Source organism: Numenius arquata, chromosome 5 (genome assembly GCF_964106895.1).
Source record: "Numenius arquata chromosome 5, bNumArq3.hap1.1, whole genome shotgun sequence".
Taxonomy (NCBI): domain Eukaryota; kingdom Metazoa; phylum Chordata; class Aves; order Charadriiformes; family Scolopacidae; genus Numenius; species Numenius arquata.
The window spans coordinates 32222015-32362594 of record NC_133580.1 but is presented as its reverse complement, the minus strand read 5'-3'; the positions used below and the strand labels follow the sequence as shown (position 1 = coordinate 32362594).

General features: G+C 41.7%; 5 protein-coding genes across 5 annotated transcripts; 1 reads left to right on the top strand and 4 right to left on the bottom strand.

The window, feature by feature from the left end:
* Positions 1–25494: 25494 nt before the first annotated feature.
* On the bottom strand, positions 25495–50636 carry EIF4E (eukaryotic translation initiation factor 4E). The gene is made up of 7 exons (XM_074147194.1): positions 50598–50636; positions 41084–41190; positions 39446–39541; positions 37312–37375; positions 34923–35036; positions 32213–32352; positions 25495–30730 (listed from the first exon to the last, which is right to left on the bottom strand). The coding sequence occupies exons 1-7, from the start codon at positions 50613–50615 to the stop codon at positions 30616–30618; spliced, it is 654 nt and encodes a 217-aa protein (XP_074003295.1). The 5' UTR covers positions 50616–50636; the 3' UTR covers positions 25495–30615.
* An 11713-nt stretch (positions 50637–62349) lies between these two features.
* METAP1 (methionyl aminopeptidase 1) lies at positions 62350–91660 on the top strand. Its single transcript, XM_074148025.1, has 11 exons — positions 62350–62527; positions 72638–72689; positions 75457–75569; positions 76910–76970; positions 77929–78020; positions 78708–78791; positions 80308–80446; positions 83755–83886; positions 85077–85220; positions 87587–87652; positions 87815–91660. Exons 1-11 carry the CDS (start codon positions 62414–62416, stop codon positions 87973–87975), a joined length of 1158 nt encoding a protein of 385 aa, XP_074004126.1. The 5' UTR covers positions 62350–62413; the 3' UTR covers positions 87976–91660.
* LOC141464876 (alcohol dehydrogenase class-3) lies at positions 89963–103952 on the bottom strand. Its single transcript, XM_074148026.1, has 9 exons — positions 103885–103952; positions 99972–100073; positions 98889–99030; positions 98154–98241; positions 97129–97348; positions 96274–96534; positions 95385–95520; positions 94828–94966; positions 89963–92966 (listed from the first exon to the last, which is right to left on the bottom strand). Exons 1-9 carry the CDS (start codon positions 103894–103896, stop codon positions 92942–92944), a joined length of 1125 nt encoding a protein of 374 aa, XP_074004127.1. The 5' UTR covers positions 103897–103952; the 3' UTR covers positions 89963–92941.
* Positions 103953–118872: 14920 nt separating this feature from the next.
* LOC141465120 (alcohol dehydrogenase 1) lies at positions 118873–123841 on the bottom strand. Its single transcript, XM_074148350.1, has 9 exons — positions 123461–123841; positions 122469–122570; positions 121772–121913; positions 121570–121657; positions 121228–121447; positions 120848–121108; positions 120401–120536; positions 119758–119896; positions 118873–119112 (listed from the first exon to the last, which is right to left on the bottom strand). The coding sequence occupies exons 1-9, from the start codon at positions 123476–123478 to the stop codon at positions 119088–119090; spliced, it is 1131 nt and encodes a 376-aa protein (XP_074004451.1). The 5' UTR covers positions 123479–123841; the 3' UTR covers positions 118873–119087.
* Positions 123842–127050: 3209 nt separating this feature from the next.
* On the bottom strand, positions 127051–139402 carry LOC141464258 (alcohol dehydrogenase 1). The gene is made up of 9 exons (XM_074147035.1): positions 139385–139402; positions 136191–136292; positions 134635–134773; positions 132474–132561; positions 132146–132365; positions 131187–131447; positions 130555–130690; positions 129134–129272; positions 127051–127640 (listed from the first exon to the last, which is right to left on the bottom strand). The coding sequence occupies exons 1-9, from the start codon at positions 139400–139402 to the stop codon at positions 127616–127618; spliced, it is 1128 nt and encodes a 375-aa protein (XP_074003136.1). The 3' UTR covers positions 127051–127615.
* Between the last annotated feature and the right edge of the window lie 1178 nt (positions 139403–140580).

The following is a 140580-nucleotide window of genomic DNA, read 5'->3' as shown; positions in this document are numbered from 1 at the left end:
TGCCCTACCGGAGCCGCCGGCCGCCCCCCCCAGCCCTCTCACCCGACGTTGGCTCCCTCTCCCGCCCCCACAACGGCAACGGCCGCCGCGCGCGCCCCGCCCCGTGGGAGGGGAAAGGCCCTCCAGTCGTCGCCCCGGCGGCGTGATTGGCGTGGCGCCCTGCCAATCCCACTGCGCGAACCCCGGCCCCGGGCGCCCCTGGGGGCGGGGCGGGGGCGGCTCTGCGGCGCCCCCTCCTCTACCTCCCCTAGGTCCTACGCGGCGTGCCCCGGCGGCGGGGAGCGCGGCCCGGCGTGGGGGGGTGCGGCCGTGAGGTGGGTCCCGGGGGGAGGCTGATGGCAGCGGGGCTGTGTCCGCCGGCCTTTGTCTGCGGCGGCGAGGGCGGGGGGCAGCCGTGCTGCCGCCTCGGTTACGTAAGGGGGCTGCTGGGCTTCAGGGTGGCCGTTGGAGCGGCCGTTGCGGGCAGCCCCCGGCGGGGTGGGCGTTAGGGGCCGCGCCTGTCAGCGCTGAGGTGAAGGCGGTTGGGGTTCGTGTTAAGGTGCCCGTGGGGAGTAACGGTATTCGACGAGCCCTTCTCTTTTGTTAAGCGGGTTTGTAAGTCAAAATCGAGGTTTCTTCCATTCTTTCCTTCCTTCGACACCTCCCTCGGCAAAGTCCCCAGCGGGTTGCCCCAGCCGTGGCCTTGCATAAAACCCAGAGGTGCCACGGCCCGGGGGCTCCCCCCCCACCGCCTCCCTCCGACAGCTGGGGATGAGCCAGGCCGGCCGATGGCGAGGACTAAGACCGGCTGGCTGGCGTGAGGGAAGGGAGGACAGCCCTCCGTAGCATCCACGGGGAGAAGAGCCAGGAGGGCAGCACGGTTGGTTATGATAATGAGAAGGAGCAAGACCATAATTGTACTGTGGAGGTTGTGCTGAATGGAGTGCCTTCAGATCACCTCCCACGTGAACTCGTATGCACTACACACACAGAGACACAAGAAGAACTATTTTACAATGTTTTCTAGGGTTTATATTTTAACATACTCTGAATTTATATGGAGTCTGCCAAGTGTAAAGTTACATGGCTTAGTTGTATTCACACACTGTTTGGGATTCAGAGGCCACATGGTCTGGCATTAACAGCATAATTAATAGCATTTCTTTGCTGAAGAATATCATTTCAGTGCTTCAAGTTTTCAGAGTTTCCTGGTCCAGCTATAGCGCCATACTTTTAATTCAAAAGATGGAAGACTTCTTTGTAACAAGTTACATTTCCCATCTCTATTGCAAGATAACACACTTCAAAAGTATGATGTTGAACTACAAAAGATGGTCTTTGGTTCAAGATCAGTTCATGTTGGTTATGGGGCCTTGGTCATGTGTCTTTTTTGAGAGAAAAGGGAAATATTTGTCTGTTGGGTCTGGTAGATGTTGAGAAGAAAAATCATCTGCTGAAATGGATCCATGAAAATAAGCAATGTTACTGGTAAACGAGAAAATAATACAACACATCTATACAATTTAACTGACTGTATAGTTTACCACATGAAGTTTATCCCTGTGTCTATTGTTAGAGTATTGTTAACACTGTGTCTTTGCAAGACCGTGCATGGGAAGAGGGTAGAAAAGGGTGAATAATTAGTAATGCATAGGTTCTGTACCAATGAGTAAAAGCACATCACCACTTACAGTAGGGTATGGTAATATGTATTATATTAAGGTGCTGTTTTTACAAGTGGCTTCAAATATTGGTGACAACCTGTACAAACATTTATAATATTGCTGTCATAACACCCTACTAACACCACGTGTTGGCACCCTTTAGCATTTTAATGCTTCACGGGCAACAGGAAAATATTGCAGAGCAATATTTATTAAGATAAATTCAGTAACAATCTCAGATGGTTTACCTATTAGTTTATTCATTCCCAATCAGCAGCTTCAAAAGAAATGCAACCAACATCAATTATAGCGTCATGTTACATGACTTCACTTGCTTTCTCAATCAAGAATAGTCTTATCATTGCCAAGTGTCATTTTAAAGTCAAAAGCGTTTCACATGGTCCCATCATCTGATCAGCTTAAGGAGAACTTAGGACGTCTGGTGTTAACAGTTAGACTGCTCACCTGAAGAGGGTATTGAGCGCAGAACTTTTTAATTCACTTTGTGTGTACAGTTCCTGTGCAGCCTCAGAAATGAGCACCCAGACAGCAAAGGCAGCAGAACAGCTTTGATGTAGGTAATTGATCTTTCAGAATGCCAGCTGGAACAGAGTCCTCTGCACCTGCAACAGCCTCTCTGGTTTACAAACACATTTTGTCTCCTGTCCTAAACAAACAGGGATAAAAAAACCCCATCTTTGGCCTTTTGCCATCTCTTGTGGATTGCTTCTTACATGCTTTGGCCACCGAGGTCTGGAAGCTGAGCAAGATGACTGTGACAGCACTTTAAATTCACTGTTAGTTACCAGTCAGCACTGAGTTCCAGTGTGATGTTTTGGCACAAAAGCCTTAGGCAATACTAAGCAGGAGCAAAATTACCATTCCTTGCAGTATGGCAAGACAGTTACTCAAATTCTGTTAGTTTATAATTCATGTGACTAGTCATAGGAGTAGTAATGGACAGTATTTCAATGACAAAGCAATGTTTCTAGTAGCACGGTGCTTCGTAACACTAGGCAATGCTTTGATTTACTACTGACATCAGAGAAAAAGTCCCATCCAAATGATTAAATCTACTTCCTATCTCTAATGTGTAGATACCAACATATGACTTCTGACCAAAGACTGGCCAAGTCTAATACTATTAAGTGCAGGAAGTTTGAGAAGTTCCTATCTTAAAAGGCTCATAGTTGCAGACTCCGAAATTCTTACTTCCCACCAAGTGAAGAGCTCTTATCCAAATTCCTCAATTCAATCATTTCTTAGATCCAGCACCTCTGTCTTTGTGTCAGCTCCTGTTCTTTGATCTATGAATTCTTTGACATTTTCCAGGGAAAAAGAAATGCAAGTCTGAGTGATTCAAGATGAGAAATGGCTAAGCAGCACATTGAAGACTCTAGTTCGGTGAGTTATCGCATTGCTAATCTTACCACGTGCCACGTTTAGTGAGATAAAGAGTTGTGGTCTAAGAAAAGTTCGATGTCTGTGTCCATAAGTCTGGTTATTTCCTAGACACTTCATTTTAATTGAAATTCATGGGATAGCAATATTTTTCCACAAGGAAGCTATAGAGCTTTCTGACATACAACAAGATTTATAGAGTCAGAGGTACTATCTACCTCAGAATATTTTTCAATCTAAATGTCATACTAGCTTGTAATGCCATTTGTGTTCATTTGATAGTTTTGCAACCATGAAAACGCTTTGTTTTCTGCTTAGGAAATGAGTGACCACTGGTGAGGGGGCTTTTTTTTAGGTTTAAAAGGAGTTCTGAGATAAGAATTTCATAGGACCAAACTCAAGTGGTGATACAGGTTTTACTGGCCTTGGTGGAATTACTTGCCATGTCTCGGCTGTGAACATGACTTCAACTTCCCACAAGAATAACACAAATATTTTCTATTAATTCACAAGTGCAAGTACTGTCTAATTACTGTTATGGCTAACATGGGTTAGTGGCTTTCTGGTGAGTATTGAGCTGCTTTTTCAGTATGAAACTTAGCTCTCAATACTCAGTAATAATATCCTCTTGCAGGACCAACCCAACATCATTATAATTTGATAACAACATTGTTGTTAGGATGATTCACAAAGCATTACACATATGTATACATCTACAGAGTTAGAGGCCAGAATCTGAAGCTAAGGCATACTAAATAAAATAAGCAATAACCAATTGCATTATGTTCCGATTTTACTTTCTCAAGACAATGTGTATCTGAGCCTTAATTTTTTTTTTCCAAATGCTGTACTTTTGGTGTAAGGATCCATCATTTCATATGTTCTTAAAATAAGAATAACTATATAAAGAAACTGCAGGTTGTATTCACTCCAGTTCCCACCAGCATTTGGCAAGTTTTGGAACAAAGATGATGAGAGCTACAAACCGGGATGCAAATTACTTAAAGAGAACTACCAAGTATCAGCAATAATGGTCACAAAGTCTACTCAGCCAAGTTCTGCTGCTTGCAATCTGCAAGCTGGTTTGTACAAGATGAGCCCAGACAAGTCTTGCAGCAGTCTAAGCAGATAGACATGGAGGCGCAGCCTCAGAAGTGCCTTTGGAGCAAACATATGCAAAATGAGATATGCAGATCATTAGTGCCAGAAATGCTGCTTCGAAACCATAGGGAAGAATAATGCACCCTGCTCTTTCGTTCCTGTGAGAGAAGGAAGAGGTATTTTTTGTGCCAGGCACCTCAGGCCAGGAGCTGCTACCTCTGCTGCTTGTGAGAGGAAGGGGTGGGAGTGGTGTCACGCTTCCTCCCTCACACTGTGCGGTCAAAGGCAAGGGAGCAACTGGGGCTGCAGCTGCACCACGGGGGTGCTCGGGGCAAACATTTAGAAACACAGCTTTGTTTCTGAAGTGCAATGCCTCAGCAAGCCCCTGTTCTGGAAATTTTTACAGAGCTCTTTCTTATTAATTCCCCTGACAAGTCTATACAATGGTGAAGCAGGAACAGTATGGAGTACCTGGTCTGTAGCTCACTGTGACTGCAGGTGTGGTTCCAAATGCTCTTGCATGCGAACTGGCTCCAAAGTGCATTAACTATAAGGTACTTCTTACTACCGTTTTACACACAGGACAGTGATGGGGCTTAATGAAATAAAGACATGCATTATTCTACAAAAGAGACACAGATTTGCAGTCCCGGATTAGGGGTGGCTACAATGAGAATATGGGCAGTTGCCTCCCCTCTTATTACCAGCGCTACAGGACCATAGTAGTTAATATGGATATAAGCTCAGATTCCATTAAGTGCTAAATTTATCCTTCTAATTTTGTCTTGCTAAAGGCACTGGACAAACTCTGCAAATTTGTGAACTGTTCCCTTCCCAAATACAGACTTGTGTATACCTGAAGATTCTGGTGTAATTCTTGATGATGCTCTGTCCAAAAGGGCAGCCAATGTTTATCCTATGATGGAGCACCATACGATTTTCATAAGTTAAGGTCCATTAGATTTTTCAAGGCCCTCTGAGTTGCCCTCGGCCATTCTTCATCAAATAACATAGGACACCCTCACTTCACAGCTCAGGGGTTTAACATATGGTGTTTACTGTGTAATAGCACTCAGGAGAGTGAGGATTTCCTCTGAGTGTGTTTTTAATGGTGATAAGATTTTCTACAAATCCACCATTTTAAGTAATCTTTGAGTATGTTTCTCTTCAAGGGTTTCCTTTCCCCATCCCTGCTCCTGCGCAGATTTTTGTTTTTCCTGGGAGCCTGGATCAGAGTTGTCCACATGAACAATCCCTCAGGAATCAGTGTGGCGTCACTTTCCAGGCAGATCTGTAAACCTGTCAGAAGGTCAGGGAGTGGGAGCAGGAGGTAGGGTGAGAGAGCACAAGGCTGCAAATCTGGTTGCTGTAGGTTTTAAATGCAAGTTGCAGTCAGAATGGTGGGAGGGGATGCTAGCAGACCAATTAGTCTCAGAGCCCAGGTTTTAGACAAGCTTTCAGCTATGGCTTGGCCAAGAGTTGAGCTAAACAGTGTTTGAGTAGATGTTTGGCCAGCCTGGTCAGGAGTTCAGCTTCCAGACCTCTCTGCATGTAGGGCCTTAAATAATCTTGCTGAGAACAGAGTGGGAAAAGCCAACTGTGCAACAAGCTCTCATTTTAAATCTAAGCAACACTTTTTCCATTGTGTTTTGATTGAAACAGCTGTGGAGAGCCGAAGGGACTCTATGTCATTGCCTTCACAGCAAAGAGTTGATCCAAAACCGTCTGGGGATAGTGACAAGGTCTTCAAGGGAGTCAGCACCTGCTGGAGGAGGCCCCAGATCTGCAGTGCAGTCCAGCCACCTCCTAACCTCTGGCAGGAACATGCTTGCTCATCTGAGCTATGGCAATAGCTGTGGCCAAAGGGCTGCTATCTTTGCTGTGACATTGGTGGCTCCTGTCTGTCAGACTACATGACAGAGCGTATCCAGGGCCTCTAACAGTTTATCAGGACTGTACAAGAGTTCTGCAAGTGAGCTGATAATCCCAAAGGAAGGTCGTTGATATGTTTAACCTGATTTCCTCACAATTTTGTGTCCAGTTCTTCATACACACCTCTCTATTCACCTCTGACAACAGTTACCACACAGCAGGATCAAAGATAACAGAGTTTAATTTACCTTTGGTATTGACACTTTTGATTTCTCAGATGTTACGCAAAGACAGCTGCCACAGCAAATATAGCACTTTAAATAGCACCAGTGAACAGGTATTTTACAGCAATATTCTGTATAGTTTATATCAGTGGACCTGCTTACGAACAAGGTAAATAGAAAACATTTTTTTAAACATTCCCAAAAGGCATAAAATAGAAATACTAGAGTCATCACAAAACTATACTGTGGTGTTAGGGCTTTCTACTTCCCATAGTATCACAGGAGGAATACACGATGCCTGTGGTAATGCTACATCTTTGGCAGCATTAGCAGGGAGTTTGTGCCAGGATCAAGTAGCAGAAGATAAGATTCAAGCTAGGCACACGATTCTTCTACTTACTTGGGAACTCCAGCATTTTGAAGAGTCCAAAGTGCAAGTAGACTGGGTCCAGACTTTGTTTCTGGACTATTTCCAAGTGCAAGGTTACACTTCATAAATAAACTGGACATATTACCCTTCAGGCACCTTTAAAATGAAGGCACTTGAGAAAAAATACACAATTTACTTGTTTGCAAGTCCAGCAAGTGGAAATTTCCAAGCCTTTCTCACTCTTTCCTGTTATATTAACAAAATCAGAAGCCTTCCTGCAGATGCGAATATTCTTGCTGGGTTTAACAATTGCTTTTGAAGCCTGTTTTTTCAGAGGCTTGTCATTTGCTGTATGCTTCACTGCCTATGTTTCACTGTGAGTTTGGATGGGTGGAGTTCATTTTAATTTCCTGCTCTTCTTCTACCACACTAATTATGCCATCAGCTTTTTTTGCTGTCATAGTGCTTTAAGAAAATTGAGCTGTGACTGATACATTCCTGAGACAATATTTGGAAAAGAAAAGAAATCCCACCCCAGACCTATTTCCAGATTCATGTCCATCTTACCATTTCATGTATCACCATCTTTAGGCACATCTTCAGCGTCTCACAAAGCCGTCAAAGGGCCTTGAGATTTCCAGGTTTGATACCACCTTGGAGGCAGGGACTATGTCCCCTCTTCCTTGCTGCAAGTGGTAAGCACAAAATGCTACTGTTGCGACAGCAGAACAACTAAAGTAATTTTAATTTAAAAGTGTACCTGTTGTTTTGAACTCAGGGATACAAGTATATCTATAAACACACAACGTGGATTCAGTAAATACAAATAATGGATCTGAAAATGTGAAGAAGAGATAAGGGGGAAAAAACAGTGATATCTTCAAGAAACAGATGCCTACTTTGTCTATTCCTCTTGTCTGCTTTCAAGCAGGAGAACATCTGCCTTTTGAAGTAGACGTCCTTGCTCTGTGTAATTTATCAGTCTGCAGTCATCAGGAAAGTTGATGTTTTTCACCCAGAAGTATTAATCTTTTTGAAGAGACTGACCGTGAGCAAGATATTTTTTCTGTGGACATGGAAAGCTAATTTTGTTCAGGATAAACATTTCTGTCCCAAACACAGTGACATAAATGTCAGTTTCTAGTTTTACAAATTTTATGTCACCAAATTCACCAGACCAAAATACGTGGCTGCTGTATCACAACTTATCAGGACTTTATTATGCTATATCCCAGCCTGAGTGATGAACTGCAAAATGTATCACACTTACACATACACCTATGAAATAAAAGTCTCAATGGAAGTTGTATTACACATGCAATGGAATGGAAAAAAGAACAGGAGTAGGGACCTTTTCCTTTTTGTCTTGCAAAACATCTATCAATTTCCTTAGATACTAGCACGGCTCTTTCAGTATCTTTGAAAAGTTTGAACTGTTCATCATAAAGGTGAATTTACTAAACGCGTCAGCTGTCTAAAAATGTTAAGCTATATAGGGGGCGGGCAGAGAGCTTACAACGAGTCCATTGTTCTGCTTTAAGTGCTCTCGCTCTGAGCCAGGAACAAAACTGAGAGCTGGGCAAAGAGGAGGTCCAGCCATCTAGTAGTAAATTACACAAACATACAGCCTGCTGAAGTCAGCCTTCCATGGGGATGTTCACAGGGCCTCTGTGTAGTCCATAGAGGGAGAAAGGGACATTTCACCTAACTGTTCCCAAATTTTGGTAAGTGCAGGACTCAGCAGTAAGATATTTAGGGAATAAGCTAAAGTGCACAGGACCCTGCAGCCAAACTGGGAGAAAGATCAGCAGGAGAAGTAACCATATCAAACACAAGGTCAGCTTTTGCTTGGTTGACAAGGAAGAGCCTGCAGTCAGTGTTCTACACTATAGAAATAATACCTGTATACAGTTCCCTGCTTACAGTGCTTATTCAGACAGTCATTTTTTTCAGAATATATCTGTGTCCTTGCGACCTTGCACTTGACACCCCACCTGCATCTGTGTAGTAGTTTTCAGGGATAATTTTTGGGCAGCTTTCCACAGTTCCATAGCAGAGAACAGCATGTCCAGAAGATACACACAACAGAATGGCGCAATACACTCAGGTACCACTTCACACAAGGAAATGAGAGGTGTAAGCCAAATTGTCAGAACAGAAACAAAGAATGATGCAATCAAACAGCTACACAAAGAAAGCCATATGTTTAGTCCAAGATAGGATAAAACACCTACCAAATTTACTGAGTGAACTGTTTTATATTTTTTATATGGTTACAAACTAATAAAAAAAACCTTAATCTTGGCAAGGCCTGAAGAGGCATCAAAATAGTAAACCATGAAATACTTCAAGAAGAGAGTAAAAAGTATACAATGTGTATGCCTGAATACCTCTTGGTATTCAGCCCAGTATGCCAGAGCTCTCAGTCAAAAAGTGATCTCAGTGCTTAGAAGCCCAAGTCTCCTTCAAAGCAGCCAGATGCAAGTTCTTCAGGGCCTACTATGCAACTTGCTTAGGCACAGAAAAGGTATCCAGTGGGAAAGCCTAGGCAGTCTGGACATTAAATGACCATTATTTTCAACGTGAATTGAACCTCAGTAAAAGCATAAAGCCAATTATTTGTTTACCCAACTATAGATGTAAGTGCTTTACTTACAACAACAAAGATGAAAGATACTGCCTCGCTTACACAGTGACAAGCAATTGATTTCCATCTATGGTTGTTAATCTATGGAGTAACAGCATCACATTAAATTCCCTATTGCTACATTTTAATCCAAGCTATTTGACTGCTGCAGAACTATTTTGAAATATCAAATTTTGTCCAAAGCACATCCCATTCTTGGCTTACATAGACATGAAACTGCACTGCAGGTTGTACTCAGCTACAAAACACTGGCCAAAGTACAGTCATGGTTATACCAGACATAGCCAGGTAAATGTGAAATAATTCTGTGAACCTCCAAATAGTTACTTGGTGCTGTAAGTCACAACTTTTGTAACTGAAAACAAAGTTTAATTCCTAGTAGTTACTGCAGCATGAACTAATTTTAGCAGACACATTTGTTCTTTATCAGAAAACACAGTACTGGAGAGAGCACAGAGGATAACGCTTCCCTTGAGGTAGAGGATATCCGAAGTCAGCTCAATCAGTGTTACTTGCTGACAGCCACTAGCATAGAAAAGAAATACAGCTGTTTCCTACTAGAGTGATATCAGCTACTATATCTCAAACTATCACTCCTATTTGCGTGATGTTTCTATTACCTGTAGTGGACAGCTAAAAAAGCAGGGGAAATACATCTGGTTGCTACTTGGAAGTGGTGTTTGCCATTGATTCTCCTACCAAAGACTGGAAAGTAGATAGGGATGCAGTCATAAATATTTTGTCAGAGTTCTGTTCTAAGGAGTGGTTGGCCATGGAGAGGTGGAATCTCCAAATGAGCAATTATGCTCATATTTCATCTGGTCTTTACCTAACATGCTGTCTCACCTGGCTAACACCAGAAATTAACTGCCAGGTGCCTGCAATGTTGTGTTCCTCAGTGGGATGGCTGCCTCATGCCATCTGGCTTTGCCCCTTTCATTTCACTGATGGATCACACCTGATATTTGTGTTGAATCCTACACCACAACACTTTCAGAGCTGTCTGAAACCACAGACCTTAGAAGGAAAATGAGCAGAAAAGGTGTGCTTTTCACTTCTCTGTATTACCCACCAGGAAGCTGAAGCAACGGGTAGGCTTTAATGGACTTTCTTACAGCATCTCAGTAAATCAGTGGCCAGGTTTGCTCTCTGTTCCTGTACTCGGCAGTCAGTAAGAGGCTAGGGCAGAATGTTAGACATAAGCATCCCACTTCAAAACCTCTCAGTCTGCTTTTCCTTTTTTCCAGGTGAACAGGGCCTCATCTTTGGGATAGAGTAGTATCTAAATCTTCATTCCTCCACCGTACGTTTTGGATATTCATTGAAACAGGGTTATTTTTCAAAGACTTGAAACTGGAATTTAAAAGCTGCTGACTTAAGAAAAAGGAGCCAGGAAGGAGTGCAACAGAGAAGGGATCAATGTTCTTGGGCAGAAAATATGGAAACAGCACCTCCTTCAATTTGTAAATCACCCACTAGGGTCAGGGTGGGGTGGTCTGGCAACAAGTACAAATGTACACAATCCTGCAGCCATTTGGGGCTGTCTGCACTCAGAGCACCACTGCTGTCTTACTTTCTCCTACTCTGCACATTGCCTGCTGCCCTCTGCAAACACACTACTCTCCTGTGGTTATTTTTGAAGCAGCTCCTTAAAACAGATGTCCTCTTATGTGTCTCTTCCATGCTACATAAATAACAGTTTGCCTCATGCTCCTGCCATTCTTTTGAACTAAATTAAAAAAAAAAAAAAAAAAGGAGTGGGAAAGAAGAGTGTCCCTTCTCACTGGCGATTTCTCTTGTAGCTTTCATGGCACTGTCCCTCTGGGGCATGTGTTGCCTTTGTGCTCTTCTTAAGGTGAGCTGCAAAGGTTTTTTCTTCTTTCTGGCCTTCTTCCTTGCCCTTACCAGAATTCTTCCCTCTTTAGTCCCTTTTCAGCTTTCTCCCACTTCTTCTCCAACTTCTGGAAGCACTACAAACACCACAAGTCTCATAGAAACTTCCTCTTGATTAACATTACCAAGGAAGGATCCACACATACCAGTTAAAATTTGTCCTCTTTGTCTTCCTGCAGCTAGCAGTACCCTTGTTTGCTACCCAGGCATGCCTGTTTTGGGCATCCCAGACTCTTTCCTCGGAAAGAAGGAATCATTCTTCTTAAACACTTTGTCCTTCACTTCTCTTGGCGATACTAACATCAGTATATTCCTAAAGAAGCAAACTGAATGTGCTAGCTAGCAAATGGGCTAGCTTGAGATGCATGGATGCTAATGTGCTCCTGTGAACCTGATAGAACCAAACCAATAACACCAATGAGAACCAGCCGATCACATAACTGGAAAGAGTTGAACCAAACTAACATGCTGCTTCTTGGTCTCTCTTTAGAAGCCAGATCTGGAACATCGTTGCCAGCTCTCAGGGGATCTACTCTGCTCTCCCGCAAAGCAGCAAGCCCCAACTTGGACTTCTGGCTTCCAAAGAACATGCAGAGAGCAGCCTTAGCTCCAAGATTATGTAACTTTTAAACATTTATTTTTAGGCGTTGAATCTAGGAGAATCAGCCAAGCAATCAATCAGCCTGTCCATTCCAATGATTAAAGTATGCGCAGTCATAGAAAAACACATGAAGTAAAATATCCTTTATAGAATATTGAGCCTAAATGTCATTATCTGATATCTTTTATGCATACAGGGACTGATTCTGCTAGCCTTGCTCACAGAGTAGCCAGGAAGTATCCTTATGGGTTTAAAGAGAACTGATCAATAAGGTACTTTTCAGAGTCATGAGTGGAGGAAGCAAGCACAAACCAGAGCAGAGGTAAAGGCAGAGGAATTACGTAGGCCTAAGAACTTTGAGCCCACACATGAAATCCCAGCTCCAAGCAGATCAATAGGAATTTTGTGATTTTGGCTGGGGGTGGAGAGGTTTTACCACACATTCCCACCAAAGTACAAAACCAATCTGCAGAGCCAAGGGCTTAAAAAACGAGAACATTCTCCTCTGCATCCAAGAGCCTATGTACAATCACCAGTTACACCACTGGAAGCTAAAACAAGAGTGAATAGTCTATAAAATGCAACATATCTCAGAGACACTCCTGGTGGTGCAATACTATTTCTGAATGGCTGTTGTAGTGCTATTGTCAATAAGGCATCTGGAATGCCAAACAAGATTTCAACAATTGTTAGTGCCATTCAGTTACATTTGCCTCTTTCTAGGTGACTGAAAAATTACCTTCTACTCCTCTTTGCCTGATGTCTTGGAGAACAAGGTCCTACTATCTTGGTTATCTGCAGTAACTTTGTTACAGGTGGCACGGGGATTATAAACAGACCATGATGTGGGACAGGGTTTGAATTGGACTTGGAAGGTTCAGAAATTCTTTTTCCATTTGTATCTTTTTTTTTTTTTTTTTGCCATTTTGTCTCTTTCTCTTAACAGCTGTGCTCCCCCTAACGCTAGAAAAGGAAAATAGCCTTCTACTACTCCATGCTAGGAGGAGATTCAAAGATGCTTCACACACAGACAGGCCTTCCTGTGGAGATTTTTAGCCTTATGTTGCATCTCCCAACATGTCTTGGCCAACAGAAGAAACTGAGAATGTGAGCATTGCCCGCTAGGCACAGCTTTGTGCTATGCTGTAAACTATTGCACAGTTGCTGTTTTAACATGAAAGATGGATCTCAGTTGTGATTTCAGGAGGAGGTCATTGGCCCAACTGCTCAATAGTGGGAAAGGGAAAACTTTAGCTGCTGCTCTGCCAAAGAAACCCACTGAAAAACCCAAAACCACAAACCACAAAAAAAAGCCCCAAATCCACTAGTGTGACTTGAGCCTGGAGATACATACTAAAGTTACAGTACTGGGTTCCAGATAGTACATTGTTAGAAGACACCCCTACCCCTCATCCAAACACAAAACCAAAATAAACCAATTTAATTAAAGGAGTAAGATCAAACATCCTCAGCCCTACATGAGCAGCTGCATTGGGGCACACACAGGCTCCAGCCTCCTTTTGCTGGCACCCAGAGCCCACGGGCAATGATATGAACATGGTTACACAGAGCTAAAAGGATGTGCTGACAAAGGGTCAGGTCACGTAACAAGAACATGTTTCCTCTTCACGGGCTTGCAGGGTAAGGGTGAGCTTATAGTCCAAACCTTCAGAAGGACCAAGAAACAGTCAGTATAGCTGCAGTACACCATCCTCTGTCAGAAACACTGAAGCCCTTAGCACTTGAGCGGAAGAGCAAAGGAAATGAAGGCAGTGAAGGCCTCTCGGTGTCCTCGCCCACTGCAATGGGCAGAGGTTTAAAATCCCCAACATACCTGTTTCAATTACAACTCCAAATAAATAGCTTACTGTCAGCACAGTATAGGAGAGGCAAGGAGAGTGCCAACAGGACATTGTCTTTAAGGGATTATGTTGAGGATGGCAGAGAGTACACAGACGCAGGACACCTGCTGTTGCTGGCCCTTCACCAGCTCTAGTACATGCTTTCCCACTCTCATCAGGATGACACCTCTCTCTCTCTCTCCCACCACAGCCCAGACTTCACCTCTCCCAAACAGCCATCCTGGCAGCCACCAGGATGAGGCAGTCCACCTCATCCAGGGTGGACATGACACCATGCCTCTGGTGATGGAAAGAGCTTGCTGTAGGTCATTTCTCTCTTCACCCTACTGAAAAAGCCTGAGCCACCTCTTCCAGACACCTTCCAAGTGCTACTGCCACCAGCTGAGAGAAAAAACCTAGTGCTGTTTTAGTTAATTTAAAACCAATAAAAGCTGATAATTGCTTAGCAAGTGAAATTGCTAAGCAATTTATTTAGTCTGCTCTCTAAATACCAAGGGAAAAGTATATATGTTTATATAGCAAAGAAGAGTGGCCTGGATGAGAATCTCTATAGGTATTATGAATCAGAGGACTTGATAGAGCTGTCCAGTTTCATTCTTTTTCTTTCAAACTATCATTGCAGCCAAGAGCTGAAATTCTGCTGTCCTAAAGCTCTCAGCACAGCATGGTCAGCTGTGTGCTATCAACATTCCCTCTCTGCAGGCTTACATACACATTGAAAAAAAAAATATTCCTGCACATCAGCAGCAGTAAGTTCCAAAAGCAGCAACAGCCAACAAAAAAAAAATAATGGAAACTTAGGTGCCCATGACAGGTAGAACAAAGGTTTAGCAACACATCATGCTGACTGCATCAAATGATGGGCAACAGATGTACTTTGACATCAAATCCTCTTTCTTCACATTTAGGTGTATTATCTGATTGAGCAAGGGCTTCATCCCACACACCTATTTTCTATCTCCCTTAATGCATTGCATTCTGCCACCCAAAGAACAAAATACATTCACCAACTTCTTCAGGTCACAGAACAACTCCAGCCATGCTTGAAGCTAAGCAGTCTCCCAGCTGTCACCACTTGAATCTTGCATCAATTGAAGCTGATTTAAAGACAGCAGACAACAAATTCACATCTAGCAAAACTGATCCATTCCTCCCACACAGGGAAAGGCAAGGACAGGCAAGAACAGTCCTCACATCTCATCAAAGGATTTGGTGTGAGGAGCGGAACTGTACCAAAATGAAAACAATGCAAATATGCTGCTACGTTTCCCACATCCCCTGGAAACAAGGGAAGGTAGCAGCTTCATCTGCAACCATTACCTGTCTTGGCCCTTTGGCAATAGAGTCAGAAAGAAAAGAGCAATACCTGCACTTTGATTCCCCTTCTCTCTTTCTGCAGATGGCAAATACCCAGTTTTTCAGACTGCTTTTATGCCTTCCCATGCTTCATCACAGCAAGTATTTGCAGGACATGCAGTGCTTCTCTGTTTGACTTGTCTCCTCCTTAAACCCAGATCCTCCCTTCAGCCTCATCTGCTTTGGGGCTTTTAATTTTGCATGGTTTGCTGGGAGGATGAAGGTGTTGCTCTCCTTTCATCTCTGTAGTGGTGAAACCTGGCAGGATTAACCTAAAGCCATAGCTTCTCTATTGCTGTCATTGTAATGAGAAAACAGATCTCTGTTCTTCTTCCCAGGGCTTTTATTACAGATGCATACCAGGCAAACTTGGCCCACCTGTACAAGGTTGAATGACAGTCTTAAAATACTTGAGTCCCTTAGAATTTGATCTACAGCACAATTTTTAAATAGCATAAGTACTAGCAAAATGGCACCAGCATGACCTTATAGGTCTATATAATCCCTAAATGAAAAAGCTTATATTAATCCTGCAAGGCTTAAAGTCAGTTTCTGAAAATGGATTGAACAGAGTTAATGGAAGCAGGAACTCTATGGACGAGCTGCAATCAGTCCTGATGCCTCATACTAGGGGTGGACACTTTTCTAGTACAGGCAAGATCTATATGAGTAACCCTCTGATAAGCAACACCCAGACTGGTCTGGAAGGAGCTTGGTATTGTTTGTTTTGGTGCAGAGCCATGGTGTGTTTCTTGCAGGCTTGCAAACCCAAGCAGTGATTCTGATGACAATGAAATAATGAGCATCTGGAGCTTGATAACGTACAGTGACAGTAAAAAAACCTGCAGATAGGTGCCATCATCAGTAGCAAGATGTTGTAAATGTTTGTAAGTTAAGTACTTTTCTTTAGGGGTAGTCATATGCCAGAACAGTCCTAGTCTGCCACTGAGAGCCTTGCTCCCCTACAGACATCAGCATCTTCTAATCATCTTCAGTGCAGTTGCTTTATCGTTATCAGAAGGGCCCACAAAATGGTTTGCAGAGCAGCAGGCTGGTCGGATTATCTGGCAGCTTTAAAGCTGTTTCTTTCTGACAAATACCACATGTTCTGCTCTAGCAATGGGCTACCCCTTTCTTGGAACAGTAAAACAAGCCTAGTAGTAAAGAAAGCTAAAGTCAGATCTAATTAATATAATCCAAAGTGAAGCCTGGTAGTGTCAGGCAGCCAGGTAAGTTTGAAACCTGGACTTCCACAAAATAATACTGACAGCAGCTGCAAATCAGATCTGTTATCTGCTCTATGGCTCCAGACTGGCAGGAACCACGCGCACTGTAAAAGTGGACCTTGTCTTTGATTGTGAGAAAAGATGGGATCTTAGTTTATATCATCTCAGACAAGGTAACTGATGCAAGGTAGGTGAGAGAGCAAGCCAGTTGTAGTTTTAACAAGAGCTAACAGGATGAAACAGTTGATTGGCACCATGCAGTGCTTAATCCTACGTGACTCATACCAGAAGTGCAAAGAGCCCTATCCTTGATAGGATATGAACTATCACACACTAATAACATCTTTTTTTCCCCCCAACCAAATGCGTATCCACGAAGTCAGAGAACAGGAAGCACATCCTTCCCCTCTTGGGTAAATCCACCTAAAGACATGGAACATCTGTTCACTATGTAACTTTTCCATGGAGCCGTTTCCTATGGCAGATGTGCATTTGCAGAAGGCCATGCTGTGACAGATTCCACAAACAATTCCTTGGCGGGGAGGGAAGGGGGAAAACACTTTTGTCTTGTGATTTCATGTCCCTTTTCCATTGGCATGATGGAGTTTTAACCTGACTGGTTGCAAGAAGACAATAAGCTCATCCATTCACAGTACACTCACATTTAAGTAGTATAACACATGTTCCCAGAGTCCCTTAGCAGCAACAGCAGCTTCCTGTGCAAGAATGCCTAATCATATTTAGGGAAAATTATAGAGCAACAACAAGCCATGCACTTTGTGCACAATCCCTGAAGTCAATGAAAATTTGTTTACACCCTCAGTGATATCTGACAGCAAAGGAACTGTTCAGATTATTTTAATAAGATGTTACGCACTGAGTGAAAAAGCCAAAGCCCTAATTGCAGTACCAGAAAACTAAGGATCAGAAGCCAAATCCTATTGTCAGCTCAGAGGCGAGCACAGCAGGTCCAGCAACAAGCATGAGTGAGCACAAGCAGTGCCTGCAGGACTTCCTCAGTCTTTCCTCCTTGCTCAAAGAGATGCCCCATTCCACTTTGAACCTTCGTTAAAGCTAACCAGGCTGAGCTGTCAGCATGACTCAGCAGCAGTCACATCCAGTTTTCACATTTAGCTTTTGAATCTCATGCTCAGTGTGCCACTACATTACAGGTCTCTCTTAAGAAGCTTTATCTAAAATAAAGACACTGAACACACCCTATGCATTACATCTCCGTCCATAACACAAATACAGTTACTTCAATTAAATTTAAGAACTGAAATAAAAACACAAACTTGGTGTATCTATAAATCTTACAATCTGTCCATCGTCATCCCCCCCGCCCCATTTTTCAAAGGAAAGTAGATTGTAGCTGGAATTTTCTGTTATTTGAGCTTGTCTTCTATCACTTCTTGAAAGATTTGTATCCCCTTACCCTTGGAACATAAAAAATTTATATTAGAAAAGCTACTGTATGGAATGGCTGGTATTTTTGTAAGCTTATGTTTTATTAATAGATTACAGTAAAGACATATGAAAGTTAATTTTATGGAAGCAAGATGAGATATTAAACTTCCCTTATTGATAAAACTTGCACACAAATAAAGCACAATTGGAAGTATTTCTATCTTCAACTAAATTTGTCTAGAAAGGAGTTAAGTTTTATTTCAGGGGGCAACACGATACATCAAAGTCTGATAAGACATTTCCTTGACAGAGAAAAATTAACAGTTCTACATGAGAGTTGTAGCAATTACACCAGGGTGAGGCTTTTACTCCTTTGCACACACAGACTCTCTCAAACACGGAAGCTTTATGCGCTTGAAATTAAGGCTCCAGTAACAGATTCCCTAAAAAGTAAAGTTAATATCTATGAGAAAGTGGGTGGGTTGTACATGTTAGTATTTATATTAACAGTACTTCCTTCCTTTTTGCAAGCTTCACCATGAATAAATTTATGCTAGAACAATCAAAGAAAAAAAGACCCTTCCCCTTAAGCAGATCCAGTTTTTACTCTTGTGAATTCACACATCTCCAGGTCTGCCCATTCTGTCAGCCGGGATAAACAAGATCTTAATTGGTGATGTAAAGTGCAATCAGAAAAGAAAAAAATTAATCAGGACATCCTCAAACAACTCTCTCGCTTCACAGTATCTTCATATAGCACAAAGCAGACAAAACAGGACCCAACTGACAGCATTTATTCCTTTGAAGGTCACTTTAAAACAAAGAGCTACTGTAGCTACCTCAAAGGCTTGTGAAGTATTTTTTATGGAAGAGGCAGCCTGAGCTCTGGAAGAAGGCAGAATGAAGACACAGGCAAGTGCTCACCTGGGGAGCCGCCCCCATGGAAATCCACCTTATGCTTCCAAGTGAACCTGCCTCTACACCCAGGCCCTGCCGGTCAGGTCCGTGCAGTTCCTGGGCTGCAGAGCACGGAGAGAGAGGTGAACATCTAAAGCTCCCTTGCCCTGACAGAAAAAAGTTGCATTTACATGATGAGTCACCTCTCTCCCAGTACCTCTTCTGTTTGACAACAGAGTTGAGCCAGCTAATGCTGACTTTCCATGGCAAAATGCCTGACGTGAAGAAATTAAGCTGGCTTTGTTTATGGCGGTTTTATTTATTAGGTCACAAGGTTCCCGAAGTAATCAAAAAACCCACGGGGCTGTTTGAAAGTAGCTAACACAACAGGCACAACACAGGAGAGAAGGTTCCTTTGCAAGTACACACCATTTGAATTTGCTTATTTCTAACTGAAAGAGGACTTACAGTGGCGGAAAAGTGAAAAGCACATAGTAACTGTGGACGGCTCTGCCAAGTGAAATTCAGACTTAATGATCCAACTGTTACCGGGGTCAAAAAACAAGGCCTGCATTTGAAACAAACCTGGTCCTCTTTATGAGGTGAGGTGGACTCAGAGGGGGGCAGCTGGTACTATTTTGGAAAAGTGCTGCTAATTATCAGAGTTGCTTCTTCTAGTTCAAAATTTGATTTTCTGCTTCTGTAATTCCATTCTTTTTAAGACACAGTCTGCTAAATTGCAAGACTGCTACTTACATACTGTAACTGTAGGGTTTGCATCGCCCTAGATGGAAGAAATTAAGTTGTTAACCAGATTTCCAGTACTCAGCGACTTAAAAACCCAGCAGAAGGGGAGATGCAAACTAAGCTGTAAACAGGATTGGTAGAAAGCATAGTTAAAAAAAGAATCTAAAGCAAAGATTAGTATCTCCACCTTCTTTTATGAAGTGGTAGTACCGGCATGTCTGCCACCAGACTGAATTGGAACGGGAGGCTCCATCTGAGACAGGTTTGTTTGCGGGAAGCTACTACGGAGGATGATACAGGTGGAACTGCCTTCTCGCAATGCATCTCTACACTGGAAATTCAATTGCCATGAGACCATCTAAAACCAATACTATAAATTCATTCAGAAATGGACTCACCAAATTAATGGAGACAGATCAATCAGTAGCTATTAAACACAATGGTCTAGGTGCAGGGCTTTTTTGCCAAAAGTTGACACAATATACCAGAGGAAAGATCACACTACAGATCTTTTCATTTCTTAAGCTGTTTCTATTAATCTGTTATTAACCACTCTTGGAAACAGGACACAAAGTTAGGTCAATATTTTAACCAACTCAGTAGATAGGAGGACATCTTTACTGTCAGCCCCAAGTTTAAAATAAGCATGGTCAGGTACACAGTATGTGCCAAAGGTAGGCCAACAGCAGAGCTCCCAGCTCACAAGAGAGGCAGAAAAGCAATTTTCTGCATGGAATGCTGTAAGTAATAAAGTATCTTTTTTGTAGCTCTACTAGCAGTAATGAAACCCCTGTGTTCGGGGAAATTTTTTTTTTAAGCTGTCTCCAAAAGAATAAACAGGCCCTGGATTTCACCACATGAAGTAAAGCATATCCCCCTTTTAATGACATTTTAGTCTACAGAACGAGTTTAATAAGAGAAAATTCCTTTCAGCCCAGTGTTATAGTTACACATAGTTCATTTTTTCTACTTATACCACAGCCCATAGCAATAGACAACAATTAACCATATGAACAAAAATATCACACTTCTGTCCTCTTGAACTGAAGAAAGAGCAAGAGTCACATCTAACTGAATGCTGAAAACTGCTATCAACTCTTTCAGAAACATCTACCATGGTTTAAGAGTTACCTTTCTAATCAGGACAGCTACATAGAACTCCTGTAACCGCGGCATTTCCTGCTTTGGACTGTGGCAGGGCATAAGAACGTTTTCAGGTATTTTCCTCCTGCACATCTCATGCCACTAGATAAAAGAAACAAGATCTCTAAAGAGCTCAAGTGCAAAAGCCACCTCATGCCATATCCCCCTGCGGCTGAAGTCTATTGATTTCTCCAAATGTGTCCTTCTTGCTGGGGCGTATATGAAAAGCAGTACAGGAAAACACAGCAAAGGTTTTATGCGATCCTAAGCACGCGAGAGATGAACACAATACTGACTGTTGGGAAAAAGCAAGGCACTGTCGGTTTCTACCTTGCCTTCGCCTGTGCTTTTTAGCAGAGTTCCATTTGGGACATACTACCTACTGCCATAGAGCAGAATGTCTACTTCCATGTGTGTTTACCACTTGAAATTTTCTACCTTGCTATTTTATTACTGCTTGAGGGCAGACGATAGCTGAAGGCCAGCACCTGGAAAATGCGCTCCTGCAAGTATTTGAATTAGCATCCAACCATTTCAGCCAGGAAAGAGGTGGGAACAGGCCCAGCTGTTAAGCCTTTCTAGAGCATATCTGGAAGTGATACACACACCTGGTGAAGCTCCCAAACACTCCTTGGAGTGTGATCCGCAGCCTGCTGCAGGGAAGTAACACGGCCACACTCCCTCAGCAGCTCAGCTCTGCTGTGTGCAGGGAAGGGAGGACGCCCTAAAGCCAGGGATGGCACTGGAGTCAGAGAGGGAGTCTGGAGCTGTTCTAGCCTGTGCTGCTGGCATAGCATCACCCTGAGGGAGCACATCGTCCTGCTAGATCTTCCTAATATCTGCCACTTTTGTGCCACTGCAGAGTTCCTTTAACCGGGGCAAAATTCTTCACCACGCATTCCTATTCCTGCCCCTTTTTATAGCCTCTGCAGCAAAATCTAGACCACAACAGATTGTCCCCATGTTGCTTAATGACAAAGCACAAAAAACTTCGCTGAAAGGCAAAAACAACAAAACCAACAGGCTAAGTTTTTTAAGCTGTTCACAACTGTCTGTTGCATGGGTAACATGGCAAGAACGGAACAGACTAAATGAACTTGAAGCCACAGGGCTGAAATTACTGGAAAACAAGAGCTCAGTTGTTGGTGTTCACCGATATTTGTCTCACTAAATGACCGTAACAAAAGGTTTAAGTAGGAGGTTTTCTGAATTGTTTCCCCTTCTACAGGATCTCAACTCAATTACCCCTCTGTAAAATACCACAAGGGCACAGGCAGAAGACAGGTAGGGAAGCCCATGGATTGCATTTTCTACCCCAGCCCTCCCCATGCAGGCATAAAGACCTGAACAGACTTAGGCAGACTATCAGGAAGTCACAGAAACTTGTTTTTCTCTGCCTTCCCTATTTTCATGTCACCCCAGAGCCATCTGCTAACACCCGAGGAGCACATTGGACTAGTTGCTGGGGCAAGCTCTGTCCAGAGAGCAAGAGCCTTTTCTTTTCTGGTTTAGTGCTGATGTTTACACAGGGACTTTACAGCACAGAACCGCAAGCTCGTTCTCCCCCACTCCCCATTTAGTCTCCTGCAGTTAAAAGGCCTTTACAGTCAATTGTCTCAAGCTCAAGGGAGAGCTCAGGCTCCAACCTGGAAAATATGAACTGCCCTGTTGAACCAAACCATTTCACAAACTCTAATGCCTGTCAGCTTTATTTAGGGAGCAGCATGGGGCAAATCAGAAAAACCTGAAACATTGCTTTAAGGTAAGGTAAGCAACTGATAAAAATGTTTCATTCACAATAATGACCTCATAGAGCAGCTGCTTTATCGAAAGGATTTGATGTTGATTGACGATGAGTTGTAAAACTTGTTCAATTTCTATCGTGTCTGATTTCAGGTTCAGCATCTGCCTAAGGCCCAGGGAAATACTTTGGCTCAGCTGCCTTTGATTTGTCTTCATCACCATCATTAATACTTATTTCCTCACTGGAATGAATGTAGGGATGGTACTTGCTTGGTGAATACTCCGGCACAAAAGCTACAGTGAGTCATCCATCCCCTAATGCCATTACAAGGCACGGAACAGCTCACACATGCCGTGCCTCTGAGCTGTTTTGAAACTTCACGTCCAGTGAAGGATTTTTTTATTGCTTACAGCCCAGCAGCTGTATTTTCACTAAGCAAAAGACTACCTGAAGAGAAAGTGCACAGCCAAGGCAGCTGGAAAGAGGCCAGCGCTTGAGGCGCTCTGGCTGGCTTACACACAGCTCCCCTCCCGCAAGGCAGCGCCGTGCTGCTGCCCAGCTCACGCTAACAGCTCCTCTGCTGCTTTAGCAAAACTGCCCCAATTGTAAAAGCACAGCTTATACCAGCCTCTGAAACACGCAGAGCAAGGTAGGAAATGCTTCCTTGTGGAGGTTAACCTTCTGAGATACTTAGGCTGAGATCTATAGAAAGGAAGAATTATAACGTTTGGGACAAAACCTACCGATTTTACTAGTATGTTGGGTTGATCTCTTAGATCCAGCAGGAGCTGTTCCACTGCCCCAGCAGCTCAGTCACCTCTGAGTAATAGTTTCATTGCCCTTTGGCACACTCCTGTGAACCTCCTCTACCTGCTGCCGGCCACCTCCCTAAGATGACATTCACGGACACAACCGAAAGGCTACCATAACTACGTGCATTATCCATTTTAATGTCACAGCTTAATTTTGGAAAAAAAAAAAAAAAAACAAATAGATGCACCAGGCAGCTAGGAATCTCCTCTCTTCCTTGCCAAGCAAGCCAAGCCCAGCTACAGCCAGCCCAGCCTGCCTGCACGTGCATTAACCAACATGCTATTCAAGAACCATTCAAACGTTTTAGTGTTCTGGGTGTTGCCAATACAATTATCAACTCAACAACGCTGGGAAAATCCTCAGAAACTGTTAGAAAGTAGACAAAAATGAAGCCTCTCGGAACCAACGCAACCCGGGGAAGAAACCATGCTCTTTAAGCCCTAAGAACATTCAAGCATAGCTAAGCGTCTGGACGAATCTCCTTACAAACTAAGCCCAGCGCCGCAAGGCACAGCAGCCAGGAGCAGGACAGCCAGCAAAACGATCTCACTGCAAACAGCTCACGCTGCCCAAGTGTTTTATTTCCTTCCCAACACATGCCAATTCCAGTCACTGCTTCCTTGAGAGGGCAGGAAGACAGATCGAGGCTACAGTTGAAACTTATCTATATTATAATGAAGGTATATACGCTGCAGCATTTTGGAAAAGCTTTGTTGTTCAAACCTAGAAAAATTATAAAAAAGACGAGTAAGATTGAGTTGCCCAAAGGTGATTTTACTAGAGATGACCCTAAACCATACACTTCAGTGCAATTAAGATGCAGCCTCAAGAGCATAAATGAAGAAAGGTCGTTGGGGCTGCGTTTGGTTCGGAATTAATCATGTCCTGGCAGAACACCCGGAATTTCACATGAATACTCATCCTGGATTGTATCACAATATGAAAACCCATGCAAGTGACAGGGTTAGCGCAATAACATCAGGTGCACGTCTTCACACTGCAGCGCAAGTCTAGTTGGAGATGACCTCGGAGCGTAGAAGTGAAAACCGCATCTCTCAGTCCCAGAGCTCACTGAAGGTAATCAGTAGCACCCATAGCAAAAGCTTACAAAATACAAGCAGCTTCCAGCTGCTGAGCTGTGTCGTAGCCAGGGCCACCCCCTCAGCAAGGGCCACCCCCCCCGGCTGCAGGGAGAGACCCACCGCACAGGCTGCTGCACAACCGCCGAGGGGTGTCTGAGCAGCACCGCATCCACAAGGAAAACAGCGGCCAAGGAAAAGGATCAAAAACGTTAGAAAAATCCAACTCTTCCTTTCTCATCGTTTTCACGCAACTGTGAAAGACCCATCTGCTGCTTGAGGAATCGTCTATATCCATACAGGACTTTTTTTGCAGTACATCCCTACAACAGTTCACTGCTGTTGCAGCTTATGACTAGTCCGCACCACTGACTGCTACAAACCCCCGAAACATTGCTACGCGCCCAGTTTAATGAAGGTAAAATGAAACAAATCCATATGATCTGAAGTCACATCCACAAACTTTAGAAAATGTTAATTTGAGGCTACTTTTGCAATATTTAAAGGAATACCAGTTCCTTGCAACAAAGGGCAACTTACCTTAAGATTACGTTGATTTCAGCTGCACCTGGTGGTGCTTGAATTTCACCTTCAATTTTTATTTCTCTCCAAAATACCCTTGAACAACCCTCAGGGCCTGAGAAAAAAGTTCTGCCCTTTATCCCTACCTCACCCCCACCCCCAGTTTGCACGTGCAGGGAAGATACACCTCTATTGACGAATTCAGAAAGACTTAAGAGGCCTTTTAAGCTTTTTTTTACCCAACTTACATGGAATCGATCTGTCCCCAGATGGCAGCCTGCAGGTATTTCTCCCGTGCCTCTGGGAATTAACTCAAGGATTAATTTTGCAGGTCCAGGGAAACTCTGAAGGTGCAATCTCCACCTCTGGAAGTCAGTGGTCACCATCTCCTCACTATGCAGGAGCACTCCCATTTCAAACGCATGAGTTGAACTTAGGTCACGTAGTGGAATCTGTTTACAGCGGAGTCAAACATCTACTCTTGTACCCAAAGTATCTCCAGCGTGAAGTGTGCTCCTGTGGAATTATATACTTACAGGGGCAGTTTCTTTCTGCCCTTAAAGCCCGTAATGGATAGCACACAGACTAAAACCCCTCCTGCTGTTTAACATCAATGGGGTGGCACTAACTGGAACACAGGAGCTCCTCTTCAGGAGATCACCTGCAATTTTCTGCTAGCTGGTACCACTAAAGAAACCTATTTAGACTACTCTTTTCTACTGGAGAAACCATGGTAAACAAGGGAAGCGCGGTCAGCAGTGTCCTTGCAATCACGTTTCGCAGGCTTTGTTTAGAACAAAGCTGATCTGTGGGCGAGGGGCACAAGCCCTGGCTACACACTAACTCCAAAGGGACAAGCGAACACGCACTCAAAGTGGTGCCCTACTCAATTATCTTTGATTTGCATTTCTCTCCATCCCATACAGAGTCAAGAAGCTGAGACATTCAGTTCCTCAGAAGCTTTATTTTCATTCAAGCTACAGAAATATAGTACCTTCCAATTTCCCATTATACTTTCTGTGTATTTGTACGGCTCAGGGTGAGATGCACTAGGATTAACTACCCTGTACATACGGAGGAAGATAAGGCTCAAAAACTAGCTTTACTTCAAAGAACGCCAAACCTTACCTACGAGGCTGGCTCCAATTCCACGATAACATTAATAGGCACAACATAAGGAAAAAAGATTGATCTAGACTACCTATTATAAGCAAAATCCAGTAATTAATTACAGAAAGTCATCCAAAGAAACCTTTTAGAAATAACAAAACAGTTGTTTTCTACTTTGGAAAAAAAATAGAAAAAATAGATGAGTCATTTTTGCTATATATATGATATATTCACATACATACTTTCAAGTATTGTTTTCACTATTATGATACTTACATGGCTAGAGATAAAAAAGTGAAAATCCCATAAACAGATTATTATGCCAAAGAAGTCACAGAGTCTTATCTGGGTTTAGCAACACCTGGAGTTCTCCATGGTTATCCTAGCGACCAAAAAAAGCAGTGACTAGTCTCAGGGTAATTTTTCCCTTTACTAAACACATTTTAGTAAGGCCTGAAAAGTATCAGGGTTTAGAAAAGTGGAAGTGGGAAAAGCACAGGCAGTCATAAACCCCCACAAATTCACAGCTAAGCTTGTCACACGCTCAGTACTAGAGAGGAATAAAAAAAAAAAAATCTGTGTTATGTTTGGTTAGCAGGCAAACTGACACCAACAGACTGACTTCAGCTAGGATGTTTTCACATTTAAGGCATCACACAAAATAACAAGTTAATGCTCAGAAGCAAAACAATCATCATGCGCCCTGCCACAATTCACATTTAGCTCTGGAGACATCAGAACCTGCTTTATTTCAAAATAGAAAGGCCAGTAGGGCACCCCATGCTCTTTTGGGAAAGCGCCAAGCAGCCACCAGGGAAGAGCAGAAGTGCCCATGTTATTTATCACAGGGGAAGGAATTTAAGTGCTTATTAAAGGCTTTGCTGCAGTGCCAGAGCTGGATACCCAAAAAGAAGTTCTGGTGGAATACAAAGCTTTAAGAGCTAAAAGGCAAAAAGTCTGTTCAAGCAGATACAGTGACAAGTGTCCTGCAAAGAAATCAAAACGGAAAGTCTTTAGGATTTAACAGCTTCTGGAGCTTTGAAATGATGATGGAGAGGTCCAGCATGTGCATTCGATAGCCAGGACTGGGACCGCGCTGCCTACTGATACACTCTGCATTCCCACTCTCCAAGCCTGGTTTGGATTGACAGGTATTAAGTGTCTCAAAGTGAAGTAGGTATAAGCTATTTCCTTAGTGGTGATGTCATTTTCATTTGCCTGTTTCTTGCCCAATATGAAAAGGCACAAATTCTGCATTAAAAAAAAAAAAAATATTGTAAGACCTAACTAAAACCTACTCACAAAAAAAAAAATTACAGAAACCCATGACTGTTCTTAAGAGGGCAGAGTCACCTAAAAGTTAAGTGCTAGGCTGTCTGACAGCTCTATGGGTTTAACTATTAAAGCTCCACTATTTGGTTTAGTACTTCAGTGCAGGATGTTCTTGAAGTATAGTTTTAAAACCACCAAGCCCAGACTCTGAAGTAAAGCTTCTCGCTAACAAGGGAGGTCACATGTATCAAAGGGAAGATCCATGTCACTCTGCTAGGCTGAAATGCAGGTTTGGGATTTTTTTTTTTTTTTAATAAGGGTTCCATGAAGTCCAGACTATTTTTTTCCAAGCATTTCTGTAGGAAAAGATTCCATTAGGTAGGATGGAAGCTTTGAACTCAGTCCAAGCTTTGCTAAAAGCTACTATTCCAAGTTCCCAGAATTTGGGTAACATTAAAAGTTAAAGTTTCCTGAGCTAGAGACAACCTGAAACACAGGACAGCAAGAGTGCAGCAGAACAAACAGAAAGTGGCAATGAAAAGCATTGCACAGCCCGAGACTTACAGTATACCCAGAAACCGTTCATTCACAAGTATTCCTCATTTTTTACCCCTTCTTCCCAGGCTGTATTTTGGCACATTCTTCCATTTCTTTGAACACAGCAAGTTCCTGCTTTCTTTCCTTGCTCTGCTGGTTTTGTCCCATATAAACCCACTCCCGAATAGATGCTTCAGACATTTATTCATTCGTCTTCTCAGGCTTACTAAAACCACACACTGGCAACGGCTACCCATCTCGCTGGAAGTTTAATGACACTGAATATTTTGTACCAAAACTAGATACTTTCAATTTAAACTTTTAGTGCTTTTTCCTCTTACGAGCCTGTGGCTGTTTTAGTAATACACAGAACGGAGAGCTCTGCTTCCTCCCATAGTGTAAGAACACAAACTACACCATTATCAACAGAAGAACATTAGTACACGACACAAAGTGATTTGCAAGTTGGAGAAAACTAGGTTCATGGTCACTTGCTTCTTCTAGCAATGAATTAAAGGCAGAGGTTATATATTTGATAAAGCAAGTATGCAATTTAATTTTCATTCAAGTCTTCTAGAAACATAGCAATTGTTATTTGAGCGGTGAAGAGCCTCAAATCAAATTTGAAGTGAACCCCATCACCTTTCTAGATAAGCAAAATGCTGCTACTCTGAACAATATTCCCATCAGCCTTGTAGTGAAATGAAACCAAACCAGTACTATATACTTCTCACAACAGCACTCAGTCTAATCTCATGCTCTTTACGAAGGGACAGCACTACCTAAATTTCTGAGTTACACTCATTTTAATGAGCCTTGCCCCAGTGCTCCCAAATTACATACACGTAGACAATCTCATGTTACCGCTCAGGAAACAGATTCATCTTTACCTTCCCATGCATACAGGCATTACTGGTTTATTCAGAAATATCAAAGCCTTTATAAACACTACTCAACTTAAAGCTGATGATACAGGACAGAAATAGTTGGGAGAAATTTAGTTCAAAAAGCTTACTTTAATTGCAAAGATGATTAGCTGAAACAGGAAGCTGGAAAACAGGCAGGGACTGCTATATTCTGCTATGAATGGTTCTATTAAACCTGACTTGCTTTGCACACCTGCAGAATCAGGGCAGGCAACCAGTTGCACCAGAATCTACAGAAACCAGCATACAAACAGCCTAATAGCTCTCTCCACATCCAACATCTATCCTGGTTAATGACCAATACTGAAGGCTTAGTATCATTAGATGCCTACTGTAAGCATTTCTATTAAACAGACATAATAATGATCTAGAAATTAATGTAATATCTTTTCAGTATAGTCTGATACTGTTTACAACATACGTTTCTTACAGAATGTGCAAGTGTTCAAGTCTATCTTACCACATAGAAACACTTCAGTGCCTTAGGCAGATTTAAAAGCCTGATTCAACTGAAGCTTCACTGTCACAGTGACTAAACTCATATTTTAAGGAGTTATCACGAAGATCAAAACCCCAATAAGCATCTGCCTTTACCTGAAGAAAGGCTATATAGCCCAGGTAAAATCTTAAAATACATCCCACAGTAAAAAGTAAGAAACCGGCAATAAAGTATTGATTTTGCTGCATGCTCTACTTTTTTAAAGAGTAGAAAAAGCCTCTCACACTGTGCTCAAAACAAGTAGTTAACTCCACAGCCTTCGAAATTTTCTCCCAGTCCTGCCTGTCAAGCAAACTCACAGCTCCCACAACAATTTTCAAGCCAATTAAAGTTCCATTTCATTGTAGACATCCATAATAGCAGACTATCTAGATCCTCATATACTTTTGTTTTGTAGACATGTCTCTAGAGCGCTTTACTTGTACTTCATATAGCAATTAGATACTTTAAGTAGAATCACTCAAGTGCTTTTAGTGTAGTTCCTACCCGAAACTAGACATCTAAGTACTTTTGGATTTCTTGGCTGGCAGAAACCAAAGTCAAAAGAGAAACAACACAAGCCATGATCAATTAGACCAACCACTAAGAAAAAACAGTAGCCACATCAATATAATTTCACTTTGATTTAGGGTGCTATCTAACAGATTTATTAAAAGTTTCAACAGGCTATAGCTCCAGACTTTATCTTTCTTGGAAGACACTACAACAGAAGCCACAGTAGAGACTGCCTCGTCACAAGAGGTACAAATACTTGCTGTATAGATGGAGAAATAAAAGGACAAATCTAGTTGTCTAAAAGACAATTCACTGTACACATTTTATTTACAGTTTTGTACACTGTCTTAATATGAATGGGACCGCTTTTCTACTTGAGCCATTTTAACCAAAGCAAAATAACCTAAGTAATACAAAGTGTTAAAATACAGCATAAGATACAAAAACAGACATACTATTTCTAGTAAGGAATGTAAATTATGGTGTTACATTAAAAAAAAATCCACAATTATGTTTAGGAAATCACACAAACAGATCACTGACTTGACTGAAATGCATAAATTTGTAGCAAAGCTTTGATGTTACAAAAAACCAAAAAATTACCAAAGAATGCACAAAATTAATGTTTATTCCACCTTTGTCATATTCCCAGATTCTTCACCAAATGTTACATGAGCAAAAACAACTGAAATCAAAATATCACTAATGTTATCAAATAGGGAAAACAAATAAATTAATCTAGCAGCCATCAGCATAGGTTACAGCAAAGATGATGCTGTATAAAAAAATTGCTAGAAAACTGTATGCACCATACTCTTTTCCAAACCAGCAAAATGTTACTGCATACAATGCAAATGTAAAACAGAGTAATTTCCTGCAGGTACAGAAATGCAGCTTTTCTGAATACTGTGGATAAACAATTTTTTTTTTGTAATAGTAATGTTTCTACCAAGCTATTACAGAGTGGGCCAGGAAAACATTTATGGATTCGGGGGGTGAAGTGTACTAAAATTCTGATTGGTAATGGTTACTTCAGCCAAAATAGAAAAAATTGAACACAGAGGTACAAGACAAAGGCGAATGAGACTTCTCACAAATCTTAGCAACACTTAGATGGAAATAAAATTTAAATGTAGTCCACTCTGCTTTTGAAGAGGCTTTGGTTCAGCTCCCAAATCTCGATTGCTTGACGCAGTCTCCTATGAAAGAATACTCAGAAGGTGTCTTCTTAAACAACAAATCTATTTTTAGTGGTGGAGCCGCTCTTAGTAGCTGTGTCTGCATGGGACTGATAACCAATCACTATCTTTGGAGGAAGTCCTAATCTTTCCTTGTATACTCTCCTGGAGAAAAGAAATAGAACAACAGTTTAAGCAAAGCCCTTAGGAAGGAATTAGCGACAGGACCACCTGCTTTTAAGATCTGTTGACACCTGCATGAAAAATAGTTGCCTATTAAGAGAAATTTCTCAGGTATGAATAAAGAACTTGAAACAGGATTTTTGCATCTAAAACCAGCTTATAGTTCTGTATGAACAATGACTTACCATATAAAATAGGAAAAGCTCTTGCCAAAAAATAATTAACAGGCCTACATAAATGCAGAACACAGGGACTGCACTGCATTCATGTGAATATCATTAATATCAGCAAGTTACATTCCCACATACAGAAACAAAATAACTATGAAGAAGTCATGGTCCATGATTCCCGAACTACTGAGATGACAAAGTCACCTGAACCAAATAAAACAGCAATTACCTGGAACAGTCAGTTTTTACTGACCATTCACCACACACACATCCCCGCTACACAGACTTGCTGTCTTTAACTACTAATAGAAAGCAGACCCACACCCTCCCAATTCATTACGGCACTGGTCATGGGCAGCTAGCCAACAGGAGCTTTCAGAATAATTGGCTTGGATCTTACGCCTTGAGAAAGAAGCAGCAGTACCCACCTTGCACACACACACGCTGCGTTCCTTGGCTTAGAGTGAGATGCAAGCCACTAACGGCTCTAGGCTCCAAGCTTCTACTAAATCACAGGACAAACCCCATCAACTCCAGATGCTAACAAAGCTACATAAATTTGTGGTTTTTAGACTTACCCTAATCATAAAGGAGCAGTTTACAGGACCATAGCTTACCCCAATTTTAACTGTTGAATAGAAACTTGATGTATTTTCTTTGGAGTTATGGCAACATGAGAGCAGGTAATCAGCATAACTTACCTTAGTCATTGTGTCAGTCAGTTCACAAAACTAACTTTTTTTTTTTACAGTTCTCTAGTGGACTCATCTTAGCTTGTTAATTAATGGTTAATACCATTAAAAAAATGCTCTCTGATGCATCCTCAACAGATGATTCTGCCCTTCTGCTCCACTCTCATGACACTCCACCTGGAGTGTGGAGTACTGCATCCAGCTCTAGGGCACCCAACATAAGGACATGGACCTGTTGGAGCAAGTCCAGAGGAGGGCCACAAAGATTGGCCTACTATCTACTATTACTGGCTACCCACCATCACAGACTGGCACAATGCAACACTATCTACAGGTATTAATTACAATGCCTCATTGTGAAATGAGACTTCTGCTGAGATTTGTGTCTAACTCTTCATTATTTCTAAACTACAGTGAAGGTAGTGCAGCAGTACAAAGAATTTACTAACATAAGCCTGTAAAAAAAAACCACACAATAACACAAATAATTTGGCATTGAGTTACTTAAACTTGGGATACAACTCTCCACAGGCTACATTTGCCTGAAGTGCATTCTCTATCCAGTTTGCATTTCATATACTCAAGACAATCACATTACTTACCCTATATGCGTAACAGCATCCCTGTTTTCACATTCAGTTGTCCATATTGCTATTTTATCACCCTTAGTTCTAACATTAACAACAGCACCACATACATCATCACTGTAGTCATCAAACGACTCCCCAATAAGGCACAGCAGCTACAAAACAAAGATTAACCATTAGAAATGGCAGTTCAAAGTCAGAATCTTGCTCCATAGGCACACAGTGTACACAAAGAACTGAGGAATACTACATTTTACATTTACACATGTCAAGCTTATGGCCACTTGCCGTACAGCAATCATTTTCTCTTTACTGCAGTATCTTCTTGAAGTTCCAAATGTTACAAGTGAATGCAAACCCAGTTGCAATAGGGTATCTTTCTCCTGTTTTCAGTTTTCCATCTCTCTTCCTGTCCCAGCAGCTGCAAGTACTGACACAGTTGATCATTTCTGTAGTGTTGCCACCCACCCCACCCTCCCAATCCAAAACCAGGTAAGAACTAAAGGAATTCATTCTTTTCTAAAGTGTGTTTAACACAGGTAGACAAATCTGAAATTTTAAGTGTTTAAATTCACTGTCTAGGAAGAACCTGTGAAAAACTATTTGGGCAATATGTCAGCTATGTAAGGTCCAGCTTCAATCCTGAAGTATATCAGTTGCACATCAGACTGCAACTTAAATGAAAAGTGCTATCTAATGAAGTGTTACTTCCTATCAGTACACACAGGAAGCTTCAGAGCTCCCACAGGCTCTAAAGTGGGAACCAGTCATCCTGAACAGTGTGTAATGCGAGTGCAACACCACAACTGTACAAGTTACACAAAATTCTTTGCCCGCAGATTTCTAATAGTGAAGCTTGGAATTGGCAAAGGTGGTAATACTTCAGGAACATCAGTCTGCATTAGGTCACATCCCTGTACAACATGCTAACTGTGAAAGTGATATTTAAAATCTTTGACTTGCAACTTGTAACACAAGCAATTTTCAGATATTCAAAACTTAATTTTTTGTGATTAAGACACATTAATCTAGTCCAAGCTGAATTAAAAATCCTTCTGCACACTGAAGTGTTAATCTCCAAATGGACACTTGTTTACTTCACTTGCACAGTGTGTCAAATACACTGCCATTATATTCATTTTCCAGAATCACTTATAACATTTGGAAATCCACACTTGCAACTTTTTGAGCAAAGCAGGTCTTTCAGTACCCCTGAGAGCTGCAAGGGCTGACCTCATCAAGGAAATACAAAAAGGACAAAGTGTGCTAGTGAATAAATCAGGCATAACTACACATACTTTAAATGTTACACCTAATTGCGGGCTGCACACATGCACTGAGTAATGAAAGCCATAAATGTTTATGTTTAAACCACACACAAACATTCAAAATATTGATATGCCTCAGTACATATACATGCAAAATAATGCATAATAAACACTGAAGTTAAGTACATTCTTCATGAGTACTGCACAATAGGGGGGAAAAAAGTCTTCTCAAATGAAGTATACTTTACAGTTACTAATTGTAAAGATCATTAGATTATAAAAATTTGTTCCAAAGGGGAGTGATAAAGGGAGAGGGTTTGACTTTTGTTGGAGAAAGTTGGTTACAAATAATTACTGGAATTAGAAGTGACAGGGTTGTTTTAGAGCACATATTCCAGTCACCTGGGTATTTGGGCTCTGTGCCATTGCCTGCTGCTAAACAAAAGCAGAGCCCTCCAGCATTAACTCTACATAGACTGTCTGCACATTTCCAATCCATATGTAACAGTTATTAAGAGTCAGAGGGACTCATACAGGCATCTAGGGACAGAGGCCAAATGCACGCACCAAGATGTTTATTTACTCATATAATGGTCATCATCCTTTCTTCAAATCACTACTACAGTGACTAGAAAGATCCTAATAGCTCTGGCATTTTGGACATCTCTGCTTTGATCCTGAAGGCCATCTCTCCCTTTCAAAGGGGTATGATTCTTCTTGCCTTTCACACAAGCAGGGAAAAAGAGATCAGAGATTTGATAAGATTGCTTTGCATTGTACTGCCTGCAATCCATGCCCCTAAAGCCCAGATCACATTAGGCTCTTCACAGCTACTCTGAGTCAGTTCATAGACAGTACGGTTGTATCCTTTACTACAACACATTTACTGCAACCCACATAATCTCTAGAAGTATATTTACCATTCAAAAAAATCTATTCCAAAAAGATAACAGCAATGGAAAAAGGTATTTTTATAGCGCACAAGCGCACTGTGCTATTAGTTTCCTTAGTGTTAAGTACAAAAAGAACAGAAATAAATCTGAAACTCCCTTGCTTCAGCAAGACCAAAACATGAAAACCATTCACTTTTAAAAGTATTTGTGAAACAAATTGTTATATTTAAGCAGTTAAATTTGGGAGTCACATTCAAGACAAAATATTATTTTCCCAGTAGCTCAACAGCTATTCTGTACATTCCACAGGAAAAGGTTAATCTGTCCTGTAGAATTATCTCTACTTCTGCCCATTTTAAGAAAGTATTCAACAGAATACAACTACATTGGGCACCACTACTGAAAAATCATGTTTCAAATACAGTCTGTCAAGAAAAACTTAAAGGACACTGTGCTGCCAGAAGCTAGAAATCTAGCATTGCACACAGAAAGAACAAACCAGTTAAAATATTAAATACAAATGAAAGATTCTTCAGTCGCAATTTGTAAGGCCACAGTGCTTACTGTCTCTAGCCAGAAGCGATCAAGGTCACTTCGTCTCTGCTGTTTGTTTAGTGTAATTAGCCATCGGCCTCCTCGCTTGTTTTTTTCATCTTCCCACATGGGTTCAATCCCATCCTGCAAAGAACAGCCAGAAGTTAAATCAGACTTGATCTGTATTTTTCCTAAAGAATAACCAAAAGGCCAGTGATAACTGAGAAATAGCAACTTAACAAAAAAGTGTATAGTTTAATATACATACCTGTCCAGAAATACTCTCATACCAATACCAAAGTTCCAAAACAGCTTAAAAAGGGCACTTCCTCTAATGAATTTTTATTTCTACACAAGAATCACAGCCCTGGTGAAAGTCCTGGCTACACATTACATAAAAAACCTGTGGGAACAGGCAAAGCCAAACATCCACTTTGCCCCTGGTACAAAACCAGATAAAATTAGGAGCTACATCCTGGAGTCCTTATTTTAAGTCTTGGACTCACTGCAACATTGGCCAAGTGCTTTGCTTATGCATAAAGATTACTTCACTGAAACAGACACCCTTGGCAGTCTATCTCAATGACTTCCTGCACACACAAGGTGACAATAAGAGGGTCTTAACTGCCAGGGCCACAAAAAAAAAAAAAAAAATCAGCACACCATTTAGAAGCAAGTTGCATTCTGATTCATGCTTTACCAGTGGCCATGAACTGAATTTCTTGGGGGCGCACTGACACAGCAAAGCAACCAGCTGCCACTCCCATACCCACCAGCTACACTGCACTTCAGGGAAGTCAGTCATTAAAAAAAGCAGGTAACTGTCTAGACAGAGAAATTTGGTTAAGAAACATCTATTGAGAGCCACACTACAGAACTTTGGCTGAAAACTAATTAAGTGTTCAACATGCGGGATGGAGTGGTGTCAGCTCACTTTAAATTTAACACCCACACTGACAGCTGCACAGCTCACACTACTTCATCACCTTTAAGAGGAACTCTTACGAGGTCACGACTGAAGGACAGCAAGAGATTGCTCAAAAGCCTGGAACAGTTGACAATTCTGTACCTGTTCCATGCATTTAAATAATTAAATTATTGCTGGTTAATGTGCAAAAAGACAGAATAGATACACAATACTTAAAACACAAATTTAGGATTAAAGCAAAAAATACAAGCATGATCCATAGACACCCTAACCTCTGAGGGGCCTATGCCGCCTTAAAATTTACCAGCAAGGTTCCTCAGTCACCTAAAACATAGTTACCTTCCCAAACCCGAGGTTTACAAACTATGTACACAGTCTACAGAGGAGTCCCAGCCAGTACCTATGTTTATTATACACAAAGCACCAGTACTTAGGAGATTATTTAGGTATTTGAATGCAGAAAGGAAGCTGTACATTAGAAGCAGTTTGGAGAGGTTAGGATTTGATTTAGAGCTGCAGTTCAGATCTCCACTCCATCTGAGGCAGGGTTTCACAGAATGATGGAATGGTTTGGATTCAAAGGGACCTTAAAGATCATCCAGTTCCAAACCCCTGCCATGGGCAGGGACACCTCCCACTAGAGCAGATTGCTCAAAGCCCCATCCAGCCTGGCCTTGAACACCTCCAGGGATAGGGCATCCACTGCTTCTCCAGGCAACCTGTTCTAGTCTCACCACCCTCACAGTAAAGAATTTCTTCCTGATGTCTAGTCTAAATCTCCCCTCTTTCAGTTTGAAACCATAACCCTCGTCCTATCACTACACTCCCTGATAAAGAGTCCCTCCCCATCTTTCCCATTAAGTACTGAAAGGCCACAATACGGTCTCCCCAGAGCCTTCTCTTCTCCAGGCTGAACAACTCCTGCTTCATCTACACTTTCTCATCAGCATTTCCCATTCACTAATCTGAACACTACTCAGCATGCTTTTAACTGTCAGTGTTGGGTACAATTTTTATTTTATGGTTAAGCAACAGGACACACTACCAGTGGTATGAAAATTAATTATAGGAGCATTGTGCATCCAGCTAGTAGTACTCATAAATAATACTGAAGAACACTGCAGCCTCCCACAGACCTCAGACATTTTAACTTATTTCATGTCACACCAAATGACAGAGCTGGAAAATCTTTCAGATTTTATAAAATTATTGATATTTAATTATTTGCACAAGCATTTCAAACACAGAATGAAGACAAACACAGCAACAAATGAAAATGTACTGTCTGTGAAATGTATTAAAGGACTTGCATTTTCAGAACTAGTGACAGCCTGATTTTCAGAGGGCATGTGTTTCAGACTTCTTAAAAATTAACACCTTTATGACATTCCCAACCATGTTGCTGAACTGAAATATTTGGACAGTGTCTTGCTTAGTCAGGAAACCATCCATCAACATCCATAACTAAAGAAAAAAGGTTAGCAAGCATACCTTAAAGAGCGAGTAGTCACAACCAGGCATTAAATTACTAGAGAGCTGGATATGGTTGTATAAACTATTGGAGGGAAAAAAGCAGGATTAAAAACTAAGCATTATTTTAAGGTACAAAAACTCTTAAAGAATTCAAGACATATGACTGTATAAAACACAAAAATTAAAAAGCATTGAAGTTATTTCAGAAGCAACCCTATTTCCTAAGTATCTTTCAGCAGTATAAAAGCATTACCTTTAAGATGTTCTGGGCTTAAAGCAGCAGAATGGAAACTGGTTTATGAACACTTGCTGTGTTCCTATACAACAGTATTTTCCAGATATACCAATGCTTCTTTTAAACTTAGTTCTAACAACATTATTAGAAACATAACTTACTGAACTTTCATGGCAACAAGTTCTGTGTGCATGTGTATTCTGTACATATACATACATGGAATAAGGATAATTGTTTATACTTCTAAGGCTACTCTACTTTTTAGGAGAAATATTCAACCTTATTTAATACAATATTCTAGGCATAAAGGCTGTAGGCCCAGTAACTCAAAATCAAATAATGACTCAAAAGGCAAGAAAAGATGATCGAAACAACAATACATAAAATATATACTCTGAACTGAATTTAGCACTACGCAATTCAGAGAAAAAAAAAAATCAAAGGAGTATATTCTGTCTCCTCCTCTAGCAGGAAGACAGATGCTTTTTTCTCCCTGCACTGCTAAGGTCAGACTTCAGAAAAATGCCTGCACATACCACAGTAACCTGTAGTCCAAGACTGACATTTAGGCATGGTCCAGCACCAAAAAATAAATTGATTTCCATGATGTTCTAACAATTAGAAATAGGGCAAAGGAATTTACAAAGCCAGTTACACATTTACCAGCTTCCCTCCTTTAAGCTTACCTTAACCTTAGTATTTTCTCCCCAAAACACCACACCTATTTCCCACTCTGACCACAGTGGAGGCATGACTTCTCAACTCCTTGTGACTAATTTTATTCCTTGGCTGCAGACATCGAGATTAAGCACTTCTTTTAATTACGCAGACTATCTTGGTTATAGGAGCTCAAAAAACTTACCCTTAACTAACTTGAATAGCGTGCTTCAGACAATTTAGCCTACCACATACCCCCAGAGACTGCAAACTGCTGTTCACTCAACCTTCAGTCACCCCCACAGCAGGAATGGGAAAGTTGTTTACAAGCATAGAATCCTGTTTTCCTCCCTCTGATGACTGCACCAATAAATACTTTTTCAACATTTCATTTTTAGTATCTTTTTCTTTCCTGTTGGTGGTAATGGGTCACTGCTGGGTCTCACTATTCCACTAAGAGACACCATCTCTCCCTTTGGATGTGTTTTGGTCGTATCCAAAAGAACCCTGCCACTCAACGTAGCATGAAACACTAAGGAAGATCAAACATATAATGCTTTTTTGGTTTTTTCACCCTCAATTTCATTCCACTTGCATTTTCTCCATATTTCATCATTATGGCAGGCAAAATCTTCCACATAAGCCACCTGAATCTGACTGAAGCGAGTGTCTGGGAGGCACAGGCCTACCTTCAAAGCCTTTGTTCCTGCTGTTTGGGCCTAACTGCTTTTGCAGTCCTTCAGTTTAGAATGAAGGTAGTTTCTTCCATAACCTCTAACAAACTTTCAAGGATGCTTTTAATTTGCATCTATCTCCCAAGTACTACGCTTCAGATTCAGGCCCTCTTGAACACTTCAAGTGAGCCAGATGTCTGAAAATTTAATCAACTAGCAAAATTTGGTGCTAAAGTAGTGACAATCAGTTACAAGAATTTACAAATTCATGTTACTATGAGACAGCTACTGCAGAGATAAACTTTTCTACATGTATGTCACATACATATGAATATAAGCAGTGTTGCAGTGTTAACAGCAAGACAATGTGCATTTCAAGTACGAAAAACCTCTCCAATCACATTTCCACAAGGTTACATTCTACCACATTCTAAAGAATGAGGTAAACCTCACCTCCAGTTTTGTAAACATTTCAGATTATACTCAAAAAATTGCACTTAATGGAGTACTTTGTTTTTCCGACTTTAGCATAAGCTTTGCCAACGTATGCCAGGATAATTATGCAGATTGAAAAATCTTTACTTACGCCCAAAAATCTTCAACAGTATCAAACTTTGAGATAAGACGAAGATTTGCTTGCCAAGTTTTGCTCTTGTCATTTTTAAAAAACCAGAGTGCCCATCTAAATGGAAACAAAATAAAATAATAGCATCTAGCAATTAAAGTATATTGAAAATATAATTCATTATTTGTACTGTTATATCCAAACTAATTGAAAACTTTAAGATATTATCAGCATGGAAGTCAGTTTTCATCAATAAGCTACACAAGAAACTCAGTTCTCAAATGCAACTCTTCACAGATCAACATTATTTGCATTCCTACTACAAGAATCATGGCAGACTTGATCGATCTGTTTAGGTAAATATTTTAGACAGTTTTGGAACATTTCTAAGACTGCAAGTCTCACATGTTTCTCCTTGCTGCCACTGCTACCCTGTAATCCCCTACCACAAATAACTGATTATGGTCTAAAACAACACCAGCTATTCAAACTAGGAGCACAGCTCCCTTTCCAGTAATTTCCTTGCAAAGGTTACAAAAGCTAATTATATCACTCCAAAAGCTATATATGACATGAAAGTTTCCCAAGCACTCACATGCTCGGAGAGCATAAATGTTAAAATGGAAGCTGCATTGAGCTTAAAGGCAACAGTCTTAAAAACTCCCACCAACTTCTGCTGTTTCAAGTTTTTAAATCTGCGTATTCAGAGACAAGACTAAATGAAAAGTTTTCCATCCCATTTTCTTCATCTTTACCCCTGCTGAGTACAAATCTCAACACATATTATAAATTAAACCTTTCACACAAAGATGCTCTTTCTGGATCTAAAAAGCATCATTTAAAATGCTGGAACAGGATACCTGATGAGGCACGTAACAAAACAGGCTTATTTTTCATTCTGATAGTTTCAGTAGTGTCAAAATCACTCAGGTTAGCACTAGAGTAGATTTCTCACAGAGGAGTACTTTTAAGTCTATTTGCTTTGAGACCTTTCCTACCATTTCAAACCTTGTTTTAAAAGTTTAGTGACACATTGGTACAAATGTATGCATTTTCACTTTACAGGGTTTCTTCTGCTGTGCTTCCTATAGATAATGAAAACAATATGCTGTAGACATGAACCATTCATGATCAAGTCTAATAAGCTCTTTGGCTGATGAACACAGCTTTTACTGCTATCACTTCCAAGTAGCAGAAAAAAGTGGTACGATAGGAAGCAGAAGACTGATAAGAAACAAGAACGAGAGTTTTTTTACCACTGGCACCTTGATTGCCTGAAGTACAAGGCAGAATGGAAGGTTTTCCAGTTCTGCTTGGCAGCAACTCCATCTCAGTGTCACTCTCATAACACACCAGACAAAAGCAACAAGAGCTCTGCTTGCCTCCAACTAAAAGCAAAGCCATGCTCTTTCCAATTACATGGGTGCATTATGAAAATTTGCAAAGATTTTCCGCTTCTGTAACACCACCATATGGAAAGGCTCTAAATTACAACAGGTTCAGACCCTATTTCCTCTGCAACCTCACTACAAAAATCTTAAAAAAACCCAAGAATTCTCAAAATGCTGCTAGAAAACATAAGGTAAACAAGAGAGCTGTAAAGCCACAGGCATTCCTCTATCTTTGGCAAAATTACAATCGTACTTCTGTACTATTTACCTGTTTTGTAGTGGATGCTTAATATACTGTTCAGGGCTGGCAACCTCCTGACTAGGTGCTGGCTCGGTTTTCTCCTCTTCTGAAGGCTGAGGGTTGGGAGTGGTTTCCTGTTTGAAGAAAGGAGTTATTAATCCATTCCTTCTCAATCTTTATTGAAGTAACTTAGTTCTTTGAAGTAACTTTAAGAAGGTAGAAGCTAAGAGTTCCTTTAGTTCATCCTGGATTAGAGGCCCAAATCACATCATGGAAGTACAGTCTGCATCCCTTTATTCTTCAACATCTGAACAGGTCCTACAATAAATACTAACTGCAGGAATTCACATTCTGCTGTTCAGTGATTTGCTTCCTCTATCATTTGTTTCCAGACCTGTTTACCTAACATTTGTCTTATTTTGAAACAGTTCTGAGAGTTATTTCAGAAATACACAACAAGCTATGTTATCTAGAATATGCAAATCTAAAAATTAATTCCCAGGATTAATAATTTCAGAAGGAGTTTTTTTTAAAAATCAGTTTCTGATGAAGTATCATTGGAAAAGATGTACAGGCCCTGTTTATTTAGAAGAATCTGTTATTACAATTATGAGACAATTCTCAGGTCTGAAATCAGCTATTACAAGCAGCTAGAGACCAAATAGTTATCTTTGTATTTGCAACATCACTACTAACAAAGCTTCAGGCACCTCACAGCAGATTTTAAACACATACCAGGTCTCAATTTTCAAACTAAAGTAAATGTAATTACACATGTTTGCCACAGATTAGACTGATTCCAACTATTATTTTTTCAAATCTCTTGACACAGTGCTAGAGATGTCAAATATATAACACAAAGAAGTGAAATAATATATTCCCTTCGCATGCAAACCCCCTCCAGCTTGTCATTCAGTTTGAGAAGCCACTGTGTCAGGTTTGAATTTCTAATGCCATTCCTTCAAACCAGGGAACACAAAGCTTTATTGTGAGGCCAAGTGTCCCTGCCAGTTACCACCATCTCTCCCTAATCTGCAATCCTTACTAGAATATTACAGAGACAAGGAATGAGGACTAGAGCTCATTCCCTACAGCTAACACAAAAACACTGGCAGAGCTGACCCCGAGAAAGAAAAAGCACTTCAGTTATATAAACACATACTAACTACAGCAGACCCAAAGACTCTAGATATTCCTAAATGCAGCAATGTAAAAGTAGTACTTAAAAACTAATTTAAACTTTCTGATCTTAAAGAGAACAAAGAAATGTACGGGAGGCTTAAGTAATGATAAGTCATTTAATTAATGGAACAGTTGACTCCAAACTTTCATGTTACTCAGTTTATCATCACCAAAGCTGCTGAGAAGTGGAGTGGATTTGAAGTGATAACAAACTAACACTGTTTAACCTTCACAGTCCCAGCTGGAAAACTTCTGATAACACCTAAAGATCTATCTTAATAGAGGTTTTTCTTTTCATTATCAATATATTTAGCATTATTAAGCACGGTATTACATTTTTTTTTCAGAGAAGTTACACCCTGACACCTGAAAATCATTGTTTGCTTTAGTTTAACAGCTCACCTAGGAAAAAAAAACTCTCAGTTCAAAAGCTGATTTACATCATGCTTAAGAATGCTTTCGTACACTCCCACATTCACAGGGAAAGGACTGAAATGCAAAGGCCTGACAAGAGTAGTGACAACTAAGAGATTGCTTTGATTTACACAGCACAAGGAGCAGGTAGTACAATTTCCTGCCTCTTGGTAAAACTAAATGCTTTCTGAAGATTCCCTAGTGGTGTACATCACTGACAAACCCACGGAAGCTGAGTGTTGGACAATCTGTCAAATCTCCTTCAGTGTAACACTATAAAAAGCTAAACAGATCTTCAAAAAGCCTAGTAAATGCTTCAAATTCTCTCTAGAATAAAACTTCTGGTGTTAGCTCCATTTATTTTTAAGTTGACGGGATCAAATATACATCTTTCCTTTTAATCACAAGTAAGAACCCCACAGAACAAATTAAGATGGTCAATGCACAAAGGCTATAAAATACACCAAAGCAGCGTTTCAATATTTCTTCCTCCAAGATATTGTTTGTATTATACTACAAGGAGTCAAGTACAGACAAGTACAATTTAAATGCTGCCCCTTCAAGGGCTTCTAACTAGAAGAGCTAGAGATACTCCATGTGCAAATACAATAAGTATGTAAGAAAAACCTTGTTGATATTTTGGAATTTAACTAAGCACTAGGTTTGGTGATAAAGCTTGTTCTCATTCACAATACTCTGCAGTTGTGACATCTAATATTCACAATTGATTTACAAATGCTAATATGCTGAAGATTTTTACATCAAGTAGACTCACTCTTGATGAATGCGGCGCATCTTAACAAAAATAATTTGAGACTCTCATTCATGTTTGCTTTGCAAATAGCTTTCAATATATAAAGAGCTAATCCTAAAGTCTCCCTGGCCAGTCTTCCACAAATATGACTATATAAAATGGAATAATCCATACAAAACTACTAAGCACTTGCAGGGCTATGCCATTTCATAACTTCTAATACAAGACAACATCAGAAAGTACTTAGGTAGCACCTCCAGACAACTGAAAAGAGTGCCATGAGCCTCAATACCAATGGTCACCCTTCACATAACTACATGAAACTCCATTTCTGGAGAAACAGAAGACATCTGACTCAGCACAAACACTTTAGTTAAGTCACCACAATAAGAAATCCCTCAAGATATTTTGACAGCTAACCCAGCTTTAATGAAATTCAGATGAACCATTATTTCAAGCTCCTGTCCAAAACAGTACAACCCACCTCCAAGTTCCGGCTAACTACGATCTTGACCCTGGATTTTGCCATCGCCCTCAAAAACTAACTCAGCCAGAAGAGATTTTTTTTTTTCCCTTTGGCACCAGGCTGCGCATTGAGGACAGGTACAGCTGTACACCTTTTTCCAGGTTTGCTCACATAAAGTTGGAAGCAGAGCTTTCTACCACAAAAAAGTTTTCTGGCTGGTCTCGGACAGAAGCCTAAGGCAGCTTCTTTTCACTACCTTTTATTTCCCACTTACATCAAGGAAAGCAGAATAAGGACCATTTACATTTTTGGCTTATTAATTATATTAGCTCCCATTTCTTTTCACCTTACCTTTGTCTTACTGTTCTGACCACCAAGCTAAAGTATTTGTATAGCAAAACACTTTTCATTATTATGTATGTACTTCCGCTAATTGGCATTCAAAATCCATTTCTTGTATCCAGCCTCTTTCCAACTACTGAAATTCTACCCCAAACCACAAGCATGCAGGTTTTAAACAATTCTATAAACTCAGTATGAATTGATGTTGTACACATTTTACCAATTCACACCTTGAAATCTTGCAATTGCTACACTATTAACTTTAGTTAAAGTCAGGCTATCTCCATGAGCAGTTTCTGGACTACTAAATTTAAAGTCCTTCATAATACTTTACTATTGCTCATATCTAATGCATTCTTTAACCTAAAATTGACTTCGCACCTACTATTAAGCTAAGCCACCGCTGGGTTTGTTGCTTTTAAAATAGATGTAATAAAATAGGTAGCATTACCAGATAAACTGGAAAGCTTCATATGGCCAATCCTACTCCTCATACACAAGACAGCACATAATTAAAAGTGACATTTATTCACTGCCCACATGTTTTTCTGATGTAGGAATCAGCTTGCAGAAGTCCATGAAACATTTGCCTACTCAACATTTAATGACTGTGCGTATCTGCACGTTTCTTGGATCCTGACACTTGCAGATTTAATTGGTGTTATTTATTCTTTCTCCACAGCACATAATGACCAACATATCAAAGGAAGGTGTGCGTGACACTGGGACAGGAAACAAACAGCACTTACAGTAAAAACTGCTTAATCAGGTTTGTCTATTGAAGAGAACAACTAGCTTGACCAGGTTTCATCAAGTATTTTTAGGTGCAGCCGAGACCACATTCGTGTCATCTAATTGTCTACAGAAGACACTTAGGAAGTCCAATTGAGAGCACAACTTTTATGTCCCAAAAGAACATAACCTAGCACTACCACGCATTCTTGGTCAAAGTTAAGAGAATCAATCAGCAGAAGAGGATTCAAAAGTCTTCTTGCATTGAGCCAAAGTAAGTTCCATTTGAGAGCTTCCACCTTCTTGTTTAGGGTTTCCAACAGAATGAGAAAACTGCACATCCCAGTTATCAGATGTCTAGGGGAAAAAACACATCACCTGTCTGCTGGTCCTTATGTTTCTTGCAGGTAACTGCTACTATGTTACAATTCACAAAATCAAGAGCTTTATTTCAAAATATTCTGGGCAAAAAAAAAAAGGGGGATTTAAACCCACTTACAAGCAAGTATTATGTTATGTAAGAAAACAATCCAAATTAAGATCTGATAGGCAATTCTGATGAATGAATACAGAGGTAAAAATCACATGTAGCATGTGAAATACCAACTGGAAGAGAACAGCCACCTGTTACCAATTAGTGTTAAATAGCTTTTCAGACACCAGGGCAGAGAAAAATTTTCTAGGCATGCCATAACAAGGCCTAATACAGAGCAACTATTCTAACTGCATACATTATTACTTAGACCACCACAGATTTTTAGAAAGGCATCCACCATTAGTACACAAACACAGGACCCAATTTTAACTGAGTGACATCCCCACCAGATTAGAACAGAAGTGTAACACATACAGGAGGACAGGAACAGAAGACTAAAGTAGAAGAATCACACGCTTCCTCCAGGGTCAGAGGGGAACACTGTTTCGGGTTTTTTGTGGGTTGGTTTTCTTTTTTTTTAGGAAATATAATCTCAGGCTTTAACAGACACAAACAATATTTACAGCCCTTTAGACTTCTGAAAAAATGGGTTACATATGCTTGAAAGTACCCATCAGATTATCAACATTTAACTCTAATGTTATGACTAGAATTAGCAAACAAGTTACAAGGCATATCAAAATACTTCAGCATCTTTGTGTTTTTGCCACCTGCCTAAGCACACGGCCCTTGTGCTACTACTTCTCATCCCCATCTGCACCCTACTGCCCTGAAATGTCCCCATGGCATAAGATGGCTTTCCACATCTAACATGGCTAGTTCCAAGACATTCAGACAAGAAAACAAGAAATTCCCCCCAAACTGCTGAGGAGAATGGTTCAGATGACTCAATGGACAAAACCCATCTGTAACACCTCTAATCTTATCACACACTTCTACACAACAGACATAAAAGCACCCCAAATTACCACAAGCATATGGAGCTACTCATACAACCAAGGACAGAATTTCACATCAGCTGAAAAATTATGACATTCAATCTTCAGAAAAGAATTTAAAACAAAGTTGTATGATGTATGGATGCTCAAGAGGTCAGTCTTCAGCCAAAAAATAAAGTCCTGGACATACCACTGGTATGCCCGACTATTGTAAAGCATGTAATGTATACAAGCTACTTTGATAAACAGCACTGAATACACAAAAACCCAACCACTATTTGTAAGATTATTCATTTAAACGACTGTTCTGCACATTTAAAAAAAAACGCACTTTTAAGCAGTTACAATTTTTCTGCCTTACAGTCACTATGTAAGAATCAAAGACAACTGCTGCTTTCAGGCAGCTAACAGAACACTTGTGTTACACAGCACACTTAAATCTGTAGATCACACAGTACCTTCATAACATGAACATTTTAAAGAAGAGTAGGTTTGGCAACTTTAAGAAATGAATGACTGCTTTAAGTTTCTGGGCTTAAAAGTCTCCAAACCCTGAGTTTAGAATATTTCAAAAGCAAAAGACTTGTTTGAGGAAGAAGTCACATTAATTCACTTTCAAAACCTGCATTTCTCTTTCACAGTACAGGTATCTACCAACAACCCTCATTTGATTCTCTTCTCTCCACCCCCCAGAATTCACACTGATCATTATAAACCTGCAAAAAGGGTCACATTTTCTCAAAGTTTCCCCATGTTTCACCTCCACACCTGCAGGTAGTTATCAGTAAATGAAACACAACCCAGTCTCATATGCTATTTTTATGCATTACTTTGAAATAAACTGGACATTTTATAGGCTGGGTGAAATGCAATTTTTAAAAAAAATCCTTTCAGAAAAATGTTTATCTCAAAAAATGTACAAGTTGTCCAACATCACCTTCCTCTCAGAAGAGACTTTGTATTCAGTCAGAAATGTAATTTATAATTAGAAAGACAGTTTATGATAGACGCTCTAAGTTATTAAACAGCATGCAAGATACATTTAGCCTGCATCATTTCAGAAAAATGTCATGAGCAAGCAACCGTGTTCACAATACTACAGCTGAATACTATACTGTTTCCAGCCACAGCAGGTCACTGACTGTATTATAGCAGAAATACCTAGTATAAAGAGAAAACCTAAAGTTGATGCCATGGCCTGCACTGAATTGACATGCTGTCTGTCAATAATACAAACTAAATACCTTTCCACCTACCTTGAATTTTAGGAGCTATTTTGAACTTCCCAGAATTTCAAGGCCTTACACCACTAGGTTCGTAACCCCTTGAGATAATACTGTTTCATTTAAAGAAAGTTTCGAGTCTTACCTACTGATGATTAGCTGTTTAAACAAGCATTTTCCAAATTATACATAAGTGAAGTTTCACCCAAGTATCTTAAAATGTGGAGTTAAATTCACAGGAACTGCATCTGTGTAAGTGTAATGATAACTGTCACAAAGGGAAAAAATTAAATAAAAGAACCATGATGTCCATTTCCAATCTAAATGATGAGGGATCAGATGCTCACCTGTAAACTACTTCCACACAATTTAGATGCACCCAGAAGTTACAGGCTTCATGTGGCTACATTTTAGAGTCACCTTTGGTAAGCTACTGTTTACTAAAGCATTACTAATTGGTTTTGTTGTTGACTGTGTGGACTTTTGTACAGTGTTATCTGATCACATTCGACCCTCAAAGGCTACAATATAAGCACATTCTAATAGGACACATTTCTGCACATTCTTACAAATTAATCTAAAATAGTCTTAAAAGAGAAACAATCCGAATGGCAGAAGAAAAAATAAGTTTCAACCTGTCAGTGTTGCAGAGGCTTAAGTCTTCCCTGCAGTGGAGAAGTAAACCACTGTGCAACAGCTCTACATTTACTTAGACTAATCTTGCTTTTCCTCACAACCTCCATGGGACTCTTTACAGTACTCTAAACTCTCAAAATTCCTAAAGTTTCAAATATTTTCTTCCAGCCTCTTAACAAGACTTAAAATGTGTTACATTTGAGAGCGTGGAAGTACTAGATACATCACTGATTTTATTAGAGACCTATATTAAAAAAAAAAAAGACACTCAGTAATGTTTTGCACTTCCTGGGACACATTTTCACACTAGGAAACCATCACAGGTGACATCTCCACAAACCTAGGTCCAGATTCTGAAGGTCAGCAACAGAAAGGCCTCCCTATGATCAAGAGGCAATCTAATCCCTAACCACACATACAATTAAATTGTTCAATTTATAAGCACATAGTATTTCTGCAACATTAGCATCTATGACCTCAGTCACTAAGCAAGCCTAACTTTAAGCTTAGGTAAGAGAAGTACGAACCAGCTAAAAGGACAATTAAAAATTTTACTATTTAGATAAATTTGAAAATAAGCAAGCACAGCTGATGTTTATTTCCTAAAGTCAAACATACTTCAACTACAGCAGAACATTTAACAGCAGTATTACTTAAAGTGTTGTGAACACTGCCCTGTCTTCCACTTTTACCGGCTCAGCACAACTGTCACTGCATGGCGAACTGGATCTGGGAAACAGCAAGGCAAAATCAATTGTTTATTTTTGGCTAAATTAGGCCCCGGATCTAGCTCAACATGCCTTTAGAGTCATTTCAGTTTCCAATGGCCATCAGTATTACAAATTATTTATCACAACCCCTGCTAAGCTCCACAGTCATCAAGAAACACTGTGCTGACAGGAAGCTCTCATCTTCAGATATGTGGGCTATAGCTCAGAAAGAACAGCTTTGGAATGGGAAAACAGGTGTTTAACACTGGGGCTGGAGAACATGGAAAGGGTACTGCTGGTGGTCCAGCTTACTGTCTTCACAACCAACATTCTTCCTGCTCAGAACTGCTAGTCAAACAGTTTGTAAGTACTGACCAATTTTGATCTCTTCGTTGTAAGTAAAGGTGCAGGTTTTTTTGTTCATGGGAGGAGGATCAATATCCCTTAGACAAAAGGGTAAAATGAATCTTTATTTAAAAACACTGAAGTAATTTTCAAATTTAGTATCTTTTTGTCTAAATGTTACAAAGCCCCTCCAAAGCATGCACTGGCTGTTTATTCCCAGTTGGTAAGCAGCAGGAAACCAGCCTTCCTTAAGCTTCTCCTTTTCTTGAAGCTGTCATACACAGTCCATCCCTCATGATACACAAGCATGTGGGATTAGAATAAAAACTATACTTGGACCACTTCCAGCTGCTTCAGTTCTTTATGGAAGTGCGGGCTGGGACAATGTTTATAAAATACACCATTGTATCATAAGCATAACTTAATACCTAGAAAAACAACCAAAAAAAGTACTTCATTATAATAAAAACCACAAAAAAGCTTGAATAAAAATATCATTTTGAGCCAGAAAGATGACATAACCGGAAAAAGCCAATTTCGTTTGCAACACGCCTCGAGTCTTACCAGCCACACTCTTTTCTCGTTTCAGCCGCCAAACTCCCGAGCAGCGCATCTGCCAGAACTCACCCGTCCTCGCACCCCGGCCTGGCGACCCCCGCGGGGCCCCTCTCACCGCCAGCCTCCAGACGAGACCTTCACCGCTCCCCGCCTGCCAGGAGGGCGCTCGCCGGCCGGCGAGGAAGAGCCGCCCCCTCGGTGACCGGCGAGCCTAACCCTCCGGGCGGAAAGCAACATGGCCACCTCCACCGCGCCACATGCGCCCAGCGCGGCGAAAGGCCTCCCGCCGAGCGGCCGGGCCGGCTCCACGCCGCCCGGGGCTTTGCCGGCTATTCCTCGCCGCGTCTTCCGGCCCCGGCGTTCCCCCCCTGCCGCAGCGCCGCGGGGGCGGCGGGACCGGGACCGGGTCGGGTCGGGTCGGGCGGCGGGGGCCGCGGGCAGGGCGCGGCACAATGGGCGCCGCCGGCACTCAGGCCTCGCTCCCTGCCGCCGCGGGTGGCCGCCGGCCCGGCCCGGCGCCCCCCCCCCCCCCCGCCTTCAGCCCCGCGGCGGTGCCGGCCCAGCCCTCAGGCCACCGCCTCCCCCTCCCCGTCGCGCCGGCCGGCGCCTCCCGCTCCCCCTCCCCCCCGCGCCGGCCCCCTGCGTGCGGGCGCTCCTCGCCGGCCTCACCGCCCGCCCTCCCGCCCGGCCGGGCCCCCGCCGTCCCCGGGGAGGGAGCCGCGGCTGGAGGAAGCGGCGGCAGCGGCGGCGGGAGGGCGAAGAAGGAGAGAGAAAGGCGGGCGGGAGACGGGAATGAAGCACTCACCGGTTCCACCGCCGCCATCTTAGATCGGTCTGATCGCAGAAGCGCGGCGGGGAGGGGAAGGGGGCGGGTAAAAAAAACCCAGGTTCGAACCCGGTTGGCCGCCTGGCGGTCACGTGGGCCCGGCGGCCGTTGGGGAGTGAGGGGGAGGGGGGGAAGGAAGGTGCCGGCCTTCGGGCGCCGGGCGGGGCGCGGTGGCTGCCGGGAGATGTAGTCGCCGGGCGCGGGGGAAGGGACGGGGCCTCCTAGCGGCTCAGGCGGGTGCACCGCCCTGTCGGAGTAGCGGGTAGGACGTGTGTATCTACGTATGTGTGTATATATATATATATAAAAGAATATATATGCAGGTTTCTGGCCCTCGCGTTCCCCCGAGCAGCGGGCACCAGGGACCGTTCCATCCGTCGGTGCAGGAGCGGGCAGCTCGGGAGAGGCGGTTTCGGCTGCCTGCCGCTCCTCCGGGACAGCCCTCCGGCGCCCGGGCACCCTCTGAAAGGTTCACCCCAGACCACGAGCCCGGAGTTTCAAGATCATGCGATTTTTTTTTTATTTTTTTTTTCATTTAACTTGCTTTTTTAATTCCGCATTTAATTGACTGGGTACTGTCACTTGCCGGCGATCCGGGCTCGCCGGGCAAAACCAGCTGCTCCTCAAACCCGACGGCCAGGAGGCGGCTGCGGTTTGGCGCCGGGAACGCCGGCGTGTTTACCGGTGCCCCGGTACGGCCAGGCTCCTCGCCGGGAGATGCGGGACAGCGGAGAAGAAAGGCAAGAGGTGGGAACACCTTCCCCGCACGGGGAAATAGGGGTTGGTGGGGTAGGAGAAAAGCGAGAGGCGGTGCCGGTCTCTCCCCCTGGCTGTCCCAGCTCTGCGGGAAGGCATCTGGCAGCAGAGGGAGACCACCAGAGACCTCCTTTTTCTTATGAAAGGATGCAAACATGGAAACCCACCCAGTCACCGTGTCCAACTGTCAGCACAGCTCATTCAAAGCTCATGGGAGGAGGGAAGGGAGAGAGGTGGTCTCCAGCCAAGGACAGATTAGGCAGGTTTAGATGAAGTGTGCTGAAGGTTTGAACGTTATGAGCAGATTGCCAAACCCTGGGCACCTCATCCAACCACCTACAGCCGAGACTCGGTCCATGTGCTGCACACCCCCCTGATCTCCTTCTTGTACCGGGGGGGAGGAGAAGGTGGCAAATACTCGTCTGGACCTCTCTCTCACATGGAAACACAACGCAGCCGGGGCGCGCAAGGGCATACCGATACCTGAAGTAGACTTTATATATTCTATAGATGGTTAAACTGTAGGGAATGTTCTTTTAGTGAAGAAATGTAGCTATTTTAGTAACCATCCCAAATCGTTTTGAGCACTTAGTAAGATAAGAAAGGATGTATGTGGCCTTGAGAACAGGGTGGCCTAAGGCAGGGATGTAATAAATACGGACGTTGTCTGACAAACAGATGGTAGCAAGAAGATCATTAGTTTTAATGATCAATTAAGCAGTTAGAATGTTTTGCCAACATGAAAAGTGAGCCAAAGGACAGATGAAGAAGACGAAGATTGAGGAAGAAATGACCCTCACTCAAAATGAGGACCACCAGAAGGCACGAATACGCATGCCCAAAAACTTATTATAATATGTAAATGAATTCTTGGAAAATGTAATGAATATGCTAATGTTTTCTTGGAATTATATAGAATATGTATACCTGTTGTGTATAAATTTGGTTTGACATCATCATTCGGTGCGCACAATAGGAGGAGCTATCCCCTGTGCACCTGGCACCGCGATGAAGAATGCCCGCTTTCTAAAACTTTAAATTGAGTCTTAGAAAGTTTTATCTGTCGGTTTGCGGTAACAATACGGCACTACCAGCTGGGTGCTTCCGTTGTTGGCAAGCGAGGCACAGCAATTCACAACTCTCAGGAACGTCTCTCTGGCACAGAACAATAATTCCGTGTCAAGAATTGTACTCGTCTCTAAGGACATGTCTGTACCAGGGCTGCAGGGGCACTGCGTGGCTCAAGGACGGCTCCAGACGCTGTCAGCTCCCACCCTGCTGAGCGCGTGGGACGCTGCCGTCCTAAGCCCCTCTGGCAGCTGAAGGCACTGCGAGGCTCACCTGGGCACCCTGTCCTCTGGCCAAGTGTCTACCGCCTGGTGGGCCACGGAACATCTTGGGTTTTATCTGCTGTCACACCTGCACGCAAACTGCCACGAGGACGTGTCCTCTTCCCTTGGTCAGGACGCGTCTGAAAGCAGAGGGGCAGGCTTACATTCAGCATTTGTGCATCAGCAACAACTCTAAAGCTAGTTTACTAAGAAAGCTCTTTCTGGGAGAGAAATCACTTCTGTTCCTATTTGCTCAGAAGACAGTACCTCAAACTACAGAATCCTGAGAGGTGGAGCCCTCTCAAAGGGAGGAAAAGACAAAGATAGAAGGGCTGCTATTTTAAAACCAAGAGGCCTTGACACTGCTGATGTTCTGCTCCGCTGTTTCAGCTGTCTCAGACTCTTTTCACCACCAGTTAGAATTGTATTTCTGATCATAATAACCACAGGGGTTGCAGCAGTCACATTTCCCCCAGCCCTTGGCCCTCGATTAAATGAATTAGAAGTTCTGAGAAATTTATTCCAGCCACTATGGAAGAAAACTATTGCTTTGCTGTGTGCAAATAGCAGGGTGCAGCCCTGCAGAAGTCAAGTACAAAATGAGACCTACCACAGCTGAAATTTTTTATGGTTCCACAGGAGATTGGGAGGCTGCAAAGGATATCTGAATTGCCACAGCACTCCTAATTTACCAAAAGGGACTAAAAGTAAATGGAGCTATTATAAGAAGTAAGATCTTGAAGCAGTATAGTGGAGCCCATATTTTAGATTGCTGTTCATGAACAAAAATGATGTCCGATCAGGTGAACAGGAGAAATACAGCAGTGTGAGAGGGATAACAGTGTGTTTGAGCTCCAAGCTGGCTCCACGAGAAAAGGCTGCAGCAGTGCAGAATTCCTGTGAACCTCCAGAGAGAGGCATTTCATTTTCCTTCTGAAATGTTCCTGTCACAGAATGTCTGGTAGGGGATCTGCACACATCCATTCTGCTCTACCTGCTAAAGAGTTCGTTAGCAAGCAGAGTGTTTTCTGGCTTTGAGACCAGGTTCATTCCTGCATATTCATGCAGAATCCCTTCTTCAGGGTGACCTAGAAATGGAGGCACAGCATGAGGAACAGAGAGTTTGCAATTATACTGGTTAAAATGCTTTCAATTCCCCCTAGAAATCTACCCTTTAAAGCTCTCTCCCTTGAAATCACTTTCCAGAGTCAGGACAGTATTGCTGATCTCGTAACAGAAAGGAAGTAAGAAATTACATTCCTGAGAACAGAGGAAATTAAGGGAGGTGACAGAGGGATTGAGATGTTTTTAGTTTTAAAGGAACCAGGTATCTATGGAAGGTGTTGGCAAGAGGTGAGAGAAAGAGCTGTTTAGGGAAGAAACTTGTGATTGGAGCTAAATGCTTCAGATGCTTCAGACAGGTGTGCATTCCCTTATCTGCCCAAAGAAGATGAGTTATCCCTTGGAAATGCACCTAAGACTATATAAACCACTTTTCTCCACATGTAGGCTGACTCTTCAGGGAATTCAGTACATTCGTAAAGCAGAATTTCCCTCTACAAAAGTTCATGTTGACTCTTCCAAGTAGATCATATTTATCTGAGTGTCCACTAGTTCTACTGTCCACCATATTTTCTATTGATTTGCCAGGGAGAGAGAGGAGACTTCCTGCCCACAGCCCATCAGGCACCCTGTCTTCCATGGAACTCTTTTTATAAACTGACATCCCATTTGTCGTCCAGCAGACACCGGGCATCGATACACTTTTAGAGCTATAGTTACACACACCTGTTAGCAATTTTCATCTGGTCCTAGTGGTTTCTTACTGTTCATTTTATCAGTTTCATCAATTCTCTCTTCAAAATCCCTTCCACTTCCAGGATATCCACTGGTGAGCACTGATTCAAATAGTTTATGAAGTTCTCTGCAATGGCCTTGTTTTCTTTGAGTACCCCTCTAAGTACCATGGTTATCGTTTAGTCCAGCAGACTTCTGGAAGGCTTCTTGTTCCTAAGGACTGAAGAAAGATTTATTATTAGCTTTGATTCCTTTCAGGGGGAGACAATCTAACTGTTTTCTTACATATAATCTGCAGGAATACGTGGGGGTTTTCCTATTTTTTTTCTTTTCAGTATTACTTCATCTTTTTTTAAAGAAACTTTCTTGTTTCTAATAGCCTCCTTTAGCCTGTTGTTTACCTGTGCTGTCTCTCTTTTGCCCATTTTCAAGCCTTCGTTAATAATCTGAGTGTGTATAAACCTTAAGTTTCTAAAACATGCATCTTAAAATAGCTTCCTTACTGCCTCTGAAAAATTAATTTAGCTGCACTTTTAAAGTTACTTTTTAACAAACTCTCTCATTTTTACATAGTTCCTCTTTTCAAAACTGAGGACAAATTTGGTGAATTTTTTGGCTGCTGCTGCTCCTGTAATGATACTGCAGCAAAGTATGTTAAGGCGGTTGTCAGAGAATGGCTCTTCAAACATGAGATTTCAAACCAGATCCTGAACACTACTTGGGGTGAAGTCAAAAGCTGTCTGTCTTCTTGTGGGCTTTCTAACAAGCTGTTCCATGAAAGAGACACTGAAAATGTCTAAAACGACAATCTCTGTGTTATATCTAGGTGTAGCATTTGTACAATCTACACACAAGCAACAAAATCTCCCATCCTGCTGTATTTTCTGCCCTTCCTGGTCAGCTTGATCCTCCTTGGCATTTCACTATTAGTAAACCAGACCCAATATTGGGTTGGTTAATTCTGGAAGAAGTCACTAATTATTTGTACTCCTCTAAAATCTCCCTCTTTAGGCTTGACATGTTAAACTACGCAGATATTATTTGATTTCTAATAAGTTGGACAAATGGATTTGATTTGTATAATGGCTTTTTCAAAACCAAAATGGTTTTAAGGGGAGGTGAACTTCTTGTCACTCTGAAATCTGGCCAACACAGACTAAAATGTTGCCTGGCTTATCAACTCCTACAGGGGCTGTGGTACTGTGAGACTGTTACTGGTAGAATGTTTATAGAGGTGCAAGTAAATCCACATCCACAGATACGCTGTGCCAGCAGAAAAAGCTCTGGGAAGGGTTTATGGTACTCAGGCAAAGGGCTTTGCTTCAGGACAGAATTTTTATAGGACTCCAGACAGGGGATGGATATGTGAATGTTTTAATAAAAAGTATCTACACAATCCTGAAGAGAGACCGTAGTTTCCAAACCAACACGGTGGTATCAGGTATTGTATTTGTTGTTTCATTACTACTAGGAGATAGAATAAAGCTGCCTTCTACTATATTTGTTTGTAGATCATTGAATGGCCATGGGTTATAAAGAAAATGTATTGGAACAGTAAATTCTCTGCTGCATTTTTTTCTGCCATGTTACTGTTATGATTTGATTTTTATTTAACAAAGACAGAGGGTTCAATAAAGTAATGTTTTATCTGACATCTCTAAAGGAAAACACAATGAAAATATATTTAAATTCTTAACCTTTTATAATATTGTTTTATAAAATATATAGCAAAAAAGTTTTCAAAATAAAAAAAAAGGGCCATATTGTTCTACTCGTAAAACAAATTAAGATGGAACCTATTTCTCCCTATGCTGTATAATGCTAAACCACATTATGACGGCAAAATAAGAACATAATCTATTAGGTTTGTACATTCAGAAAGTACATCAATACATGCAGAAGCATTATTGTTTGTCCAGTAACATACTCTTTATTTTATCTATTTTATCAAATTTGGTTCCTAGTAATTCTTTACAGACTGTTTAATGTGAATACAGAAATTAATAAACCTTCCTATTTATTTTCCTAATATGTTGCCAGATGGATCTGATATTCCATTTTACTTGTTTGGCAACTACACACGTTCTTCAACTGCCTGTTTTAATCCTGCCTTTAAGTCTCTTAACATAAATAAAGATAATCCATCCAGAATCCTCTTCCTCTCTGATCATTTTATCTTCAGCTTCTTCTGCGTTTAACTTTACATTTTCATTCTCAAAGAACCAAATGTACAGACCTACATTTTAGAGCTTTAAATGTCATTTTACTGGGAAGAACTGTGAATGAGTGTTAACGACCAAATGATACTGAATATCATATAGCATTTGGCTGGATTCTCAATTTTCTTATGCATTACAGGGATAACAGCATAAAGTCCCCTATAAGACAGGTATGCTTACTAACAGTGTTTAATAAGACAGATGAATGTATCACATCTGAGTTCCGAACATGACTTACCCTATTACCGCAGAAAAAGGAAGTAAGCATGTATTGTGATTTGGTACATGTTCTTCTTCTGAGTTACAGAGGCACAAAGCCTCTAAAGAAGACATCAGAAGTTATCCAACAACTTGTAATAGCAATGAGAGGATTACAAGCAACAGTAATCTTTTCTTTGAGTCACTGACACACATAAGCAAGATCCTCAGAAGTGGTGTGGCTGCCTTGCAAGTGACATCATCTTCAAACTAACTAAAAGGAAAATCAAGATAGAAGGCAAAGAGGTATCAGAGATACATCCATAAAATCACACCTTTTGAAGTTATAGTGGAAAAAGAGAAGGGTCTGAAGTAAAGAAATGTTGCATATCTCTTCTTCAGTAATTGCTAGGAACATCTGTTTCATTCTGCAAAGTGCAGCATCAAAATCAGAGGTATGCAAGTGTAAGCTCTAACTGATCTGCACACCTGCCTCTCACTGATTTCATTGGAAATGGAACAGATCACTCGCATCAGCAATAGAAGACTTTTAGAATCATTGTGGTTTATGTGATTAAAAAATCTGATCATCTTAGTTTGATTTTGAAACCTGAAAATAAAAGGAATTTTTAATGTCTCATAGTATTGCCCATGATATCTAAAGTAGAAACAAAATGCTGTTAGTATTCTACTAATAGTGTGAGTACTACTAACTGTTAGTATTAAGTCTATTTTTTTACGGCCTTGATTTTGATGACAAAAAACGAGTGAGATCCCTGTTGATATCAGTAACATTCCCATTGAATTCACTGGGCCAGAACTTCACTCTGTGAATTCCGTTGTGTTTCCATAGCAAAGAATAAAAATTTTTATAACCTGAAGACACATTCATGGAGTCTTTCAAATATCACAAGCAGTGGAGTTTCTCTCTTTAAAGCTTGCAACTTATTGGTTAAATAGGAATGCTTTTTATAAAATTCCATTTTGCTTAAAAAGATGCAGCTTGTTTTGCTTTGTTCTTGTCCCATAGATAAACTACCAACTTGCTATGCATAAATTGGAAAATGCTAAGATTCTTAAGAATCGTTCTTAAATCAGCAGAAATTTTGATCCACTGTATTAATACATACGCTGCAAGAGGCAGTGCAGCTTGAACAAACAAAACAAAACAAAAGAATGTGCAGGATCTTCCTTTCCCCCACTACTAGAGAAAGCACACTTGGAATTAGCTTTGAGTAAGCCTGCTCCAGTCTGAACTGTGGCTGTAGCCAGCCTTTCAGTAGTTTAGTCTGTGTGTCCACCAATGGAAGGAATAAGAGCGATGCAGGAGCTTACAATACATAGCAAGCTCTTTTGACTTGTAGAATTAGACACACTTTGAAATCCCACATCATTTTTCTTTAAAGAGGAAAAATGGAGACAGGTATCTCTTTAATGCAACTCTGTTCATTTATGAAGTTTATGAAGCCTTTTTTTTTTTCCTCTGGCCATAGCAAGACTATTTTGCTTTGACTACAGGTTTGTCTTTTCTTCTGGGTACTGTTTCCTACAAGGGCTCTCTTTCACTCTTATTTTTTAAGATCATGCTACATATATTTTGTGGCCAGCTTTGAGACGTTTTCTTTGTGTGCATCTGTAATGGTTTAGAGTTTCTCTTTTTTTACACTCACGTACAGACACAAAACCTACATAACTGTTGCAGTTGGTACAAGAATCTCACTAAGTGCATGTACCATCTGGCCAAGCCATAATAGTGCACATTTGCATGTGGTGTAGCTCCTGGGTGGTATTTTTGCATTGTTTCAGCTATCGCTAAACAAAGAGGCATTTAATTGTGTTGTCAATGAGCCTGAACAGAAGACAGCTACTACACCCAAGAGCTTCACTGGGAAAGTGCGATTGCCCAGCCCCCACCACTGCAATGTACAGAAGCAAAGCCAGGAGGGGGAATATGAGCTAAGGCACTCTCTTAATTAAGGAATGTCAAATTCACTGACCATTTTCTTCCTAACTAGCAGCTGTCTTAGCTGCCAGCTGCTCTAGCTTTTTTGCAGCAGCTATCTGACCCATGAGACATTGCTGACCTCTCCTTCTGCCCTTGTTTGCTAACCCCATGCGCCCCCAGCCTTGCAGCACTTTGGAGAAGTTGGGAGGACAGCAGGAATACAGCACTGACATAAATCAAGGTCCATGAATGGGCTACAAAATTTCTGACTCGCGCGCCACGGTGTGTGTTTGTCTGTGACACAGGGAGGACAGGCAGCTAGAAAGTGACATGAAAAGCCTGACAGAGAAAAAGGAGCTCCACTCAGGGAAGGTCATCACAAAGGTCAGTGAACTTCCCTGGTGAGAATGAGTGTGCCACCAGATAATGGGAAATGGCAGTGGATGGACCTCCGGGAGGCGTGAATCAGTTCACTTACCAAATCAGAAAATCAAGGGCAAATTGGAAAACAAAATCATTGAAATGCCATAGAATCCACATAACTTTTACTATGGGGATGATAATAATAGGGCTGTTTAAACCTAAAAACCATCACAACAACAATAAAAAAAAAAAATCGTAGGTCAAAACTTTCAGTTAGTTACTCTAGGTTGATCTGCAAAAGCAGTCTGTGTTCTTTCCAAACACCGAGGAGGACACATAAGCAAGTTTGTTAATTCCTCAGTTAGGGGCTTCATTGTTCTTTAAATTACATATAGTTTTTGATTGTTTAATTAATATATGCATCCTTGGCTTCTCCAAGTAAGCAGGGAAACAGCATGCTTTTATTTTGCACTTCAGAAATGCAGCAAATAAATGAAAATGTGTAACAGAAGGAACCCTGTCTACTTGTTAGAAATCCTCTTTTTTTCCTAATGTGCATCATTATCAACCACTACAAAATGAGCACAAACATATACTGACGTTGTCCCAGTAAGGATACTGAAAGATACAAATAGGAATAAATTGTAAAGTTATACTCAGACATGAAATTAAATGTGAATTAAATCCTCATAAAATTACTTAGTAAAGTACGCTAAATTATTAATGATGATTATACTGAAATCGCACCAAGAAGCAGATGATGACATTTCAGCAGAAGACACTGGACTAGATCAACCAGTACGTTTCAGGTTTTTTATACCATGTCAGCAACACCAAGGACTCATAAACTCTGCTTCACCAGGTAAATGATGTCTACAGCTCTGCAGAGTTCTTCAAATGGCACAGAGTGGCAACTAAAGTGTACAAAGGTACCTGTCCTGTGTTGCTTGATAGCTCAATTTGTTGGTTACTTGGAAAAGGAGTGTGATATTTCATGGGCTGTACACGATACAGTACTTGCTAGCAACAGGGATCATTTTAAAAGTGATTCTGACTGTTCAGAACATTTTGCTTTAAGAAGGTTAAACCCTGCCTTCAATAATAACTTGCATTTGGAATATGTAAAATCATAGTCTGTGAATGTGCCTTTTAAATATATTTCATGATGCTGGTTGGCAATTGGTTGCCTCTCTTCAGAATCTGGACCTAAATGCCGTTACAGCATGAGCTGCATGCATCAATCAATATGTAGCTACTTTCACTCAAAGAAAATAATAGTTGTCATCTTTGTATTTACAAGCAACCTAGAAACGTTTCCTAATTGACTCTCACAGTATTCTCTCTCTACGAACAATCTACGAACAATAGTGGATACAAGTACTATCAACACTAGAGAAATGAAGGTGAGAGAACTGTCAGAAAGACAGCTGCCCACCTGCAATTCCACTTCAGTAATAGCATAGCATCAAATTCCTTCCATTGTTTGACCACGCTACTGAAAGCGTTTATCACACAACAAACTAAGATCAAATACTTTATTATTTGTTGCATTGGTCCTGTAATTAGCTGGGCTACCTAGCCAGTTTTTACCGCCTACGTTGTCATAAGATAGCAAGTATGTTTATATGAATACACTTACTCTGACAAAAGAACAGGATATATACTTTTCTGTTTTGGAGTTAGTACATGGCAATTTTCACTTAACCTCTAAGCCTAGGAGACATATAATTTTTTTTTTTTATTTTTTTTTTTTTATTAAAGATGCAGCCAGAAAACCACAGGGAATAGAACACAATTGCAGAAAATGCTGAGACCGTAGTTTGGTTTTTGAATCACACTTTCTGAGGGCTTACCTTGATGCCAGGAAACGAGGAGAATATTTTATGTATTAAGAGCAGAATAAGGAGTGGGGTAGTTCCATTGAAGTCAATGACCTTGAAGCAGGAAGAGGGAATCCAATCTTGCCAAGTTTTGACTGAAATCATAGGTTGTGCCTGCCAGCTAGTGGGAAGACAACAGAGATTTAAACAAGGAGTAGAATCCCAGCACTAAGACTGGATCTAGCAAATATGTGCTCTGAAGTCTTTTGCAGCTATTCTTCTACTCAATAGGCATCTCTCCATGTTTTTTTTAAAACCAACTTCTTCTTGACTTATGAACCAGTAAAAATGTCTTGCATTAAGTTAGAGATGTTTTAGTACCATCAATAGCTTTGTCATCAATATTCAGACAACATAAGCACAATTAGCTTTATAGGCACAGGTAGCATTTTTTTGAGACCAACCCATGCAATTGGGAGAAATATAATGTATGTATTATATAGGTACACCCCATCCCTGGAGGTGTTCAAGACCAGGCTGGATGGGGCTTTGAGCAACCTGGTCCAGTGAGAGGTGTCCCTGCCCATGGCAGGGGGGTTGGAACTAAATTATCTTTAAGTTCCTTTCCAACCCAAACCATTCTATGATTAGTCACAGTTATTTTTATTACAGATCACTGGTATCTAATCTTTCTCTTTCCAGGAAGAAAACTAGCATCCTTCCTGTGATAACGCCACTGCAACTCTGCAGCCTGCTTTTCTCATTTTAGTTACGGCCTTACTGAATATTGAATTTGTGGTGGTTGGTTTGGTTGGTTGGTTTTCTTTTCCTTCCAAACGAGAGCTAAAAAAATTAAGTTAAACCATACACACAGACTTACAAGCCAACACCGCACTCCATAATAAGGACGATACGCCTGGGGGGAAACGTTGGGATATGGCCTCTCTGAGGCAAAAAACACGAGAAGACAACGAACTTCCTTCTCCCTGGCAGAGGGAAACACACGTATTTTTAAGCCCACGTTCCAAGGAGATGGGGTGAGAGTCCGGCTCCTCCTCTTTACCTCAGTTATCCCGTCACCTCCAGCTCCCAACTCTCCTCCCTGCCCTCTCCCGGGCGTTATGGCTCCTGAAGGGGCACGAGCGGCTCCAACTGCCGCTTTCCCGCCTCGCCCCGCGTCTGTGGGGAAGGAGGGGCGGGCGGGGAGAGGCGAGGAGGGGAGGAGCGGCGCGGAGCGGCCCTGAGGCCCTGAGGGCCGCTCCGCGCCGCTCCTCCCCTCCTCGCCTCTCCCCGCCCGCCTCAGCCGGCGGCACCTCCGGGCGGCGGCTCCTCCCTCGCCGCGCCGCGCCTGTGGCAGCCCGGCAGCATGGCGGCGGTGGAGACCCGCGTTTGCGAGACGGCCGGCTGCAGCAGCGAGGCCAAGCTGCAGTGTCCGACCTGCCTCAAGCTGGGCATCCAGGGTTCCTACTTCTGCTCTCAGGTGAGGCCTCCCCCCCACAACACACACCGCGCTGCCGGGCTCCGGGCGGGCGGAGGAGCCGGCTCCCCTCGCCTACCCCGGGCCTGGCCCTTGGTGCCCGGGTTTAGCTGCCGGCGGGAGCCCTTCTGCCCCTAATGGCTAGGGGTAATTTGGGATTTTGATTTAATTTCCAGTCGTGGAGGTCGTGAGAGGGTGCGCGGTTTTCCTTCTGCCTGAGGGTTTGGGTGGTCCGCGCCCCCCTTTCATTCCCTAAAAATAAGGGCTTAGTGGGATAAAATGGGCAGTGCTCATCAAATTCCAGCCTGTGCCTTTCTGTGTCTGCATTGGCTCTGGAGTTGCCTGGCTTCGATAAATACTGGGATACTTGTTGCTCTGAAAACAAATTTTCCTGGTTCCTTGAACTAAATAAAAGCTTTTGGGAAAAGGGTTTGGGATTTGGTCCTCTACTTCATTATTGTTTTATATATATATATATATATGGGGTTTTTTTTTTTTAGTATTTTTGAGTATTCTATGGGCCATTCTATTCCATTCCGTTCTTTGGGCCATGCTATGGTATTTTACTCTAAGGGTACCAAACAGGGAGGTTCAGGTTAGGCCAGTTGTCATACAGCCGTCAGCTCCTGTTAAACACATTCTGTAGGCCTCAGCTGTCCTCACTTATTACCACTATAGTGGTAATATAGTTTGGTTCTTAGTTTAAATAAAAAAGGACTGTTTGATGGCTGATGAGTGTTGGGGTTGTGTGGGGTTTTTTTGGCTTTTTTTTTTTTTTAGTACCTTGAAAATTCCCAGTAAAATATATAGCCTAATACTTTGGACTTTTTGTGTGTGTAGCTTCTGTCAACATCAGCAAGGAAGTGCATGTTTAATTCAGGGATTAATGGTGAACTTCAGTGTCAGAATTATAATTCAGGGTAGAATCCCTGAAGTTTTGTAGATAAATTTAACAAAATCATTCAATCGCATCAGCTAGATTACCTTGCTAATGGCACAAATTTTCTTCTGAATCAGGATGTAAACTGATAGTTACGGTTTGCATAAGAGTAGGGGGAAACTTCCCACGTGCATCTAACACACCCACTGCACGGTTTCTGGTAATTTCCCCTGAAATCTCTGGTGCCACATGCTGGGAGTCAATCCTAAATTACATCCACTGCAACTCAAAATTGTTCTGACGATTCCGTCTCTCTGGTTTCCATGGGGTGCTTATAGCTGGTTTGTAGGATTTCCTCTGCGTTTTACTACCCGTTTTGGCATGTCTGATGTAAAACTCATCATAAATGTGCCTTCAGCATATACAAATATTAGTTGGTGATGACAAAACCATTTGTTAGCAGACCAAACAAGCCTATGTGAGAAGACCTAGTAACATCTTCGCTCCCCTCTGTTCCATCCCCAACTCAGCTAATTTTATATAGAATGCAGAGATTCTTATTATCTATATATTAGGTTTTGTTCTTTTGAAGCATCTGCTACTGTTATAAGGTAAAAGGGGAATTACCCAAAACATTTATTAGCTCGTTAAAATAGGCTGGTGGATAACTGACTACATGCTTGTAAAGCTGTCCTGCATAGTAAATAAAATACTGAACTGGGAATCCCAGTCGTCTTATTCCGAGTGACCTTGGGTGTGTTGTTCCTCCTCATTGTCTCGCTGTCCTAATCAGTAAAGTAGGTGAGCATAGTTATTCCCCCTAAGAAAGGGGCGACACGTTACAGAAGGGAGAAGAAAATTAACCGCTGCCTGTTTTCAAGGTGTGCAAAAAATGTCATGTACTGAGAGAAGAGTCCTCCTGTTCAGCCTGCAGCAAGGACCTTCAGCCCTGCTTAGCACCTACAGTGGGGTCCAGCACAGGGCTGCCCTGAGGTTCCAGCTCTCCCCATCATCAGGTGTGTGCAGTGGGTGATGTAGGAGACTCACTGCAGTGCTCCGCTGGTGCCTTGTGAGCACCCTCAGGTCAAATAAGCACATGACAAGTGAAGGACTCTTAAAAGCCAGGAAATTTTCTCTGAACTTCCAGCAGGTTTCAGCTGACAGTACGTGACTGGTTAGCATTTGTGAAGCTTTTCCAGAGTTCTCTCTTTGGTGCTTTTCTTTCCATTGTGGTATTACATGCATAAATAACTGTTAGATAAGCTAGTGAGCGGACCTAGGATGTTATTCCACTTCACAGTGCAGCCTGCGGTATAGCTGGCGTGGTCCTGTTCCCTCCCTCCAAGGATACACACCTCTACTCCTTCCACTAAGCTTGGTGAGCCACTTGTAAGGGTTTTTTGGGTTTTCTTTTAATGGAGGAAACGTGGTTGCATTAATTTTTTTGCTGGTTTAGCTCCCCAAAGTTGTGCGCTGCGGGTTCACAAAGCACCAGTGCTTCAGGAGCGTGCTGCCGAAGAGCATTTGCCTGCTGTGGCCCAGTTTGCTGTAGCTGTAAAATCAACCTGTCGTTAGCTATGGGAATACAGGCGCTTAACCCCGGGGCTGAGGGCAGGATGGGAGCGACAAGCTACCTGGCGCCTCTTTGAGGGGTGAGAGCGTCTTGTAGGGATGCATGGTTGGTTAATTTGCATGCTGGGTTAATTTGCTTGGAAGCCTAAGATGACTTGTTCATACAGCCAAAACTCCAATCACAGCTAAAACCAGCTTTGTAGGAGTTTTTCTCCAATGCTAAGAGTAAACAGTACAAAAGTGTGATCTACTGTAGAAAGGTATGGAGTGATGGCTTTGGATTAAATAGCAACATATAACTTGTTAAGAAAAACTCACGCAGGTGGTATAGGACTGAGAATCTCAGTGTAATGAGGAGACTGAGTAAACATTTTTCCTCACTGCATGTAGAGAACTGAAGTGAACTTTTCAATTAAATTGTATCAAGACAGTGCTTTCCCCGGTGGATTTATTGCTTGTGTTTCTCCTTTCCTTGAGAAAGGGCATTATTCTGGTCATTTGTTTTTTAACCCCTTTCTGCATCAAAAAGAGTATGTCTCAGCAACACGCCCTGAAAATGCTTAGTCTGAAGTAATTTGACATCCTTTGAAATTCTTTTGAGCCAACACTGTTTCTTCTCTGGGTTGTGCACCTCGGAAACTGGGTACAGCTGTTGGATAACAGTTGTGCTTGTGGGTCATGGGTGGAAAGGGGGCCAAGGCAGCTGAGTTCTGGCCAAGCAGGGAGGTTTTGAACTGGTAATGGGCACGGGTTAAAGATGGTTTTTAGAAGTGGAGGAGCTCTGAGGTGGTGTGTTCAACCCCAGCATTACTCTTTTTCTTTCCCTCCCAAGGTGTAACGAGAGGGAATATTCTGCTGAGGGATTCTGTCTGCTATTAACCTTTAATAATACCTTCATTTAGGCTAGTAAATCAGATACTGTCACTGCCAGCTCCCTTCTTTCTGCTGTCTTGCTTTCTCTTTTGTAAAGACTTACTACAGTGTTGCGTGTGTTTATCATCTGGGGACTGAATTACTGTATCTCGCTGTACCTTCTGAATGTGGAAATAACACAGATGCCCAGCATCACACCTCAAGCTTGTTGTTCCTCTTACTAAGATGAATTTGCGATTGTGAAATCTGCCTTTATAGATACACGTCACTCGTGTGTAAATTGTATATAGTGTACATAAACAGTTTGTACACACAATACACAATTGTATACAAAATTTACATTTCTTCTGTGCCTTCTACAAGCTGCTGAATGATGTACAGGGGGAAAGTAGTAACTGTTCTTGAGATGTCTGGTTACCGCTTTTATGTGAGCCTTCTAATTGTAAAGAGATCTCTTATTAACTTTGTGTTGCTTTCATGAAAACTTCCTCTCATACTATTTATATCTGAATAAGTGTCTCGGATGAAACAGAGTAGTCTGTGGTTTTCTGTGGTGTGGACTGGATGCTGGTGTGGATGCATTTCTCTAGTTAAATTCAGAAATACCTCTTTTTTTTTTTTTTTTTTTTTTTTTTTTTGTTACATACTGGAAACATTCCCGTATTGTAAAGTCAGTGGCCTGTACTGCTTTTCTTAACTCCAAAAGGTGGAGGCCACAGATCACTCTCTGAATGGTGGTCCTAACTTACTCAGGAATGGTTGCCCCTTCCTGCTTTGTACGCCCATGTGTTGTCAGTCCCAACGAGGCCCAGGTGTATCAAGTGATCTGGTTATAGAGTCAAAAGCGAGGACCGCGACATGGTGAACCTGCTACATGTGAGCAATGGTTGGACGTGTCTTTGTGGTGTTTGAAGGGAAACTATTTCTCTGAAGCGTACGGTAGGCAGTAGCAGCTCCCTGGCGATGGTGGGTACCTGTTGACGGGGCTTTTGCCATTTGAGGTGGGGCATGACTTGTTAAATTCCAGTGACGGTAAAGAAATGCCGCTCTGTTTTCTCAGTGGGTTTGTATACTGTTTTACTCCTTGCTGGGAGGCACGTTTTTGCTGATAATCAGACCTGGGCCCTTGACAGCTTTGGGTACTCAAGGTCACCAAAATTTGTGAAAAATTGTGGTCCTGAAGATAAGAGTGATGTTGTCCCGTCCCCCACCGTGCTGTTTCCTTTCACCTTCAGTGTGTTGGGGGTGGGGAGCGGGGAACAGTGGACCTGGATGAAACTATTTTTTGTCCTCTCCTGTGTCAGACCGTAGGACATAAGTGCCATATTTCATTCTTGGTTCACTGTTCTTTGCTGTGCCTAAAATAGTCTAGAACCGGCTGCTTGTATCTAGCTGCAATGCATGTGGGTTTCTTTTTGGTATAAATGGCACTCTGCAAATACTGCCTTCTAGAAGGTCTTTTGACAGATTCCCTTAACTAGGAAGATGACATTTTTAATTGCCTATAAATCACCATAAATAGCCGTGTCTGTGGTAAATGCCTGGTTATTGTTGAGGCACAAATGCTGGGCCCTCACAACTTTCTGAAAGTAAAACTTCAGACTCCTATAGGCAGTCTTTCTGAGGTAGTGTTCAGTATACTGAAAGGATGGTCTGCTTTGAATTTCTCTAGTCTGTTTTTCCTTTGCTACTCTCAAAAATCACTTGTATACCTCTGTAAGTCTGAAGAGTTGCAAAACGCAGTCCCTTCCTCAAAGGAAGGGCGCTGTCATGTGGGACCCAGGAATCTTTGGTGAGATCAGGCTTTACCTGAAGGAGAAGGACAACACCGCTGATACCAAGGTGCTGTATGTAGGTGCTTCCCTTGGGTTTGAATCTGAAAACGCATATTCAACTCTCATGAAAAACTGACCAGTCATATACGCTGCTTAGGTGAGTTTGAGAATTTTGTACTGAGTTTTTCAGGCCTGAGGTTATCTCTCTGGGCTTGTACCACACCTGGAAGAATAGGGTTCAGCATGCTAAAGAGAGGCCACAGTTTTATTTTAACATCAAATGTATTAACAGTAGTATTCCTGAACATACTTGTATTTCTGGATAAAGTGTATACAATTATCCGTGTTGTATTAAATGTATATATTGCTGATAATCTGATATTTTTCTTAAGCTAAATGCCATACTTAAGCTTTTTTGCCGTCTGTTTTGCATACCTTCGAGGTGGTTTGATGAAAAACCAGTTCTCATTAAGCAGAACTACATGATCTCAGATTAAGACAATTTTACATTCCAAAGTATGCTTTAAAATTCTATTAAACAAATTGCTCGGAATATTTTTTAGATACAGTGTACTGCTTGGCACTGTTTCCTAGGTGTTTGCCCATTACAATTCAGGGTATAATGACATGCAAAAAGGCAGCCAGTCTGTCCCCGCTGTTTTGATTCTAGCTTTTTTTTTTCTTTTTTTTTTTTTTCTGTGGAATAGGTGTTTTTGGAAATTCGTATCAGTGGGCCTAAATAATGAGCAGAGTGGACGGGGAAGGGTAATTTTGTGGAAACTGGACATGAATTGGAGTTCTTCAGTAACTGTACAGTGGGGTGTTTTTTGTATACCTGCTGATAGCTGTATTTGCAGCATCAAATGCCAGCTTGTGTAAAGCAGCAGTACCCTAAGGTGAAGGGGAGCCTGAAGAGGCGTGTCAGCCGTAAGGCTGGAAATTGCTGATGGAGAGTTAGCAGAGCTAACTTTAAACGAGCTGCTACCTTGCAAAAGGCAGTTCAGAAACAGAATCAATGAGAATGCCTTGAATTCAGCATTGTGGTGCCTGCGTAGCTTCCTGTACGTGGGTAGTTTATTTAAAGCTAGTTTGGTTATGTCTGTACTATACAGAGGTTTGCAGTGCAGTTATATCCTAATCTTGGTTGGTTTAGCACCCTTTTTCTCCTCTGGAATTTGTGGTTGGCTGTGCTTTTCTACCTCTTTATCAGGTTGCATGGATACGTGAACCGAAAGAATAAGAAGCTCCCTGTTATTGCTGTAAAGATGACAATAAACATATGAAAAAAATTCCTTGCTAAGTAGCTCAATAACTGTTATAAAGGGTTTTGGTTTCTGTTGTTCTTTTAATGGCTGATTAAGGGAAAAAAAACATCAACCTAAGGTATTTCATAGTGATCATTGTGTTCGTAGTCAAAATGCACTCTACTGTAAAACAAATTCTGCTATGCTGCATAATTCTGTCAATATTTCAACCTGTACATGGTTGTTGGGCTGAGTCCTTAAGGTAAAAATAATTTAGGGAGATAACATGGCTTCCACGAGGTCATCCAAGAGAAATCTTTCCAGATCTTAATGCTAATTGTGCCTTTGGTTACCTTTTGGCAGATAAATGTACAGATTCTGTTGAACACTGTGTTGAGCTTGTCTCTAAACGCAGAATCAGTGGGATCGGCTTAAGAATGACTTTAACAACATCTCTGGCTTCAAGGTTTAAATGTGTTGATGGCTTCTGTCTAAAGATCACAATTGTATTTTTCTTGCTGATAGAATAGTAGTACCCAACATTGCTCCTAACAAATTGAGGATTACCCCTCCACCCCCCGCCTTTTTTTTGGTCATACATTTGACCTCTCTTCTTGTACAGTTCTCTTCAGTGTTTCCAAGTCTGTTTTGATTGCTATATAAAAACCGCATGCAATAAAAAGAAAAATGCTTTAGGTGAGAAGGATGGGGATATTAGTATCAGACACAGTAATGGATAATGTAATGTCTGAAATGAAATCCTGACTGTCTTCCAAGAAACTTGAAGCCAAATTCATATTATTTCTGTGTACTTTACCCCTGAAGCTAATTAATGTTTTCAAATGTAGCCATGTGAGGTTAACCATATTAAAAAAAAATTTCTTCATTTTAATTTTAGAAGTCACCCTGGATATTTCTTCCTGGATTTTTGTTTTTTTTTATTTAATCATTGAAAATTTTCTGTCCTGATCTGTATATGGCATAGGAACACGGACAAATCATTAGAGGCAGGAATGATAATAGGAAGATTGAAGTAAATGTCTCAGCAGAAGTCTGAGAGGAGAAGGCTCAGCAAAAAGCAGAATTTTCTCCAGAAAATTCTTCAGAAAGTGGCCCAGATGGAGCGAAAGAGTGGCTTTCTTCCATGGCTTGTCAGGAAGTCTGCTGCATAGAAGGTGAGGGTGTTTGCAATATGCAGTGGTACTTTAGTAGTGTTCTGTCGCCAGAGCGATGAGTCTCCAGCCTGTGAGATGACAGCTGCCATGTTCTTATCTGGAATTGCCAAGGCAGAGCTCTGCAGGCATGTGCAATGTAGTGCTTGTGCAGTAAGTTGTTGAATATAAATAGTTTGTGTGTACCCGGTAAGTCCGGTGCTTACAGAAAGCATATGACTGATCCTACACAAAATACATGGGTTGTAGGTGGATGTGCAGCGTATCCTTTGAGTGCCTTCCAAAAGTGGCAGACCAAGGCAGAGATATTAATTGATCATACACCGCATGTGTAATAGCCTGTGCTTACAGAAATGCTTCGGAGTCGCTGTGTGCACTTGCTGCAGTTGATTGATGTGCATAGAGTGCACGGATGTGGGATGTCCCGCTGTACAGCAGCTTGTTTGGAGCTACACTGTAGTAGTTCCGATGGAGCTGCTGGTGCCAGAGGAACTAGAGGGCAAGTAAAATCTGGGAAGCATGTTTGGGAAAACTCAGACATATGGCAGCCTTATGCCGGATCTTCTTAGGTAGGTCGTTTACAGCTGCAGGAAATAAAAAGTCAAAATGGAGCCTGTCAGCTTATGATACTGCCAGTGGTGCAGTGTTTGCCTGGTGTTTTCTGGTTAAGCACCAGCAAAGAGGAAAGACTGTTGGCGTTGGAGAAAGGAATGGCATTGGAGAATACACCCCAAAATTTTGTGGGGAAGGAGAGAATGATCTACAACTAGTAATTACCACAGCTGATGTATGTTTTCATTCCCCAAATGCTCCTTTATATCCCAAGAAGTGAATTGTAGATTTGCAGACTTGGTAGCTGCTCTAAGTCCTTAGTTGTGTAGTCTTTCTTCTGTTGCAGAACAGAGGCCTGGTGTTTAAAAGGTGATTAAAACCATACTGGTGCTTCTAGTGTCCTTGAACTAGGGTTTTTAGCTTTTTTACTTTTTTTTCTTAAAATAGACCTCAGTTGAAACCTGCTCATTTTCTTCCAGCTCTCCAACAGAAACCGGATAGTAGTGCAGTGCAAAGGTCTGTGTGTGCACTGGGTTATAGAAGTGTGACAGTAAAACCTTCCACCGCTTGTTCAAAAAGGCGTTCTCTCTGCTAATCTAAAGCGTTGGTTTCTAAGCCTCTTGTTGCCCAGACCATTACATAGCACCGCAGCATGTGGAGTGCCAGTCCAGAGAATGTGGCGTAGGAAGACAACAAACAGCTGGTTTTGGGTAATGAGGGAAATAGCACACAACAGGGTCTCTTTGCACGTGGGCATACTTGTGCACCACTTTACTGTGGTCTTATGGATACAATTTGATAGCTACTGGTTGCAAGACTAATGAGAAAATGGGGAGATGATGGCTCTACAAGAGTAGACAGTTAAGACTGCTCAATAGCAACTGTGAAGCAGGGGTAGAACGTTGTATGCTGGGCTTAGTTTACAGATCTGTTGTCTTGGACTGGTTGAGTGTTGTATACATTGGGTTGAATCAGTTTTTGGCTCTGGATGGTAGTTTTATGATGATGATTCAGCAGTAGTATTGTCTTTCCTTATAAAGGAAAAGAGTTTGCTTCCTGCCTCTTTCTTCAGAAATTCAGCTGTTATTGTAAATGATTGGAATTAGCTGTTTCCTAATGGTTGTTTTGAGTGCACATAGCTATTGAATTAGACTTTCTTATACATAAGCAAGTAATTTCCTAATTAGCACCTTGAAGGATCACCTTTAATGCTGCCTTGTGCAGCTTTTCTACCTAAATCTTTCCTTATTTCACATCTTTCCTTCATCTTAGTCTTTCTTTATTCTTCTCCAGCTGCCAGCCATTTCCATCTGCCCCTTTGCTGATTCATTGTTCATCGTATGACCTTGTCTATTTGTTCTTGGGAAGAAAAGAAAAAGACAAACTCCTCCTTCACATTCTTTCTTTCCTTCATTTCAATTTCAACTTTCTCTTTTTTTTTCTTTTCCTATTTCCATTCAGTAACCCTCACTCTTCCCCCCCACCCCTTTAATCTTGTTCACTTATTCCCCTGTGATCCCACTGATTGGCCTCTGTTGCTTTCCTGTGCTGGGGAAGGAGGCAGAAAAGACGCAACTAGCAGGAGGAGATGGCTTCTTGTAGGAGCCAAGGGAGGACCATCCTGCCCACTGCAGTGCTGTAAGATCTGGTTTGGAGGTAGACTAGAAGAACTCATCCCTGTGTTTCCATGAACAGCACAATGTTTCAGCCAACCTGGAGCAACCATGGCGTTTGGTTACTCATTAAAATGATAAGGGGACAATATTTAGTAGATAGGATTAGATCAGTGTGTTTCACTGTGATGGGCGCGTCTGTTTGGCTATGCTTTCTGTCTCTTCTGGCTCATAAGCTGTTCAGTGTAGTACTTTCTGTTGTTAAGACTAGCAGTTACAGTAGCATTTCCTGCATGTTGCTGCAAGGGTTAGTAAAACCTGTCTTTTAGTTTTCTTTTAAAATACAGTTGCTTCTCTATCTTGTGGGTATGGCATCTCTGTCCAGAATAATGCTACTTAAAAATACATATATTCTTTTGTTTGCTATTCTAGGAATGCTTTAAGGGAAGCTGGGCCACTCACAAGTTACTACACAAGAAAGCAAGTAAGTACATTTTATTTAACCCAACCTCAACTGTTCTGTGATTCTGTATCTAAAAATGGTATGGATTTTTCCAAGATATCTGGCACTGGATTCAGCATATCTGAAATTTTGTCGAGTTCCTGGTAAAGATGTATGTAAAATTTCAGAGGCAGTGGTACAGAAATCTCTGTTTCTGTTCCCTTTTCTATGTGTATGAAGTATTCCTTGAGCTACATTGCCAGGTATATGAACAGAGAAAGAGGGTTGCTGAAATAAAGGACAAGGAGAATAATAAACCATTATTATAAGGCATTGCCAGGCTTGTTCCATCATAGCATTTTGACGTCTGATGTAGTAAAAGGCAGTAAAGTGGGAAAGGTTCTCGTGAAGTCTCTGTGGTTAGACGCTTGCTGGAATGCAAGCGCACCAGTCAGAGTGCAGCTGTTCTGTATATTTGGGGTGTGCCACTTTTGGGGGAAAAAAAAAAAGGAAAATGCTTTTGTGTGCTGATGGAGCCATTGATAGGGTGTATTGTAGTGAGGATTTTGCTGAGTTTATTTGAAGGTAGTAAGAGTATCTGTATGACTTAGTTAAAACTGGTAGCTCTGGCACAGAAATACTGGTAGATTCTCCCTTACTTGTGTAGTAAAAATGATTCATGACTTCAAAACCGAACAAACAAAAAGAGAGAGCAGACCACGGTTCTGCCCCCCTTGCCTCCTCTCGCACCACCGCCAGCCTAACTTCATCAAGCCCTACCTAAAAGTGAGGCAGGATTAAAAAGTAAGTGGCATGGGAGAAAGTAAAATCTTCAAGTCATTTACATCCTCCTTTCCTAAAACCCAGCAAAACTCCTTTTTCCATCATAAATGTTGCGTGATTACCGGTTCTGGGCTCCCCAATTCAAGAGGGATAGGGAACTACTGGAAAGAGTCCAGCGAAGGGCAATGAGGATGATTCAAGGATTGGAGCATCTCCCTTATGAAGAAAGGCTGAGAGAGCTGGGACTCTTTAGCCTGGAGAAGAGAAGGCTGAGGGGAGACCTTATCAATGCTTATAAGTATCTGAAGGGTGGGTTGAAGGAGGAAGGAGCCAGACTCTTTTCAGTGGTTGCCAGTGAGAGGACGAGGGGCAACGGGCACAAGCTGGAACATAGGAGGTTCCACTCAAATATGAGGAGAAACTTCCTTCCGGTGAGGGTGACAGAGCCCTGGAACAGGCTGCCCAGGGAGGTTGTGGAGTCCCCTTCTTTGGAGATTTTCAAGACCCACCTGGATGCAGTCCTGAGTAACGTGCTCTGACATGCTCTGGGCAATCCTGCTTCAGCAGGGGAGTTGGACTAGATGATCTTTATGGTCCCTTCCAACTCTAAAAATTCAGTGAAATTCAGTGAAATTAATAGGTTGGAGTAGCACAGACAATTACAAATGTTTTCCCTCTTTCTGCCTTTCCTAGTGTAGGGGTCTTGTAGTTCACACTGGCATTCTGTATCCTATTACTTTGTACCTGCATGGGTGTATAAAATTGTCTTTATTAGTAGTTCTAGTCATTCTAGTGCATTCTGGTGCAGTCCTCTAATGCTGCTGTTTATCTGACAGCAAAATTTTTTATGATATCACTAGATCCATGGTCTTGTTGATAGCTCTGGATAACTGCTGAACTCAAGCTGAGCAGGCTTGGTTCTGATAGCCCTCAAGACCTCAGTGCAGCAATCTACTGAAGCATCTCAAGGGAATCTAAAATATCGCTTCATTAAATCTTAGGATTTTTAAACTATTACTTCTTGGTGGTTCATCTAAACTGAATGTCATGTGAGCAGATGGCTCAGATGTCAGCCACAGAGACTCTGAGGAACTCGTGTTAGGGCTTGCTACAGCAGACCTTCTGCCATCTCTTAATTCTTCTGAGATATAAAAAGAGAAAACAAGTTATCAGGTTATGAGTTAAAGATTAATGCTACCATGCTCTTTCTTAACCCTTGCCTCCTCTTTCTGAGTAAATATTTTTCCTTTTGATAATGCTCAAGACCTACTTGCTTCAATCCTTTATGTAAACACCTTCAGTGTGCCCTGTTAGGATTGTGTTATTTGTGAATGAAGGCAGTCTCTAGACCACATCAGACGTGAATTTCACAGGTTGAGAGAGCTGGGAACCTCCAGCAGTTTAGGACCATCTTCTAAGGTACGCGCGCTGCCTGTCCTGAAACGCAGGAGTGGCAGCACCCTCACTTTCCATCAGACCTGAGGGGTAGCAGGCTCTCTATATTGAAACTAGCAGTTGGATATGCTCCTTCCCACCCCAGGTCATTTCTGTCACTGAGTGCTAAGAGGAATCACAGAAAAGGAACGTTCATCTACAGTGCAAAAGTATTAATTGTGCGGAGTGCACAGTGCAGAGTATTAATTGAAGGGATAATGGTGTTTCTGTAGAAACATACTTTTTCCCCAAGAATGAAAACAAGCACAGAACTATGTTTTAGAACTACAAATGAGAAGTAACTTAAATAATTACTACACTTCCTTTGTGTATTCAGTATTGCTGTCCTGACATTCACCAGTTTGCTATTGAATAGAGTTGGCAGGTAGTGAATTTTGAATGAGAAAAATTTAAGGGCAATACACAATGATAGCTGCTACTTACACGTTCATATATCAGTATCTAAAATGCCAGAAAGAGTAAAATGTAGACTTATGTACTTCTAGGTCACTTCTGGGCTCCACAGTTCTTATTCTTAGTAGGACTGATTTTGCTGCTGCAATTTTTTTCTCTTTTTTTTTAATCTTTTCAGAAGATGAAAAGGCTAAGCGTGAAGTTTCTTCTTGGACCGTGGAAGGTGACGTTAACACAAATCCCTGGTCTGGTTATCGATATACTGGTAAACTCAGGCCGCACTATCCACTGGTAAGCAATAGGTGCCACTCTGTACTCCAGCATCACTGTGTTCTGTAGCAACTAGTGGACCAGTCCTGACCCGATTACCTCCCACATTTTAGTTGAGAGAGTAAAGCTTCTTAAACAATCTGACCCTGATGGCAAGGACACATATGACTGTGTCCTTGTTGTGATTCATTTTGATTCAACTTGATCTATCTCTTGGTATATTTAAAATGAAGGAAGTGCCTGTGAGGTAACATGGATCAGTAACAGGTTTAAGCTCATACCTTTTGGTACGCAGTACCTTATGATATTTGTTCTGTAAAAAGCAGCTGCTAGTTCAGATGATGTCTTTTCCTAGCTGTTTACCATTCTCACAAATAATGGAGCAGTCTGCTTCAGAAAAACTCGGGTAAATTAATACAGAGTTTAAATAAATGGGTTTATGTTTTTTTTTATGTAAATGGTTTGAAATAACTTGGTGAGTAATCTGGTGAACAGCTCTGCAGAGGTTACAGTAATCTTCAGCCCTGGAATGGTGAAAAATAACTGAGGTCAGTAGCATCTTCAGTGTGAAAGGTGGATTTGGAAGACGACCTCAGTTATAGCTGTATTTTTAAATTGGTACAAGGTTGTACATGGGATAAGCCAAAGTTTTTACAGGAATAATGTCATTTTATTTACATGTGTCTTCTCTAATTGGCCAGTGCTAGAAATGCTGCCTTTGTGGCATCCTCTCTGTAGTCTTCTCCATCTGTTAAGGCTCATCAGAGAACAGTTTAACAGAGCCTGAGCCGGGGTGTGTTTGTTAGTGTCACTGGAGAAAGGGTGTTTTGGGTATGTCACTGGCCAAGTAATTTAGAACTGTTATGACTGAACATTTGTTTTTTTTGTCTTCTGACTGCTGTAGGATTGATGCAAATGAAACTATAATAAAACGTGCTAATGACTAGGGTGATGATTAGAAATAACAATCTTGCTGATTGACACAAATAACCAGAGGGAGGAAGGATGTATTTGGAACCAGTGTATTTGCAGTCTGGAAAGCAGCAGAACAAACACTGGTTTTATAATACGTTATCCCTGTTATATTTCAGTTTCATTTATTTGTCACATAGAAGTTTGATTTTTACAGAGCTGTGAAGTTGGCTATTAGAGGTTGTAGAATACGAAAGCAATGAAGAGTAACAGGGGAATCTTTGAGAAATGAAAATTGGAACTGTTTTGGAGTGTTTGCATACTTCACAACTTTTTCTAAGTGGAATTAGCCATATTTCACTGTATTTAATTTTACTGCATGAATCTCTGTTTTTGTGACTGTAATAAGTATTCTTGCAACATAACCAGTTTGAATATGATCTTTTTAGACGCCAACAAGACCTGTGCCAAGTTATATTCAGAGACCAGATTATGCTGATCATCCACTAGGTAACTTGAAACAAATCACAATTATGGAGTGTTATGTTTTCTTTCTATTTTTCTTATAATTGAAAATGCCTTTAAAGTGTGAAGGAGACAGTGTGGAGAAGGGAACCTCTTCTTTTATCTGTTCTTCTTAATCTACCTCTTCTTCCCCCAAATTAACTTACTGATTTTTCAGAAATAACAGTTACAAATATTTTTTGGAAGTCCAAAGGTATTCAGGGAAGAAAAGGAAAAAAAAACATGCAAGTCCTAGTCCTGTGGTTAGCTTCATAACAAGCAGCAGTAAGTTGGCTGTCACAGGTGAATTCTGCTACGCCATTTTCAGTGACATCAGTGTATCTGTTGCAAATGTGTTATAAAATAACAAAACCAAACAAAACTGCAGTAATCAACGCCCAAAAGAAAACTTCTATGAGTTTCAGCTACTTTTGGACACAGAGTGAATGCATTCAAAATTACTTGCTTATTGATTTATTTCGGTATTTCCCCCTTTCTATATCAGTATAGGTACATTTCTATTTCCCAAAGAACCTGCTATAAAGTCTTGTTAGAATTATTTTTAAATCTTCAGCTGTTCTTCAGTCGTTCTTTACAGAATGTAAATATTTAAACAACACAAAATACTGTCTTTTAGGGCGTTGCTCAACTATAAAACTGAGCTTGCACAGAATCTGGTGGGAAGAAATAACACGGTTTCATCAGCTGATTATCGCAGTAGTGTAACTAGAGATAGTCACAAGCTTATATAATCCTTTATGGCTCCTTTAGAATATTATTTATTACTATTTATGATCTCTAAAACAGCTAAAGAGAAAAGAAAAAATACTTTTTAATGAATAAAATAATTTTCTTTTAAATTGGCATTGGTAAGCTCCTTGACTGGACATGTGTAGCAATCGCTCCTCCACATAACATGTTTTTTTCCTTTCTTTTTTTTCTCCTCCCCATTTTTTCTTTTCAGGAATGTCTGAATCAGAACAGGCTTTAAAAGGAACCTCTCAAATAAAAATACTCTCATCTGAAGATATAGAAGGCATGCGAGTAGTGTGTAGGGTAAGGGGGTTTTGTTTTTTGTTGTGAAGCACCTTTATTCTTTAAAAATGTATAGTGATTTTACCAGTTTGTGACAGCATATTTGGGAGTACAAACTTTCAGACCATTTTGAGCAGTGGAAAATAGTTTGGGAAATTTGGTATTTTCTTGTTCTTTCTCTCCTTGTGACTCCCAATTCACAGTAAACTCTTTGCAAGAAGAAAGATGACTTTTATCTGTTTTCTGGCTTTGTTGTTACTCGTGAGATAATCTGTGGCTGAAATGTTACTGTTAAGATAGATTTTATAGTGCATAAATGAGAACAGAACTTTTTCCTCTCCTAGAGTTAATACCAAGTAAAAACTAAAAAACAAAAGCAAAACAGGACTATCCCTAACAATTTTTGAAAAAGAGCTGTTCAGTTGTAATCACTTCCTTGTGCATAAAGTCATACTTTCAAATGTATCTAGAAAGTCTGATTTAAGTCTATGGTGTTCAGGGAAATTGTGGTCCAAATCTTAATTGGGTATTTTAAATCTCACAGAGGTGGCTTAGTAATACAACCCGTAGACATCTTGATGTCTTTTTAGAGCGTAAGTCTCCCCAGCTTTCATAACAATCTCAGGGTAGCTGTAGAAAATGGCTTGCTAATCTTCTAGGGACTAGTCCTGGTCTCACTTTAAATCAGTACTTTCAATTCTTTTGCAGCTTGCTAGAGAAGTATTGGATGTTGCTGCCATGATGGTCAAAGCAGGTGTAACTACTGAAGAAATCGATCACGCTGTCCATTTAGTAAGGTTATTTTATTGTTCTTCTGGTGTTTATAAGTGCTTTCTTCTGTCTCTTTGTTTTTTCAGTGATGGCTGTGTGGTTTTCTTTGTTGTTGCATGAATTCCTGTTCTTTACTTTGAACTGTTTCCCAGTTTGAAGCTATTGGGCAGTGCAGATGTTAGAAATACGTTACAGTGCAGTGGTGGATTCAAAACTCAGGAACTCCTGGGCCTCTTTTTATATCAGCTCCTTCCATGATTTCCAGCTTCAGATTCCCTCTTAAGTTTCTTCAGCTGTTTTCTCAGCTAACATCATGTGATTTTCTTTCTTCTAAATCGTTTTTGCTCCACAGATACCATTATATAAAGACCATCATATGTAGGCCATGATCTTTTTGTGTTCTGTGTTATTGGTTAAGACGTACAGAGGAGAAAGTTTAATTTTTTATGATTGGGAATCAGAACTGAGGACCCTGAGGGAGAATTGAAACAAGATGTTAGATGCAATCAGGCAAACTAAAGCCACAATCCAGTGAAGTATTTGAAATTAGTGTTCAAGTGTTTTCCTGGCTTAACTATTCATAGATATTTGAATTGTGCAATTCTTATTTTTCTTTGCTGTCTACTCTATAAGGCATGCAAACTGATAATTGAGGATCCTTGTGTGCACTTGTGTGGGGAAGGCAATGATTTTGGTATAGTTAGGTTTGTTAGGGAGCTTTCTGGTTGCTGTTCTTCTTATCTGCATTTGCAGCTGTTGAGCCAAGATTTTAAGAAGCGTACTCCAGTTTGATGAGGCCAGAGGTTTCTGCTGAGCTGCATTAAATGCTAAATTGTTTGCTTATGCATAATGTCCAATATGAACAGCTAGTAGTTCAAATGGTGTGCTCCCTCCTCGGCAGTTTTTGGAAACTTTTTGCATGGCAGGTTGTTGATACTGACCGTTATGCCTAATTGGTACTCTCAGTTTTAAAACTGAAAAATAAAAAAAAAAAAGTGAACACAGTATTATTCTTCCAGAATTGGTCACTATGTCACATTGTGTACATGTAAGTATATATAAAATGTATGTGTCAGGTTTTCAAAAATCCCAAAAAAGTTATTGGAATGAGCGCAAAGGAAGTAGCTTAAGAATTTAAGGCTAGGGGTGAAAGAGTGGTGCTAAATGTTATTTTGTCTAGCTTGTGTCTTTTGCAAAAATATTTAAAGTCTTAGACCAAGTGCTTAAAAACAGTCATCAAAAATGGTTGTTTTTTTAACCAAATAAATATTGCCAAGCATTGTTTTAACCCTGAATATTTCAGCATTGATAGTTGAACATGGGTAGAAGCAAAATTAAAGTAGTTATACTTTCTTCCTGTTAAGAAATGCAAAGTATAACAAGATACCATAATGCCAAAAAGTGATTGAAGAATCTTATTTTCAAGAGTCACTGCTTTTCAACCCGTAATTCTTACTAGTGTAAAGCTGTTGTGCATATTTTTTGTCTTTGTTCAAAACTTACTAATGTAAAGTGTAAATTCTGTTTTCTAAATTAGGCTTGTATCGCAAGGAATTGCTATCCTTCCCCTCTGAATTATTATAATTTCCCTAAGTCGTGTTGTACATCAGTGAATGAAGTGATCTGTCATGGAATTCCTGACAGGAGGCCATTGCAGGAGGGAGATATTGTTAATGGTAAGTGCTATGAAAAATAACCTTCTGTACTTCAATGGTAAGTGCTATGAAAGTTAACCTTCCATATTTCTACCTTCTATCTAGTTAAACCATGCAGTAAGGTGAGGTTGCACTAGCAGGCAACACGATTGGAATAGCTTCTTAAAAGAGGCTTTTGTTCTCATTTACCAATTAACCTCTGCTCTTTACATATGAAAATTAATGAGTTTAATAAAACAATTTCAAAAGTTTGGTCCACTTTAACAGCCTTAGATTTCTTCTACCCTGGTCTGTGCATTAGTATAGTGCCTTAGTATTCCACTTGTGGGCTAGGTTCCATTTGTTCCAGACTGTAGAAATAGTGAATAAAATGTATATTGATTTATTCAAGTGGATTAGTTCTGTGTGAATTCTTAATCAGAGGGCTCTAGATCCTTAACATTTTGCTGTGGACATGACAGTTAGGATGATTGTAAAGGATCCTAATGGTGAGGCATCGTATAGGTGCATATTAAAAAAACTTTAGCCCTTTTTTTAGCATCTCCCAGCCTAACAGTACCAGCTGCTTTTTGTTCATAGTACCCAAACTACTTACGCCTTCTTGGGTGGTGAGGGATACTTTTATAAATTACTTGACTGTTTTTTGTTTTCTCATTCATTTCTTCTTGGTTTGGCAGTAAAAATTTATGACGTGTTCTGTACACACATTTGCACCTTTGTTTATTGCATTGGTTTGCTTTTCTCTTATCCATAAATAAATACCCAGCATATCCTAAGGTTTGGCCTACCTCTAGAAGCAGGTTGGAATCCTTTTAGATTGTCAGGTATTTGATGTATATTAACATGCAATAATAGCTACTAAGTCTACAGCTCAGTGCTGTGGGTACCAGGCTTTTCAGAACAAGCCTCACGATTGCTGCCCATTTCCAGGTCAGGTTTGGTCTGGATGATAACTGTGAGCTGTAGTGTATGTATGTGTAACCATTTAGCCAAAGCTACTTTATCTTTTTTTAATTTCAAAGGTGATGTTTTTGCACAGCTCTCCATTGTTGCCAGGTTTTCTGGCATTGCTGGAGTCCAAGCTAAGAAGCCCAATTAACCTTAGTAGTTTGTCTTCATCTACAGAGTTCCTTACTACTTCTCTATTTGCATGCCAAGGCTGTACCTTAGCACTAGAAAATACATTTTATAAGAGGGTTTAGTCATACCTTTGTTCACATCCTTTCCCTGACTGCACTTGCCCAAGCCTTAAGCCTTCTGCTTTGTTTTGATGAAAAATAACTAGTTTATTCTTTTGTGGCTCAAAAGCCTCTTTAAAAGGAAGAACAAAACAAGGTACAAAGGAGGAGATAGAAAAAGTGCTTTGGAGGGAATGTGCCCATCTCCCTCTTTATTTAAAACTTTTTTGCCTGCTATAGAAGCAAAAGGTGACCAAGTCAGAGTCCAAAACAGGTTTTTAGAATCACAGGAAAACATCATCCAGAAGGTGCTGGCAGGTGATGTCTAGTCCAACCCCCTGCTCCGAGCAGGGCATCATAACATTTTGTTATCGTACTGTTCCCTGGGAGCAAATTCTTAAACAAAGTTGATCTCTTTGCAAAGTGAGATGTTCTGGCCAAATCTGGCAGCATCTAGAGAAAGTCTTGTAAACACGTGGTCTATAGAGAGAGCCTCTTTGCAGCAGGTAGTCTGGACGTCACTAAGGATCTCTGATACACAGTTCACAAGAAACTTATTAGGGTAAGTTACCAGGGCACTCGTTTCTGTACAGTCCCGTTGTTATGTTACTAAATCTGTACAGTGGTCAGAATATTCCAGTAGCCCCATGCAATCACGCAGTGAGCGTAGTGTAACCCCACACACTCCTGCATTCACAACAGGCAGGATTGTTTTCATGCAATGTTAATTTCATTCTTAAGTGTTTGCCAGCAGTACAGGTTTACTGTTGACACCAATGTTTTTTTCCCCATGTTTTCCTATCAAGATGGTACTGGTCTCTCTAAGTGGCTCATATACCATAGTCCTAAACTATTACTAATAGTTTAGGACTTAAACTATACTAATAGTCCTAAACTATTACTGCTCAGTGTGGTTTCCATCATGGCTATTTACGTGTGAGGGCATCTGCATGTGGATTTCTTCATGAATAGCAGTTCAATAACTATTCTAGTGGTTTTGGTACTCTAGCAGCTACTAGACCTAGTCTAAGTCTGTTAAACACAACAGTACCCATTTTACCACAAGAAGTCAACTTGATATGCAAATCTAGAATATTTTGCATGTGTTTACTATATATATTGACTATATGATGGCAGGTTTTACTTTTTTACTTGTCTGCTATGAGAGACAGGATACTAGAATAGATGACAGCTATGTCTAAGATGGTAGGCCTGTTCCCACGTTTTGTAAAATGATTATTTGCAACAAGCATCTTGTGTGCATGTTCTTAATCTAAAAATACATATCTCATTTTAGAATGAGTTAAACTAAAAAAAAAAAAAAAATTATTTTTTTCTCATTAAAACTACTTATGGTGCTATTTTTCAAGAATTATTTCAAGAGTTATATCACTTTTAGTTAACGAACAACTTTATGCACAAAGCAAACAAGTTAGAGTTCTGCTGCAACATAATTCTGATTTCTTATATGTTCTTCTAAACCTTAGCTGTTTAAGCATGCCCTTCTCATTCTTGCCGTGTGCCTGATACTGAATGATTAAATTTTTTCATTTGAAAGAAAAAAGAAAAATTTTTAAGTCATTTGGTGTATTTTTCTTAGTCAGGAATACTATTGGAAAGTTGCTGTGTATTTAATGTTGAAGAAATCTTACCTTTTGGGCTGGAAGCAATGGGTGTTTTGGCATTACAATTTTTGCAAAGGTGTGATTTAGTATTCTAAACATGTATAGAAATTACTGAAGTTAAAATATGTGTTAAAACGTGATCACATATCTTTTAAAATTTAATTCCCCCCCTATTAGTGCTGGAATTAATTTTAAGAAAATATTTTAACCAGGTAGATCACCATGGAACCTGGAGCTTCTCTTTCCTGTTTTTCTAGTTACCTAGAAAACCAATCTTTTTTTTTTTTTCATTAAATCAAACTGTTGACCTGTGAAACACTATTTTAATTAATTCTGTAGAATCTATAGGAGAAGCATAAAAGAATTGATTGTGCTGGAAAGGTCTACGTCTGGAAATCTTCCAAAGTAGTAACTTCACAATTACAATACTACATTTTCACATGTATTTGTTGTCCTTTCACAAATCAAGGGACAAGAAGTGAGAAATACTGTGCTAATATTACAATGTGTCTGGCATTTTTTGCAGTGGATATTACTGTCTATCGTAACGGCTACCATGGAGATCTGAACGAGACATTTTATGTCGGAGAAGTTGATGAGGGTGCAAGGAGGCTTGTCCAAACAACTTATGAGTGCCTAATGCAAGCCATTGATGCAGGTAAACCCTTTGGCTGGGGCCTGAAGCATTATGGTTTTGGTTCTCCAACTTGAGTGCTCATATTTGCTATTGCCCCAGGGTGACTTCTGATGCAGAATACAGAAGCGTTAATGTGTGTCACCAGCGGATGATGTATATATTATATAATACAGTGGTTCTTCAAATGGCACAGTTCTGTGGGCGGTGGTTGCAACTTCTGTTTAACTATGGGTTAACAAGGAAAATGTAGTTGATGCTGAGCTGATCCACATATTTACATGGAAACAGCCTTTTCAGACTATTAGTTATATGAATCCTTGATCTGAGTAGTTTAGAGAACATGAAGAACCAAGTGCATTTTGGAAAACCAAAGTATGACTTCCTACTTTTATAATTTGCTGGTGTTGCAGAGTGAGCTGGTAGGGCAAAACACTTTTTGAACACTTAAACATATCTCTACCCCTGCCATACCTGACAGTTATTTCATGAAGCTAATAATGAGCTCTTGTTTTTCAACTGTGGGAGTGTCCCAGAGAAGACAGATACATATCCCTCAGTACCCACAGAACTTTAATTATTTTGTTTAGGTATAACTCAGGACAGGTTCATTGAGACATAGAATGAGATGGAAAGGTAGCTAGAGAATGTAATCTTCAGCTTCATTCACAAAGGAATATACTGAGTTCTCTTAGACAAACAGAGAAAACAAAACAAAAATCTCCCCCGCTTCTTTGTCCTTCATGTATAATTTTCCTCTTTATTTGTGTGTCCTATTCACATAGTAGATAGAGAGGCAAGTGTATATTAAAATATAGTTCATACATTCATTGAAAGAAGCAGTATAACTTGGTATGAGAAGTTACCGAGTACTTTGAAAGTCTTTTCTTGCCTTTAATTTCAAACTTCAGCATCCTTTTAATATATGAGCACCTATATCCACAAAAGAAAGACAGCAGTGTTCTTGTAAAGAAGGAGTTTTCTTATATCTCTCTCATTTTCTCTTTCATATGAAACTGTTTTCTCTCTGTCATGGTATTGCACTCGCTTATATCCTTGGTGTGGATTAAGTGATTATAGGAAGTTGCACAGTATAAGAGATGGCCATAAAAGCCATGAGCGCTACAAAGATATTAGCCTGAATGGTGTTTGATGGTTAGTGATGTTGAAAGGAAGCTTTATAAATTTCCATCTGTCTCTCTTGAATTTTGCAGTAAAACCTGGTGTTCGGTACAGAGAACTGGGAAACATTATTCAGAAACATGCTCAAGCAAATGGATTTTCAGTGGTTCGGAGCTACTGTGGGCATGGAATCCATAAACTTTTCCACACAGCCCCTAATGTGCCACATTATGCCAGTGAGTACTCATTCCCTTTGGGTTGTCCTGTGGTCTGCAATGAATGCACTCAATTTGCTTCTTGGTTATATTCTAATAAAGTAGCATGTTGCCTGACAGCCATCACGTTAGCATTTTTGCACTTGTGAAATAATTTTTTTCTAAACTCTGGACCATAGCATGTTTTATGAACCTAAAGAAGGTGAATATATTATATATTGAGACAGTCTGCACCTATGCAGATGCTTAGCGTTAGCTGTCATCTGTACTAGGTGAAGTGCTCAATGTTTTTGTATGAATTCCCAACTAATCCCTTAGACATCCTTGTCTGACATGAATGGGCAAATGTTTCTATCCTTAGAAGGTCTAATAAAAAACTTACTGCCATTTCCAGATCTAAATAAAAGTCTTATTGAATGGTATAGATGGGTGTTATAGCTGAATCTGAATCCTGTTATGTTTCACTTCATTTGAGTGTTGCGATCTGGTGCTCCTGGAAACTTCTTTGTCGTGTGCAGCAGATGAGGAACGATCCTAACCCCAGCAGGTTCTCAGCTTTAGTTTTTGGAAATGGCAATGTCCCAGTGACAGTTTTTGCCAGCCGGACTAAGAAACAGGATCCATAGAGGCAAAGGAGAGAAGATTAAGTGCCAATGGACAGCTAAGGATAGAATAAATACCATGAAGCAGTGATAAACAGTTTGCACCCACTTCGGCTGCAAAGCTCCCGATAGGACATCTATTTCCTCAGACCTGATAGATGCCTCCATCTTCCCATCTCCTAACAAGCTTTAACTCAGGTTATAGTTATAGGTTATAATCTAGCAATCCCTGACTTTTCATGTTGTCATTTCCCTAAGTTATTTTTTCAGAGAACAGAGAAAATATATTAATCATAGGGTAGAAGGGTATCGGTTCCTGGTATTTACTTTTTGTTACGTAAAATGAAGAAAATCTGGATTCTTTGGAGGTGGAGGGTATACCAAATAAAGTGCTATCCAAGAAAAAGGAGATTTCTGTCTTTCCTGGCTGTTGGGAACTTTTTTTTTTTCTTTTCTTTTTTTTTAAATTGAGCCAAAATGTCTGTGCCCAAAAAGGGTGGGTTTTTTTCTGGTATTTTTAAGTACAGATTTGCAGCAAAAGCAAAATGGAAAGACCTGAGGGACTTAAAGCCTCTTGGAGGGAAAAAAAAATGAAAGCAGCTGCTTATTTCTGGCTTACTCTGAAGGGATTTTTAAAAGCAGAAAGCTCATTTTATAAGGCTTTAAATTATTTAGCAAAATCATGAAAACTACAGGGAATAAAGGACAGAATTTGTTCAGATGCAGAAGACTAGAAACTTAGGTGTGTTGAGAGCAAGAAATAGCAGCAGGTGATGGAGATGGAGGCAAGACCTTTCAAGTAAAAGAAAAATGTTCTGATTGCTGGTGTGTCGCCTTGATGTCTAAGATTTTTAAAGCATCTAGGTGATTTAGACAATTTAATAAATGTACGTAATTAAGAGTAGACTGGGGCATAGAGACTCTGTATGTAAGAATTGATGCAAGTTGTCTACAGCAGCAAAGTAGCTGAGAGCTAACGGTTCCCGTGCAGTGCTGGAGTTTGTCCCAGCTCTCACGTGCTGGGCTGAGTCAGATCGAAGCTGCGTGGCCGTCCAATGTGAAACAGGGCAGAGGAAAAGGGCTGAAGCCTTTCTTCAGTCGAACAACACTCCTGGAGACGTGCTGTGCATCAGTTCATGTGCTTCCACATAAACATTTTTGGTGTATACAACATCAAAAAGTTCCAATATTATTGTCCTGGGTGCCTTGAAATTATCTGCCTTTTTATGTTAGCTAAAGAAATACAGCATTAGCACCCTGACGCTACTATGACCCCATTACCCAAAGTAATGAGGGAGGCAATGTGTCTTTCATAAATGAAATCATGGGATTAGTTAACCACTGTCGTATTTTGACAATTTATAGGAGCCAGCAGTTCAGTGGAAACAAATTAAGAGGTCTCCAGCCTTCTCTGAATATCTTAAGGGCTTCTTATTTTCATGGATCTTTTTTTAATGATGTTTTACATCATAGAATTCTGCAGAAATTCCTGTATTACATTTGGTCAGTGTTCTTGTAGAGCTGGAGTTGAACTCCAGTTGTTGGAGAGAAAGATGGCAATTAATTTCAAGCTCCTTGAGTAAATATTGCAGTGTTGGAGGAGGGGGAGGAGGAAAGAACTAAGGGAAATCTTAATGCAGAATTAAAAATGGACAAGTGAACAGGTCATCTCTGAAAGGCTTTTCTGACTTCACACTATTCCTACTGTATTCTTCTAGGACAAGGATTCATTCATTTACTAAGATGGGATCACTTTTTCTAACTTGAGTGTTTATTTCATTGCAGAAAATAAGGCAGTTGGAGTTATGAAGCCTGGTCATGTATTTACAATTGAACCAATGATCTGCGAAGGTGAGCAATTTAGCAATAAATGGTTACTCTTGTTTACTGTTAAGTAGTGATGGAATAGGATGCCAGTTCTATTCTGTCTAGTTGATAGATTTTTCATTTCTCATTGGGGAACTGGTATCTGTTACATAAAAACAGTCAAAAAATAATAATTTATATTTTTAGGTGGTTGGCAAGATGAAACGTGGCCTGATGGTTGGACTGCAGTTACAAGAGATGGAAAGCGATCTGCCCAGTTTGAACACACGCTTCTGGTCACTGATACAGGCTGTGAGATCTTGACCCGGCGGCTGGATAGCATTCGTCCCCATTTCATGTCCCAGTGATAGCCTAGACTGAGCAGGTGGATCTGAGTGATACATATGTTTGGTTTTGTTTTTTCTTTCTCTGTACTATGCAGTTTTTTAAAAGTACAGAATAGAGAGAGTTCATCATTTACGTTGTTCTCAGTGATTATAGATAAGAGGAGTATCTTGAAGAACCTGAACCAATGTCTGGAAAAGCAGAGAAGGATTTAAAGAATTTCCTGCTTTCCTCTTCCTAGCACTCATGCTATATTTTTCTTTTTTCTTCAGTTATCTCTTTAGCACCTTTCTTCCAATTAGCCCCACAATCGCTTCTGTTGCTGCCATGATATTAGCTAGAAAAGTGTGGGTAATCTTTCCCACTGGGACTTTGATATATTGGGATTCCAGGTTTTTTTTCACCACTTCAGTGTGCCCTGTCACTCTTGGTATGTGAGTGGCACCTGAGATTTTAAGCATTTCTAGTTCCAAAGACTTGCTCCTGCTTCTGCAAATACTGTTCTAATGGGCTGGGCCTTGTTTGTTTATCGGTTGAGAAAGGGGCAGAAGGGAGAAAGACATGCACGTCGCCAAGAATAGGCTGCCCTTACCTTTAATTCTGTCCCTATCAGCTGATGGCTTCTGTGGTGATGGCAACTGTAGGTGACACACTGTGTAAATGGCAGGACTTGTTTCTCTCGCTGGAGATTTGATAGTATGGGCTTCCTAACAGGGAAAATGAATAAATTCTGACTTACATATGCAACTCCCTGGAATAAGCTGCTTCTCGGTGAAGCAGTATTTGCAGGCAGTCTCCTGCTCCAAAAGCTTGGTGAAGCTTTGCCTAGGTAAAGGAATGAAACGGGAACCAAAAAGATCCCATAATTCATGGGATCCCTGCATCTGTTAACTGTGGGACGTTTTTTAAAGGTACATCCACAGTAGCTGTGGGGGATTGGATTTGCAAGACTTACAGTGAAATGAGTGTATATCTCAAAACAAGTCTGAGTGTGAGAAAATGAAACACCTTCAATGCTGTATTCATTTTCTTTTGGAAATTTTAAAACGGGTCATTTTCTTCCCCCTCCACCCCCCAGTTAAGTGTTTCATGCTTTTGGAAAGTCTTAGGGGGGCAGCTATGAAAACTGACGGTTTTTCCTCAGACCGGGTATAGAGTGGGTAATGTTAGTATCTATACCCCTTTATTTCTGTTAATGGGTCACGACGAGCTGGAAACTGTCATGTTCAGGAGTGTGGCTTGATTAAGCTCTCTTCTCTCTACCCTATCTTTTCCCATGCCCACTTCCTTTCCGTTATCTTTGGTGTCTCCGCTGAGGGAATTAATTTTTTTCTTCTGAATTGTAACAAAAAAAATTTCAGACCCCATTGCAGACTTAGTCTTACACCACTGTAATGCAAGAAATAGCTAAAGGAATACAGACATTAAATCATACAATCATGGGTATAAAATACACCTTTTACAAGGTGCCTGGTGAATTTGTTGCCACATTAGATCCGAGCGTATGAGGTGCTGCGTACCCTTGGCTCCCTTTGGCACTGCAAGAATTTAGGTGGGGGAAAGGGGTTAAGCGCTTCATAGAACTGGACTCGTGTGTAGTACCAAATATCAAATTTGCCAGAAAGTCTTCTCTGCCCTGAGTGCCTCAGACCTCTGTTGCTGTAAGAGTATCATTGCGATGTTTTCATTACCTTTATTATTATTTTTAATTATGCAGTAAAGTGACCTGAAATAATGCATATAGAGGGTGCGTGCGTGTGTGCGAGCGAGTAAATCCTTGTGCGTGTGTGTATAGATTTTAACAAACCAGACTGTAGTACTTGAGTGGAGTTACCTGTGGTGAATGAGATGTAATGTATTGAGGAGATGACTGTCCTGGAGGTTTGCCCACCATATCATTCATTTGAATGGTTACAACAGTCTTGCCTTTTCTATATGTGTGTGTATGATGGGGGGTGGGTGGGGGGAGCTTCATTTTTGGTCTATAAAATAAAAGTTGCGGCTGCTTTTAACAGAAATAACATTTATTTTTGTGATCCAAAACCAGACATAGCATTCTCAATTCTATCCGGGTTTGCTTGCACTAGTGCAGGCCCTACTGGTTGATGCATGCAACCAGTTAAAATCACCCTTAAACCTGCACACGTGCCACTTGAATACCTCTTTGTCATTACACCAATACAGCCAAATTTAACACCGCATGTTTTTAATATAGGTAATGTATGATGCTATGCATTTCTGCCTGTAAATTGAAATCACAGCATGAAAACTGTTTATACTATAGTACTTTTAAACAAGTGGAAAGCTTAGTCAGCATCTACACCAGTTCTTTCAACATGAGATAGCACATCAGCCTGAAGAAGAGAACTTACTTAAGAAAAATACTGTGAAAGGCTATTTTTTCACCTATGTAGCTCTAACTTTGCTTGAACGTGACATACTAGACTTGTGCTGACTGGGTTTGGGAAATAATCTATTTTTGATTCTTACAGAAGTTGCTGTCCACCTAAAAAATAATGGGGAAAAAAAAAACAACAAAAAAACCCACAAAAACCCCCACCAACTTAAGTCTACTTTCTAACAAAATTTTTAGAAATTGTATACACTTTTGCCAAAAAACACAACCCTGCAATTAGTTGTGAAACAATCTCTTATTTTCCCTTTACTATCACATAAGAGAGTGTGGAAACTCTTCACGCTGTTTCTGCAAATTTACATGAATATTTAAGGAGAGAAGATTTGATAGCTAATGTTGAGTAAGAGTTAACAGCATGAGGAGAGGGGACAAGCTGCATCTTTTACATGACAGCCAGCAGAGTACACACACATTTCACCTGCAGTTGTTTGGTGGAAACTTTTTATCCACAGAAGTCCTTACAGTTGTGAAGATGGTACACAGTTCCATACAGTACCTTGATCACCAAGAATGGGGTACAAGCTCTTGTGTGAGTCCCTTTGTTAGCTGGGCAGCTTCAAAGAGACTACTTCAAACAAGCTCCATTCAATCCACTGCTTTGCAGGACAAAGTAGCCTGAAAACTCTGCTAGGTAACAGCGGGACATCAATTCTTCAGGCTGGGAAGAAGCTGTAGGTCTTTGTTGTTGACTTACCCTGGTATTAACACGACTAGCTTTCCACACTCTAAGATGCAGATTTTTAAAGTAATAATGTAATGCAGACAACATAATTGTACAGTCTTGATGTACAGCCTGTGCAGCCTAGAGGAACAACTGTTATAGTATAAATATTTGAAATCTGTTACATCCAGCTGGGGGGTAGTTTTGCTAAGATGTTGAGCTAATATTCTATTGAAACCATCTTGTAGTTACAGAATACTCTTGCTGGAACAGCTTGACAGCAAGTTCTCTACTGAATTCTCTAATGTTCAGCCAGCGCTTCTGGAGCTACAAGGTACTTCACTGCTTTGTTGGAGGGCTCTCTTTCCTGGTACAAATTAACATTTTATTTCTTCTGGATGCTCAAAATTGAATTCTGATGACATTCACAGGATTTAACTTTGTTGTTTACTCTGCCTGAAATGAAGTTAGAAATGCAGCTACCTCAGCTATTTTCAGAATGCTCTAGGGATATATTTCTAATGACAAATGGAAAAGATGTAATTGTCTCAGTTGTATAGCAGTGTCTTGGGGTAAGGTAGTTGCTAGTGGTGACAGGGAATTTCTTCTAATAAAATTACTGTTTGCATTCAGCATTCTCTCTAACAGTTGTTTTGACCAGGCTCACTTAGAACATGAAACTTCTGTCTTAATTAGTGTCTTCAGTTCACTGAAAAGCACTGACCTGTTATGTATTCAACTGGGTAGCTTTTCTGCCTCTGCTGTGCAGTCTTCTTTCTGCCGTTTCTCTTGTTTTTCCAGACCTGTGGCACTGCTTCCAGGTTTCAATTCAAAGTAGTTTTATCCAGTCAGGTCACTTCAATTATAGTTAAGAAAAAACCTTGCAACTCCGTAATTGAGACTTAACTCCTCTCCCTCCAACAAACAAACAAATCCCACAAAACCCTGAAGCCTTCATCACACTGTGCTCTTTGCAGCCCTCAAGCAGACTGTTGCTCTAATAGTAACATTCCCTGTTTCAATGCCATGATCCTGTTTCTGACTAAATAGAGGTAACAATCCCATGCCGTTTTGTTTTTGCAGTGTTGGCTGCAAAGGCTGCTTCAATTGCCAGGAAGTTTAAGGAAATGGCAAAACTGTGCTACTGAAGTCTTGGAGGACACCACTAGGGCAAGTGACTAGAGTAGTCTATGCTGTCATCTTCACAACAGGTCCACCTGCAGCTACTGTAATGAGCCAAAGAGGAAATAAGGCAGAATATAGACTTCCCCAGTGAACACTGGGACACCTGGACGCTGGTTGTACATCCAGCCACACTCCCATCTACAGTTGGCTTCAAGGCAGAGCTGGATGGTATGTGCTTTGTAATCCTAGAGTAGCCTCAAGAAGCTTGACAGCTGTTGGGAGTTCTTGCCGCTCTCTCAGTACAGTTACAGAACGTCAATGCTGCTTCTCCACCCAGCTGTGCTTAGCAAACTCCCCAGTGTAATGAATCCTACATCATTTGCTATTGCCTCTGAAGAATGCTCTTCCTCTGTCACATATACACATACTGAAAAATCACTAGAGGAAAACAGTAAGACACAGCAATCATAGTCCCAGTCTTAATGCTCAGTAATTCCAACACTGTGTTTAGAAATAAGCTTTTATTAAGTAGATTAACTGAATTAGGCACTATGGAATTTGAAGAACAAGTACAGAAATAGAATTTCCACAACCAGCGCTAATTATATAGCGCTATTCAGGGGTTACTGATTTTTTGTTATGTAATATTCAGAATGCTCATCCTAAAATACGTGATCTTGCTAGTCCCAGTGAGTTTTCATTTGCTTGATTCTACCCTCTACCAGAAATTCCATTATAAAAGGACAGTCACTATGTTGCTGGTCAACTGGAAGGTCCACATTTGGCTCTAAAGCTTCAGGACAGTTCGAATGCTTAAAATGGAAGAGAAAAAGAAAAAGAAAGAGAGTTACCTCTGAGTCCATTTTGTCCCCTTCTCTCCCCTCGCTTTCCTTGCCAAGACATAATGTAAGTTAACTTCTATCTCTTGTAAGAATGAAGTTACGCTTATGCCTATAGTATTTATTAAAAATCCTGGTTAAAATGGTTTAGTAATGCTTGTTATCTTTGGTTTCTTTTAGTCTCTCCCCCAATAAGATATACTCAAAATGGAAGCATTTTCAAACTACCCAAGTCTCAGTTTTTGGTAGATAGCTAAGAATATTGATCAGGAACATTAACATTTACAGCCATTCCCTCTTTTGGCTGCTTGGAGAATTTTAAGTAACTTTCATTATTACTTTCATAGGACATGCTCATGTAGGAATAAAGCACTGAAATGATACAGAAGTTTGTAACTGGGAAAGCAGATGAGTGAAATTTGCATAGATGCAGCATTTCCAATTGTAAAAAGTACAAATGCAGTTACTGCTGACTTATCCAAAATAGGAATACATGTGAGATAAAAAAGATAGTTATTACTTTTGAGAAAGTAAGTCCATCAATATGGACTGATATCAAATACAAAGACCGTGCTGGTTTCTTGAGGTAATGCTATTCTCCATCTGCAGATAAACCTAAATATGGATAAACAGTTTCCTGCATTAATGCAAATATACAGGAAAAGATTTTATTTTTTACTAGGACAGTTCTCCAATTTTTCCTTTTGTCCACTTGCTGATTCTTCCCTTCATTCAAAACATGTTCTTAAAAAGTAGATGAGCTAGACTGCTAATAAGCTGGTTTCTACTCTTAGAGGTGCTGGTAGCTAAATTACAGAGCATCTCATTAAAACTCTCATTTGAAAGAGATCTGTTCTTGAAAAGACACAGCAGGACCAGCTTTAACACACCTCAGGCTAAAACGGGTCTAACCCTTTCTCCTTCTCTGCGTGAGATTTTAACCTGCAGCTACAAGTTCCGCACCACAGTATCCCCATGCTGGTCCCCATTTTCCCTCAAGCACATCCATGCCCGTATCTGTACAGGGCTTTACAAGGATCACCCAGTACATCCTCTGGTAAGAACACCCTACCTTGCACTGCTCTTGCAAGTTGATCGTGATTTGCAAAGTGTACTGCTGTAAGGGCAGCAACATTCATTACACATCCAGCAGGGTTTTTACCAGCAAGTAGGGTCATTTCAATATGCGGTGAAGTTGGGCCTCACCAGGAAGTTTAATACAGCTGAGGCCCAAGTCTGCAGTATGAACAGTCCAAACTGCCATTTATCTTAATAGAGACTGCTGTATGTTAAGAAGTACAAACCCCTCATATGAATGTTCTACGCCAGTTCAAACTAGAGGAAAAAAAACCCCAAAATTTAAGATGTACCATATTAAAAGATCATTCCAAATGATTGACTGTGCTGGCAATCTATCCTAAATAATCTGAAAATATACTGAAATCTACTATTTTAATTAAATAGATTAAGATCTTAATGATTTGTAAAAATGTATTAATATGAACACTCCTTCAGCCTCTTTACATTTTTTTTTTGCCCGAGGAGGAATGTTTCAGCAATGTTGGAAGCCTAGAACTGACTTGTCCCCTTTATCACCTTTACATACTTGTGTTACTTCCCTTACACATTGTTGCTGGCTTTTTACTCTTTGACTGTGTTTTGGCACATGCCTAGAAGCTTGGAGAAAGTGTATTTGTTTATCTCAGAATGACTGTGCGTGGTATGTCAGCCTTTATCCTCCTTGTTTAAAACATGGCAGTGGGCAGGGAACCTATATTTTGACAGTGTCTCATCAAAAAATTTCTTCTACACCTTTCAGTTTTATGAACATTACCTCTTTCCTGTATGCATCAGCTCAAATGCCTCATTAATTTTGTCAAAAGGCAGGGTGTGAGTCACAAATTCATCAACCTTGATCTTTTTGGACATGTACTCAGTCACCAGTTTCGGTACACTGTCTACACTCTTCCAGCCTGAAAGACAGAAAGCAGGAATTTGTTTTTCCCCTTTCCACCTACCTTGGAAAGCAGAGAGAAAGAAAAAAAAAATACAACCCTTATGTGGGCACTTGTGTGATAAATATGAAAAGGAACTGAGATAGTGACACGTTTGTCCCTCCTGCTCTAGGAACTGAATATGAACTACATGCAATTGAATCACATATAGTTATATTCTCTCTTCAAAATATGTGAGGTATCTTACCAATTCGTTTATTTGTAGCCTGTCTGTAGGAATATTAAATTTTAAAAGTCTTTATCTTAAAAGTCAGCACAGCATTTATGAATAGCCCGTCAGTAGCACATTTCTTGCACAAGCAAAAGCAGGGCCGTGTGTTCTTCCCACCCTTACCCACAGTAAATCGTTTTTAACCCCACACCAAAAGAGAGTTACCTCCAAACGCGGTCCCTTTCCATGTCCGCCCAGTTACAAGCTGGAATGGCCGTGTGGAGATCTCCTGACCAGCGGCAGCTACTCCAACTATCACACTGACTCCCCAGCCCTTGTGGCAGGCTTCCAAGGCGGCCCTCTTCACAGATGGATAGGACAAAGCAGAGCGTTTATTGCTAATGTTTGTGCTGCCTAAAGTGGCACAGGTTGCACTTGCTTTCCCCCAGTTAATGAATCGCCACATTAGTGTTTAACGAACAATAAATACACTGAAAAATATGGTAAATTTTCCATTGGTTCAGACTCCTTATACTGTTACAGATTCACAGCTCTTTTTATATCCCATCTGGCTTCCAGAGAAGTCACTCTGAACTACCACTGGGAGTTGGGATAAACTGTAATCAGAGACTGTGTAGACCATGTTACTGACAGTTAGGAATGCTGTTGTAATTCCTGAAAACCTAGCCTTCCATCCAGTAATACTTCTGCATTTCCAAAGGTTAAATTCATTATTTGAGGAATTAAGGAAATACTGAGTGGTCCTTGAAATTTCACTGTTCATTGCAGAATATATTTTATGCAGGTTTTGTTAATTTTTCAACTGTCAACATATGAAAACTCATAACTTCAAAGAACTCCCGTTAAGGAAAAAAGTTTGTAAATTACAAGTGTCATTTTCAACATAAGAAGTAGCATCTGCTTTCATTACATAATTAGGACCAGATGTAAATTGACTTTTTTAGCCATAGCAGTTCTCATTACTATTTACAAATAAATAAATTAGTATGGCGTGTTTTCTGTAACAAGAAAGCAGCTCATTTCGCTATTTAGCTAAACAACTAAGTGGCAGCTGGCTACCCCCTCTACCTGCTACTGTTGTGCAAACACTCACCATGACTCCAACGTTACCGATGCACTCAAATGAGTAGTCTACACCACCATCGGTCATCTCAACCAGCACCTCCTGTATGGGCTTCTTGAAGTCTTGAGGGCTAATGCACTCAGTAGCGCCAAACTCTTTGGCTTTGGCATACTTATCCTTGTTGAGGTCGATGCCAATGATCCGGGATGCTCCTGCTATTTTACAGCCCATAATAACTGCCAGCCCAACTCCTCCTAAACCAAAGACAGCACACGTAGAGCCACGTTCCACCTAGGAATAAGGGAAGAGCCTTAAGCAACACTGAGAAAATTCATCCTCCCACATGGAGTGGGAGACACAGGTTAAGAAATCTGTAATGAAGGAAACGTGGAAACAAATATATACAGCTATGAGACTATATCACTTAGATAGGGGAAACTATACAAAAATTTCATCCAAAAGCTTTTTAGGTACTATGCTTTGCTTTTTGCCAAAAGACTTGGGTCCCAAAACCTGCCCTAGAATTATGCACGCTCACCTACCAGCTCTGTCCCATCCTGAGCGTCAAACTATCAGAATGATTTGCAGCAAGATTAAGATGAATTGGAAAAGTAATTTATATATAGCTGGTATCAAAAGGGATGCAGAATCTTTCACCTGGATTTCCTCTAAGGGGTATCAGGTTCTTCTAACCTGATCTGGTCTTTATGGAGAAGTTAGAAGGAGAAGTTAGAACTTCTTACCTAAACTTCATCAGTAGAAGAGGAAGAAGAAACAGAAATTTGGTACATCATGTTTACAGTCCTAATCTAGTCCCTAAACTATCTGTGTATTTTGGCTCAGATATAGTTACAGAGAAAAGCCAGAGGCAACCCCAGCCTTTACCTTAGCAGTGTTAACAGCAGCCCCGTAGCCAGTAGAGATGCCACAACCCAGCAGGCACACTTTATCCAGAGGTGCTGCAGCATCTATCTTGGCTACTGAGATATCAGCCACCACAGTATACTCAGAGAAGGTGCTGGTCCCCATGAAGTGGTAGATCTGCTTTCCTTTGCAGGTGAATCTGCTGGTGCCATCAGGCATGACTCCCTTCCCTTGAGTAATTCTGAAGGCAAAGACAGGAAAGTACAGTCAGAAGCTTAAGCAGTAAATACTCTCGCCAGACAGCATCCGTTAAGTAGCCACAGAGATGCAGCTGCATACTTGCACCTTTATTTTTTAGTCATTCTAATAAACCCAGGAGTTCACAGAAATTAGGTGCTAAACTCCTAAAACTTCATGCTGTTGATTCCTCCATGGAAGCACTGAAAGAAAGGGAGTTTATCAACACGCTGACCTTGTCAGCCACCAATGCGAACTGCTCACGCCACGGTACCACACCCCCATCTTCCCCTCCTTCAGTGCACTTCCCTCCAACAGCACCTGTCAGTTACGTCACTGGGGTTTTTGATTGGGGTTGGGAGACTTTTTCAGAATGGGAGCTGGAAATTTAGCCGAGAAAAAGGCGTTAAGGAAAAAAAGTTTTCTGTATAATGCTGTACCGCTTGACAGCTTTGGTGTTGACTCCCGAGAGCTAAATTCCCTGAAGTGCCTGCCTTGAGTATGGATTAAATATGGAGTCAGAGCATGTAAGTTTTCAAAGCTGCAGACGCAAGCTAGCAGTTTACACCTTCACATATATGAAGACAGAGAAACAGATTTATTTAAGGGCAAGAAAGAAAAGAAACTTTAAGGAAGAATGGAAAGTAGCGTATAACTGACTCCCTAAAACACATACTTTCCAAGTCATTAATTGACGCATCAAGAGATTTATTCTTCAAAGATAACTCCTATCAATTACTTTTGATAACTAGAGCAGGTATACGTTGAACAAACACTACATTGTGTGTCAAAATAAAAATCATACAGACCTTATCTTCTGGCACAGATTCGTTTTAGGATTCTTACAGAACTTGCACTCTCCACACTGGGGGATGTATAGAGGGATAACAGTGTCGCCTAAAAAAAAATAAAAAAAAATATTCTGTGGCTAGTTATCAAGTCAAGCAAGGCATTAGGAAATGACTGAAGTTACTCAATTTTTATGGCTTTTATGTGAGCTTGTGTTCACTTAAAACCTTCTTTGTATATTAAAGTAGCATATAGTTAGATAGCATAAAGTAGATATCGAGTAGCATTGTTTATAGAGATTGCTAGATAAAACTTTTCTCATCTCTGAGCAGACAGCCGATCAGAAGTATGTAATTCCAGAACCAATAGGAATGTTACTGTAAAACAAAACCAACCCCAAATCAACAGTGAACAACACGATTGAATACTTTTAAGCCCTTTAATTAAACCAACAGATAACAGCTATCATTTGAAAAAAAAACACAAACCAAACCAACAAAAACCTCTTCTAACTATATTGATCCAATTTCAAGTAAGAAATTGGTATGCTGGGCTCTTTCAAGCATTAATCCAAAAGCACATTGAATAGATTAGAGTATCTCACAGACAAGAAAAACCTAAACAGGCATACGTCCCAGAATAAGACATTATATTAACTCCTGCAATATAGCATTCAGTGGCCCAATTTGACAGCTGACCTTGTAGTAAAGTAACACCCTTAAGGCAGGCAGAAAATTTGCATGATATTTTCTTACCCGGCTTTACTTTCGTTACTCCTTCCCCAACACTCTCTACAATTCCTGCTCCTTCGTGACCCAAGATCACAGGGAAACATCCTTCGGGATCAGCACCGCTCAGAGTATAGGCATCAGTGTGACAGACAGCAGTGGCCACTATCTGTGAAGAAATATATAATCTGAGGCACCCTGAAGAACAGAATAGTAGCACAGATCTAAATACTTCCCTTTGGTCAGAAATTCAGAACAATTGCCAGAACAAATTTGACAATCCTGACAGGGTTTGTGATATGGCCAACACACTTTCACTCCTGGCAAGAGTGACAGGATTGCCAAGACAAGGCACTTTTTCTTACTTTTAAAAAGCGAAGTCATGATGGTACATCTTTTCTCATTTCCATCAACTAAATTCTGATGTTGAAATGGGTTGAAGATGACATCTGGTTTCCGAAAGCTAGAAATCAGTACTCCAAGTCATCTCAAAGTAGGTTGGCATCTCGGATTTGAAGTTAGTCAGTCTCTCAAATGTAAAACAACGAGAGAGACCACATAGAACCATGCATAAACCCAGTTTAAGTCTTAAGCACCATGCGGAGATCCTTTCCACAGAAATAAATTTCACCTTAATGTATACTTTTTGGCAGATGTGGGCTACTGGAAAGTCCTGATCAAATCAGAAACTTGGGTAGGGGGAACCCAAGAGACCAATCACAGCTCAGCAGCCAGAAAATTACGGCCTGACTAAAGTCAAATCCAGCATGTTACACAGCTGCAACAAGTCACAAGCTGCTGGCCTTCAAACAAGATCAAAGGTGTTCCTAGCTCACATGTTTTGTGGGAGCTTAGTCTGTAACAACTGGAACTGATCCCCACAATTAGCCATCGTCTTTAGACCAGACTGTGAAGTGAGACCAGTAGAAATTAAAAGTGTTTTTCATAAACAGAAGATCTAAATATTGTAATGTTCTTTGTAAAGCCAGCTGAGATACTAATGAACTAATGCTATCCATTCAACATTTCTTCTGTTGTAAACAAACTGTTCAGCTTTAATACTTAAGTCTCCCAAATACAATACATGGAGCTAATGATTGATTTAATTACCTTGATACGAACTTCATGAGCTTTTGGTGGAGCAACCTCCACCTCCTCAAGAGAGAGAGGTTTACCTGCCTCCCAGGCAACAGCAGCCTTGCATTTTATAACCTAAAAGGCAAGAACAAAAAAGAGGACATCTGTTGCATGGTCCATTTAAAATAATTCTTGTTCAGCCAAGTGAGAAAATGAGAGAACCGCTACTGGCTTTTGGAAAGAATCCCAGACCTGAAATTCATAATTTCAACACAAAGGCTTAATTGCCCTACATTTGCTTTCAGGAAGCTAAATAATAATGAATGAACCAAGATCTGAAATTTGGATGTCATTCTCTTACTGAGAAAAAGATTTAATAAATCCAGGAATGCTTAGGAGATACCCAAATACTGCAGTGAAATGACCAACAGGAACGGAAAGACTGCAAAATAAAAAATGGTGTTTTAAAATAAGAGACTGACATTCATATGAGATGTGTTCCTCGAGCACAGAGGGTTTAAATTTAAAAAATTCAGAAGGCAAACTGGAGGTCACATGATGGTCTGAGACCCACGTCAAGAGTGAATTTCTTGTTCCTTGTCAGGATGGCTTCTAAGATTTTGACAAGGAGACGGGTGGGCATGCAGCTGACATGCAAAGCCCTCCAGTGATGTATAGGGACCAGATTTTGCTATATGGTTATTGTCAGCAGGTTACTGTGCAGTAACACCTCTGCAGAGCCAGTGTAACTGTTAGCAGTTCTTCATTCGCTGCTCTCAGCACCGCGACAAATCCTGCTCTGCAACCACACCTATAGATCCCAGGAAGCGTTTCAAGCCAAATGGTGCGAAGCCTGGATGGAAGAGCAGGATTTATGGATCTGTAAACCCAATCCTATCAACAGGTACATATGCACAGCTGATGGAGGAAATCAGCGGGCATTATCGCCACACAATCCACAGCAAGGGTAAGCATCCGGAGCACCCTTATATGTCAGTTTTACAAAGCAGAACGCTGCATCTGTCCTTCAGGATAAACTGGGCAGGGTATCAAATAATCTGAATTTTGCTTTCTGACAGACACAACACCTTTCAGCAGATGAGATATGCAGGACACACAGACAAGTTGTGAAATCAAAGTCAAGACCTTATCTACACAAAGCCTGACGAGGAACGCTGTTGCAGACTGGACTGCTTTGGAACAGATCCCTTTGCAATCCACTCCACGATAGCATCCACGTATTTTGGAATAATTTAATTATACCAGAAGACTGGCACTGATTTTCTTCCATGCAAACAAGGTTGAAGCTATTGCTATGACAGGTGGAGATATGGAGCATTTCATAGCATGCACTATAAACCCATATAAGAAAATGGCATTTTATGTGTTCAAAATAGCTGTGGAATCACTGAAAGGGGATTAATGCGAATTGCCAAGACCAGACATATAGTCTTTTTAAAATTTCACTGCCTGGAAGAAATAACAGCACCAAGACCACTTGTTGAGCTTGCCAGGTCTGATTTATCACCTGTGCGTATAGGAGAAAATAACCAGTAGTTTATGACTGTCTATAGTATTTTTGTTGTACAATAAACAGTACTGAACTTTGCCAGAACCAGTTAACACATTCACTGTACCTGTAATAGCAGAACTGCAGACATTTACCTTGGCTTAAACTTGCTAAAATAAATACTGCCAACCCTCAAAGCCCTCGAGCTTTGTAACAGAAAACAGGTACCCAGGGGCCTAGATTGGACAGAAACACCCTTAACCCAGAACCGTGAATTCCCTTGTCTTGCTTTTTATTATCAGAGTAAATATTATAAAAATGCACTCACTGTGACACTGTAACTAACTGCGGAGTCACAGTATGGCCATTCGGTCATAATCTCTAAATGTACCAAAGGTTTTGCCAGAAATTCTAAATTCAAGGCACAAAGTGCAAGAGGAGACATCATTAGGTAAATCATTTACTGGTTTTTTAATCCATGCCTCATCCTCCCTTCATGAAGTCACTTGTTCTCACACAGGAGACTGTGCATTCCTAAAATCTGAATTTCCACAAGTTTAGTTAAGCACAGGATTAAAGAAGAGAGCAAAGGGAAGTCTCCTTACGGGATAAAGTCTGATCTTCCTAAACCTAACATTACACATCTGGAAGGATATTTTGAAATAATAACTTCTGATTCAGAAACTTTTAAAGAAGCTGGCTTTTGAAACTGCAGTCAGCTCATACAGCCATAAAGGCCCCTGAACTATTCAGAGTGGGTATCAGAAAGGCCCCATCTTCTGACCTTTCGATACTCAAAGCTTTCTGCTGTTGCTTTGCTGAAAATCTTGAAGCCAACAACCGGAAAAAAACCACCCAACTTCCACCAGTGTCCTGGTTTGAGGTAAAACAGAACCAACAACCAGTTCTTCATCTTCTCTATGAATATATTAGCACAGGAACAAAACCATTGAGCCCCTTGTAGCGACACACAATCAGCTAATCTCGCTCAAGATGAAATCGAGCTCTCAGCAGTGACAGAAGCTGCCCTATCTGCTCTGAAACTGCTGCTGGCCCAGACCAGCCTTCAACATCTGGACACGTGAGGCCACCGAGCCTGCTCAGACCAGGGCACCGAACGGCTGCACAGGTATTAAGGCAGCATTAAGTAAGTTTGGACTATCGTGGTGTTTTGAAAGCAATGCAGCAAACTTGCCGGGCAATGGTTTTGAGAGCAAGCAGGGCCTGGCTGTACTGAGAACGGACCGGAACCGCTGCTGGAGAGCGGCCTCAGGGATTGCTCTTGCTGCAAAGGGGCATCTTCCAAAACGTGCACCCGTTCTTTCTTCTCCCACTCAACAGTCACGGGATGAAAACACACAGGGTGAACTGTGCTTGGCTATTTCCCCCAACCCACCCACCTCAGCCGACACTGAGAAGCCAACCCCCTCCCAGCTCCGTGTGCAAAGGCATCTGCTTCCTTCCTTCAAGCTTATGAAGTCACATCTGTCCGAAGCTCCTAAGAAACCATGCAAGCTCAAGGTCTTCTGCTTGTTCTTCCATCACCATGACTAACACACAGTCTAAACACGCAAGAGGAACCCTCAGATCCAGAAGACATGCAGGGGGGTTGATTACAACATGGAGTGGGGTTGATTACAACATGCAGTGGGGAGCCATACATGTATTTTTCTTCCCAATCTTGCAAATCACAGAATAGTTTAGGTTGGAAGGGACAACAGAGATCATTTAGTTCCAACCCCCCTGCCCTGGGCAGGGACACCTCCCACTAGAGCAGGTTGCTCAAAGCCCCATCCAGCCTGGCCTTAAACACCTCCAGGGATGGGGCATCCACAGCTTCTCTGGGCAACCCGATCCAGTGCCTCACCACCCTCACAGGAAAGAATTTCCTCCTAATATCTAATCTAAATCTACCCCCTTCCAGTTTGAAGCCATCACCCCTCGTCCCTGGTAAAGAGTCCTTCCCCATCTCTCCTGCAGGCACCCTTTTAGGTACTGGAAGGGGCTGTAAGGCCTCCCCGGGGCCTTCTCTTCTCCAGGCTGAGCAACCCCAACTCTCTCAGCCTGTCCTCACAGGAGGGGTGGTGCTCCAACCCTCTCATCACCTTCGTGGCCCCCCTCTGGACCTGCTCCAACAGGTCCACGTCCTTCTCGCGCTGAGAAGGACTCCAGAGCCGGACGCGCCACTCCAGCGGGAGCCTCCCAGGCCCAAATAACGGCACCGATCCCCGCCGCACGCCCCATACCCGTAGGACGGGGGTCGGGAGAGCCCAGGCCGACACCCCCCACCCTCCGCCCCGACTGCCGCCAGGGCCGCAAACCCACCACCCAGGGCCCGCAATCGGGCCGCCCAGCACGACCGGGCACCAGAGCCTCGGCCTCCCCCGTGCAGACACCCGACCGACAGACAGACAGACAGACACCCCGCCACCTCACCCCGCTGGCCATGGCGCTCGGCTCCCGCTGCCCCGGCGGAAGGGGATCGCAACCCCCCGCCTCTCCCGCCCTCCGCCGGCGCGCATGCGCGCTGCCCCCCGCCCCGGGGCCCGCGGTGAGGTGGAGGGACCTGTGAGATCCCGCCTGGAAGCCAAGGGGCTGTGGCTGCAAGATGGGGTGGTGTCGTGTCGTGTCATGTCGTGTCATGTCATTTTATGTCATTTTTCCCGAGAAGCTTCTTTCTCCCGGCAGGATAGGAAGGGCTTGTGTAGGACCTGCCGACACATGGCGGTGTAAGATCGGGTGCGGGGTTCTGGCGGGGGCCGCTGGGGGGTGACAGGAGAGAAGGGGTCGCAGGGTGTAACCAAGGCCCCCTCCCTAAGAAATGGAGTTTTCATTTTCCAGTGACGTGCCCAGCAAATACCGCAGTCAGAGAGCAGTACCAGCCTGGGGAAGAAGAATAGCACAACGTAAACAACCACAGCCTTTAATAAATAACATAAAAAAATACTTAACATTTAAGAATATATCTAAAACGGCAAATTAAATCTGTAGGCCCAGGGAGGCTGACACCGAGCTGGAAGATAATTTGGGCAGTGAGAGGGCTGTATAGGTTTCACATGTGGTGAGAGGTGTGGAGAAGGAGTGAGTGATTAGGCTGGCTGGCTGGCCCACCGCCTTCTTGAGGCTTTCGTAGGATGGTTCAGGTTGGACGGGACCTTAAAGATGACCTAGTTCCAACCCCCCTGCTATGGGCAGAGACACTTCCCACTAGACCAGGCAGCTCAAAGCCCCGTCCAGCCTGGCCTTGGAACACTTCCCGCTAGTTACTTAGATTTGTATTCACTAGCTACAACTGAAACCTTGTCCTTGAAATCAAAGCAGGCCTTGTCCATTTCCTTGGTTGAATTCAGCTCTGCCACCCTCTGCTGTGAATTTCATGCTCTTGGTCACCCTTGGTTTGTCAGTGCTTCCAAAAAGACTCAAAACATTTTATGTTTAGCTAAGCTCTGCAGGTGCTCAGCTTTTGCTAGTATCTGACATTCTGGAAGCTGCAGGTACGGACTCTGGTAGACAAATGTATAACTACATAAATCATAACTCCTTAATGCTCATTGCCCAGTTCCAGAGATTAAAGTAGTTGGGTTTTTTTTTTTTTTTTTCCCATTTTTCCTTCCCTTGCAGTTTTGTGATGCTGTCTCCAGTGTTGCTGTGTACTATTGGAAGCCCCTGAACATGGTAAGTGGTATTGCAACTTTATATTATCAGACCCTCACTTTACCACACTGTGCTCTTGACTGAACTGTCTGTGCTTTGTCATGCGTGTTTCGGGTTTATATAGGAAAATTCTGTAGGTGAGGACTCCTAGTGCTACTGTGTTTTTTACATTGGGTTGATTTTGGTGGTGGTCTAGCAGATGCTACGTGCTAAGCAGGAACATCAGTTTGGATTGAGAAAAGAGAAGGGATTGGAAGCACTGTGAGCATGTGGGAGAGAGGCCTGGCAATTGTGGTTTTGCTTGGAGGATGTTCTCTGTTCCATGTGGTGAGGGAGAGAAAGCCCAAAACAACTAGGGATCTGCATTACCTTTTTTTCTTCCTTCCTTTTTTTTTGGTAAATTGTACTATTGTGCCCAGCCAGGAGGCATTAGTTTTTAGTGAGGGTTTTCTGTACCTTAGTTTGACTCTGAAGTAAGAGAAGATGCAGAGCAAGAAGTCACTTGGAAGCTTGGCGGCCAGTATATGGTAAAAGAAGCCAGGGTGCTCGTCCTGGGGCAGCCTGAGTGCCAAGGGCAGAAGCTGGCCCTGTGCCAGCGCCAGAAGTAGGAGGTGATATTTGGGTGCTGTAACTGCTGGCTGCAGCCTCACGCACTGGGGAAGAGAGTGGTGAGGCACAGGGAGGCTGGAGGGGGCTCCTGACAATGCTACCCACAGGTGAAACTGAAATGCATTCATGCAATCGTCACCTGGTGTCTTTTCCCCAAATAGAAACCGTGCTAGATTGACCCAGAGGCAATTTTTCTCCTATTAATACAATTTCCCAAGTAAAACCAGTGTCATTTTAAGTAGTTTTGATAGATACATTTCATTAGAACAATGCCATTAAACCTGGAATAACCTGTGGACAGATTTCAGCTGTAGATGCTTGAGTAGAGCAGTCTTTTGGGGGGGCATTGCTCTCAAAACCATCCTTTTAGAATTCTGATTTAAACTTTCCTATATTTTCCTGTGAAATACTGGAGGGTAGTACTTGCATAGCATTCAAAAAAATAGAAATTATTGTCATTCTTCAGCATCAGTTTATTTTTGTAAGGTACAAATGTAGCTAGTTGAAAAATGGAAACATTTAAAAAATCGAAAATGTTTTCATTTAAAATGTTCAAAGCTGGCTGATGTTCCTTTGTATACTTCTTCGTTAATTAAAATATTCTGCTTTTGTAAATACAAATATAAGTTTGAAATATTATAAAGTATTTCAAGAAATGGTTGGTTCCAAAGGGAAGACTTTAGCAGTAGTTTCACTAATTATCCTAGAATAATACTGAAGTATGCTAAAGTAAAATAACTTTTCAAAACAGAGGCCCATGTTAATTAAATGTAATCAAAATAAGTGTGAAAGTGACCATGAGAGTTTTGCAGTAGAGACTCATGAGACTGGGGTACTGAAAGGTTTTTAATATTTTAGATATGGAGATAAGTCATTTGGGGAGTTTTTTGATTAAATATTCTCAGGTATTTGTTTTCATTGAAAGTCAAATAAAACCCCAAAAGCTGATCTTTTATGTGCTGATTCTAAGAGGTTAATATTGAACTAGCTATGCAAGGGAAATTTTAAAGATAAAAGTTGGGGAAGGGTTATGCTGGTACCTCCTTGCTTGCACTTGACGGTATTTTCTTCTGGTATGTATAAATGTCTTTGCTAGTCTTTAAAACATAATTATATTTGGTCAGCTGTGGAACCAGTGGTGTTTTAGGAACCAAGCAGAGTTTGAGGAGCTCTCTAATTATCTGCTGAAATTTGAAGTCCCGCCCAGTTATTGATCACCATCAAAGGGGCAGGAGAATCTCCAAGTTATTGGAAAGTTAGCAGTAAGGCATTGGCTGGCTCGAGGAAAGGTTGGCTGAGCAGCTTCCCACTGGCACTCTTCATGTCGGGGCTGGTAGCCGAGCTTAGCAGTGTGGGTGGCAGAACGTTCTGAGGAGCTGGCAGCTGCACACGCATGTGCTCACACACACTGCTGTGTCCAGGGCAAACCTGGGCCCCACGGATGTCTGCTGCCGGCAGATGCTTGAGCTGTGCTGAAATGAAACTCATCGTGGCCTGGATGGGCGTACGCTTCACTGGGTAAAAAAACTGGCTGGTGGCCGGGCCCGAAGAGCTGTGGTGAATGGAGTTAAATCCAGTTGGTGGTCGGTCTCAAGTGGTGTTCCCCGGGGCTCAGTGTTGGGGACAGTTCTGTTTAATATCTATATCAACGGTCTGGACGAGGGTATCGAGTGCACCCTCATAAAGTTTGCAGAGGACACCCAGTTGGGTGGGAGTGTTGATCTGCTCGAGGGTAGGAAGGCTCTACAGAGGGATCTGGACAGGCTGGATCGATGGGCTGAGGCCAATGGTGTGAGGTTCAGCAGGGCCAAGTGCTGGGTCCTACACTTGGGTCACAACAACCCCATGCAGCGCTACAGGCTTGGGGAAGAGTGGCTGGAAAGCTGCCCAGTAGAAAAGGACCTGGGGGTGTTAGTTGACAGCTGGCTGAATATGAACTGGCAGTGTGGTTAGGTGGCAAAGAAGGCCAACAGCATCCTGGCCTGTATCAGGAGCAGTGTGGGCAGCAGGACTAGTAAAGTGATCGTCCACCTGTACTCGGCACTGGTGAGGACCCACCTGAAATTCTGTGTTCAGTTTTAGGCCCCTCACTACAGGCAGGACATTGAGGTGCTGGAGCGTGTCCAGAGAAGGGCAACGAAGCTGGTGAGGGGTCTAGAGCACAAGTCTTAGGAGGAGAGGCAGAGGGAGCTGGGGTTGTTTAGCCTGGAGAACAGGAGGCTGAGGGGGGACCTTATTGCTCTGTACAACTACCTGAAAGGAGGTCTCTTCTCCCAAGTAACAAATGATAGGACAAGAGGAAATGGCCTCAAGTGGCACCAGGGGGAGGTGCAGATTGGAAAGATTTAGATGAGGAAAAATTTCTTCCTCGTAAGGGTTGTCAAGCAACCTGTTCACTGCCCTGAACAGGCTGCCTAGGGGAGTGAGTGCTTGTCACCATCCCTGGAGATATTTAAAAGACTTGTAGCACTTAGGGACATTGGTGCAGCAGTGGACTTGCTAGCGTTAGGTTTATGGTTGGACTTAATGATCTTGATGGTCCCTTCCAACCTAGCCGATTCTGTCGTTCTACGTTTAGAAGGTGATGGGCAGTGTGCAGAGAGAGCAGTGACAGGTAACCACAGGGTGGCACTGCTGTCGAGACAGAACTCGTCACTACACAGAAGCGCTCACACAATTTTTCAGGTAGTAACAGTTCAAAATAATTGGTAAAGTTACAGTTGTTTGTAGAGGCAAAGTTATTTTATAGCAATAAAATTTTGTTTCGTCTAGGTTTAGATTTTTTTTTCAAAAATGAAAAATAAACATTTCTGTTAAATTAGCAAAACGTAGAAGTAATATGTGATGGTACAGATAGAGGAGGTGGTTTGCTTCTAACGTATCAGTGTGGTGATGTTTTTTCCCCAATCCTGCACAAATCTATTTATGTGTTTATATTTATTACAGAGTTACTCGGCTAATTGATTACGTTTCATGAGACTTGTCACTAGTATAAAATTAAGGATGTGCAGGCGTGCATGCAGTAATAGGGAAGCATTGTTTATTGGGAGGAACTTCTTGTAATGTTTTCTTGTTAGGGAAGTGTTAGAACTCAATTAAAGCATTTAACAAGTTATTTTGGCATCATCTCATTACCTGCAGTCCTATTGTTTTATGCTTAAAAAGTAGTTCAGAGAATTATAGATAACTTTTATAGCAGGGCAAAGTGAGTTCTACGTGCAGAAATTACTGTACATTGTCAGACAAGATGCAATTTATTAACCTTTGGTAACTCATTTGTACATTTGTGATGTGCTGTGTAATTGCTGATGGTGCTGAGGGGTTTCTAGAAGTTCAAAGGCCTATGGACTGGGATAAGGTTGCTCAAAAGAGGTCAAAAGGCATTATAGTGTTATGGGTCCAATGTTCAGCACCAAGAGAAGGGTCTCTTTAGCAGAATGACCTGCTCACAGTGGCAATCCTGTTCTCTGGGGAAGATTTTGAGCAGTTGTGCTGCAATGTTCAGTGGGACTTGGTGCTGGAAATATACTAAAAGTACAACAGCATTTGCAAAACTGAAACCACATCCATGTATGTATGTATAAGTATTGCATGATAAAAAGAAAGTTATGTACTGCTTTATATAATATGCTTCAAATAATAAAGCTCTAGCTACTGTTCCTTATTACCTTTCAATGCTAACCATTCCATATTTGTGAGCTGCACTTTCTTAAATGCATATTAATTCTTAATACATATTTAGTAAATATTGAATACTAAATCAATTTGTTAAAGAATGTGAGCAGCCAAAAATAAGGCTTAAGTTCAAGTCTTCAAAAATTTGAGACCAGTCCTTAGAAAATGAGGACAGTTCAATTGCTGCAACAAAGGAAATCAACCACGTAAATGTTTGTTTTAAACTTAAAAGCCTAACCCACAAACACAAAACATTGGTATATGGAACTTAGACATGTCTAGTATTTACTTACTCTCTTTAGACATTCCTGTTCCATGAGAGCTTTGGGCAATCCCATCGCTGTGGCTGTGCATCAGCTTAGGAGCATTGCTCTCCTTTGGCAGGCTGGGGAAGCGATGGTTTAATTGGCTGTCTCGGTAGCTTTTTTGCATCTTCGTAGAAACTGCCCTCATGCTGAAGAGAAATTTGGGGGACTTTTCTTCCCTTGCTCTTTGCTAAATTGGGCTTGTCACAGATAAAGTCACACTGAAGGAGAATATGACAAAAAACATTGGTGAAGACAAAGTATTTTCAAACAACCTTCGATAATGAGACCTCTGTTACCTGTTAAATGATTCTCTTACCCCATGCTTCTTGTGTCTGCTCCAATCCTACATATTTTCTATTATATAAGCTGAAAATGTTATTACTCTATCCTGTTAGTTTATGATGATTATATAGTTCAGCAATGAATCTTTTCCAGCAAGGTTGAAGTTACTGTGGTCAGCTGGGGCGTAGATATACAAAGCCCTAGGTTCTGTAGGCTAATTCTTCTTGAAACTCTATTACTGTTGCCTAAATGCCCAGACACTTGAGTTTGAAAGTGAAATACAGACTTTGGTGTGCATTCGCTTTCCTTATAAAGATTTAGCACTGGGTACCTAAAAAAATACATGTGGAAATACATAGCCTCATTGATTGCATGTTAATTTTCCTTTTTAGGTATTAATTAGTGGTGGGAATGAGGTTTTCTTGGATTGCTTGAAGGCACATCTTTTTTTTTTTTTTTTTCTTTTTTCTTTTTAAATACATCCAAGATGATAGGACAACAAAATACTCAGCTTCTATGATTAAAATATGCCTCAGTATAAGGTAGATTATGATTTCTTCATAACTTACCTCTTTCCTGCAATCATAAAGTCAAAAACATCATTGTGTTTTGTCAGGGGATGTGTTTCTATTCTGTGTTCAGAGTGCCTATCTTTGATCTTGGTCTTGGACAAGGACTGGTGGTTCCTACGTAGGACTACTGAGTGAGATTGCATTGGTAGAGAAATGCTTTGTCAGAGTCAGTGGAAGAACCTGTGGAACTGGGGTGGTTCTGGTGAAAGTGCAAACCTGGGAACTCAGATCAAAACTGGAATATGGTATACTGAAGTTAGGTGCCTGCTCTTGGGCCTGCTAAGGAATAAAGGGGTTTTTTGGAGGTTGTTTTTGAATGCAAGTATCTAAATTCCATGTATGTCCTGTTTCAGAGCTGAACTTAAGTCAGTGATAGTTTGTGGCAGTACTGTACCAAACAAAATATTTAGTCTAATCCCCTCAAAAATGCAAAAGAAATGACAATACATCAACCAAATTTCTAAAAATTGCTACTGCAAGCATTAGTGTAATGCTGCAACAAGAGTAAGTTCTACTGTATTGTTGATAAATTATTGTTACTATTTCCTTCAGAACAGAGAAGAGGCTGGTTTTGCTGCAATTTAGGTGCCAGTTACAGTTTTCTCAATTTCAACTGATTTTCTCAGAAAGATTTCACCTGAGGAATTCAGACTATGCCACTGTTACCTAGCTCTCTTTTATCACAGTTTTTTTAATAATCTAGGGATTTATAAAAATCTCCATGATTTCTTTGAGAATTAATGTTTGGGACATACATAACCTGGAAGCTTTCAAGAAACTTAACTTAAGTCCACATAAAAGTTTTAGCATTGGTTCAGTAAATAAACACGGGTGTAACATAAAAACGTAAATTTTGCAGTGAAAGCCAAAACACATTATCATCTGTTTATCAGCAACTGTACATGGATAAAGTATATAAATATAAGGCTCAGTGCTTAGTTGCTAAAGGGGATGAATTCTTGCTCAGAGCAAGAAAAGGAACTACAGAGATTTGAATAGCAAAATACTGGCTGAGTAGATGCTGTTAATACTATTCTGGTGATAAAAAAAATAAGGTGATAAAAATGATATGCATTTCTATTGAAACACATCTGTTTGCCAAAACAGATATTCTGATATACAACAGAGGACTTTGTCTTGCATTAGGATGCAAGGCCCAAAGGATGTGAAGAAAGCCAAAACAAAACTAAGTACATTCCTAGAATTCTGTGGTGGTTTAACCCCAGCTGGCAACCAAGTCCCAGGCAGCTGCTCTCTCATTCTCCCACTGGTAGGACGGGGAGAGAATCAGAAGGGTAAAAGTGAGAAAACTCATGGGTTGAGATAAAGACATTTTAATAGGTAAAGCAAAAGCTGTGCACCAGCAAAGCATAACAAGGAATTCATCCACTGCTTCCCATGGGCAGGCAGGTGTTCAGCCATCTCCAGGAAAGCAGGGCTCCATCACGAGTAAAGGTTATTTGGGAAGACAAATGCCGTAACTCTGAACGTCCCCCCCTTCCTTTTTCTTCCCCCAGCTGTATATGCTGAGCATGATGGCACAAGGTATGGAATATCCCTTTGGTCAGTTGGGGTCAGCTGTCCCGGCTGTGTCCCCTCCCAGGTTCTTGTGCACCCCCAGCCAACTCACTGGTGGGGTGATGTGAGGGGCAGAAAGGGCCATGGCTCTGTGTAAGCGCTGCTCAGCCAGAACTAAAACATCCCCGTGTTACCAACACTGTTTCCAGTACAAATCTGAAACATAGCCGCACACCAGCTACTGCAAAGAAAATTAACTCCACCCCAGCCAAAACCAGCACAAATTCTTACCAAAATTAAAACGAAGTAAGACCCTTCCTGCATTTATTAAACCCTGTAGAGCAGAAAATCTCTCAGCAGGTTTATTACAAAGGATGTTTTCAAGAGATAACCAGCCTTTATTGCAAATGTTTGATTATGTTCAAAGCAAATTTGTGTTGTGTTTGTTCCAGAATATGGCTCCCATCTCGGTTTGTGCAAACTGGGGGTAATATGACTTGGGTAACATTATCAGTTTAGTACTGGCATAAAGCTACTAGTAATGTTGATACCGAGAGTATCTTAGTATAGCTAAGTCAGTGAGTAATTGCTCTTAATGCTTTTTTGAAAAAATCCTGTTCCTTATGAAGCATTGCTTGTATGGCACGGTGCCTGGGTGATCTTAGTTAGAACAACTGCCACCTCTGGAGAAACCTGTTTGCCTTGGAAGTTTTCATGCAAAGGGCTTATTCACAGCTGTAAAACTTCAGTGGTTGTTGATGGAAGAGTTGCTTCTGCTGGTATCTAGATGGTTGCTAGGCTTCTCTTTGCTTTAGGCTTTGTCAAACTTTAATCACACAGCAAATACAGAAGGAAGGAGAGGAAATTAGGAGAAATAAGTACGTGCTTAGTATATTTCCATTCTGAACTCACAGGAATCAGCAAAGATCTTCACTGTGACACATGTGCCCCATAGACGTGTCATCCTTTACAGCTGTAGGCAGAGTAGGATCAATGGAGCAGTGCCTGGAACACCAGCAGTTGTGCACCAAATGGTGTACCTGAGGGGCTAGACAGATTTTGTACATGAAATGCTCTATTTGAATGTAAGATGTAATCACAATAAATCTGAGTGTATTCCTTTGCTGCTATAGGAACTGTATCACGTAGCCCTTATCATAAGCCTGTCATGTTCTGTATTAAAAATAGGGGGTGGTTACTGCCATTAAGATTATTTACGATAATTTGATCTGATTAGTCATCTTTTAATTTCTAGGCTACTTTTCCCTGATTGTTCCTGTGCAAACAATGCCAGTTAATAGTAAGGCTAAGACTAAAATGTGGCATTATAGGAAAAGAATAATGCTTTGGTAAAATGTTGTGGTCTGTAGTGTTCCCAGACTAATTGAAAAATGTACTTGCAACATGAGTTTCTATTTAATTCCCTTGGATTCACTACAAACACTGGATGCTAAAGTCTCTGAATAAAAACTGAAGGGAAACTATTATTTCTCAGGTTTGAAAAGGCTTGCTGTCCTTTGTTCCATTGGGTTCAACAAGTGGAAGTGCAAACTCCTGCACCTGGGGGAGAAGAACCCTATGCTCCAGTACATGCTGGGGGCCACCCAGCTGGAAAGCATTTTTGTAGAAAAAGACCCGAGTTGTCCTTGTGGACACCAAGTTGACCATTAGCCAGCACTGTGCCCTTGTGGCAAAGAAGGCTAATGGTGTCCTAGGCTGCATTAGACAAAGTATTGCCACCAGGCTGAGGGAGGTGATCTTTCCCCTCTATTCAGCACTGGTGAGGGGTTGTGGAGCACACGGCTGGAGTGCTGGGTCCGGTTCTGGGCTCCTCAGTACAAGAGGGACCTGGACATACTGGAGAGAGTCCAGCAAAGGGCCATGAAGAGACATACTGGAGAGAGTCCAGCAAAGGTCCTCTCTCCTGTGAGGAAAGGCTGAGAGAGCTGGGACTGTTCATCACAGCAAAGAGCGGGCTCAGGAGGATCTCATCCATGTGTACAAGTACCTGGAGGGAAGGTGCAAAGAGGATGGAGCCAGGCTCTTTTCACTGGTGCCCAGTGACAGGACCAGAGGCAATGGGCACAAACTGTAACACAGGAGGGCCCATATGAATGTGATATGGTTAGAGCTGTATCTGCATTCCTGTCAGGAGCTACAGCACAAACCATCCATGCATGGTATAGATAACTTCGATATAATTTGCTTCGGTTTCCATACTAACATTGTTGTTCGTGCTGCCCGGTAATGCTGCTGGTAAATATGGGATTTTTTTCTGTCTCTGGGAGATGGATTTCTTCCAGTTCACTTGTAGCATGAAACCTGTGTTTCCAAGCAGGCTTGCCAAGTTGTGTATTTCATAATAGGCATGGCAAAGGGATTCTGCTGCCTGTTCGTCAGGGGGAAAATGTGTTATATACAAATAAAATGTAAACAATGCTACTGAGACCTGTATTCATTGGAGTAGGCAGTTGCAAGGATTTCCATTGTAAAATAGACGAGGTGGCTGTTTCTGTGGTACTTTTCTATAATAGTTTCTGTGAAACAGAGATACTGTGTACACATGTAATTATGAACTTCTTGCTTATGACTTGGATGCCCCAAGCAGGCTTTTCTTCTCCGGTAGGAGGCTCTGAAATGAATTTATGAGAACTAGGAGCTTTCACAAAGAGATGCTCAAGGCAGAGTTTTGAGGATGTCTTGACTCTGATGTGGTGAGGAGTCCCTAGCTCTAAAGGCAGAGCAGGAGGAAGGGGGATAGATCTGCTAGAATTTCATATTAAGAAGGAAAAGACAGGGTCAGACGGTAGTGCTATGAGGCATGAGAGGCATGTCAACACCAGAAGAGTTAAACTCCGTGGAGATAATGGAGTATAAACTCCATTAAACTTAATGGAGTATAAAGTCCATTAAGCTTTCTCAACCAGGTACTGCTTCTGACAGGATTTTACTGTGGAAGGGTGTCTTCCACACACGCACGTGGATATAAACAACTTGCATTCTGGCTCTGTGCAGTGTACTCAGAGCCAGGCATGTTTCCAAATCTGACCATGAAGTAATTAATTGGCTCCAGCCCATGTTTCGATCACAGTGTATGATCATGTAAAATCAAGATATGCTTTCCGCAAACTTAATTATAGAAATACACAATATATATGTACTATACATGTACATATATATAAATATATCCATGCTGCAACTTCACCAAAGTCTCTACTAGCTGCTCAGAGTCAACATAGTTACAGTAAATAATTTGCCAATCCAAATAGGCTTTTTTTTTTCTTCTTTAATAGACTGTTGGTTTATAAAGCATGGCAATAATTAGCAGGTTGATTATTTGATCTAAGATTTCTAGGCCTCTAGGAGGAAATAATAATTTCATCTCTACATGTGCACAGAGAAATTCGGATGCCCTGACTTGTTTCATGGAAGGAAATCTGCTTGCTTTCTTCAGTGGGCAGAGGTTTTACTTTTGCTCCCTCATATCACCCTCCAGTTTCAGGGAAAAATACTATGCATAGAGAGCAGTCGTTTTAAAATCCTTGACTGTTCTAAAGGGATTGGAAATTCAGTAACAAGATTGCTAGATGACACCAAACTCTTGTTGAGCAATCTGCAGTACTCTAGTCATTAAGCTGTGGCTGAGTAACAGATTCCCTGAGAAGAGGCTGACATTCTGAGGAATTACTGTAGAACAGGCACCCAATGTGATGGGTGTTGTCTGCAAGTCAGGGGTTTTTTTCCCAGTCTCACCAATACCTGCAAGCTCCTGGCAGTCCCCATGGCAGCTGTGACTGAAGTCTTTCAGGAGAAGTAACTGTTTGAATGCTCCACTGTCCAATCTATATTGAATCTTTTGCCACTTATCACGTGGCAAAAGATTTCCAATTCATGGCAATCCAGTGAATTGGAAATTAAACATTGGCGAGAGGCTCACCTGATTAAAAAAAGCACGGAGTGAGACACAATGACCAAGTTTTCTCTAGCTGCTGAAGTTGATGCTGCTTCAGTGACATCTGGGTTTTTTTGCTGAGGGACTTTGCGATTGCAGCAAAGTATAAATTTATGCTAGAGAATTTTACCTTTTTGTATGCCTAAGGAATGGGATAATTTCCTCCAGGGCTAGTAATGATGACATAAAACCCCTTCTTGGATCAGGAACCATTTAGAATGCTGTAGTTCACAGAACTCAACTCTTTAGCTGTTGAAGAAAATGATAGATCTACTAATATTAATATTTTTAAAATATTGAAAGACATCTGTTAACATTAGGATGCAAAAAAGATTAGTCCTGATCAGAAAAAAATGCAGCATTCATGAATCAGGAGGGCATTACTCTGTACGCTCCTGCTTAGGACACCCAGCTCTACAGTTGATTCACGTGTCCTTCATGCTTGTTACCCCGTCAGTTCATTCACCAAATTTGGTAGAACAAAGATGTGTTTCTTCTCCAGGATTAGCTGCTTTCATGTGCTTTGCAATCTTCGCTCCACTTTGAAAGTGGACTGATGTTTAAGTGCTTAGCTGAAAACAAAAATATTCATTAAGCTGTTCAGAAAGACCAACTTTACAAAGCTTTTGAACCTTATTTTAGTTGAGTTTGATTACATTCAATTTTCTACGTTGTGCAAGGGCTGGAGAGCAATTCCAGAGCACAAATATTGTATGGCTGATATCTCATATGCTTGCTAGTGTTTGAAGTTTAAAACAACAAATTTTACAAATACTGTGATAGATAATGAAATGAACAGCTGCTTCCTAATTAACATTCATACATATGGCTTATGTTTTCATCTCGCAGATAAGGACATAAATGTGAACAGTGCTACATGCACTGGAATTTCGTGCCTCTTAGGACATGTCCAGTCTCTGCTGTTGAGCTTATAGCCTACAAAATGGTTGTGAAAAGGTCTTTCAAATGTGTAATATTATTTATCCTTAAAACATCTATGTGATGCTCTCCTCCATCAAACTTGCAAACCCAACACTGATGCGATGACAACATAGTTTTCAGAATTGCTGACTGCCCTGCTTGCAGCTGTGAAGTGCTTTGGGTATCTGGCATCTCTGCAAAACATTTGAAATGTATGTGAGTATGGGGGCGAATTGATACCGAGATCCTGTTGCTGTGCAGCTTTGTGTATACCTTAAGAAGGAGGATGTTTGTTTTTTTCCTTATCCAATTAATAGAGGGAAAATAAAACTTGTATGTCAGTAGACATGGATTTTAGTTAATCATTACGTTTTAATGACAGATACTGGGCATCTGTGTTCAACAGTATTTCATATCTTGACCTGCTATATGTTTTCACATATTAGACAATTTTTAATAACTGATCTGTTAAATCAGATGTTTGTGCAGATAGGCACAGTCCTCAAGGTCTTTGTCTTCATCTTGGTAGCCAGTGTTCTTGCCCCCTTTGTGTATTATGTTTGCTTCCTGTCTGTCTCCAAGTTGTGGAAAAATAGAAGAATATTTGACAGAAATCACTTTGTGGAACATACTCTGAAATGCACTTATGAGGGCTAAGTACAAATCTTATCTTTTCCGCTGCCTATCGTAGTTCAAACCCTTCAATAATTTTTAATCAAAAGGCAAAGGCAGATATTAGTGCCTTTATTAATGCCTCAGCATTAAATTTTTGTCTACAGTGTAACTGGGCACCAGTTTCAGAGACAATCTTTGCATATCTACTGTGAAGAACAAACTAAATCATATCCTAGCAGGTTTGGCTTTGCATTTGTTAGCAAGATTGGTAATTAATTATTCCTTAAGGTCCTCTGTTGCTTGAATTTCCATTAGGACAAAAATACTGTATACCTGACAAAATGACAAAAAAAGAAGTGGGAGGAGGCAAATGAGAGAAGGAGAGTTAGATCCACCCTGACATATTAGACATTGAAGAGATACAACAAAAGTATCGATAAAGGTCTATTAAACATGTACGATTGATTCTATTCACCCTAGTGAATAGGAACGGCTGAGGGAAAAATGTGTTAAAACCAAGAACAGGAATTTTATAGCAATTGCTAATTTTGAGTTCATGTTATCATAGAACCATAGAATAGCTCAAGTTGGAAGGGACCCATAAAGATCATATCCTTGCATTTCCTTTTGTGCACAGAACAAATTTAGTTGCCAGACTGGATGTGATCCTGGTAGCTTCTATAGAATTGTACTCCTGCAACGTAAGGAGGAATTTTACTTTTTACTTTCTGGAAGTGTAGGTTTAGTACCTCTAGAACCCACATCTACATATCATGGGACAAAAATGCATTTGTAATTTATCTTCCTGGTTCCAATCTGTAAATTTCTCTGAGGTTGTTATCAAAAACAAAACAAGATCAGGAGAAAAGCCACCAGACTGAGCTCAGGAAGCCAGAGGATATAAAGAGGACAAATATGAATTGAAGAAGCAAAAATTAGGAGAGGATAGGACAAAGTAATAAGAAAACTTCATGTTTACATTAAAGGGGCTGGAGTGACAGGTTTTACCTGAGGATAACCTCTTGTAGCAAAATGTATTTTGGTCCTGCGAGTGAGACGAGAAAAGCAGCAGCAGCTGTCATTACCCTGCCGTGTTCTGGTTGAGATTGAAGCATTCAACCAGCTGAGACAGAGGCAGAGATTCATGGGCATAGGTATGTAAGGCGGGTGAAGGTGAGAAGCAGCAGCAGAGAAGGGGGCAAAGGCAGTTGCTCGCAGCTGAATCAAGGGGTGTGATGGAAGGATCTGAGCTACAAAGAAAAGCTCCTCCTGCCCGATGGGACCTCTGTTGATTGAGTGCACTGCATGGGACGTGTTTGACCGAAACCCTTTATTGGTAAAAGCATCTCTTAGTAGAGGCATCCTTCTGGGTCTCGGTGGGGCACAGGAGCTGTGGCAGCGACACCAGCATCAGCAAGTTCCTCGTTCTCGTCTCCTTGTGCCCACAAAGTGAGGTCCTGGGTGAGAAGGGCCTGTGCCAGGAGAGTGTCTGCTGCGCTGGTCTCTCTGCTTGGCCTCCCATGGCTGTGTCCTTCAGAAGAGCAGGACGGTGCGAATACTGAGAAGTGGAAAGGAAGGGAGGAGTCAGAGGTGCTGTGGCTGGGGGGGTTCTGGAGCAGGCAGCGGGGCAGGCAGGTGTGCCCGAGGACCGGCCGCCTTCTTTCTTATCCAGCCTCTGTCTAAGTCAGCTGCAGGAGCCATGCAGCAACGGGGCAGCCTTCAAAACCCTGCTGAAGGGAACCCCTCGGGAGCCAGGGCACCTTCTCTGTCCCCAAAGCTCTTGTGTTGTGCTGCAGGACATGGTCTTCGTTCCTTTAGCTTTTATGCTGTTTTTGCCAAGGATGCCCCTAACCCCTCGCTCCCCTTCGCCTGTCCTGCGCTCTCACACAGTGCCCTGGGATGCAGTGTCTGAGGGTCTGTGCTGGCTTCAGTGCAGCGCTGGGGCCACGGGATCTCCGCTGAGCTGAACCATGAGCAGGAGGATTCCCTCTGCTGAGCATGGGCCCTTCCCTCTGGGACATGGCAGATCCTCCCAACACACCTCCCTGGTCCCTGCTCCCTCTACGGGCTTGGATGCTTTTTGAGAAGGCAGTACTGGGTGCTCTGCCTGCCTGCCTGCCTGCCTGCCAGAGTGTTTGGCCTGTTTGAATTTTAGGTGGAGGTGGTGTTGGCTGCAGCTCGCTCCTGCTGGTCGGGGTCTCACCTTTTTCCTGCACGTAACAACTCAAATCCCTCGTTCACTTTTGCGATGGGCAGCGTGTGTGTGATCAGCACGTCTGAGTTGAATTTCTTCTCCATATAGCTGGAAACCAATTTGGGGATACAATCTCTCATCTTCCAACCTAGAAATGGGAGAAAGCACCTGCAGTGAATAATCAGAGAAATGCTGTTTTGGTGAGGCAGTATTGCTGTGAGGGTCAGGACTGGGCGACCAGTACTGGTGCCTTTATCTTGTGAGAAATTTTCCTCTCGTTGGGATGAGAGTGGTTTAGCACAAGCTGTTCTGTGCGTTGAACTGTACAAAACTGTTACTTGTTTATCAGCATTTTTAATGCCTATATATAGAGTGGCAATGCAGTGTTCCTGTTTCAATGCGTTTAAAACCCTCTCAAAGAGGCTTCCTGGGACAGTGCCAAACTTGAAATATTCTTGGTTACCAAGAGCTGAGTGACTGTAAGGAAAAGTGTCTTTTGTCCTACAACTGTGAACATTGCTCAGATGGGAAAACTCATTTTCAAGGGGAGAGTTATTCATATGCCCTGAAGGGAACCTGTTCCACAGATATTTGCAAATTACCATGAAAGGAAAAGGCTGAAATGACTAAAATGTTTTCTTGAGTTTCATACCTCCAAGGAGAGTCCCCTTCCATGTGCGCCCAGACAGCACAAGCATAGGATCAATGGAAATCGCTGATCCAGAAGCCAGTTCTCCAACCATCACGCAGACGCCAGTGTTCATATTGCAGGAGGCCAGGGCAGCAGTCTGATGGGACAGGCAGGTGAGTCAGAGAACGCCGTGATGAGTTTGTCAGAAAAAGCGTTCTTTCTATGCAGTCACCTGCCTCTCCCTGTTAATCTGAAAACACATCCTCCCTCGTGCAGCAGAGATGGAGAGCTCAGTGCCTGTTTGAAGACTTGTAGATCATTGTCTCCCAAAGGCACTAGACTGCCTTTGTGGGCAAAGACGTGCCCAGCGGTGCAGGCAGCAGGCAAGGGACAAGCAGGGTAAAACTTGCCCTGATGGGAGCCTATGAACGAGGTGGGAGGGGAGACACGTGCTGCAATGCCACCTACCATGGTGTCTGCACGCCCGATGACCTCAAAGGAGTAGTCCACGCCGTGGCCGGTCATCTCAGTGAGCACCTCCTGGATGGGCTTGCTGAAGTCATGAGGATTGATGCAGTGGGTGGCTCCCAGCTCCTTGGCCTTGGCAAACTTGTCCTTGTTGATATCAATGGCAATGATGCGGGAAGCTCCAGCTGCCTTGCAGCCCATGACAACAGAGAGGCCAACTCCTCCCAGGCCAAAGATGGCGCAGGTGGAGCCTGGTTTTACCTGCACAACATGGGTCCCTGTGAGTGTCCAGCATGAAGAGGAGGTTTCTGTTGCGCAGGGTTGGTGAGGGCGTGGGGGTGGCCGTGGGGTGCTTGTGCTGGACATGCCTGAATACCAACCTTGGCGGTGTTGATGGCAGCCCCATAGCCTGTGGAAAACCCACAGCCAAGCAAGCAGACTTTCTCCAGCGGTGCAGCAGCATCTATCTTGACAACGGCGTACTCCGGGACCACGGTGTATTCTGCAAAGGTGCTGACCCACAGGAAGTGGTGGAGCTGCTTCCCCTTGCAAGTGAACCGGCTGGTCTTGTCAGGCAGCAGGTTTTGTGGTTCAGAGAGGCTGTTGGGTGGTGCATGCATTTGTTGTTCATCAAGTAAAAAGTAAAGAACCCGTGGGGTTGTCAGGGTTGTTGACGGGGAGCCGACGCCATCTCAGTATAGGGGAAGGAGAAGGAGACTCACTGGCACTTCAGGCAGTAGTTGGATTCGGGATTCAGGCAGAAGCCACATTCCCCGCACTGTGGAAGGCAAAGGGGGATGACTTTGTCACCTGGAAGAATGCAATGCCATGTTAGGTGCCTGTCTCTGGGCAGGCGCTGAAGGTGCTGCCTGTTGGAGAGCTGAATCCTGTGTGTGGTTTTTTGTGTGTGTGTGTGTCTGTTACCTGGTTTCACCGAGGTCACTCCTTCTCCTACGCTTTCCACAATCCCAGCACCTTCATGGCCTGGGATAACTGGGAAATCCACATCAGGAAAGCTACCTTCCAAAATGTGTTCATCAGTGTGACAGATGCCCGTGGCCACAATCTGTTTGGAGAGGAAAGAGCAGGTGAGCTTTAGAAAAGGCCATTTTTATTTTGCTGTAATTAGCACCGTGGGGGGCAGGTGGAATTGGACAACATTGCCCATCTTAGCACCATTATGAGTTCTTTCCAGCTCCTTCAGAACCCTGTGGAATTTCAGTATTGATTTCTGTAGGGTGTTTGCTATGTGAATGAGCGTCTCCAAAACTAACAAGAGAGGAGTCAGGGCAGAAAAGTGGAGGAGGAAAAGACAAGCAAGAGAACCACCTGGATATTCCTGCCAAGTTTTGCTGAAGCTATGTGGCTGGCTCTGTTATTCAGGTCCCATGCCATTTGCTGGTGGGCTGTAATAGACTACAGGGGTTTGTACAGGGCTTGTAATAGACTATAAGCTTCTGGCCTTGTTTTAATTTAGTTTGTGGAAAGATTTTTCTCGGGGCTCCTCTAAAAAGTTAAGGCCTGTTAGTGGACACAGGTCCCTGATGGCTATATTCAAGCTGTAGCCACAAGAAGAGTAATTCCTAGAAGGGAGACAAAATATATGGAAATGTGTGTTTACCTTGACCCGGACTTCACCTGCTTTTGGAGGTGCAACCTCGACCTCCTCAACAGAGAGTGGCTTGCCCACGGCCCAGGCAACAGCAGCTCTGCATCTGATAACCTGGAAGGAACAGAGGGGATTAAGGTGCATGGGAATGTTTGTCTTTGGCACAGGGTTGGGGAAGGTCCTCTTACAGTCACCTGAGACAGAGAACCTCGGTAGTGCTCAGCTGCACACGGAGCCAAGTGATGTTCACTAAACACTGGCCCAGTTTCAGGTCTGAGGAAACAGCACTTAGGCTTTGTCACACACAGAGTATGAGGTCTACCCTTTGGAAATTATTGGGTTCTTAATGGCTTTTGTGGATTTTCCCTATTGCTGTCATAGGTTAATGGACAGATACTGCTCCGATGGGGCGTGTGGAACCTACCTGTTGGAAATGGCTGTTCAGGACTTTGCTGATGGTCGTGTAAGATACTGGGCTGAAGGTTCCTAAGAGGAGTTAAGGAACAGTCCCCATCTGGCTGGCAACTGTAAAATGTTCTGCCTTGCCAAAGGGGTGGTTTGTGTGTGGCATCTCCCAAACCCTGAGCCCATCACCCCAGAGCTGGTTTGACGTCCGCAAAATTCAGTTTGGAGCTTGAGAGGGATCTTGCCAGGGACAAGGTGGAATGCAGGAGATGAGTGGCTGCAAGACTGCACCTCTCAAGAGCTGTTTCCCTCCCAAAGCAGCAGCTCCAAGCGGGGCTGAGCAGGAGGGTGTTTTTCAGATCGATAGGATTCAGTGTTTTCCTCCCTGAGCTGCTGGGCAGAAGAGGTGTGCCAGAAGACACGTGCAGTTGTCTGAAAGCAGAAGCTCGTGTATTTCCAAGGGGTTTGGATGGGATGGGGGAGTAAGGTCAGAGGAAGGAGGGTGCGCAGTGGAGGTGCACAGGCTGAGCCATTGACAGATTATTTCCCCCAAGAGCCGAGCCCCTGGGAAAGGAAGATGGGAACTGAGTTGCCCTTACCTTTCCAGCAGTGGCCATGTGGTCTTAGCAGAGCCCTTGCCGTCGCTGCAGCAGGCTGGAGGGAAGGTGCCGTCCCTCTGGCAGAAGCCCCGAGTTCTGAAATGGCCCAGCCGTGGAGATGGAGCTCTTGGTCACCCTCCGGCCGCAGCAGAAGGGAGGGAGTCCTGGTGCGGGAGCGTCGCTGGAGAGCGTGGAGCGGTGGTTAATCCGTGTGCGATGCCGGATGCTGAGGAGCACAGTGAGTGTTGATCGGAGGAGCTGGATGGTGGCAGGGAGATGCCGATGGACGGCAGTCAGGCACGGTCAACCGGGAGCGGGCACAAGTCCTGCGGGGAGGCTTTTATTGGTGCCTCTCCCTTCGGGCCGTGCCCTGCCCTCCCTGCCTGAAAGGCACAGAGAGCTCAGTGAGATCTCTCTCCTCCTCCTCCGGTTGGTTCTGGCAGGTGTGGAGGGGAGGAGATTTGCAGCAGCGTTCAGGATTCCTCAGGGTCCCCTTGTTGCCAAGGGGTAGCATTTGACCTGGCCGAGGTTCACGCCAAGGTATTTGCCAAAGGATTAAAGATTAAAAAGAAAAGAAAAAAAAAAAGGTAGTGAAAACATGGTACGGTGGACAAACACAGATGTCCTTTTGGAGTGAAGCTTCCCTGTCTGTGGTGTTGCAGCTATTTTCACCTGGGTAGTAAGGGGAGAATATATCGGGAAGGGGGGCTTTTGCAAGGATACATTTGTTCCATTTGCGTGTAACCAGTTTTGCGAGGGGTTCACTGTCCCGGGCTCTCCTGGTTCCCACCGAGCTGTTTTCTGCTGAGGCGTCGGGCAAGGTGATTTACAGGAGATTGGATGAGCGGGACCTTATTGGAGCACCGCGTGTGTGACCCTCTGGTTTGGGAACTGTTTCTGTGCTTGGGAAGGCGTCAGCCCCAGGTTTATGTGTTCAGGGGACTTGCCTGGAGCGGTTTGCGTTGGCACTTGCTACCGCGTGTGCCAGCCCTGTTTCATGGGGCGAAGGGGAAGGTCAGCAGCACTTGATGTTGGCAGCCATACCCCCAGCTCTCCAGTCCTGTGGGCCCATCTCTGCTTTCATTGATGCAAAGTGGCAGCGCTGCCCATGCCCCAGCATCTGGCTGAGCTCTTACCCTGCTGATCAGGCCCAACTTCTAGGTGATGGTGTCCAGGTGCTGCTGTTCTCCTGTCACGGAGCTGAGCACCTGGCACTAGAGTGGCCATGCAGTTGCAGATCATTTTGACCTGTAATTCTGGTACACAGGGATAGTTACCAGTTTTTCACAGAAAGCTTTTGGTGTTTTTTGGTATTATATTGGTATCTGAAAAGTGAAAAATTGGTTTCACTTGTCCTGAGCAGCTAAAGATGTGACAGCCCACGTGGAAGACATTGGCCTGTCATCTCCCGGTTATCTCTGCAGCACTGTGGTTACTGGGATCCATGCTCCCCATCTCATAACCTGGAAGCAATAGAGGGGATTTTGCTGTATGGGCATGATCATTTGCCTGTGATGCACAGCCAGGGAGGCCAATCTTACAAGCATGTAAAAACAGAGCTGCCCAGCACGTGTCTCCGCACAGTGGAGCACTCCCTGCTGGAGCTACGCAACTGTCCTGTGCTGTTTCCTGGGGGACTTGCTGGGTGGGTGGGATGTGGTGGGAGACCAGAACCACAGTAGACCTCGGCTGCACGCGAAGGCACGTGGTGTTCAGTAACCACTGCCATAGTTTAAGGTCTGAGGAAACGCCATTTGTGCTTTGTCAAAGCGTTTGTCTTTTGGGAAGTTACTGCTTTTTCATGGCTTTTGTGGATTTTTCATAGTTGTCATCACATGCTAATGGACAGACTGTGCTCTGATGGGGAGAGCGGACCCTGCTTGTTCACAGGAAACCTCTTAAATGGAGGCTCAGACCTGGCCTCTACATGTGGACCTGAACCCCCCCACCCTGGAGTACCTCAGAGTCAGAGAGCCATTGGGAAGGTCTGTCAGAAGCGTGCTGTCCAGAACTGCACAATTACACAAAGAAATTAATCTTCAGCTGGGTGTGGATGGGGTTCTGCATGGAGAAATACTATAGGACAGCATGAACTATTTGTCATTCCCCAGTCAGAAGCCACTTCCTTCCTCCATGTGAAGATTCAACTAGATTGCTGCCTTATAAAGTGTCCCTAAGAAAATGATTTCATGGGCTCGTTGGTTTGGACGCCAGCAACTATCCCAATAAAGATATTAGCAGCAAGTGTTTACTGTGCTTGGCAGATTACAACAACAGAAATGGCCTTTGCATGATCCTGAAGAGGACAGAAGCAAGGAGGTTCGTTGTAGTTTATACCCTAGCTCTATTTTATTTTTCTTCTTCTACTTCGAAAGACTGCTGTTATATTCTCTACCCTTCATGCAATGGGGAGTGCTTTGGAAGAAAACATGTATTTGGCATATGGAGGATACTTTACCTCTCTGTATTCCTTCTTCTTGTCCCCACAGCTATGTTTAAACTGGCCACCTTTGGCTTCTGTTTAAGTCAGGAGTTAAACGTACTTTAGCTGGTACACAAAGCTACCTTGGCCTCCACAGAAAACATTTTGTTTGAATACTCTGAGAATTGAGATACTATGATGCACTTGTTTCTGCTGAATCCATGTTATTACTGATTATATCAATTAAGTAGAAATAAAGCCCCTCTCTTTCTGTTTTGAGTAGTGATCCGGTTCACACACAACCTGGCTTGAAAGAGATGAGAAGTCTTCAACTGAACAGCACCTGAAAAGAATTATTTTATGGTCCAGATGAAATCTTCAGCCCTGACTGCACAGGTAACCCCACAAATGTCTGAAGTTTGAGTCTTAATTGCTGTGTAAACTGAGTTTATTATAAATGCATGTGTTTAAGTATCTTCTTGTGTTAAAGTATAATCTCTTGGTAAACTTATTCTCAAATCATTAACCTAGCTGGGCCACTCGGACTCTTTCTGCTGACACAAACAAGTAAGCTATCATTAGCCCACAGTCCCCTTATTTCACCAGCTCTTCTACCAGCTGCCGTGCACACGGGTGCCTGCAAGGCCTGATGAGTACTTTCAAAAGTTAAGTCAACATTGACCATATTTGCTGAGATAGACATGGCCTCTGTTCCTGTTTCCATGTTACAAATGCAGAAAGCAGTAAGATACTTTATGTTTGATTTCCTGCAAACTGTTACCAGTCACCTGTTTCTTCCCATTTACTCTGTATTCACACTTAAAGGTTAGGAAACCTCCCCTTTATTTAATGGAAACAAGTAACAATACTTGATGCACCTTCATATTTCTTCACATTGTTTCCCAGGCATCGGATGCACTTGTATAAATTGTCCACAGATCTAAAACCATACTGATAAGACAACTAAAACATCCCCAAGAAAGAGGTTCAAAGTTGGAAAAAAAAAAAACCCAAACGGCAACACAGACCACCACCACAGCAATCTTATATAAAGTGCTTGGAAGTGTTCAGTTGGTAAAATATCCAGTGGTGAGACATTCTGTAGTACCTAAGTCTATGATTTACTTAAATATCGTTTACTGAAATTATTAATTCAAACACATGGTCACCATAAATTTATAAATTTTAATCTCTTCAGTAATTTCCTTGCACATCAGGTAATGGAATAAGGAGTAATTTTGCTGCCTCTCAGGTAACGAAATGCTAAAATCATTCAGGATGGATACATAGTTCTGACCTAGAGTTTTACTGTGCTGAGCTGCATGCACGAATCTATTAAGCTTGCAGTATTATGAAAGCCCAAAGAAACAGTTTCCTTCATTTTTCTTTCATTAAAGGATTGCATATTAAAAGCCATTTTAAAACATCCAAGCCTTTCATAACACCTGTGATAGCAGCAAGTCCCATAATTCATAACTGGCTATTAAAATAAAATTGCAGCATAATCCAAAGGATTTAAAGCAAGAATTAGAAGGAAGAGGTAGGAGGAAAAAGATTATTTCATTTACAAATGCTGTGCTTGAAGTCTGGGGTTTGAGCTTGATCCTTTTATTCAAGGGCGGTGGTGGTAGACCTTTCAGAAAAGTCTTGGGTTTTAGTTCATATCAGTTGTATTGGAGGAGAATGTAATTTGTACGGGTGATGACCCATCTGCTGCTTAACGACTGGGAATCCTAAAACACCAGGACAGTGCGAATGCTGCAATATAAAATGACAAGTTAGTGACTGTAGAAAAGCCCCTGGGCTAACATTAGCAAAACACTGCTGTTTTCTCTGAAAAATCTAGGCTACTGCTCTCGAGTGGGGTACTCCCTCCTCCTTCCCCCCTGCCCTGTCCCACCTTGCAGCAAAATGACAGAACAGATGAGCCAACCCTGCTGCAGATGCAGAGAACAAAATTCATGCAAGACTGCAAAGCCTTCGCTCACGAAGCCCAGGGCTCCTGGCAATTAATCACCAAATAGAGCCTGGGAAGTGCTTGGAGGGGAGAGGAGCTTAGATACCCCTTTCCAGTTACAGATGGCTCTAAGGGTAACCTCTGAGTGGTACAGCGTATTCTGGGCTGAAACACTGAAATAATTTTAATAATTTTACACTTAGTAAAAATGATCAGCTGCGACATGCCTCTGTTTTCAGGTTGACCATCAGTATTTTAGCAAAGCTGATGCTCTCTCTGCCCTCACCACTTTCCCCTGTTTGTTACACTAAAATCTAAAAATAACATTTAAATCTCAAATAAGGACAGTAAAAAAATAAATTGTGTACTGCATAATTAGAACAAACCTCAGGGGCTGAAGTCTTCTTTTACATGCTTTTTATATTTAGAGCAAGCAACACCTAAAATAACTGCTAGGAAATGGCAATGAAAAGAAAACATGAATGTGATTCTCCAGACTGTGTAAATTATAAACAGCTAGAACTTTCAAAAAGGGTAGTCCCCACACATACTAAGATAAACAAATGTATTTCCCACTTCTGCCAAAGAGAATTTTCAGTTATTCCCATGGTGATTCTTGTCAAATGTCTCTAGCAAACAATTTCTGATTTCAGCATCCTATGAAAACAGAGCCTGAGCTGAACACGCTGGATATTTGAGGAATGAACAAGAGCTAAATTCTGAGTTTGCAATGTATATATGCACAAAGTACTCTCCTTTTTGAAAAGCTCCAAAGTTCAAGGTAAACTACCCAGTGACCTTAGGACTAACTGCACTGGGACTCTGTTCCCTAACTCGTAGGATGAACAGTGAGAGTTGCTCTTCCAGAAAACATAAGCTATTTCTGTGTTCCTGCTCCTCATCCTAAAAGGTTTCTTGGAATGTGATGTAGCTAACTCCTGGCGCTCTACAGCTTGGCATTACAAGGTTCCCTTGGTTGCGTGCTCTTTTCCAATGAGTGGTGGGCAGAGACTTACTCATTTGTATGGTCTTTTCTCCCTCTGCCACCCAGAGCCTCTGCTCAAACTAGAATCCCAAAGTTCCTCTGAAAGGAAAGACAGGGCCCACTGCATTTCAAAAGCTAAAGCTTTGTTGGCTTTATTGCTCCAGCTGCAACTCATGGACACGCATTGGGCGAGATTAAGAGCCATAGTGGGTTGCCTTCCCTATTCTCTGCTGTGAAGTCATACTCTGTGTTACTGTACAGCTCCTTTAGGTTATTTATATAGAACCTTTACGATTAAACAATGTTTACCTCTTCCCTGTCCTTAGCAGATCAAATCCTTCATTGATTTTAGTGAAAGGAAGTGTGTGGGTTATTAATGGATCCAGTACAAATTTTTTCTTCATGTAGTCAGAAACCAGTTTAGGGACTGAATCTTTACTCTTCCAGCCTGAAAAAAATGCAGAGACAGTGGAAAATGAAACATTAAATGCCTGTGAAAATAGATAAAACTCATGGTAGCGTAATTTTTTAGATTAATTTTCTATAGCAGAATAGCATGATAAAATGTGGCAGCATGTCTTCACCTTTCTAACACAGAGTGCCAGCAGGAAACATGGGGTGAAGTGCAGCTATTCTACACATGACAAACCCAGTAAGTGCTTTACTGGTAGACCAGTAAAAATTTGAATATTTACGGAATCCAAACTTTCCCCCACATTAAATATTGTTTCAACTTGTCTACTGATATACTGTCCACTAAATCACACATCATACAAAAGCCAGAGTGCTGACATCCATGTTGGCAACTGGAAACTTGATTGCCTGGTCAAATCTGGGGGGTTAGATTAAGTACTGTCTTAAATAGCAGGATGCCCTTCCAGAGGAACCTAATATTTCTCTGCTATTTTATTCAGGTGTCTATTGAATACATCAGAAGAACTGGTTGTGAGTAAGAAAGCCTGTGTTGGAAACAAGTTTTCCGTGGCCTTCAGCTTTGTGTTGAGTCAGCTAGGGGCTTGCTGAGTGTGGGACTCTGCTGGGAGAGCTTAGAAAAGAGAAAGAACTGGAAGTGAGTGATGGCAGCTGGCAAAGGCCTCAGCTGGGGTCTGACCTGTGTTGAAACCAGGTGAGTCTGACTCCAATGTTCTTTAGGGTCCTGAGTCTTCATCTCTCCCACTTTCTCTTTTTCTTTCCCTCTCTTTCTGTCTTTCTATCCCTCTCATTCTTCTTTTTGCTCTTGCTCTTTTTCTCCCCCTCCCTTTCTTCTCCCCCACTCTGTTCCTAATTTTCTCTTTTTCTCTTTGTCCTTTTCTATTATCATTCTTCTTTTCTTTCTCCTTATTGCTTTTTCTCTTCTCTATGTTTATCTCTTCTCCTCCTTCCCCTCCCGCTCCTTTTCCCTCTTCTAACTCTCTTTCCCTTTCTTTTTTCTTATTTTTTCCTTATTTTCTTTCTCCTCTTTTCCCCCTTCTTTTTCCCTTTTTTGGTCTTTTTATCTCTTTCTCTTTCTCTGCCTCTTCTTCTCTTCCTCCGTTTTTCTCTCTCCTCCTCTCACCATTAACTAACAGTTCCCATAATTAATTCCCTTTGTGCTTATTTGTCAGCAAAACAGCTATCAATATTACTTCCCACAGGACAACCTAAGCAATGAATTTAGATATATCCCATTTCATTCTAGTTGATTTACAATTTTCCCAAGCCAGTTAAATCACATCTTTCAAAGTCCTTACCTCCAAAGACGGACCCTTTCCAGGTGCGACCAGTGAAGAGGAGCATGGGGTCAAAAGTGATCTTCTGTGTTGCAGGGGGCACTCCCACTATCACACTGACTCCGTAGTTGTATTGGCAACAGGCCAAGGCTGCACTCTGCATTTGAAACAGAGACACCCCAGAGTCATGCAAGATTTGCTGCTGGGGCATAAAAGTTTGAATTCCTTCTCCTCCTCTTAGGCCTCAGCTCGCAATTCATTTTTTGTAACTGAAACCACATCAAACAAGGTCCATTGTGTCTGTTCACACTATTGTATCTGCTGTCATGGGTTAGACGTGTCCTTGCTTTGTTCTGCTTCCCTGTTTTCTCTTAGTCATTAGTGATAAGCCACTGCTGGAAAGCAAATAGCGGGCTCTGTGAAATTTAGCAACCCTGGTTAGGTCAGGGGAATACACTGAAGTTCCCTTTCCTAATTTTTTGAGCGTACTTCTGTTCCTGCATCTCAGTGGCAGACAGCTGGATGTAACAGATTTGAAGTTAGCTTGACACTTTGCCAGTAGCTCTCAGCTCCTTGCCCTTGGTGCTTAGTGGGTTAGTGAAGAGAGAGCTAACAAGCTAATGCCTCATTTGACCACATCTTTGGTTGCATACCATAGTTTCGGTACGGCCGATGACCTCAAAGGAGTAGTCCACACCATGGCCGGTCATTTCAATCAACACTTCGTGAATAGGCTTCTTGAAATCTTTGGGGTTGACGCAGTCTGTGGCTCCCAGCTCCTTGGCCTTGGCAAACTTGTCGCTATTGATATCGACGGCAATGATGCGGGAAGCTCCAGCAGCCTTGCAGCCCATGACAACAGAGAGGCCAACTCCTCCCAGGCCGAAGATGGCACAGGTGGAGCCTGGTTCCACCTATAATAACCATATAAACATGGCATACTGTTACAGTCTGGGTAAAGTACAATGCATTTTCTTATAACCACTATGTTTTCACTTAAACCACTTCTTGTAATTTAGAGATTAACTGCTGAGAAGGAATTTGCACATGCATACCTACTAGTGCAGTAGCCAGCTATGCTGTTATAATACTACAGGTAACTAAGATAAGTTGTCCCTAAGATACATTTCTGAGACCAGGTTTTCATTAGACCTGGTCTCAGCTCCAGGTTTAAACACATTTTTTTATGATGCTTTATATTCCAGTGGTGTTAAGATCTGTAGTGGCACTCCACTGAAGACAGCACCAGCTGTAAAAGTCACATTCATGTATTGCTACAAATGATGAGTGTTCCATTTACAGGCTGCCATGTATTCCTAGATTTAGGTTACAATAGAACCAACCAGCTCTGTTGTAACATTCTTCTAGAGGCAATAAAGCTATGAGAGAAAACTTACTAGATGGTAATAAGTATTTTTACTGGATTTTGAATTGAAGACTTCCAAGTGCTTTGGTGGCGGAGAAACTGAAGTAGGCAAAGTACTAGTATCTTCTTTCCACCCTGAGCTCAACAGTCTATACCTCCCGACTGCCATGCTGACGACCCGCTCGCAAGCCACACAATCCTCAACAGACCCCTTGAGATATCAGAAAGACCCACCGTGATGCTTACCTTGGCAGTCTGCACAGCAGCCCCATAACCAGTTGAAAATCCACAGCCAATTAGACAAACTTTTTCCAGAGGAGCAGCAGAATCAATTTTGGCTACAGCAGATTCATGCACTACTGTGTATTCAGTGAAGGTACTTGTACCAATAAAATGGTGAATTGCTTTTCCCTTACAGGTGAATCTAGTGGTGCCATCAGGCATTAATCCAGCAGCTGAACCAATGCTGTTTGAAAAATAACCAGAAATAACAGTAAGTGAAATCTGTTGAATGTGATCAGGTTTGTATACATAAAAATCAAATAAGGGTTGTAGGTAACCCAGGAAAACTCACTCATTTTTACTGCACAGGTTACCCTTGGTCTTTAAGCAACTGTTGCACTCCCCACACTGTGGAACGAAGAGTGGAATAACCTTGTCTCCTAGAAATAAAACAGTAATGACAGAGGATTAAAAAAGGCAAACAAGAAGTATGCTGGTAAAAACATGAAGCAGGTGTATTTAATCCCTAGGCAAATGTGCACTAGGAGTGCAGTGCTGGTTTTATTTCCTTCTGCTGCTCCTGGAAGATAAATCACCTCTCTCTTATAAAGGACATAATTAGTGCAAAATTATTACAACTAATTTCAATATGCAAAATTCCTGGTGTCTTTCATAGAACTGAGTCTGAGCTATGTCATAGCACTGTGTTAGCTGCTGACATTCCTGAAGTACTCCTTCTGCAGTTCATTGCATCTTCTACTTAAAAGGAAAACAGTAATACACAGGTAAAGAAACTGAGATAAAAATTGACATCCACTGTAACAGCAGCTTGGAGTGCCAAGATAACAGGGCTGTAAATTGTGCATACAAAGAACGGGAAATTAAGCATTAATTTGCTAGCCCTCTTGAGTCTTTTTCCTGTTTGCATTGCTATTACTGTTGCACTGCAGTAAAGGTAGGTAAAATACTTGTCAGAGAAGCAGTGACACACACACGCTAAGACAACATCTGTAATTCTGTATGAAGTAATCTCTCTATATGATTAACAAAAGTACCACATATCTTCCCAGTGCTACCTGTTTTCCACAGCAATGATGTATGGTAAATCCCTAATAATCTCTAAAGAGGTAATCCCTAATACAAATCAATTAGTGATTTGGCAATTCTAAAATATGGCTAATCCTCGACACATTGAAAGTCAAGGGAGATCTTTGATTTCCTCCAAAAAATGGAAAATGCCTACAGAACATGAGATGCCCCCACCACCCCAACCCTCAATTAATTTAGAACTGTGACAAGGGCTTAGTAATCATTCTGCTAAAGAAACTTTGTATGTCTTGGAGCCTTTTCTAGAACTTGAAGGTGTGATTTAAGCAACATTTGAGAAATGTGATTTTGTGCATGTGTGTGTGTTCAGACCTGCTGTTTCGGCTCACCTGGAAACACATGGCAGCTAGAATTAGACAACAGTGATTTATGAACACAGACCTAAGAGAAAAAGTGGTTATAGTTATCACTGAAATTCACAATATACATATTTGTTTGGAGTTAAAAGCAGAAATCTCTAATAAAACTTTTTCTTATCATACACACCAACCTGCTTTGGACAGACTTCATACTTGCTGCCAGTACAAAGAAAGACACTGGAAGTACGGAGGTGTTAGAAGTGAACTACTTAGGTATTGTAACGAACTTGCTGGATAAAATGAAGCATTTCTGTGCAGATTTTGTTCACTGAATATTTTGTCTTAATAATTTAGCCCTTGTTAGAAATTGTTCAGTCCCATAAAAGTGTATAGAAATCCCATCTCATCTTGCAGCAGTTGGACGGAAATCAGCATCTTTCACTGACTTCTACAGCTACCCACTGTGGCTCAAAGGAAGTGCAGCGAGAGGAGCAGCTGGTCCAGAGAAGTGTCCTCAGAGCAACCCAGCCCTCAGTGGGCAGCTCTGACTCACCTGCACTGGTGCTGCACACAAGCAAAGCCTGCAGCAGCATGGGCACCCCAGTTGTGCCCTGGTACTTTTTGAAGTGAAGTAATAGAATTTGGAGACCTAAGCTCTGGTCTGTTGAAGCCAATGGATTACTTACCTGGTAGGAGAATAAGAAGGTGCTCTGACTTGTTGTCCAGTGCTGTGCTTTGCTTTATTCTTGGGAGAGATTAGTTGTGTAAACTGTGTTTAAAGAACCTGCAGCTAATACCTGATATCATTTAACCAACAGCAAAGACTCTATGTTCTTGATCCTGTGACAGGAAAAGCCCTATGTAGGTGGAAAGGAAGCTGCAGGTGTTTTTGCCAAAACCGGAGGAAATTGAGTGGAAGATCTGAAAATAAATCAAGACTGGCAACACAGAAAGATGTGAACAGCACATGCCTTAAGGTATCCTTGAAAAAACTCAAAGTTGGAACATTTTCCTCTGCAATACAAGTAGTCAGACACGTAATCATTTTTGACTTAAACAGGACTCTAGGAACTCGTGACGGGGTTTGTGTTCAGTGCTCTTTCATACCTGGTTTCACTGAAGTTACTCCCTGCCCAACACTCTCCACAATACCAGCTGCTTCATGCCCAAGAATTATTGGAAAAGGCATAACCAATCCACCAGTTATCACATGGTCATCAGAGCGACAGATCCCTGTAGCCACAATCTGATTTAGAGGAAATACAAAATTATTTCAGCATTTAACTATGTCATGTCATATACAGAAGTGAAATTATAGCATATATTTCGAGATACGCCTTCTATCAAACTAGCTCTAAGGAAGAAATTTTTTACAAGGAGGGTGGTGAAACACTGGGGCAGGTTGCCCAGAGAGGTGGTAGATGCCCCATCACTGGGAACATTCCAGGTCAGGTTGGATGGGGCTTTGAGCAACCTGATCTAGCTGAAGACGTCCCTGCTCATTGCAGGGAGGTTGGACTAGGTGGCCTTTAAAGGTCCCTTCCAACCCAAACCATTCTGTGATTCAGAGTCACTTGCTTCCCTCTTATGTCACATATGCACACAATAAACCTACAGGTAAAACACTTTTGGTTGTGATTCATGATTTTCATTGTCAGTCTTTAATCTACAAAAAAAGGCTCCTTTGTGAATGTTTGCTATGCACTACTGAGCTCTATAGGGATTCTCATTGATTGTCTGGCAGACCCCATGTTCTAGCAATACAATTATATATGAAGAACAGAATACAACAAATTATTCCTAATATTAATATATAAGGACACAACTATTAAGTTTATAATATTATAGAAATATTACAATATGTCAATATAAAATAACTACCATGTTATATTCTTTATAAAACTATAAACATTACATATATTTTATATTGTTTATATATGTGTATATTGCAATATATCATATGATAGGTATGTCATAAAAGATGTATTATAGAATAATATATAATTACATTATAATTACTATTACTTATATATATTTTAATATATCTATGTTATATATAGAAAAATATAGGCTATACATAGTGGTTTATATCACATTTTAAATTTTCTTGTGGGTGTCACAGCAGTATTTCTTTTGAAACATTCAGGTATGACTTTACAGCTTTTATTCTAACAAATGGAGTTGTCAACCCCATGAGAGGGTTCTTACTTCTGTAACACTTGAAACTGCTCTAAAATGAAAACAGCCACTGAATTCCACTGAAAATTTTCCAAAATGTACCAGATACTCAATACTCAGTTAAAAAAGGAAGCTCCCAGCCCTGCTGAGCTATTTCCTAGCACAGATTCAAAGTAGAAGTTCTTGCTCCACGCTATAGGAGATTCAGATTTTTACCTTGCACTGTAATTTTTTCAACCTATTAGAAGCCCAGGTGTCTTAGTAAACACAAAATCCAACCCTGAATTTATTTTTTTTTTTTTTAAATAACCTCATGATCAAATTTAGGACTTGAAGCATGTGCCATAGGAGGTCACTGAATGGAAACTACTCATCCCGTGAACGTTTTCTGACTGGATCCTAAAAATCTATAGAAAGAATTCTGATAAACACCAGGATCGAACATAATTCATAACAGGTTTTTTTTTTTATTTTATTTTTAGTACCTTTATGCGAACTTCACTTGCTTTTGGTGGGGCAACTTCCACTTCCTCAATAGAAAATGGCTTATTGGCTTCCCACATTACTGCTGCTTTGCATCTGATAACCTGCAAACAGAGCAAAGAAAAAGGGAATAGCACTTGTGTTTACAAGTCACCACACAGATGATAGATTCTTAGATTTCTACATGTGAAACTCCTGCTCATATCTGGGGGAGGGAAAACTACAGGAAAAAAAACAAGCCTAAACACAAAATGAACAAAAAAGCCAACACAAAAGCACAGTGTGAGCCCATTTTTTCTCCCACCAAGGTCACGTTAGACTTTGTTCACATTTCTGTCATACAAAGTTTTCAACAACACGTATGTATAATAGTCTCCTGGGATAACTGGGTACCTTATCCATCCTCATTGCTCCTTTGTTCTTGAGTTTTTCAGTAGCAAACATTATTCAGGGACACAAGTTATTCTTTGTTTCTAACTTCCTTGGAGGATTATTTTTGCCGTGTTGGGTTACTGGTGTACACGCGTATCTTCTTGGAGACGGCACACTAAATAATGCCATATGCCAGGTTGGGATAAAGTCTCTATTGCCTAGAACCGCCTGTGTCAGGAACTCACAGAATTGCTAAAAATGAAATTCAGAGCCTTAATACAGGCTTATGAACAATTTCTTACAGCCCAAGTTCAGCCATGAGGTGATGGCTGAGAGGACCCCTACGTAAAATGGTGTAGCACTGTGCAGAGGGAATCTTGAAGAGTCAAGAGTCCCTTTAGTGTGAGATTATCTGTACTAAGGTACCTTGCTTCTCAAATGTGATATTTAACTTGGGGTGGGAGGGGGGGGGGGGAATCACTCCCAGTACCCAAGACAGCTTTTTTGTCTGTTAGACTAAAGTTTGCCCATGAGCTCTGCAGGCTTTGTCCAGGGGCTGACGGGCCTCTGGGCTCCTCTGATCATCTGCCACTGAGAGGAAAATGCACTCAGAAGAGAGAGGAGCGTTGTCCACTCCTCATCCCAGGCTCTCAGAGAGAAGGTAGCCCCAGTTCCCACCCTACAAGCTCACTCCTAGTGTATTCAAAGGCGGTGGGGCCTCTCTGTCCCCATATTCATTCCTGTTCTTCCTTGGTGGTCTTTGCCCGTCCCCGAGCTTTAAACAACTACAGGCTCTGCAATATGATTTTCCAAGATGCCCTTACAGGTGACACTCTATTTAAAGTCCTCAGTCACTCTATGAAATCCTACTGACTGCAAGCATTCAGGTGGTATTATCTTGAGAGGGAAATGGAGGCAAATTGAGTCCATGATGCAAGTTTAGCACAAGCCTACACGTCCTGCGCGACTGGGACCCTGGCACTGGGACAGCTTAACACCAGTGCACTGCAAAGTTCTCGGGGAGGAAAAAAAGCAAAGTGACTTTTTAGTATCAAAACTTTTGAAGTAGGAATAGAAATGATGTCTAATTGTCAACAACAAATTGCCAACTGGTAACAAAGAAAATAATTGCTAGGAAACACTAAATGCATGAAATAAAATAGCGCCCTTTCAGCAGCCAGACCCAAAGTGGTAACGAGCACAACTCTGAAAAGGACAGACTAAAGAAAGGTTTGCACTGTGTTTAACAGTGCAACATTAAATGTTTCATACGTCAAACGTTTCATATGTCAAACACAAGCGTGATTAGTAAAAAATTCACAAATGAGGCCAAAGACCACATTTTAAAGGACCACACTTTGAAGGAAACTTACTTTAAAATAAAGGCGGGGCTTTTGTATTTATACTGTGTTCCACACAGCACAATAATGATTGCACAACTTGCACATGTAGTGTTTGTAAGAACAAAGATAGCTAAGAACTACAGATTGGCGAGAACAAATCTCTCCCACAGTTAGAGATTGCTTAACTATGTATTGCTCTGATGGTTGAGTCCCTGTGAACTTTTACCGACTATAAGAGGATGCCACAGATGCACCAACAGCACACTATCACCCATTTAATCTACTAAGGCAAGCAGTAGCTGGAGTCAGAAGGTTTTTTTCTGCTCCTGTTTTCTACCTGTCTTACAAGTTACTGCAGCAGGGGGAGGGTAAGCGTAGAAACACACCCTTTTACAGCGCATCGGGATTCTGCTGTTTTGTCACGTAAACTGCACGGTAACTCACCTACTACTCCAAGATAAACACGGTGAAAACAAGACAGTTCAGCTCTATCACAACACTTTCTTTACTGTGCTCAGTCCAAGGTTGGATGGAGGACTGAACTTGCTGAATTTACCTACAAGTGAACTACAATTAATTTTGCACTTGCGGTATCTCAGAGTTGAAGAGAGCATTTTTTATTTCCTCGTTTTGTTTGGTTTTAGAATAGTGAAGACAGCCGGCAGTAACAGCAAACAATCTTGGTACTTTCTTAAGGCACATTTCAGCAAGGTGCATGCCTTCAGCTCCCTCTCTGAGCTCCTGTCCATCAACCTCTCCTGCATGTCTCTGGGTGTATGTCAGCATCTCTCAGGTAGTGCAAGAAGCACCATATACTGACTGTAGCACTGGTATTAACCTGTGTCTCTCTTGTCACTTTCCAGCAAAGGTGTAAATACTCATTTCAGTCCCGGCTCAGTAATGCACTGCATGCAATACTTACTTTTGGTCTTCATTAACTTAAGCTCCACACTTGTTAAATGCATATTCAAATTTAATGACTGTCCTAACATCATCCCAATTACACCCTGAAGTGTAACACAATATTAAGAGTATGTCTTTTTTTTAGAATACAAATGGATATGAATTATAAATAAGCTAAAAATAGTTTAAAACACTGTGGGATCACAGAAGAGAAACTGATAGAGCTGATAAATACATTGTTTTGAACACTTACTACATTGTATGATGTTTTAAACTGTCCAACCAGAGATTAAAAATAGTTTGCTAACCGTGAGGGGAGGCTATTCTGCTGCCGTTACCTTGTATTGCCTCCATGCTTAAAAAAATAAATAAATTATTGCCTTGAAGAGCGTAACAACCATTTCCCAGTAGAGTTCAGTGCCCTGCAAGTAAATGCAGCTCTCCTGTATCAGCTTCCTCCTAAACTCTCCTCTGTCCTATACCACCAGTACTTATGGCGTCCCTGCAAATACACTGCATGTAAAAATGCATTACTCAGCTGCAGCAAAGAGACTTTTCTAATATAAACTTTTGCTTACTTTTCCTGCTGTGCTCATGTTGACCGGCGTGTCTTGTTTCGAATCTTGCCACCGCTAATTTCTTGGGCCAAGAATTCAGTCAGCTGCAAAGCAGTCAGGTTGCTGATCCGAGTCCTGCCCAACGCGCTGGAAGCTGGTCTTATGAAGTGCTCCTGCAAGTCCACTGCTCTGACCTTTCAGCCAAGCCTCCCAGCTCAGAGTCCCACCCCTTCATCAGCCAAAGTGCTAGAACGAAGATAAACAACCCATCTGCTGAAACCTCACTCTCTACAGTGCTTCCTACAGGGCTTCTGATTCGTCAGGCTCTTCCCCACCCTTTTTGCCTCTTTTTATGCAACTTCTTATGGTTGCCCTCAGCATCTCGGGAAGAAAGCAAAAGCCTTGGCTGGAAGCTGTCTCCTCTTTCCACATCGCTGGGAGGCTGCTTCCAAACTCACTGCTCTCGGTGGCACTGTGGGTGCAAAGAGAAAAGGGGAGAGTGGCTCTTGAATTTGCAGCAGCAGGGCCACAGTGCGAACGTGAAGGCTTTGCAGAATTACTGTGGTGATGTAAAAGCCTACCCGATACATTAAAACATGCTATTGTGCAAGCTGCTTAAGAATCGTATGCTGCCTGGCTGCAGCTATACCTGCTCCTGATGCCTTAGTGTTACAGTCCAGCTACTCATTAATCTCTTGGAATGGCTTTCAGTGAACAGTGACCAAGGACAACATGCCAACCATGCTGATGGGAAAACAAAAATCAGTAAAAGTCAGCAAGAAGGGCTGTGAGAAGATGCGCAACACCCTGCTTGAATTTCAAGTGATTGCCTGACCCGCCAGTTCCGTCAACACCTGCAGCCGCAGGCCCCATCGCTGCTCACGCACCCGCGTTCTTACCCTCTCCTGGCACAACGTCCCCCTGCGAGGGACTGGGTGGAGGTCAGCACTGCATGCCTCTGCTGCGGATTTCAAGCCTCACCTATTTTCAAATTACGCCCAGTGTTCTGAAATCAAGATTTTTTTCCTTCAGAAACAAGCAAAAAAGAAATAAAATACTGCAGATAACCTGGCTTGTAATTATTAAGTACAGCACTCTCTTACGTTTACCTGTATGACTGTAATTAATTTAACAAGGGGTACAGGACGAGGAAGCAGGCAGAAACATGGCAGATGTATGTAACATCAGGCAGGTACTTCAGGGACAGCGGGGCATTC

Bases quoted from the DNA above. Each gene is read 5' to 3' on its own strand.
- EIF4E (XM_074147194.1), bottom strand. The intron at 37,376-39,445 runs GTAAGTAAAGAT...TCCCTCCAATAG, and splicing joins ACTGTTGAAGATTTTTGGGC to TTTATACAACCATATCCAGC. The intron at 32,353-34,922 runs GTAAGCACTGTG...TTTGTTTTGTAG, and splicing joins ATCGCTTCTGGCTAGAGACA to CTGCTGTGCCTTATTGGGGA.
- LOC141464876 (XM_074148026.1), bottom strand. The intron at 97,349-98,153 runs GTCTGTATGATT...CTTTGCCTTCAG, and splicing joins AATCTGTGCCAGAAGATAAG to AATTACTCAAGGGAAGGGAG. The intron at 96,535-97,128 runs GTAAAGGCTGGG...CCTTATTCCTAG, and splicing joins CTGCTGTTAACACTGCTAAG to GTGGAACGTGGCTCTACGTG.
- LOC141465120 (XM_074148350.1), bottom strand. The intron at 121,658-121,771 runs GTAACAGACACA...GCATTCTTCCAG, and splicing joins AGTGACCTCGGTGAAACCAG to GTGACAAAGTCATCCCCCTT. The intron at 120,537-120,847 runs GTAGGTGGCATT...CTGTCCCATCAG, and splicing joins TCGGGCGTGCAGACACCATG to ACTGCTGCCCTGGCCTCCTG.
- METAP1 (XM_074148025.1), top strand. From the start codon at position 62,414: ATGGCGGCGGTGGAGACCCGCGTTTGCGAGACGGCCGGCTGCAGCAGC. The intron at 72,690-75,456 runs GTAAGTACATTT...TAATCTTTTCAG, and splicing joins GTTACTACACAAGAAAGCAA to AAGATGAAAAGGCTAAGCGT. The intron at 75,570-76,909 runs GTAAGCAATAGG...TGATCTTTTTAG, and splicing joins TCAGGCCGCACTATCCACTG to ACGCCAACAAGACCTGTGCC.
- LOC141464258 (XM_074147035.1), bottom strand. The intron at 131,448-132,145 runs GTAAGCATCACG...TGGTTATTATAG, and splicing joins CTGCTGTGCAGACTGCCAAG to GTGGAACCAGGCTCCACCTG. The intron at 127,641-129,133 runs GTAAACATTGTT...TTTATATTGCAG, and splicing joins CTGCTAAGGACAGGGAAGAG to CATTCGCACTGTCCTGGTGT.